Here is a 144179-nt window from a genome sequence, read left to right as displayed (position 1 = left end):
AGAGGTCTATTAAATCATGAATGGTGTGGAACAGCGGTTCTCAACCTGCGGCCCGCAGGCGGTCCAATTTGCACACAGCTGCAGCCCAGCTGCGTGCTAAAAAAATTCAACATTTGCTGAGCTGGTCTGGCAGGGGGCGGGTCTGACTGAGCGGGAGAGAGAGAGAGTATGCAGAAGTGCTGCTGCCAGCAGTGGGCTGGAGAGTGCCGCAGGGGGTGGGAGAGAGTGGGTCTGAGGGTAGGGTTGGGGGAGCAGCTTTGGGCAGTGAGGGGGTACGGGATGCTGGGATTTAGAGTTTTGCCTGGGTGCTACAGCATCCCCAGGTTTTAGGTTGGGCTCAGCTCCAGGGGTCGGATCCAGTTGTCCAGCCCCACATTGGGCAGAGGGGTCCAAGTCCATCTGCGGGCTGCCCGGCCCCTCACAGTGGGGTCCCAGGATCCGGCCACCCGGCCACGCACAGTGTGGTCCCAGGGTCTGTCCACCCAGCCCTGCATGAGGGTCTGGGGTCCAGCTGCCCGGTCCCACATGGGGGTCCAGGTCCCCGCTGTCCAGCCCAGCACTCAGGGCTCTGCTCCTGGCCCTGCTCTAGGCGGGAGCACAAGGCATAAGGGATTGTGGAGGGGTTGGGGGGGGGGGCACAGTGTTCTCAGCCTGCTGCCCACGTAAGACATACACCCTAGCTATTGGGGTGCAATATTGGGGGACCCTGCTGTTGCTACCCCTGTCTCTCTGAAAGGGAGTGGTGCCTCTGCTGCTGCTCCTAGTGAGAAGAATGGGGTCCCATATGATTGCCATTGCCTTTGAGAAGTGGGGAATTGAGGTAGGAACCACAGAGGGCCCCTTATCATGGTGTACATAGGACTCTGGATTGCCTAAATCTCACCCTGGTGGGATAGCCCAAAAAACCTTGTTTTACCCCATATAAATATAATTTGTGGGTTACACAAATTTGGTTTGAGTCACACATCAGTATCAAACATATCAGAAGTGGAATAGACACAGTAACACGCCTGCTCTCCCACTTGGAGATTCTAGGACATGTTATCTCATCAGCAAGTATCTCTGCCTCCAGAAGCTTTTACTTGCTTCAGGGTTAAGAGACATGTTAAAGAGAAGCCATAGGGATTTCAGAGCCCTAGAAAGGAAACAGTCAATGTCCATCACCCCCCCCCCCCATACACACAATTGTGTACACCAGTGCAACCTTTTACATTATTATAAATCATAACTACAACACCTCACAGTTGTGTAACACCTGTCATCCAAAGATTCATTATTGGTTTACACACAACCCTCACAACACCTCTGAGGTACTGTCTATGTAAGATTAAAACCTATTTTTCAGATAAGTAAACTGAGACATGTGGAGGTTAAGTTATGCCAAGGTCACGTGGCAAATTAGTAGCAGACTGAGACTAGAGTTTCAGAGCCCTGACTCCTAGTACTTCTCAAACCATCAGACAGATCATAGCATAGGCATGTGTTATTTTATTATGAGTACGGCTGGGGTGAGGGAAGTGTGGCTTGATGTGATCTCTTGTAGCCTCCTACTCCACCTAGCTACATATTTCCTTTTTCGTCTTTCCAATACTTTATTAGCCACTATGTGATGATCGTCTTAATCTGTCCCAGCATCTGGGCACCTGTCAGTGATGTGGCTTGGGTTAGACTCTTCAGCCAAATAAATAGAAGCCTTCCCCTTCCAGAGGAAACAAACATCAGAGCTAAAATTCCAAACAAATTGTCTTTCACTCCTTTCCTATCTCAGGCATCTACCCTCTGCATCTTACAGGAGGGGTTTTTCCCCTACTCACACATCCTTCCTCTTCCCGTCTTCCAGCAACTGCTCTTTTACATAGAGCTGTCAGAGGGGCTATCAGGTAAATGAGAATGAGATCCCAAGACAATAAAAATAAGGTGGATTACTATGACAATAAAGAGTGCATAAGGGTAAAATAATTAGTAGGGCTTTCATGTCTATCCAAGGTTATATAAAAAAAATCACATATTATACTGCATTACTTGGGAAAGAGTATGTGATCATGTAACACTGGTCTACAATTTTTGAGAAGTCGTCTGCTTCAGAGATAAAATGTGCTATTTATTATGTATTTTGATGTGCTGAATTCAAATATGACCATTAAAACAACTGATTGGCTACTGTTTCTAAGATATTTAAGTTTTTACATTTTATGTCTATGTATATTGTGTAGATAGTAGAGTTTTAATCATAAATTGCAAACCTAGGTCTTTTCATGTGTTTATGGTTGCTTTACATGATAATATTTCACCTGTCCTGTTTATGTAACACTTTAAAAATCAGCAAAAGGCTTATATAAATAAAACTGATTATGAAACAAAAGGCAAAAAACTATTATGTACATAGTTTAGTCCTATTCAGTGTCTACTTGGCGCTTCTTGGCTTGTCTCTTGTATTCATTACATGGAGCATCTCTTGTCACTGTCCAGCAATAGTCTGAAAGCATTGATGGGCTCCATTTGCCCTGATAGCGTTTCTCCATTGTTGCAATGTCCTGGTGAAATCGCTCGCCGTGCAAGTCGCTCACTGCTCCGCAGTTTGGTGGAAAAAAATCTAGATGAGAGTGCAAAAAATGTATCTTTAGTGACATGTTGCAACCAAGGCTTTTGTATGCCTTGAGGAGGTTTTCCACCAACAACCTGTAGTTGTCTGCCTTGTTGTTTCCGAGAAAATTTATTGCCACTAACTGGAAGGCTTTCCATGCCGTCTTTTCCTTGCCATGCAGTGCATGGTCAAATGCATCATCTCGAAGAAGTTCACGAATCTGAGGACCAACAAAGACACCTTCCTTTATCGTGGCTTCACTTAACCTTGGAAATTTTCCACGGAGGTACTTGAAAGCTGCTTGTGTTTTGTCAATGGCCTTGACAAAGTTCTTCATCAGACCCAGCTTGATGTGTAAGGGTAGTAACAAAATCTTCCTTGATTCAACAAGTGGTGGATGCTGAACACTTTTCCTCCCAGGCTCCAATGACTGTCGGAGTGGCCAATCTTTCTTGATGTAGTGGGAATCTCTTGCACGACTATCTCATTCGCAGAGAAAACAGCAGTACTTTGTGTATCCAGTCTACAGACCAAGCAAGAGAGCAACAACCTTCAAATCGCCACAAAGCTGCCACTGATGTTGGTCATAGTTTATGCACCTCAAAAGTTGTTTCATGTTGTCATAGGTTTCCTTCATATGGACTGCATGACCAACTGGAATTGATGGCAAAACATTGCCATTATGCAGTAAAACAGCTTTAAGACTCGTCTTCGATGAATCAATGAACAGTCTCCACTCATCTGGATCGTGAACGATGTTGAGGGCTGCCATCACACCATCCATGTTATTGCAGGCTACAAGATCACCTTCCATGAAGAAGAATGGGACAAGATCCTTTTGACGGTCACAGAACATGGAAACCCTAACATCACCTGCCAGGAGATTCCACTGCTGTAGTCTGGAGCCCAACAGCTCTGCCTTACTCTTGGGTAGTTCCAAATCCCTGACAAGGTCATTCAGTTCACCTTGTGTTATGAGGTGTGGTTCAGAGGAGGAGGATGGGAGAAAATGTGGGTCCTGTGACATTGATGGTTCAGGACCAGAAGTTTCATCCTCTTCCTCGTCTGACTCAAGTGAGAATGATTCTGGTGCATCAGGAACTGGCAGTCCTTCTCCGTGGGGTACTGGGCGTATAGCTGATGGAATGTTTGGATAATGCACAGTCCACTTTTTCTTCTTTGACACACCTTTCCCAACTGGAGGCACCATGCAGAAGTAACAATTGCTGGTATGATCTGTTGGCTCTCTCCAAATCACTGGCACTGTTCAACCACTGGCAAAGATTTGTTGCACAAGTGTTGCAGCATATGTGTGGGGCCCATCTCTTGTCCTGATCTCCAATTTTGCAGCCAAACTAAAGGTGATAGGCTTTCTTAACCAGAGTGGTTATACTGCACTTTTGTGATGCAAAAGTCACTTCACCACAAACATAGCAGAAGTTATCTGCACTGTTCATACAAGTACGAGGCATCTCTGCTCACTTTGGCTAAACAGAAATGTGTCCCTTTGCAAAATCAAACACTGACAAATAAGAGAGCACGACACTGTATGATTTCTAGAGCTGATATAGGGCAATTTGTTCAGCAGAGTGATGTAAGCTTTGTTATGATTGCATCATCCATGACTTCTAGGAATAGCATGATGCAATTCATATCATGTATGACGCAATACCAGCTTCAGATTGCATCATTCATTGTTTTGCCTAAAAAGCAAGTACTGTCCAAATCCAGTCATAGATTTATTCACAGATCCAGTCAAAGATGTAGTTTAGTCATTTCTGGTTTAAATTGAGATCCCTTCCCTTTATAACTCACTTATCCTTCGCCATTCCCAAGTCAAGGGTCGTATATACTGACCCAATAGCATATCTTGAAAACTAGAACCAATCAACAATTTTAAGCATCATTTTCGTTCTCAGTGAGCCAGAATTAGTAAAGTTTGACTACATTTATTTCAGAAGCATTTTGGCTGTAGAGCAGTGTAATTAGAGTTTGTACCATAATGCATAGGCACAAGGGGGCTCAAATCAGAGTCTGCATGTAATCTGAACATTGTCATTTCTCGACATTTGCTTAACAGTACAACCTGAATGTTTTCTTTTACAGGTTTTTAAAAAAATATAATTTCCTAAGGCATTTTGAAAGAAAAACTCATAGAAAAGTATGGCTTGTGACATTGCAGTAAAGAACTTCTTTCCTGCACTCTGCAGGAGCTGTCACTACACAAGAGACAATGAATAACAGTAATAATATTTAGCTCTGATAGGGCCTGATTCTAAGCCAATAGGAGTTAATGGGAGCCTTTCCACTGACTTCAGCTGATTGGACTGGCCCACACAATGCTTGTTATGACTTCCTGGTCCCAAAAGACACTCTCTAATTTAGACTGCCTGTCCCAGGCATGGAACAAAGACGTCTGTATATCCTGGATCCGTAGCCAATGAGGAAGTACCCTGCAGAACATTAAAAACTCTACTATTGATCTATGATTAAGGCTGATCCAACAGAACATTATATTTCATTCACACTGGTCCCTACATAGGTTACAGTGCATGGGCCTTGTCAAAACAGAGTGCTGTTGGAGATGTTTGTTCTCCCAGAGCCAAACTGGCTCACATGTTTTCGGACTGTCTCAGGATACAGTCCTGTTGGCCAGGAGAATTAATACGATAATGGATACCTCCTTAAAAATTACTTTCCAGAACTGTGATTTGGGATATATCCAGTTAACTTGGAAATGCTTCCATTCACAGAAAGCTTGGCTCTCTACAGCAGTGCGTGTAGCCCAGCGACTAAGCGGGAAGACCAGACTGCCTGCAGGGACAGAAGCTTGGCTCAGTAGCGTGGCTGACCTGGCAGCTAAACAGCAGGTAACATTTTGGAGAGCAGGGACCTCAGACACATTTAAAAAGATTTTTTAATCAAATATAAATTTAAAAAATGTTTTCCCCCCAGAGATCTAAAAGTGACTTCAGAGAAGGATATCGTTACCACCTCATTACAGATAAAGTGAGGCCCAGAAATCCGAAGAGACACTTGCTCAAGGTCAGAAGTAGCAGAGCCAGGAAGAGTACCTGGGTCTCCTAACTCCCACTCCAGAACCCCATCACCTGGATCATGCTGCCTCCTGAGGAGCTCTCTCTCATTTTGAGGGCATTTTATGAGATGGGCGTGACTGAAGGAAGAAATTAGTTGCAGCGCCTTTGCTTTCTTAACCAAGTTTTTCACTGTGCCGCTTAGTTAGCCACAAACACATGTACAGCACAGCCTACCTTTGCTTCAAATGTCACTGAAAAAAGAAATCATGCCAATGGTACTGTAATAGGATGCAATTCTGAGCTGGCCACTCCCAGTGGGCCCTTTAAAATTACCTCCATTCAGCCAGGCCCAAAATGACAGTGAAGTCTCTCAACTAAACACAACTTGAAATGCAACCTTCACAGCCAAAGCACCCCCTTCTCACCAAATACTCCTGTTGGGCTGGGGTTTTCCCAATGCTCCTCCACTATCTGGAGGCACAACCAAACAGATCAGTTGTATTCTCCACTGCCAGCAAGGTGGCCTTTTTCCTACCAATGTCTCCCCTTTCTGATGTGGGAGAAAGCAAGTTATATGGTGCCCTCCTTCCCAAAACTTGTCCTGGTTGGCTGAGAGAAGGTAACCCTGCCCCCACCCCCACACTACTAGATTTCTAGGCCTAGACATTAAAGAGAAACCAACTGCTACCCCAGGACAACTTCCTCTCCCTCAGGAGCTGCCTTTGTTGTTCCCCAGGTCTCCATCTGCTGTAAAACTCCTGGAATGGGGTAGCCTGGACCCTGAGACTTCCCACTCCAACCTTAAAGGGTCAGTATACCCTAGGGCCTATTACGGGTACCATGACTTGGCAAAGTGAGATTTTCACAATTCAGTCAAATCAAAAAGAATTTTCACAAGGGCACTGAAAGACACACGTATTCCATGAGAATTATTTCCCATGCTACTCCCACTTTTTACCTCCAGCTGCTTCTGCATTAGAGCTTTTTGGGAAAAGGTCATCATTTATTTTCTTTTTAACATAGTGGTATTTTTTTCCACTTTCCCCAAATTAAAAAAAAAAAGACTAAATAGTTGTACCACAAATTTACACACACAGAGAAAATTGTTTTTCGGCAGAGACCATGCCCATGTACATTGAGCCCAGTAGGGCAATGTTTGGGGAAGTTCTAAGTGACTGAACCTGGGGGCTAGAATAGAAATATTTATGTACCCTTAACAATAGTGGAAGCTTCTGCAATCATCAGTAATGAATCCTGATCCCTGTATTTGAGGAGTCCCACTGAAACCAATGGTATTATTTTGCCACTAGGCGAGCAGGAATTGATATTCAAACAGCGGTAACTGTACATATTTTGAAGAGGTTTCCTCCAAATATGGAGAGTGCTAAATTATCCTAAAATAAAGTTCCATAAGAATGCAAGGAACAAAACTTTTTGATAACTGCAGCGTAGAGAGTAATTCAGTAACTGCAGTGTAGAGAGTCTGTCATGGTAAAAGGATGAGGCTCAGCTGTAGTCAGAGTTCAGATTAATCCTTTTTAATATTTGTTTTGTGATTTAATCTCAAATGCATTTGTTTCAAAACAATCAATTTGTCTCTATTTCAATAGTGGTTCTGTATACACTGCAATTTATTTCTCTATTTGTGCACTGTTCCATCCCATCACAAGTTTAATCGCCTTATTTAAAAATATTTAAGAACTTTAAATATCAGAAAAAGCAAACCTTTCACCATGAGGCAGACTGGAGACACGCATATCAGTGAATACATTTCCTGAGTAATGGCACACTACGCAGTTTATAAATGCAATTACACAGTAGCAACTCTTATCAAGAAATGTATTTACACGGAATTCCTTGTAGCAATAGATCAAAGAACTTATTTTGCTGATCTATATCTGTACTTAATTGTAAAGCAATTTCTAACATACATAAGCAAATCATTCCCCTTCTTCTGAATAATTTCCTATGTATGGAGAGGAGTTTTCTTGACATAGAGGCTTTGTGGAGAGAGGAACCTCTGAAAAATAAACATAATTTTTATATTTAATATGACTTATTCTAGAAAATTATGGAGTTATAAATTTAATTATTACAGAGTTATAAAGTTAAAAAAACCAATACACAAGGCCAGGATCCACTGGAAAAAATAGTATGTGATCGTGTAATTGGAGTAGCAGGAGGATCCATTTGTCTGTATCCCAGCCATCGAGCTAGTCAGAAAAATTTCTAAGAAACATTTCGGCAGGCTGATGGGGAGCCAGGATCTTGGAAGCCTGGGACATTCCAGCTCCCAAGTTCCTAGCTCCTCAGAAGCTTGGGCTCCCAGGACATCCAGGCAGACTGCCCCAAACCCAGGAATCCCAGTACAACTGCGTGAACATGGCTCAGCTTCCACCATTGCTGCTGCTGGCATCATTGCGTCAAGCCCAAGGTGACCCCACCAGGCTGAGAGCCGGAGGTAGGAGTGTGGGTTGGGGATATCACTCCCATCGGCAGTGGGGAGGGAGATCAGGGAGAGGTGGGAGCAGGAGTGGCCTCCCAGCTGCACGCATTTATGAACTTGAAGTCATTTGAGTAAACCCCGCAAAAGCCAAATGTAATTCACAAGGTTCACAAAACCTCAATCTCTACTTGTCATAGTCTGTGGTTTTAATGGGGAAACTAAGATGTGATAAATTCAAGTTTGTTTGGTATAAAGAGTATACACTAGTGTATCTGAAGAGCCCTGCGCGGATACAAATATATACCCGCGCATGCGGATATCAAATGGTATCTGTGGAACCGCAGGGCTCTCCCAGGAACTGCAGCAGCGAAAGGAGCAGAACGCGGGGCCACCCCTCCCAGGAGCCAGTGCTCCACACCGGCAGCTGCTCCAGTGCAGCTGTACCATCCCCAGCTCCGCCCACTGAGAGAGAGAAACAAGCCATAAGAAAGGAGGGAAAGATGGCACGTAGAACATAGCGTATGAGAAAGAAGAAACTCCATGCACAGCCAGGAAAACATGACCATCAAACAATGAGATAAACCAATAGCTGTCTACAGTACTGACACCATACAAGCCACAGAACTTCCTATACACAACACTCTGTCAAACGACTCTGAAAATAAAAGCCAAATTTCAAACATGTAGCATTCTTCCCTTCTTTTATAGGTGACTCTTGAAAGAGAAGCAATACCACATAGTGCACCATGCCAACTATAATTTCTGGGAGGAACAGGTGATTTCCCCTCTTGTTGTATCAGACTTTTGCTACCAATGAGAATCTTAGGAACGGCATTTTCTTGTGACTCAATAAGGATGTGAGACTAGGAAAATCAGTAATGTTTTGAAACATGTTAAAATAGTGTCTCACACTACAGGTTGTTGGAAAATGTTTTTTTCCACAAAATTTGCAACTTTATAGTGAAAAATCAAAAGTCTAAAATATTCAGCTGAAGTCCAAGAAATTTCAGCTGAACACCATATAATTTTTGACCAAACAGAAAAGTTTTATTTGGAAATGTAACCAGGGTGCCTCATGCTCCAATCTGCCTAATTGATCCAGGCTCCCTGGCTGTACTACATCTCTCTCCTAAAGTATCACAGTTTGTCCCCTTGCTACTCCACCAAGGTACCTTAGGAGAGTTGATTTTTCAACAAAAAGTCAACATTTCCTATACAAAGCAGGTATATTTTGCAAAAAAAAAGTTCATTCAGTTGAAAACCTTATTTTCCATTAAAAAAGCTTTGATGGAAAATTTTTGACCAGCCCTAGCAAACACATGTTGAGTAATATGTTTGTAAACACCAATTAGCAACTTGTGTTGACAAAAATAATGATTTTTAAAATACGTTAGCTTGATCAGTCTACTCTAAATGCTAAAATATTTTAAAATGCATTTGCTGAAATGGGTTAGTCAACATTTTTTTAAACCATCATTCATTTTCTCAGGCTACATAAGTCCTAAGTGTAAGCTTTGGGTTCATAAGCCCCAAGGTAAGAATTCTGAATGGAAAGAAAGGAGTAGGCCCAAAATAGTAAAAAAAACTATAACGTTATTTTGATGTTTGATGTTAAATAGAGATATAGTGGTACTAACTTGAAGGGCACTATATACCACACTGTGTATTTACAACTTAAACTCTAGTGTATATAGGGATTTTGAGAGGAGGGAGAGAGTATTGTAATATGCTAAACAAAAAGCTTAATGCCAGGTGAACTATTCCCTATTTTTAAAAATCAGGAAGTACCATTTGTAGTAACCAGGTTGTTCATTTAACATGTACTGGCTTACTAAGGAAAAGTAAATTAAAGAATGAGGTGGCCACAATGATAAGCAGTAAATTTGTTTGTTCAGCTGGGAGCTGAAATGAGTCGGCTGGTGCTTTGATGAAGCCGGATTGAAAGGTTTCAAAGTGCGCACAGGAAATGCTCCAGCAGATAAACTTTGTCCTCCAAGGTTCATCCCAGTCACTTTTCAGCCTTCTGCACTTATTTATCTGATCAGAAAATCTATAATGCCAACCCCACAGAATCCATACATAAAAATGACTGTGATAAAATCAAAAGCTGACTTCTACAGTGGTGGATAAACAAAGATCTTTGCTTGAATGGAAAGGCTGTCAGGTACAATTGTTAACTGTAAAAATGGAAGAGTGAGTTTTCGGGGCTGGTGGTTGAAGAATCAGACAAAAAATGTTTGGCTTGAAAATAATTTATTGGTGGCAAAGCTGTGATTACTTCTTACAAAAAAGGCTTCATTGATACAAATTATAAAATGATCATCATTCCAGCCAAAACAATTCAACACATTAGCCTTTCAAATTATGGCCTGGTCTACACTACGAGTTTAGGTCGACTTTAGCAGCGTTAAATCGAATTAAGCCTGGACACGTCCACACGACGAAGCCCTTTCTTTCGACTTAAAGGGTCCTTTAAACTGGTTTCTTTACTCCACCTCCGACGAGGGGATTAGCGCTAAAATCGGCCTTTGCGGGTCAGATTTGGGGTAGTGTGGATGGAATTCGATGTTATTGGCCTCTGGGAGCTATCCCACAGTGCTTCATTGTGACCGCTCTGGACAGCGCTCTCAACTCAGATGCACTGACCAGGTAGACAGGAAAAGTCTCGCGAACTTTTGAATTTCATTTCCTGTTTGCCCAGCGTGGAGAGCACAGGTGACCACGCAGAGCTCATCAGCACAGGGAACAATGATGGAGTCCCAGGATCGCAAAAGAGCTCCAGCATGGACCGAATGGGAAGTACGGGATCTGCTCGTCATATGGGGAGACAAATCAGTGCTAGCTGAACTCCGTAGCAGTAAACGAAATGGCAAAATATTAGAAAACGTCTCAAAGGCCATAAGGACAGAGGCCATAACAGGGATGCACAGCAGTGCCGCGTGAAAATTAAGGAGCTAAGGCAAGCCTACCACAAAGCCAGAGAGGCAAACAGAAGGTCTGGGGCAGAGCCGCAAACATGCCGCTTCTACGCGGAGCTGCATGCCATTCTAGGGGGTGCAGCCACCGCTACCCCAACCGTGTGCTATGCCTCCATCAATGGAGAATCACGCAACAGGGAAGCGGGTTCGGAGTACGTGGAAGATGATGATGAAGATGAAGACAATGAAGATAGCTCACAGCAAGGAAGCGGAGAAACTGGTTTCCCCAACAGCCAGGATATGTTTATCACCCTGGACCTGGAACCAGTAACCCCCAAACTCACCCAAGGCATGCTCCCAGACCCTGAGGGCACACAAGGGACCTCTAGTGAGTGTACCTTTGTAAATATTACACATGGTTTAAAAGCAAGCATGTTTAATGATTAATGATTAATTTGATTGGGGCCACCTAGTTTTTAATTTGTGCCACATTCTCAATATTATCTAGCATATTAATGTCCCATTAATAAGACTGTATTTTTTCATGGGGGAAAAATGCCATATTTAATACAGAAAAATGTCAAATTTCAGAGGGCAATGTTATATTTAATAAATGCATACTTTAACGCCCAACATCAGCCAACCAACAATTTATACAGTGTTTAAAAATGTTTTAGTACATACTCAAAGAAAAAAAGAAGCTCTGATCATTGTTTAGGGAGTTTTATTATCATTATTATTATTTCAATCTGAAAAATTCAAAGACTCAAAGGATAACTTAGGAACTTAGCAATAGCCACCCTGGATCTGACCCAGGATGCATCTAGTCCAGTCTCAAATTGTGGTCAGGAACAGCGGCTTCAGAGGAAGGTGTAGGAACCATGGAGTAGGCAGATATGGGATATCTCACCTCCAACATTTGAACTCATCTCTAAGGATATGTCTAAAATGCAGTGTAAGACTGGGCCCAGACTCAGGGTCAAGCACAACCCCTCTTTCGTCTGCACACAATTCTGTGTGACTCAACGCCAGAGAAGTTTGAGCCCTGGTCGCATTGGGGCTCGGGCCGAAGCGCTATCATGTGAACCTTCCCCTGTGTTTGTGATGGCCACCAACAAAAAGTCATCCTTTGCCAAGCGTGCTGCTAACTGGTCGTGGGAGCACAGCCAGATTTTGGTCAATTTCTGGTGCATGGTGAGAAAACAGTTCAACTTTAGCAACCATTCCAGGAATGACCACACATACCAGCTAATAACAAACAAGTTAGCAGCACTGATTCACCAGACCCTGTGCAAGGAGCAGATTAAATGGCTGAAGACCAACTACCAGAAAGCCAAGAAAGAGAACTACACCTCTAGGAACTCACCTCATCCTGTCCTTTTTCTGAGGGATTTGACTGGATGCTGGGTACTGCACCGAGCACTGAGCCACTGGCTCTTCACAACAGCCTGGTCAGCCAGGATGGTAACCTTCTCACCCCCCTGAATCCAGTATAGGACTGGAAGGGAGCCAGCAGGAGCCGGATGAGGCTACCAAAGTGACTCTGGTACTGAAACTGATCCTTGAGGAGGCTTTGCTGCCAGAGTAGCTAAGGCACATCGTGGATCCCTACTCAAAGGAACTTTTTGATGCCCCGCCCCCCGCCACCGCCCCTGGGAGGAGTAGCCCACTGCAGAACTGGCAGCAGAAACAGAAGAGGCAGAAGTCACCCCCAGAGCCTGGTAAGTTTTCTGGCTCCATGTTTCTATTAATAGAGATTGGGTTAAGCAGAACATAAGAACGGCCATACCGGATCAGACCAAAGGTACATCTAGCCCAGTATCCTGTCTACCAACAGTGGCCAATACCAGGTGCCCCAGAGGAAGTGGACCAATAGGCAATGATCAAGTGATCTCTCTCCTGCCATCTATCTCCATCCTCTGACAAACAGAGGCTAGGGACACAATTCCTTACCCATCCTGACTAATTGCCATTAATGGACTTAACCACCATGAATTTATCCAGTTCTCTTTTAAACGCTGTTATAGTCCTAGCCTTCACTGACCCTTAGGGAACACCACTAGTTACCCCTCTCCATTCTGAGAATTTACCATTAATTTCTACCCTTTGTTCCCGGTCTTTTAACCAGTTCTCAATCCATGAAAGGATCTTCCCTTTTACCCCATGACAACTTAATTTACGTAAGAGCCTTTGGTGAGGGACCTTGTCAAAGGCTTTCTGGAAATCTAAGTACACCAAGTCCACTGGATCCCTCTTGTCCACATGTTTGTTGACCCCTTCAAAGAATTCTAATAGATTAGTAAGACACGATTTCCCTTTACAGAAACCATGTTGACTATTGCTCAACAGTTTATGTTTTTCTATGTGTCTGACAATTTTATTCTTAACTATTGTTCATAGACTCATAGACTCATAGACATTAAGGTCAGAAGGGACCATTATGATCATCTGGTCTGACCCCCTGCATGCTGCAGGCCGCAAGACCCTTCCCTGGACTCTACCGTTGAAGTCCCCAATCCTGTGTTTTAGTGACTTCAATCGGCTGAGACCCTCCTGCTAGTGATCCCTGCCCCATGCTGCGGAGGAAGGCGAAAAACCTCCAGAGGCTCAGCCAATCTACCCTGGAGGAAAATTCCTTCCCGACCCCAAATATGGCGATCAGTAATACCCCGAGCATATAGGCAAGAGTCTCTAGCCTGACCCTTGTTGGCCATTATGCTGTTCATGTACCATTGCTTGGTTTTCCTTGGCTACTATGTTTTATCATTAAACCATTCCCTCCATAAACTTATCCAACTTAATCTTAAAACCAGACAGGTCCGTCGCCCCCACCGTTTCCCTCGGAAGGCCGTTCCAATATTTCACCCCTCTGACGGTCAGAAACCTTCGTCTAATTTCAAGCCTAAACTTCCCCCCGGCCAGTTTGTATCCATTCGTTCTCGTGTCCACATTAGTACTAAACTGGAATAATTCCTCTCCCTCCCTTGTATTAACCCCTCTGATATATTTAAAGATAGCAATCATATCCCCCCTCAGCCTTCGCTTTGTCAGACTAAACAACCCAAGCTCCTCTAATCTCTTTTCATACGACAGGTTTTCCATTCCTCTGATCATCTTAGTCGCCCTTCTCTGCACCCGTTCCAGTTTGAGTTCATCTTTTTTAAACATTGGAGACCAGAACTGCACACAGTACTCCAAATGAGGTCTCACCAGCGCCTTATACAACGGAAGCAGGACCTCCCTATCTCTACTAGATATACCTCGCCTAATACATCCCAAGACCGCATTGGCTTTTTTCACCGCCACGTCACATTGCCGACTCATAGTCATCCTGCGGTCCACAAGGACCCCTAGGTCCTTCTCCTCTTCCGTTACTTCTAACCAATGCGTCCCCATCTTGTAACTAAAATTGTTATTATTCGTCCCCAAGTGCATCACCTTACACTTTTTACTATTAAATTTCATCCTATTTCTGATACTCCAATTCACAAGCTCATTCAAGTCTCCCTGCAGAGTATCCCTATCCTCCTCCGAGTTTGCAACTCCTCCCACCTTCGTATCATCCGCAAACTTTATCAGCCCACTCTTGCAATCGGTCCCGAGGTCAGTTATAAATAGATTAAATAAGATGGGTCCCAAAACCGAACCTTGAGGCACTCCACTAGTAACCTCCCTCCAACCCGACAATTCACCCTTTAATACGACCCGCTGCATTCTCCCCATTAACCAATTCCCTATCCACCTCTGGATTTTCATATCGATCCCCATGTTTTTCATTTTAACCAATAGTTCCTCATGGGGTACTGTATCAAACGCTTTACTGAAATCCAGGTATATTAGGTCCACCGCATTTCCCTTATCTAATAAGTCCGTTACTTTCTCAAAGAAGGAGATCAGATTCGTTTGGCACGATCTGCCCTTCGTAAAACCATGCTGTAATTTATCGCATTTGCCATTAACTTCAAGGTCCTCAACTAGTTTCTCTAATTTCGACTAATTTGCCCGGTACCGACGTTAGACTTACCAGTCTGTAATTGCCGGGATCACCTCTAGAGCCCTTTTTAAATATTGGCGTTACATTAGCTAACTTCCAGTCATTGGGTACAGAAGCCAATTTAAAGGACAGGTTACAAACCTTAGTTAATAGTTCCGCAACTTCACATTTGAGTTCTTTCAGAACTCTTGGGTGAATGCCATCTGGTCCCAGTGACTTGTTAATGTTAAGTTTATCAATTAATTCCAAAACCTCCTCTAGTGACACTTCAATCTGTGACAGTTCCTCAGATTTGTCACCTACAAAAGCCAGCTCAGGTTTGGGAATCTCCCTAACATCCTCAGCCGAGAAGACTGAAGCAAAGAATCCATTTAGTTTCTCCGCAATGACTTTATTGTCTTTAAGCGCTCCTTTTGTATCTTGATCATCAAGGAGCCCCACTGGTTGTTTAGCAGGCTTCCTGCTTCTGATATACTTAAAAAACATTTTGTTATTACCTTTGGAGTTTTTGGCTAGCCGTTCTTCAAACTCCTCTTTGGCTTTTCTTATTACATTCTTGCACTTAATTTGGCAGTGTTTATGCTCCTTTCTATTTGCCTCACTAGGATTTGACTTCCACTTTTTAAAGGAAGTCTTTTTATCTCTCATTGCTTCTTTTACAAGGTTGTTAAGCCATGGTGGCTCCTTTTTAGTTCTTTTACTGTGTTTCTTAATTTGGGGTATACATTGAAGTTGAGCCTCTATTATGGTGTCTTTAAAAAGCGCCCATGCAGCTTGCAGGGATTTCACTTTAGTCACTTTTTAACTTCTGTTTAACTAACCCCCTCATTTTTGCATAGTTCCCCCTTTTGAAATTAAATGCCACAGTGTTGGGTTGTTTGAATGCTATTGTATTATGGTCACTATTTCCAAGCGGTCCTGCTATAGTTACCTCTTGGACCAGCTCCTGCGCTTCACTCAGGACTAAATCTAGAGTTGCCTCTCCCCTAGTGGGCTCCCGTACCAGCTGCTCCATAAAGCAGTCATTTAAAGTATCGAAAAATTTTATCTCTGCATTTCGTCCTGAAGTGAAATGTTCCCAGTCAATATGGGGATAATTGAAATCCACCACTATTATTGGGTTCTTAATTTTGATAGCCTCTCTAATTTCCCTTAGCATTTCATCATCAGTATCACTGTCCTGGTCAGGTGGTCTGTAATAGATCCCTAATGTTATATTCTTATTAAAGCATGTAATTTCTATCCATAGAGATTCTATGGAACATGTGGATTCACTTAAGATTTTTACTTCATTTGATTCTACATTTTCTTTCACATACAGTGCCACCGCCCTCCACCCCCCGCACGACCTGTTCTGTCCTTCCGATATATTTTGTACCCCGGAATGATTGTGTCCCATTGATTGTTCTCAGTCCACCAGGTTTCTGTGATGCCTATTATATCAATATCCTCCTTTATCACTAGGCACTCTAGTTCATCCATCTTATTATTTAGACTTCTAGCATTTGTGTACAAGCACTTTAAAAACTTGTCACTGTTTATTTGTCTGCCCTTTTCTGATGTGTCCGATTCTTTATGTGAATGTTTATCATCTGATCTGGCCCTTACATTATCCTCCTCCATCCTCTGCTCCTGACTATAACCTGGAGATTCTCTATCATTAGACTCTCTCCTAAAAGAAGTCTCTGTCCGATCCACATGCTCCTCTGCAGCAGTCGGCTTTTCCCCATCTCCTAGTTTAAAAACTGCTCTACAACCTTTTTAATGTTTAGTGCCAGCAGTCTGGTTCCACTTTGGTTTAGGTGGAGCCCATCTCTCCTGTATAGGCTCCCTCTCATCCCAAAAGTTTCCCCAGTTCCTAATGAATGTAAACCCCTCCTCTCTACACCATCGTCTCATCCACACATTGAGACTCTGAAGCTCTGCCTGCCTACCTGGCCCTGCGCGTGGAACTGGAAGCATTTCTGAGAATGCCACCATAGAGGTCCTGGATTTCAGTCTAAATTTGGCCTCCAGGACATCTCTCCTACCCTTCTCTATGTCATTGGTACCTACATGTACCACAACCACCGGCTCCTCCCCAGCACTACACATAAGTCTGTCTAGATGCCTCGAGAGATCCGCAACCTTCACACCAGGAAGGCAAGTCACCATGCGGTTCTTCCGGTCATCACAAACCCAGCTATCTACGTTTCTAATGATCGAATCTCCCATTACTAATACCTGCCATTTCCTAGCAACTGGAGTTCCCTCCCCTGGAGAGGCAAGCTCAGTGCAAGAGGTAACCCCAGCACCAGAAGATTTAATATCCTTTCCAAAATTCATGATAATTAATTATGACAACTCTGGCATACTCTACTTCTCCATGTGGATGTCCAATCCCTTTTTTGACTTTATAACTTTGACTTTGATTTACAACTTTTCCATAAACGCAACAAATTTCAGTAAAAAATCAACTTAAACAGTCTCAAGCTAATACTGTAGGAAAGTTTTGGTTCAATTGAGTTTGTCCTGCTGCACCATACTGAGTATATGCAAATTTTCATGTCTGGACTCAAGCAAGGTACCCAGAGCCTTTCAAAAGTCGAGAGAAAAAAACACTCGAGAGGTTTGTTTGTTTCATTTGATTTAATCCATGAAAATAATGCTGACTAGACTCTATGGCAAATCCCTTGACTTCTATCAGTATTGAGTTTTGACCAAAACGTATAACGTTTGAAACCACTTCAGCGGATTGCAGTGGAGTGGACTTCAGTGGAAATACAACAGCTTAGGCCAGTGAGATATTGGTCCTTATGTAATAAAATATTCCAGGCCGCTAAATCTTTGTGGCCGTAACACTCCACACTCCCTCAGCTCGGCTCTGAATGAAGCTAATTGTGTTGAAATCACACTGTAGTGACTCATGCAGATTAACAACTAGTTCACATCGCATACAGCTCCCCTGTTGTATGAGTCACAGAAGCTAACGTAAAACCAAACTTCTTGTAAAAGCATGTGTTTATTTATTTATTTATTTATTTATTTAAACATATCCTCACTCATAAAAAAATTTCCCATGTGCTTTATTTCCAGACATCTAAAATGGTAAGCGATAAGGCAATCTGCCAGTAACAGACAATATAATAGTTTCTTGTTCAATTGAGTACTGTACCATCATGGAAATGGGGTCTTCCTTCACTAATGCCAATTAGTGAGTTATATGATTTACTATAGTATTGCTTCTAATCCAGTCAAGTGACTTATCAACTATGAAGAACAATAGGCAAAATGATTAGGCAATTGATGGGCTTCACTTTTTTGTAGACAAACACAATTTTGTCGTTTCATAATCAAGCTCATGTTATACCACCTAAGTGACAGAAACCTAAAGCACAATGCTAGAATCCAAACATCTGAGTCTCTGGATCACCCATGGATATTTCAAAATATGCTTTTTGGAAACACCGCCTCACTTCGCCTCTCCACACATCTCACTATCTTTAAATCTTTTCACCTGGCAGGACACAAATATCTTTCAAAAAAATCATTCCTACAACAACAAAATATTCGCTCTATCTGTAAACCATGGAAGGGATTATTAATTGTTTGAGAAGCGGTGATCATACGCGGTGGATTGCGGAATCAAACTCACATGGCTTCAGCATATTTCTTCTGTGCATCACTAGACATTCTTCCATTCCCATCTCTGCACCTTCTTCTATGTAGCACCTGGGCCCTCTTCCTGACCCCTTTCACCATGCTTCCACCCCTTTCTTCTTAAAGTCCACCCTACACTGACACCAACCAACCCTATTTCTCCCTCCATTCAAGTATTAACTTGAGAGGATTAATAGTAACAATTCAACCAAAAATCACAGAACGAACAAGCCACGCTAATCAACATTACTCTCTCTCTCACTTGATTGTTGCTATTTCCCATTCCTTACCTGTATGTTGTCCATTAAGACTGTAAACGGTTCAGGGCAGGCAACCTATCCTCATTGCTGTCTGTGAAGCACCTGGCACATATTTGGTGTTCTATAAAGAGTAAATAATAATAATCATTGGTGAACTTCAGAAGATTTAGAGGTTCATTTCTGGTGCTTATCCCAAATCATCTTGTTTTTGGTCTCCAATCAATGATCTCCAATCATTTTACAACTGTCTTTCTTGTGAGCTGCCAGGCATTTCTTCAGGTTTGAGCCAGATCAAAAGTATCCCGAGAATAAACTTTCCTGTAATATTTCTGTCCTTCCACTTCTAAACCAAGTCAAAATGAGGAAGAGAGGTAGCCATGAAAGACCATCAAAGTCTGTGCACCAGGAAAAAAAAAGTCAAAGTGCTTGTATAAATTGGGGGGGAAATTACAGATTGCAAATTTTCAAGCATTACTAGTGAGGTCTGACTTCTATTTACAGGGGAAACTTCTCCCACTTCTGGAGAAACCACCAGATACAGAAAGGAAGGAGGTCAAATCTTTGGTGTCTAAAGATCAACATATGACAAACATGTCTTCTGAGTGGTGCATTACACATTTGACACTATAGCCTGCTTGGCTGAGACAGCTATTACTATGCCCCATTCCCTTTAGCTGAAGAATTATTCCAGCCTATCTTCTGAGGTCCACACTAAAACTTAGACCCAACCTTTAAAGTGCTTAGAACTGTTCAGAGTCAAAATGAAAGACACTTTAGGAAAAAAAGATGGACATGTGATCCATCATGTTGTGCTTGGGCCTTCCCCAGACTACTCAAAGAAGAAATTTCCTTTCAGATTCCAGAGAGTAACCTCCTCTTAACAGAGTTGGAAACAGTTTCAGTGATCTCAAAGGAGGCAGACTTTTTTTTCAAAAGTCACACTGGAAAAATGTCAAAAAACCAAAGCCCTCATCTTCCACTGCTGCTGTTTCAACCAGTACATCTTCTAGTAAGCAGCAGGGCGATGGGATGTCTTAGAACGTTTAGGAAAAGCTCATCATCCACAAGATCTGTCAGTTTATGAGGACAATCCTTCTTCCTTGCATCTTTTAGTGGAAGACAGATAAGTCCTGTAAAGTATTCTGAAAGATTCTTTCCAACACATTTATGCTTCAATGTATATTAACCCACCAACTAATTTCCTAATGAATTTGGCCCCTTTGAGATTATATTTATTATTATTATACTGGAAAACAATAAAGCAATGTTGGCCCAATATTGCAAGTTTTGTTTTCGAATGCCTGTTTCCTACCTCTGTGTGAATGTCCTGAACAGCTCTTTAGCACAGCAGGAGATAATCAAAAAATATTACAATCCAGACGGCTATTAGAAAATGCACAGCATTTGGCATATTTGAAAGTGACGCTTGCTAGATTTGCAAACATGCATGTGTGTAACCCTTGAACCAGATTCTGATCCCAATTTCTCCAGTGCAAATTGGAAGTAACTCCTCTGAAATCACTCCAAATTTGCCTTGGCAGCAAAGAAGAGCATGATGACTAAAATAGGTTATACTGTCTGCCAGTTGTTATGCTGCTGTATGTTAGTCTTCTGACTTCTCAGTCTTAGCCCCATGCAGTGACCAATCTAAGTTTTCCTCCCCCTCCCCCCTTGCTTCATTCAGTATTTCCTAACAAGTGATGATACTGGGTGACAGCAGAATGGCTTTTCCTCTGTATCAGACTATCATTGCATTTCTCTAATGAGCCCTCCTCCTTTCCTCCTTCAATACAGAAGCGAAGTACCTACACACTGCAAATCAAAGTTACCACTGTCCTGATTTCCATGCTCTGGTTTCCCTGAGAGTAAATGATTCTCACATCTCCCTTGTGGTTCATTTTATGCTGGTTATAGGCAAAGAGGAATTATAATTAATTTGCATTCCAACAGATCAGTGCATCTCACATTTCTGTGAGAGTCATAGTTACCTATTGGATGAAATGAGTATGATAGTCTGCATCTTTAAACAAGACATTAACTGTAAACATATTAAGTACAGATGAATCCATTAAGTCTTTCTATTAAAAATACCATAGGTCCTTTCCATGTTGATGCAAAAAAGTGCATTATCTTAACATGACATCTTGAACCCCCTCTAAGGCACCTGGGGTTAAATCTTGGACCCATTGACGTCATCATTGTAAAACATGAAATGTCTGAAAAAGTTTGAGATCCTCACAAAACCTCCAAGTCCACTGGGTTCACCCATTCGCCCAGTATGTATGTAGAAACAGAGTACAATGGAGTATGTGTGATCTGCCTGTTCCCAAGATCTCTGTGGACTTCTGCCAACATCTCTGTATTTATAACACAAGCCTGTTTGATTGCACTTGATGATAGTCAGCCACTGCAGGGGGAGTCATGATAGTCAGGTCCCATGGGCCCTCAGAATGAACTTGGACCCTCCATTGGTGTCTTTGCTTCTTGGCCCCATTCTTTCCACAGCAGAGGAGACACAGAAGCTACTGCTGGTCAGGGAGAGCAGTAACCCTTTACAGAGGAAGACCTTTGTGGATAAAAAAGGGAGGCCTGAAGATGGGGACACCCAGCCTCACTCACCCAAAATATTAGTTGTTAGAGGGTGTTATAGGGGACCTGAGCTAAGCTCTCCCCATTACCAATGGTCTGCAAGCAATGGGTACCTGTTGCCATTTCAGAGTTGTCAGCCAGCTCCAGTGCTTGGGGGGGAGGCACCTTTTGACCTCCTCATTTTCCATCTGCCTGTCACTCAGTTATGGAGTGTCCCCTGCTATGAAGGGACACTGGGTGAAGCACTGCCTTTCCCCTAATGATTCTCCCTAGTCTGCGGCAGTAGAATTGGCAGCAATGGAATCATGGATTTAACCTTTGGGAAGAAAGGTGAGGGTCAGCAGAGGCCATAGAGCTGCTCTGCAGCCACTGCCCAAAGAGATCCTGCCCACTCAAAATGGCATAAGAGTAGAGCCCAGCTGAGGCACGGAGCTGGGGATGGACTATGGCTAGGTCTAGTATTGGTATTGGGCCATATATACATGACATATCAAGAGTCTAGCAGTAAGTCATTTTAATTTCTCTTTAATCCCAGCTGTTTCATGCATTCTGGCCTAATAATTGTTCAGGAAATGAAGTGAGCGGCCCACTATATGTGAGACATCCCAGTTTGTGCTGTCCTTTGTGTGACAGCAAAGAGCGTGTGTTCTAGAGACTGTGCCTGTGGGGCCAGTCAAGCAACACTGTTCTGTGCAGACTTCCTCAGCTGAAGGACAGTGAGAACGAGATGGGGGGAATTGATTGTGAAAATATCCTCTGCCCCAACAAAATGTGATGATCATTAACAGGGCAATCAATCCTACCCCCCTCCAAAACCCATTTTAGTATAGAGAAGTATCTGCTCTTCATTATGTATTATCCCACGTCACATTCTTAGAAGATTCTAAGTTACGGTGCACAAACTGGGACTGATCCAAAGTCCACTGAAGTCATTAGAAGTGTTTCCATTGATTTCCATAGGCTTTGGATCAAACCCATCTGTGAGCAGCCACAGAGGTCTACAAGTGTAATGAATGCTGCAGGGAAGAGAAATGATTGGAAGGTTAGCCACAAGACTGGCGGTTCTTAAATTCCATGAACTCCAATGGAAGCTTTACCTATCTGAGAACTGCAGGAGCAGTCTGTCAATGGGGAAGAAAGACAAATAATCCACATCTCCAACCTCTCCTGATTTAATACCAAAAGTACAGCCACCCTTCAATAATCTACTAGACAGGCATCAACAGCTTCCCTCTTTGTTGCAGCAAGTGAGACAAAAGCAGTACAGACAGGAGCATCTTTGACATTCCTTTAGGTTTTCTGTAATGGATCACTTTTAATTAATTAGAAAAACAAGTTGGAGACAGCCTGTAGGATATTTTATGTACGTTTGCGCCTAGAAGTGTAATAGGAAACTGAATCTGTCTCTGTGTAACATAAGAACATAAAACATTTTTCATTTATTGTTTTGGCTTTCATGATTTTTTTCTTTGCTCATTGTAGAAATGTGAAGATTTATTTCATAGCTTTCTGTGTTACTGTGATAGAAGTAGACACAAAAAATGCAAAATGTGGTTCATCTTTTACTTTCAGATTCCTAAATATGGAGCCATCACCAGACAAAAAGGAAGTAGCACAGATGTACGCTATAACATGAGGCTATGCTTACTCTTTAGGATCACTGCCTAGGATTGAATGAATAGACATAATATTTCAGGCAGTTAACTCTCCACACATTATTACCATTTCCACGGCTGTGTATTGCTATTAAGTAGAGACCAGCCTTGACAAAATCCCAGAACTGAATAGTGCTAAATTTTGGATTGATCTTGACTAGTAAATTCAATATCGATAATAAAGCCTTTTGAACAATACATGCTTTGGAGGCAACTACTGTGTTGCTCACTTGAGGACTGTGTAGTAACTATTTTATATGCTGCCCAAACCACAAGAATTCAAAATCACCCTTCTGGGAAGGCATCTTCCTCCTTTTTAGAAGGAATTAGTCTCCAAAGGCCTCATTTGCTTTCCCACGCTCACAGCTTGCAGGTTATAAAATGCGTGGGAGTACCGCAGTTTCAATTGGTCAGGTAGGCTGGGTTTCTGCTAGCCTGTCCGCATACCTTTGAGCCCTATCAGTGCACAATGATCAGTGGAATTCTTGACATTTTTGTCATAGCATCAGAGGCAGTACTTTACAGAGCAAATGCCAATGACCTGCTGTTCTGTCAGAGCTCTGTACTTACCTTTTATTTTCAAGTCAAAGGTTAGGCCTATTTATGTAAATCCTCAGCCACGGGCCAAGTTTTCTGACCTGGTTTTCATTCTCCTAATTGTTTCAGGTATTTTTCTTGAAAAGTTTTTGTCAGTTAAATCTAGTTTTTAAAAAAATTGCTTTGAAGGGTTTTAAGAGCTTTCATAGCCCACCCAGTTTGCAAAGTAGAAACATCAGTGACCTGATGCCCCTGGGCACTTATTTAAAATTCATTACCAGGAAATAAGGTTTTGATATACAGCTCCTCCATTTGAAGAGTATCTTTGGGAACACATGCACATTACTTTTTACTTTGGATTATGTGGCATTTGAAGTTGTGTATCGAGGCAATGCTCAGTTATATTCCCATTTGCCATTAGTTTCTATTAAGAATATTATTCAGTCAGAGACATCTTTGACTTCCCATGTCTAGGTCAGTGCTTACAATTACTTTGTTATTTTACAGGTTACCATGATGTATATGATGGTTTAAAAGATTGAATTTTAGTATTATAGTCTACACATACAAAGAGGCATCTTAGACCCTATACAGTCAGTTTCAACACCCTGTTATAATCTTTTTATAAAAATAAGTGACTATGCTGCAAAAGATAATGAAATATGATTATCTTGCAAAAATGAGTACATCCATCTATCTTAGGGGGTTGAACTGCTGCTCATCACCATAATATCTGTGCCTTCCACATAACATAGTTTAGTTCTTAGCTGAGTCTCTAGCTCTTCTCCTTTTCACAACTATTAGAGCTCTAATCAGTTATCAGATCATTACTTCCTCTTCTGAGCATGGATAATCACATAAAATACATGTGATCACATTTCAGTATTTATGTGCCAATCTTGCTCAAATGAAATGTCACTTTAAGGGGCACAAGGAAAAAGTAACATTGTGTCTAAGAGTATAAAATATTCTTTAAATAGTCCTGGTGCTGCAGTTCAGGCTGTCAGCTAAAAGGAGCAGCTCTGGAAATGGAATTCAACTTCCAAACCCTGGGCCTGCTGGGGTTGAATGTATGCTCAGAGAGCTGAAACTCTTTGCTTCTGGGGAATTAATTATATGGCTAGGTCTGTAGGTGCACTATTCATGTTAATCGTTGGATTAGTCATTTGTCTGCTGCAGATGAAGAAATTATTGGTCTGTTTTCTCCCAGAAAAAGCATTCACATACTTCACTGATGTATGTTATGACTTTGGTTTACATGAAAATGTTGCTGTTACCTGCACAATTCTTTGTTACAGAAGGACACTGAGGAAAAAATAGTAAGGAATGAATGGTGATATCTCCATCTGAACGTGTTAGTATCTAAAACCATTTGTGTTGATCTCTTTCTATTGACCAAAATATTAAAATACAATGGTTGAAAAATCAATACAAAATAAATTTTAAAAGAGTTACTACATTGACAAAGACCTGGAAATGCCAGTCAGTTGAAAGATTGTCTGCAGAACTTGCATCGACAAAACTCTATAGTATAGAAACGGCCTAATTGAGCAGCCAGTATCAGACACTATGGATGGAGTGTTTCCACTATGAAGACAATGTCAAAGTGACAACAAAGAACAAATGAGAAATGAAAAACTCTGCAATCGTGGGGCGGTGGTTAACGAAATTAGAGCCAGTGATTGGTAGAATTACATTGCTGCATTGCATAAACCTTTTCTAGCCTATCTTTTAAAAAGATATAAGAGCATCTTAACAAAACCAGATCCCCTTCAATAATTACTACATAAACATGGCTTTTGTGTTTGTCTTTCAAGAACAGAGACCAACTTTCCTAATATTTTAAAATATCTTTTACTGCCCACAGTTTCTCCTCTTCTCTTTTAGAGGAATATTTTGCACTTGCCATTTGGCTACATATTTGCTGTTATGCACTGATATTGGGGATAAGCCAGGAGGCAGAATTTTGGCTTGTAAAATCTTCTCATTCAGGTTTTACATTATACAAAATGAGGAAGAGGATTCTACTGTACCCGACCACCAGAGATGATAGTGGTTGAGGAGTGGTAGGTTTTCTTTGTTTGTTTTTGTTTCAGGAGATGGGATATGGAGGCTGAGTAAAAAATCCTGGTTTTGACTCATTCCAGAGAAACTTTAGTTTTCTTCCACTTCAATAAAACATAGCATAGAACTATTTCCCCTGAGATCTCTTTTTAAAAAGAGAGTGCTGAAGTTTAACCAGAGATGGGAACTGTACCTTTGCTTTCAATCTGAAGAAGAGCCACTGAAATGTTTCTTTAAGGGGAGGAGGCATTAAGAAGACAAGGGTATGGTGTTTATTTTCCTGAATTTCAATAACTGGTACCCCTATGATCAATTTCACTATAACCAAGGATACTGTAGCACTATAAGTCTGAGGTAGATCTGAAACTCCCCCTGTTGGCATTTGCTGGGCAAGCAAGACAAAAAATCCAAGAAAATAGCCCTTTCAAGCCTCTACAAATCACCTTGGTTTTGCATAACCTGCAAAGAGCTCAATCCTCGTGTACAGACTTGTTCTTTGAGGCTGCTACAGGAGGAAAGGCAGAATTTGCCAGTCTGTTTCTTAAATCTGTAACATTGATTCCCTGTGTGTGTGTGTGGGGGGGGGTGGGGGGGTCGTGATGGGACATGTCCCCATCCCACTGACGGCAAGCCTAATGAGCATCCCTGCACGCAGGCAGTGATGATTAGGTGCACCTGTGCAGAGCATGCTCTTTACCTGAAGAAGGAAAGCTTAAAAAGGTGAAGCTGGCACAGAACAGGGGGGGAAGATTTCCCAAGAGGAGAGGCTGCTAGAGAGCCCACACAGAGGCAGTTACCAGCTTTCCCTTTTCTCAGACAGACACTGCAGCCCTGACAGGGGCTCTGGATGTCTGCTCTCTGTCAGTGCCCTGTAGCTGGACCTGAGAAGCAGTGCCAGGGACAAGGGGTAATTGGACTCAGAGAGGATCCCAGGAGTGAGCTCAACTCCTGCGGGAAACAGTGAACTTGCCCAGGAGTGGGGTTCCAGAGGGCAAGAGACATAAAGAGACAATGGCTGAGCCCAAGTTTAGAGCCAGCCAACTACAGGGCTGAACAGGGAAAACATGCATGAATGTTCAGCTCAGTGAAGAGAAACTGCAGAGTAAGAGGGGAAATAAACCACAGGATTCGGAGTGAATACTAGAATGTTAAAGAGGAAGAAACAAGTCATTCTGGGGGAAGGGTGGGGAAGAGGGAAATACTGCATAATCAGCGGATGCTGGGGAGCAGATCTTGAGTTAGTGTAAACTCTCATGGCTCCAGTAATCTGACCCTGATTTGTGAGGCTGCAATGTCAGTATACCATATAATATAGACACTGAATTCAACACAATAACAAAGTGAGTCTAGGAAACAGGTTCCTTCCACTATTGTGAAAAATAAAGTGAATAAAAATTATATTAAAGCTTGGTTAGGGTTAGAAAACTGACTGTAAAATGGATGCTGCTTAATAAACCCATTCCTCCTTAAAAAGAACAGGAGTACTTGTGGCACCTTAGAGACTAACAAATTTATTAGAGCATAAGCTTTTGTGGACTACAGCCCACTTCTTCGGATGCATTGGGCTGTAGTCCACGAAAGCTTATGCTCTAATAAATTTGTTAGTCTCTAAGGTGCCACAAGTACTCCTGTTCTTTTTGCGGATACAGACTAACACGGCTGCTACTCTGAAACCTGCCATTCCTCCTTAGTGTCTTCAAGTCATACATACTTGCTGGAGTTTTCAGTGACCATTTCAAGTCTTTTGTGAACTTCATCCATTGCCATGTGGAGCAGGTTGCGAGGAAGTCCTTTCTTTCCCTTTGAGCAATCATAGCCTAGCCTAAATAGTCAAGCTGAATTTTCCATCTTTCCCCTTGCTAATTGCATATAGTTGGTTCTCTCCCTACCCCTGGAGATTTGAGAAATGTCTTTGAGGATGCCAGCTTTCCTAACAATAACAAGTTTTTACTGCTGTTAGTATCAGAAATCAATATAATTATAAAAGAGCAAGTTCAATTCTAGTCTTCTGTGTGGATTGTCAATAAAAATGTTTGCTAAATTCTGACTGTAGAACCTTTATTATTGGTAATGATGTCAGGGCAGGAGGATGCTACTTGATAGAGTCTTTGGAATGCTGAGTTTGGCATACAGGCAGATAGAGAAATCCTCATTCTGAATTGTAAACTAAGGCAAAATTGTTATGGAAATCATTGAGGGACAATAAGCTCATTTTATTCAGAATAATGTCAATATAACCTCACCTTGACATGGGTGAGTGAGGGATTTAGCTCTTACTAGGCAGACTTGTACAAAAATATTGATGCTGTTGGTGCAATCAGGAAAAATAATGGCCCAGTTTCACATAAAGCAGTACAATATGGAGTTTTGCCTCTAATTATTTCCGGTTTGTCATTGAAAAAGAAAGGTGCATTTTGCAGATGACTACCCCGGCAAACTGGGGTTGTATGTCATATAAGACAAGGCAGAACTTGGTCCACAATCTCTTTGAGAAACAGCAAGGGCCAAATTCTGCACCCATATACCTGCTCAATGCTGCCTGTTCCCCACAACCACTCCAACTGGCTCTGAGGAGACTGCTAGTGGAATAAGGTATGATTCAATGGAGTAAAGGTGGCAGAAATTGGTCTTAATTGACTTGTCCCTGGGTTTAGACAGGTTCTCCTGTAGTTGTGAGACAGTCACAGGAGGTCTGCTCTGATCTTTTCTGCTATTCTTGGGACTTCTCTCTTTCTCACAGGAAAAGCCGGCTAGTCGTTAAGTATTAGCTGAAGTTAGTTAACCTCTGTCTGCAGGGCCGCCTGGGGGACGGGCAAGTGGGGCAATTTGCCCCAGACCCCAGGCCCCACAGGGGCCCCCATGAGAATATAGCATTCTATAGTATTGCAACTTTTTTTTTTATGGAAGGGGCCCCCGATATTGCTTTGCCCCGGGCCCCCTGAATCCTCTGGGCGGCCCTGTCTGTCTGTCTACACTGTGTACAATTGTACTTACAATTCATTTTGAATGACAGTTGAATTTTGTTCTTACTGACGTAGCTCCCTTTGCATTTATATTCAATAAAAGTCTCATCAGAACAATAAAGGAGTAAATATCACACCCATATATTACCCATTCTGAGGAGAATTAATTGGGGGCACAGTGCCCCAGCACCTAACTAAGGGTATGTCTACACTACGAAATTAGTTCGAATTTATAGAAGCCGGTTTTATTGAAATCGGTTGTATACAGCCGATTGTGTGTGTCCACACAATAAAATGCTCTAGGTGCTCTAGTCGGCGGACCGCGTCCACAGTACGAGGCTAGCGTCGACTTCCGGAGCATTGCACTATGGGTAGCTATCCCACAGCTATCCCACAGTTCCCGCAGTCTCTGCCGCCCCTTGGAATTCTGGGTTGAGATCCCAATGCCCGGATGATGCAAAACAGTGTCGCGGGCGGTTCTGGGTACATGTCGTCAGGCCCCTCCCCCCTCGTCACAGCAACGGCAGACAATAGATTCGCGCCTTTTTACCTGGGTTACCTGTGCAGACAACATACCACGGCAAGCATGGAGCCCGCTCAGCTCAGCTGAGCTCACCGTCACCATATGTCCTCTGGGTGCCGGCAGACGTGGGACTGCATTGCTACACAGCAGCAGCTGCTAACTGCCTTTTGGCGGTAGACGGTGTAGCATGAGTGATAGTCATGGGGCTGGCAGCCGTAGGGCTGCATTGCACCAGCCCCTTGCCAGGAGATGGTATATTGTGACTGGTACCCATCATCGTCGTACTGGTGTGGCTGTCAATCATGGCCACCTGGGCAGACATGCTACTGTTTCGATGATGATGGTTACCAGTCGTAATATACTATTTTCTGCCAATTGCCCAATATTGTCTGCTAAGCACCCAGAAGAGGCCGAGGGCGATGCTGGGTGCTGGCGGACGTGGGGCTGGCAGACGTGGGGCTGCATTGCTACACAGCAGCAGCCCCTTGCCTTTTGGCAGATGATGGTATATTATGATTGGTACCCATCATCATCGTACTGGAGAGGCTATCACTCATGCTGCACCGTCGGCTGCCACCTTAAGATGTAAAAAATAGATTTGTTCTGTATTCATTTGCTTCCCCTTCCTCGATGAAATCAATGGCCTGCTAAGCCCACGGTTTTCAGTTTAATCTTTGGGGGGACCATTCTGTGTGACAGTTGTTTGTGTTTCTCCCTGTTCCTGTACCTGTACGCCATGTCGTCACTCGGCCCTCCCTCCTTCTCCTGGTCCATCAGATACTACTTTCGCGCCTTTTTTCAGACCAGGCGCCATAGCTAGCACTGGGATCATGGAGCCCGCTCAGATCACCGCAGCAATTATTAGCACTATGAACACCACGCGCATTGTCCTGGAGTATATGCAGAGCCAGGACATGCCAAGGCGAAACCCGGACCAGGCGAGGAGGCGATTGCAGCGCGGCAACGAGAGTGCTGAGGAAATTGACATGGACATAGACCTCTCACAAGGCACAGGCCCCAGCAATGTGGAAATCATGGTGTCACTGGGGCAGGTTCATGCCGTGGAACGCCGATTCTGGGCCCGGGAAACAAGCACAGACTGGTGGGATCGCATCGTGCTGCAGGTATGGGACGATTCCCAGTGGCTGCGAAACTTTCGCATGCGTAAGGGCACTTTCATGGAACTTTGTGACTTGCTTTCCCCTGCCCTGAAACGCCAGGATACCAAGATGAGAGCAGCCCTCACAGTTGAGAAGCGAGTGGCGATAGCCCTGTGGAAGCTTGCAACGCCAGACAGCTACCGGTCAGTTGGGAATCAATTTGGAGTGGGCAAATCTACGGTGGGGGCTGCTGTGATCCAATTTGCCAGGGCAATGAAAGACCTGGTGATAGCAAGGGTAGTGACTCTGGGAAACGTGCAGTCAATAGTGGATGGTTTTGCTGAAATGGGATTCCCAAACTGTGGCGGGGCCATAGACGGAACCCATATCCCTATCTTGTCACCGGAGCACCAAGCCACCGACTACGTAAACCGCAAGGGGTACTTTTCAATGCTGCTGCAAGCCCTGGTGGATCACAAGGGACGTTTCACCAACATCAACGTGGGATGGCCGGGAAAGGTACATGATGCTCGCGTCTTCAGGAACTCTGCTCTGTTTCGAAAGCTGGAGGAAGGGACTTTCTTCCCGGACCAGAAAGTGACCATTGGTGATGTTGAAATGCCTATCGTGATCCTTGGGGACCCAGCCTACCCCTTAATGCCATGGCTCATGAAGCCGTACACAGGCAGCCTGGACAGGAGTCAGGACCTGTTCAACTACAGGCTGAGCAAGTGCCGAATGGTGGTGGAATGTGCATTTGGATGTTTAAAAGCGCGCTGGCGCAGCTTACTGACTCGCTCAGACCTCAGCGAAAAGAATATCCCCATTGTTATTGCTGCTTGCTGTGCGCTCCACAATATCTGTGAGAGTAAGGGGGAGACATTTATGGCGGGGTGGGAGGTTGAGGCAACTCGCCTGGCCGCTGATTACGCGCAGCCAGACACCAGGGCGGTTAGAGGAGCACAGCAGGGCGCGGTGCGCATCAGAGAAGCTTTGAAAACGAGTTTTGTGACTGGCCAGGCTACTGTGTGAAACTTCTGTTTGTTTCTCCTTGATGAACCCTCCAACCCCCCCCCCGACCCGGTTCACTCTACTTCCCTGTAAACCAACCACCCCACCCCACCCTCCCCTCCCGCTTGCAGAGGCAATAAAGTCATTGTTTTTTCACATTCATGCATTCTTTATTAGTTCCTTACAGAGGTAGGGGGATAATTGCCAAGGTAGCCTGGGATGGGTGGGGGAGGAGGGATGGAAAAGGACACACTGCATTTTAAAACTTTAACTCTTATTGAAGGCCAGCCTTCTGATGCTTGGGCGATCATCTGGGGTGGAGTGACTGGGTGGACGGAGGCCCCCCCACCGTGTTCTTGGGTGTCTTGGTGAGGAGGCTATGGAACTTGGGGAGGAGGGCTGTTGGTTACACAGGGGCTGTAGCGGCGGTCTCTGCTCCTGCTGCCTTTCCTGCAACTCAACCATACGCTCGAGCATATCAGTTTGATGCTCCAGCAGACGGAGCATTGCCTCTTGCCGTCTGTCTGCAAGCTGACGCCACCTATCGTCTTCAGCCCGCCACTTGCTCTGTTCATCCCGCGATTCAGCCCGCCACCTCTCCTCTCGTTCATATTGGGCTTTTCTCATCTCCGACATTGACTGCCTCCACGCATTCTGCTGTGCTCTATCAGCGTGGGCGGACATCTGCAGCTCCGTGAACATATCGTCCCTCGTCCTACGTTTTCTCTTTCTAATGTTCACGAGCCTCTGCGAAGGAGAAACATTTGCAGCTGGTGGAGGAGAAGGGAGAGGTGGTTAAAAAAGACACATTTTAGAGAACAATGGGCACACTCTTTCATTACAAGGTCGCATATTTCGGCTTGCAGGCAGCCATCGTAGGCCACAGTGTTTTGGCTTTTTTAACCTTCTTAACATGCGGGAAAGGTTGCAAACAGCAGCGCATTTCCCATATCAAGGATGAATTGGGTTGTCCATTTAAAATGGGGTTTCAATGTAAAAGGAGGGGGCTGCGGTTTCCCGGTTAACATGCGGCACAAACACAAGTAAACCACCCCCCCCCACACACACACACACGATTCTCTGGGATGATCACTTCACCCCTCCCCCCACCGCGTGGTTAACAGCGGGGAACATTTCTGGTCAGAAGAGCAGGAACGGGCGCCTCTGAATGTCCCCTTAATAAAATCACCCCATTTCAACCAGGAGAGCTTTCTGTAGATGTCCCTGGAGGATTTCCGCTCCATCCCCATACACGTTAACAGACTTTTCCAGTAGATGTACTGGCTGCGATTGCCAGGGCAAAGTAATCATTAAACACGCTTGCTTTTTTTTTGTAATGTTTACAAATATTTACAAAGTTACACTCACCAGAGGTCTCCTGTGTGCCCTGAGGGTCTTGGGTGAGTTCGGGGGTTACTGGTTCCAGGTCCAGGGTCACAAACATATCCTGGCTGTTGGGGAAACCGGTTTCTCCGCTTCCTTGCTGCTGTGAGCTACCTACAGTACCTCCATCGTCATCTTCCTCGTTACCCGAACCGTCTTCCCTGTGTGTTTCTCCAGTGAGAGAGTCATAGCACACGGTTGGGGTAGTGGTGGCTGCACCCCCTAGGATCGCATGCAGCTCCGCATAGTAGCGGCAAGTTTGCGGCTCTGCCCCGGACCTTCCGTTTGCTTCTCTGGCTTTGTGGTAAGCTTGCCGTAGCTCCTTAATTTTCACGCGGCACTGCTGTGTGTCCCTGTTATGGCCTCGGTCCTTCATGGCCTTGGAGATCTTTTCTAATACTTTTCCATTTCTTTTACTGCTACGGAGTTCAGCTATCACTGCTTCATCTCCCCATATGGCGAGCAGATCTCGTACCTCCCGTTCGGTCCATGCTGGAACTCTTTTGCGATCCTGGGAGGACTCCATCACGGTTACCTGTGCTGATGAGCTCTGCGTGGTCACCTGTGCTCTCCACGCTGGGCAAACAGGAAATGAAATTCAAATCTTCGCGGGTCTTTTCCTGTCTACCTGGTCAGTGCATCTGAGTTGAGAGCGCTGTCCAGAGCGGTCACAATGAAGCACTGTGGGATAGCTCCCGGAGGCCAATAACGTCGAATTCCGTCCACACTACCCCAATTCCGACCCGCAAAGGCCGGTTTTATCGCTAATCCCCTCGTCGGAGGTGGTGTAAAGAAACCGGTTTAAAGGGCCCTTTAAGTCGAAAGAAAGGGCTTCGTTGTGTGGACGTGTCCAGGCTTAATTCGGTTTAACGCTGCTAAAGTTGACCTAAACCCGTAGTGTAGACCAGGCCTAACTCACATGAGAGGCCCAAGCAGCACATCCAAATACTGAAATTTCAGATATATTTCCTATGGTCAGTACCTACAAGCACACCGTTTCCCTAAAGAGTCAGGTCCCAGAGCTTACCACCTGTTGGTACCTTCTCATTTTGGGAGAACAACAAATGCACTTATAGCTGCCTAAGGCAACAGTAGACACTGGCAGACCAGTGCCAACTCATGGCAAGGCCCCAGGACCTCGCTGAACACTGATAAATGCATAGCTGAACACCAGTCTGGCTCACCTGTAGGTTAGTATAGTTTAAATGGATATTAGTATTATAAGAATGTGTTTAGTGTTTAGATTTTATGGAATGCTTATAGGATGCTGCATGTATTAATCCTACTTACGATATCTGTATCCCAGTGTATAAAGTCACATTGAGTGTTTGCACTGTAAACCTCTGTCATTGTGTATCTCACCAAACAGGAAAAAACACATTTATTAAGATAATGTGCTCGTCCAGCACACAAGATGGCCTAATGAACGCAAATGAGGCACTGTGTAGCATCAAAGGGCAGAGACCTTGTTGAGGGCATTCCTCACTCCCTCCAGGAAGGGAAGGCCTGTGCATGAACTTAACCCATCAGTTTGGACTCTGGGGTGAAGGGGATAAAAATCCCTGACAAGAAAAAAGGTGGATCTTTCTGCTGTCTGGAATCTGAGGGCAAAAAATCCCAAATATAAGCAAGAGATCCCCATGATGCTTGGCATGGGTCAGCCCTAAAGGCCACAGACAGCGCTTATTATACGAGCTTATGTTACCTTTTTTCAATTTAAGATTGTAACTCATTTGTGTGTGTATGTTTCCTGTTTTAACTTTGCAGATAACTCTCTTATTTCTCTTCTTCGTTAATAAATCTTTAGTTTATTACAGGATTGGTTACAGGTGTTCTCTTTGATTTGAGAGCTGAGTACCATTGATCTGGGGTAAGCAATTGGTCCTGGGGACTGGAAGTAACCTGAACATTGTTGTGATTTTTGGTATAAAGTGACCATCTATCACTTAGTCCATCTTGCCAGGGTGTCAAGATAGACTGGAATGCCCCAGGGGACTGTCTGAGACTCCATGGTAAGACTGTTACAGTGCTTTAGGAGTTCACACTTGTTACTGGGTTGGTGACATCTAATTATAGAACATAAAAGTAGTTTGGGGTCTCTGCCTGCTTTTTAACAGTCTGCCCTGAGGTTGGCACTCATGGCTATGAGCCACTCCAGACAGCATGACAGCAGCTTTAAATTGTTTACTCTTGGCTCCCATCGTTATGCTGCATCTGAAAGGGAACACACAGTATAAAGATTTTGACCTTGACCAAAGTTTTGGTTAAAACGGTAATTTCATGATGTGTGACTTTCAAAAGGGTGTTTGGAGACACAGAGGTGTGGTCCTGAGAACATAAACAATTGACAAAGGCAATGAAACATGCCAGTAGGTGGCAGCACACAACTAGCAAAGGAGATGAGACCAATCTTCCTTCCTCTGTGTGTGGCACTGTCAAAGCAAGTATACTGTTCAGCAGCTGTTGTTTCTTGGAATTGAACAGAAGCTAAGTGATAGTGCATGTATAACACTCTAATACTCTCATCTGACTGCTGTAATCATTAAAGTGTGTCTCTGAAGCCTGGCTAATGGTTCTCTTCTCTACCTGCCTCTCTTGGAACAAAACCATCTGTAGGACTGAAGCCGTGTCTACAAAATAGGCATTACTATAGCTATGCCACTGTAGTGCCATCGTGTAGACATGATGTAGCTAATCCAGCTCCCTGAGTAGCAATAGCTAGGTCAACAAACCTAGCTACATCTACATTGGGGTGTTAGATTGGCTTAACTACAACATTTGGGTGTGAAAAATTCACACCCCCGAGCAATGTAGCTAGATCCATCTAAATTTTATGTATAGTCCAGGCCGGTGTAACTAAGGTCTTGATCCTGAAAGTCCTTGTGTGGCACACAGCAGGGAGTTTTTAGTGCAGGTGGAGGATACCCATCAACACAAGTAAGTACTCTACATTGAATGTCTTCCCTCCAAATGTTTCAGCCTAATTTTCCAAACGTTTTTGAGGTTTTGCTGTTCTTGAATGCTTATCTTGAGACATCTAAGAAAGGCCTGATTATGCGAGGGTGGGTACTCAGCGTTTCTGAAAATCAGGCCTTTCTGAAGTGTCTCAAATTGAGTACTCAAGAATGGATTAACCCAAATCATTGTCACTTTTCAAAATGTAGGCTTTCACTTGCATTCCACACTGGTAAATAGAATTGATTAAATATTCATTCAAGAGTGGTCTGATAGCTAAGGGCAGGCACTGAACAGAGCTGGGCAAATACTGCAACAAATAGTTCAGCAAATTTCAGGATATATGTGTTCAAATTTTGTAAGCGAATTCACTTTGGCTGTGTATGTATCCCTTCTGTGTTTCCTGAGATAGTCTTGCAAATGAGTTTGATGGCGTGAATGTTCAAGGAAACAGCAAATTGTAAGCAAATATGGCAACATTGTCATGGAAGGAAAATTCCAAATGTGTAAACATGAATATTCACATTGAAAATTTCATTCCATAAGTTACATTTATTCTGTCCAGTAACAGAAGCATACCATATGACCTATGCGTCCAATCAAAATTAACCAAAGCAGCATGAATTTTCTTAATACTATGAACTTCTTCTAATGAGCCACAGACCAAGAATTATTCTTTGAGAGTTTATTTTGCCAATAATGAATTGTTTCATGACATTTGCAAATTGTTAGCAGACAATTCATGAGCAGAAAAACAGGTTAAATCCTTTGCGTAAATTATTCATTAAAATTGTTTATACGGGTGTAGCGTTTGAACTGATAAACCAATTTGGGTCTTCCAGGGGTGCTCCAACCTGGGACTCTATCCTTCTTCCTCTAAAGGTGCTTACGAAATTCATATTTCTCCACATTCTGTACTACTGGGACTGTCTGACTTGTAGCCACATATCTTTTCACAGTGATGTTTAGACCCCCAGCTTACCCTGGCTGTCAGCCTTAAAGCCTAAAAAAGAGGAATGGAATAGTATCTCTGGCTTTCTATTTGACTTGCTCCCATGTTACTCCTGGATTTCCCACACAACTGGGAGATGATACATCACAAAAGGAGATCTGGGCTCAAATTTCAGGGTATTTGGATGTAGGGTTTTGTTTCAACCCATTCTGAAGATTGGAAGTGTTTTCAAAATTTACATTTAGGTTTGAGATTGAATATTCCCAAAATTCAAGGATTTATCATGTGCTAATATCTTACCATGTGCTAATATTTAGAAAAGTGAGTGTTCCTGTAAACACTTCAAAACCAAAATGAAGATGTTCCATTAATGATTACACAAATCCCAAGATAGCCCTTTAAAACACTTGATTTTAATTGAGCATCCTTTTTTTGCTTATTCCTCTAATTTGCTTAGCAAGAATGAATACATAGTTTTACTTTAATTACCTAGGCTTTGAATGTGAGTTATTCAAAAGGAATAAAGAAAAAACACTATTTTTGGCATAGTTTCATGGGGTTTTGTTCTTTTCTGAATGTAAAATTTGTAAATAGATTCCTATACCCTTGAAATGCTTCAGTGGAGGCACTAACTCACATCCTAACTGAAGAAACTTTTAGGAAAATAATGGAGTCCTTCAAAAACATTGAAATCACATTAAGTGACTTTAAATTACTGTAATGTGTATCAAATGGCTGTAACGCTGAAAGCTGGAATTTCTCAAGGTTCTTCAGACTGTGTATAGTGTGAAATAATATAAAATATAATGCCCCATAAGCCTTTCACAAGCATTGTAGTCTGGAAGTGAGTGTTCAAGGTTATTAAAATACTATCAACTTACTGTATTCATAAAAGGTGAAATTCATTCACTCTGCATAAATGCTAGCATGCATTAGAGTACAAAGGTGGGATATGGGGAAAGATGCAGTCCACCACTGAAAGTCATCAGACTGCAGGATTGCACTGCAGTTCATCAGATGTTGAAATTCCAGCCAATGGACAGGAGCAGCAGACATATTCCCATCCATTTGCACTTGGGCCACTAGATTTACCTAATCACAGAACGTGTTACTCCTTCTCAGGCTTCTCCCTTCCACACGGGCGTGGCCTGGGGAATAGCCTCCACAGCACACATGAAACATAGAGACTCCTTGCATGGCTACTCTCATGCTCACCACAGAGCCTCACCCTGGGGTTAAGTAGTGCATTAAAAGGCTCTGTGTCAGCCCTCCACACCAAGGGTGATTTTCCTCCTTACTAAATGTTGCAATAACAAAGGAACAAAGTAATATGCAATCAGCAGAAACATTTGCAAACAAAAGAAGAAGAGAAAAAAACGGAACAAACAGGACATCACAGCCCAAGAACATATTGGGTAGCATTTCGTATATGGGTGGAACTGCTGAAGCCACAGCTGTGACATAATATGTACACCAACTTCTTTTCTTCACTCTCAATGGAATAAATGGTGGCGGGGGGTGGAGGGGTGAGTATCTCCAAATATTCATTTGAATCTGAAAGTGAATTTCAGTTTGATCATTCAAGCACACAAACTTTACTAGGACAAAGTGAATTTTAAGGCTGAGAATTTGACAAGAGTGAATTTTGAATGGTATATTGCAGGGGTTGGCAACCTTTCAGAAGTGTTGTGCCGAGTCTTCATTTATTCACTCTAATTTAAGGTTTCGCATGCCAGTAATACATTTTAACATTTTTAGAAGGTCTTTCTATAAGATTATAATATATAACTAAACTATTTGTTGTATGTAAATTAAATAAGGTTTTTAAAATGTTTAAGAAGTTTCATTAAAATTAAATTAAAATGCAGAGCCCCCTGGACTGGTGGCTGTGACCCGGGCAGTGTAAGTGCAGCTGAAAATAAGCTTGCGTGCCTCCTTTGTAAAATTCACAATTTGTACCATCTGGGCTAGTTACACAAGTCTTCCAATCAGGGAACAGAAATAATTCTGTGTGATTTAGATACACAGCAAAAATTTGGGACTGTCAACTCTTTTAGTGAAATGTTTGCAAACAATGTGCACTCCAAGAATAATTGCCAAATAAATTCAAAAGGCAAAATTATTTGAATAAATTGTTCATTAAGAATTCTTCATGCACTTCTAATTATTATTACTATGTAGTAGTAGGTTATTTCTAGGTATCCGGTAATCAATTAGTTTGTCTGAATGTATTTAATATGTTGATTAGTGTTTTGGCTCTAGAGTATCCAACACATTTAATCAGGATAGAACATTTCAGTAGATATTAATCTTGGATTTGGGGGAATATAAGTGATATTGGTATAAGAGTAGCATATGCCTATTTCAGATAACAGAAAAGGTGCTTACAATGTATCTAGAATTAATTATTAGGAGAATTCTTCCAGAATACCAGGCCCAGACGTGTGTAATGGTAAATTGCCAAAGACAGTTTCCAGGAACAATCAGTGAACATAATTACAGGAAAGTCATAGAAACATTTTTATTGAGTTTAAAGTTATGCACAAACTACTTCAATAAGGTGCTAGAACTATAATTGTGATTTTTTTAAAAATATCAGCTGATAAAGGAAATCAAATGCCTCACCATGACGTAAGAGCAGCTGAGAAACAGGTAGAAGGCCATGAAAGAAAGCGTTCATAAAACAAAAAATAGAAAATTCATGGAGCGATTCACAACTGTGGCTTCTGCAGTTCCAGCCATATATGGTAGTTTCCAGTCAACATTCAGAAAATTAGCAAAAACTATACAGGCAGAGAACATTTTGAACACATTTAAACCTACAATATCACAATTCATTTCAAATCGATAATCAGGATGTATGTATGTCACACTCATATTCTGGATATCTGGAAAGCCTTTGGTATACAAAGGTACTAAATAATGAATAGTCAACTTTCCAGAAAAACCAAACCCCAACTTTAGTAATCTGGATAAATAAGAATCTCCCCAGGGAAATCAGGCTAAGATTTACTTCATTAATATATATTGCACCCACCATTAAAATGGCTGGACTTGTTTATAACAGGGCTGGTCAAAATTTTTCCATCCAAATTTTTTCTATGGAAAATTGAGTTTTCAATTAAATGAAGTTTTTTTCAAAAGTGTCTGCTTTTATTTAAAAGCAATGATTTTTCATTAAAAAAAACAAATGCTCAAAAAACAAAAAATATTTGGCCAAAACAAAACAAAAATTCAACTTTGGGTGTTCAGTTTTTCAACAAAAGAGCAACATTTCTGCACAAAAACACCTTCCTCCCCCTATTTTCTGACCATCTCTAATTTATAATAATTACAATCAGTAGCCTCTGAAAAATATAAACATTTTCAACCAACAACTGGCTACAACACAAACCAATCCCTGCTGCCCTTACCACCTGCTGCCCACTAAATATAAAAATCCTCCCAAATATTGACCCAAATAAACCAGATTAAACAGATGTTTTGCATGGCATCCCAATAATGGACAGATCTGGGTACTTGCAGGCTGCGAGAAGGAGTGAATTCCAGAGCTTTTAGAAGTCTGTGGCGTCCAAGACTACTGATAATTATTTTACTTTACCAGACTGCTTAATCATTTCCACTTGTTTTCTGCTGAGAACTACTAGCCCGTATCTTGTTCAAGTGTATGTGTGTGTATGAGAGAGAAAGAGAAAAGAAAAGTCAGGTAAAAGTCAAAACACATTGGCAGGTGTATTTAGCTGCAGGTGCATGGAAAGTCCAGTATCAGATCTTATCTTAAGAGGGAAATAACACTTTACAGTTAACCTATACAGTAACTTCAAAGGTGGGTTGTTGTCAGCAGCTCCTGGTTTATGACACTAGATAATCAAACCTCATGGATTACTTTAGTTTCAGGAGGTATGAGTATCTGCCTTCTGTTTATAACCTACAAGTACATGGACATTTCCAGATAAGACAGACATTTGTTCTGAGCAAATGCAACAAGAACTGGGTGTAATGTAGAGGAGGAGGTGTGTGGGTAGACAGATTGTAGGTACTATTGGTTGTTAAGTATATCACTTAGATAGCTTGCTGCTAAATCTATTGCTTAATTATGAAGATGCATACAGGTAAGCAATGAAAACACGGTTTTCACTCGTACATGCAAAAATAACCGTGGTTAAGGGGGAGTAGAAAAGAAAGGTATTGTAGTTAGGGTGACCATATTTCTCAGAGAGAAAATGGGACACTGCCAGCCACTTGCCTGAACCCCCTCTCCCCACACATATGCTGTTGCCTGTCATTGGAACCTTGCGTGCACAAACACACACCTGCCCTACAAGGCTGTTGCCTGTCGCTGGAACCCTGCGTGAACACACACACACACACACGGCTGTTGCCTGTTGCTGGAACCCTGCGTACACACATACACACAAGGCTGTTGCCTGTCTCTGGAACCCTGCAGAGGCCCCCTCAGGAGGCTGTTGCCCATCCCTGGAAACCTGGGGGGGAGGCAGCCTACCTGCTGGAACGCTACCTCCCACCCCCCCAGCCCTACTTCCCCTCCACACCGCACCTGACTTTTTTGACAAAAATGGGCATTTGTCCCGTTTGCTCTTGCCAACTGATCAAGTCAGCAAGAGTAAATGGGACAAATGCCCCCTTTAGGAAAAAATGTCAGGACAGCCGGAACAGGGCTTGAAAAAGGGACTATCCTGGCCAAAAGGGGACGTATGGTCACCCTAATTGTAGCAACAGGAATTTTCCTTCACTAGTACAGCGAAGATTGAAATAACATAGAGCAATGGGAAAAGCTCAAAAAGTTTGGAGATTCAGTTCAGGTTGGGAACATAATGAATCTACTGACTAGATCTAATTCAGATATGAATGAGAATGCACCTAGAGTTTTCAAATCTCATCAACCTGCTACCCTCTATCTATCATTGACTTGAATGGGAGCTTTCCTTAGTAAGGGCTGAGGAAATACAGCAGGATTTGGCCTGTGATAGACATTTTGCAATTCTAGAAAAAAGAAATAAAATAGAGAAAATTTGCATTCAAAACTTAAATACTATCATCGCCACACAGACACAAACAAGAATAAAAATTATGTTTTAAAAAGTTTAAATGCATAGTAGTGACTTTAATGACAAAACACACACATGGCAGCCAACCATGTAGCCTTTGCTAAGGAACTTTTTATTGTAGATTCCCCTTCTGCCAAGAATTTAACTTTGTCCAAATGTCTTTATTGTGGGAGGTGATAGACATACATGCTCCTACATCTCTGCCCCACCCTTCCCAGTCTCAAGTCTTTGTGGGGAGATAAAAGGATACAGGTAGGCCCAGATAAACACCTGAAAGCCTATTCTAGCTTTTTTGGAACTTAGCCTTTGGTCAAGGTCATGGAATACAACAAATCTCCAAACCACATCCTGGTTTTTCTTAGGTTCTACATAGCAGTGGAATAGTTTGACTTACAGGATTTCAGGATTTTTCCTGATCTTCCCAATGAAAACCAAGAAATTAAGAGGCACATGATTTTTTTTGTAAAAACAACTAACCTAAATATTTTCAAATCTCAAAAAAGTTTTGAGTTAATTTGATTCAGTTCAAGTTGTGGGAGAAGATTTTACACACCAGCCATTGACAGAAGCTGGAGTAACATCAGAAAGAGTTGTTCCTGAATCCCACTCATCCCCACACTGGGTTTCCCAGCAATCTCTCAAGGTTACTGGGTCCCAAAACTTCCTCCCTCTTCTCCAAATAGGGCAGCAACACCCAGCTCAGCACCCTCTGAGGGTGGCTCATCAAAGGTTCCTGCCCTCTGGAGCCACGAACATTCACAAGTGACCAGCAGGAGCAGAAGCCAGGGGAGATAACGTTTCCAGCCTCAGGAGACAGCCCATAACTTTCCTCATCTTTGACTTTTGTAAGTTTACTATTTCACTCCTACATTGTATTGTACTGCTTCCTCACACCAGTCATTCCTCTTTCCCCTGTCTGCTACCCAAGCTCAACCCACTATGCTTTTTTATTTTTATTAATATGGAGATATACCTATCTCATAGAGCTGGAAGGGACCTTGAAAGGTCATTGAGTTGAGTTAAGTCCCCTGCCTTCACAGCAGGACCAAGTACCATCCCCTGACAGATTTTTGCCCCAGATCCCTAAATGGCCCCCTCAAGGATTGAACTCATAACCCTGGGTTTAGCAGGCCAATGCTCAAACTACTGAGCTCTCTCTCCCCACATGCTTTTCATCTCCTTCACACCTATATAGCAACTCCATTCCTCCCTCCATGCCCTCCCTCTCTCATCCCTTTCTCCTCTGTTTGCTCCCCCCAAACCCTGCCTCTTCCTACACTCCCATCCTATTATCTGCATTTTTACAACTTCTCCAGCCCCTAAAATACTTTACAAATCCAAGAAATTAATACATACAAGAAATAAAACCACAAAGAGATGTATATTATTAATTGAAGCAACCACATCTTTTCTTTATGTGTGTATATATATATAAAAAAAAACATCATTGTCCATCCCCACTCCTACTCCACCATTTCTGTTGCCTTTACTCATCTGATTACAGCTATACCTCGGCTATGTCTATATTACAGACACTGCATATAATCTTTGCAGAGAAGGGACTGTTTGTTACATTTTCCAGTAAAACACCTAGAATTAGTTTGGGTGCAGCATAATAATACTTTATCAGAACCATTTATCCTTTCCCTAGAGAGACAAGGCAGGTGAGGTAATATCTTTTCTTGGCCCAACTTCTGTTGGTGAGATAGACAAGCTTACCAGCTTACACACAGCTCTGCTTCAGGTCTTTCCCTACTGTCCTTTCGGTACCCACACAGCATGAAAAAAAAATCCTTGCCGTAATTAGAGTATATCAATGGGTGTGCTACAGTGTGTGATTGCTTAATCATTGACTGCACTGAGCCAGAACTGAGAATATTTGGCTAAGCATTGATGTTTGAAATCACTGAAAAGCTACTTCAGCTATTGAAAATCACAACAGTGATTTGAAAACACAATAGAACAAAAGCTCTGACCATCGTTATGGACACAACAGTGAGGTTGGTGTGGACTCTGGAGTACCCGCCTGACTTACACAAAATGCTAGAACTTTATTTATATTGCTGGACAGACCCATCCACTCCGGAGTCCAGGATTTCATCCCTCATGTGCAAGGTGCACCTAGTTCAGCTTCTGCTAGAGCTGCAATTTGGTTAACATTTCCTTTAACCATTTTCCTTCATTGCAGCTATGAAAAATGGTCTGGAAAGTCTGCACTTGGAAGGCAGTGCAAGCTGCAGATACAAAACACTAACCGCAGTGGGCGAGCAGAACTGATCAACTAAGGAGCTTTTTCTTTAATTATGGGCCACCTGCCCTCTCAAGAAAGAGAACTTGAATGACACTTCCAGCTGCTCCAGCCCAATAACATTCTTGATGCCAGCATACCTGCCAAGATTTGAGATAGAAATAGGGATGCTTCAAAGCTCCAGTGCTCCAAACACATGTGCTTATCTTTATGTGCATGAATTATCTCACTGAACTCCATGGGATTGCTCACAGGGGACATAGTTAAGCACCTGCTCTAGTCTTTGCAGGATCGCAGTTCAACTTTGTTATAGATTCATAGCTTATAAAGCCAGAATGTGTCATCTTGTCTGACCTCTGCATAACACAAGCCATAGGACTTCCCTGAATTAATTCCTGTTTGAACTAGAGCATATCCTTTAGAAAAGCGTCCCATCTTCATTTAAACATTTCCAGTGATGGACATCCACCATAACCACTGGTTAAATTATTCCAATGGTTAATTACCCTTCCCATTAAAAATCTGTCTTATTTCCAGTCTGAATTAGTCTAGCTTATTCTTCCAGTCACGGGATCTTGTTATACCTTTGTCTGCTACACTTAAGAGATCTCTATTATCAAATTTCTGTTCTCCATATAGGTACTTACAGGCCGAGGTCGAGAGGGCGGGCGGAGCTCAAGCCCCAGTGCGGCCCCCCTCCACACCATAGGCACACCCCTCAGCCTGTGTGCCCCAGGCAGCCTCATCAGTGTCTGCTGAGTGGTAAGGGCCAGCTGGAGGGGGTTGGAGGGAGGTGGGCCCCCTATCTTTCCTTCCCCCCCATCATTGCCCACCCACCCAAAAGTCAGGGCCCACCCAGTTTTCCTGTCCTAGCTATGGCACTTCTATGACCCCCAAGGCTTTTTCAGTGTAACTGCTTCCCAGAATAGAGTCCACCATTCTGTAAATATGGCCTGCATTTTGTGTTCCCATATGTAAAAGCTGGTCAACAACACCACTGGTCTGGCACAATGTATCTTTCTACAATAAGAGTAAAGCTTTCTCTGAGGGTAGTCTAAGACTGTGGAGTGAACTTCCCCAAGAACTAAGGACTAAGGCTGTCAAACGATTAAAAAAAATAATTGCGATTAATCGCATTTTTAATCACACTGTTAAACAATAATAGAATACCATTTATTTAAATATTTTTAGATGTTTTCTACATTTTCAAATATATTGATTTCAATTATAACACAGAATACAAAGTGTACAGTGCTCACTTTATAGTATTTTTATTACAAATATTTGCACTGTAAAAAGATAAAAGAAATAGTATTTTTCAATTCACCTCATACAAGTACTGAAGTGCAATCTCTTTATCGTGAAAGTGCAATTTACAAAAGTAGAATTTTTTTTCATAACTGCACTCAAAACCAAAACAATGTAAAACTTTAGCGCCTACAAGTCTCCTCAGTCCTACTTCTTGTTCAGCCAATCGCTCAGACAAACTAGTTTGTTTTCATTTACAGGAGATAATGCTGCCCGCTTCTTATTTACAATAAGCTATTTACAATTGACCTGAAAGTGAGAACAGGCATTCACATGGCACTTTGGTAGCCGGCACTGCAAGGTATTTACGTGCCAGATATTCTAAACATTTGTATGCCCCTTCATGCTTCGGCCACAATTCCAGAAGACATACTTCCAGGTTGATAATGGTTTCTGCTCGATAACTATCCAAAACAGTGCCGACTGATGCACATTCATTTTCATCATCTGAGTCAGATGCCACCAATAGAAGGTTGATTTTCTTTTTTGGTGGTTTGGGTTCTGCAGGTTCTGCATCAGAGTGTTGCTCTTTTAAGACTTCTGACAGCGTGTTCTGCACCTTGTCCCTTTCAGATTTTGGAAGGCACTTCAAATTCATAAACTTTGGGTCGAGTGCTGTAGCTATCTTTAGAAATCTCACATTGGTACCTTCTTTGCATTTTTTCAAATCTGCAGTGAAAGGGTTCTTAAATCAAACATGTGCTGGGTGGTCATCCGAGACTGCCATAACACAAAATATATGGCAGAATGTGAGTAAAACCACAGAGCAGGAGACATACAATTCTTCCCCAAAGAGTTCAGTCACAAATTTAATTAACACTTTTTTTTTTTAACGAGCATCATCAACATGGAAGCATGTCCCCTGGAATGGTGGCCAAAGCATGAAGGGGCATATAAATGTTTAACACATCTGGCACATAAATAGCTTGCAACACTGGCTACAAAAGTGCCATGCAAATGCCTGTTCTATCCTTCAGGTGACATTGTAAATAAGAACCGGGCAGCATTATCTCCTGTAAATGTAAACAAACTTGTCTGTCTTAGCGATTGGCTGAACAAGAAGTAGGACTGAGCAGACTTGTAGGCTCTAAAGTTTTACATTGTTTTGTTTTTGAGTGCAGTTATGTAACAAAAAAATCTAAATTTGTAAGTTGCACTTTCACGATAAAGAGATTGCACTACAGTACTTGTATGAGGAGTACTTGTATGAGATGAATTGAAAAAGAACGATTTCTTTTATCTTTTTTACAGTGCAAATATTTATAATACAAATAATAATATCAAGTGAGCACTGTACATTTTGTATTCTGTGTTGTAACTGAAATGAATATATTTGAAAATGTAGAAAAACAACCAAAAATATTTATAATACATTTCAATTGGTATTCTATTACACTGGTCTACAATTTTTGAGAAGTCGTCTGCTTCAGAGATAAAATGTGCTATTTATTATGTATTTTGATGTGCTGAATTCAAATATGACAATTAAAACAACTGATTGGCTACTGTTTCTAAGATATTTAAGTTTTTACATTTTATGTCTATGTATATTGTGTAGATAGTAGAGTTTTAATCATAAATTGTAAACCTAGGTCTTTTCACGTGTTTATGGTTGCTTTACATGATAATATTTCACCTGTCCTGTTTATGTAACACTTTAAAAATCAGCAAAAGGGTTATATAAATAAAATTTATTATGAAACAAAAGGCAAAAACTATTATGTACATAGTTTAGTCCTACTCAGTGTCTACTCGGCGCTTCTTGGCTTGTCTCTTGTATTCATTAAATGGAGCATCGCTTGTCACTGTCCAGCAATAGTCTGCAAGCATTGATGGGCTCCATTTGCCCTGATAGCGTTTCTCCATTGTTGCAATGTCCTGGTGAAATTGCTCGCCGTGCTCGTCGTTCACTGCTCCGCAGTTCGGTGGAAAAAAATCTAGATGAGAGTGCAAAAAATGTATCTTTAGTGACATGTTGCAACCAAGGCTTTTGTATGCTTTGAGGGGGTTTTCCACCAACAACCTGTAGCTGTCTGCCTTGTTGTTTCCGAGAAAATTTATTGCCACTAACTGGAAGGCTTTCCATGCCATGCAGTGCATGGTCAAATGCATCATCTCGAAGAAGTTCATGAATTTGAGGACCAACAAAGACACCTTCCTTTATCTTAGCTTCACTTAATCTTGGAAATTTTCCACGGAGGTACTTGAAAGCTGCTTGTGTTTTGTCAATGGCCTTGACAAAGTTCTTCATCATATATATATATATATAAAAATGGAGATATCCCATCTCCTAGAACTGGAAGGGACCTGGAAAGGTCATCGAGTCCAGCCCCCTGCCTTCACTAGCAGGACCAAGTACTGATTTTGCCCCAGATCCCTCAAGTGGCCCCCTCAAAGATTGAACTCACAACTCTGGGTTTAGCAGGCCAATGTTCAAACCACTGAGCTATCCCTCCCCTATCCCATCCAGACCCAGCTTGATGTGTAAGGGTGGTAACAAAATCTTCCTTGATTCAACAAGTGGTGGATGCTGAACACTTTTCCTCCCAGGCTCCAATGACTGTCGGAGTGGCCAATCTTTCTTGATGTAGTGGGAATCTCTTGCATGACTATCCCATTAGTAGAGAAAACAGCAGTACTTTGTGTAGCCAGTCTGGAGACCAAGCAAGAGAGCAACAACCTTCAAATCACCACAAAGCTGCCACTGATGTTGGTCATAGTTTATGCACATCAAAAGTTGTTTCATGTTGTCATAGGTTTCCTTCATATGGACTGCATGACCAACTGGAATTGATGGCAAAACATTGCCATTATGCAGTAAAACAGCTTTAAGACTCGTCTTCGATGAATCAATGAACAGTCTCCACTCATCTGAATCGTGAACGATGTTGAGGGCTGCCATCACACCATCGATGTTGTTGCAGGCTATAAGATCACCTTCCATGAAGAAAAATGGGACAAGATCCTTTTGACGGTCACGGAACATGGAAACCCTAACATCACCTGCCAGGAGATTCCACTGCTGTAGTCTGGAGCCCAACAGCTCTGCCTTACTCTTGGGTAGTTCCAAATCCCTGACAAGGTCATTCAGTTCACCTTGTGTTATGAGGTATGGTTCAGAGGAGGAGGATGGGAGAAAATGTGGGTCCTATGACATTGATGGTTCAGGACTAGAAGTTTCATCCTCTTCCTCTTCCTCGTCTGACTCAAGTGAGAATGATTCTGGTGCATCAGGAACCGGCAGTCCTTCTCCGTGGGGTACTGGGCGTATAGCTGATGGAATGTTTGGATAATGCACAGTCCACTTTTTCTTCTTTGACACACCTTTCCCAACTGGAGGCACGATGCAAAAGTAACAATTGCTGGGATGATCTGTTGGCTCTCTCCAAAATAAAGGTGATAGGCTTTCTTAACCATAGTGGTTATACTGCGCTTTTGTGATGCAAAAGTCACTTCACCACAAACATAGCAGAAGTTATCTGCACTGTTCACACAAGTACGAGGCATCTCTGCTCACTTTGGCTAAACAGAAATGTGTCCCTTTGCAAAATCAAACACTGACAAATAAGAGAGCACGACACTGTATGATTTCTAGAGCTGATATAGGGCAATTTGTTCAGCAGAGTGATGTAAGCTTTGTTATGATTGCATCATCCATGACTTCTGGGAGTAACATGATGCAATTCATATCATGTATGATGCAATACCAGCTTCAGATTGCATCATTCATTGTTTTGCCTAAAAAGCAAGTACTGTCCAAACCCAGTTATAGATTTATTCATAGATCCAGTCAAAGATGTATTTTAGTCATTTCTGGTTTAAATTGAGATCCCTTCCCTTTATAACTCACTTATCCTCCGCCATTCCCAAGTCAAGGGTCGTATATACTGACCCAATAGCATATCTTGAAAACTAGAGCCAATCAACAATTTTAAGCATCATTTTCATTCTCAGTGACCCAGAATTAGTAAAGTTTGACTACATTTATTTCAGAAGCATTTTGGCTGTAGAGCAGTGTTATTAATGGTGTGATTAAAATTGCGATTAATCGTGATTAATTTTTTTAATCAAGTTAATTTGTTTTGAGTTAATTGCTTGAGTTAACTGTGATTAATTGACAGCCCTACGAAGGACTATCAGAAACCTCCCTACTTTCTGCTCCAAGTGGAAGGCATATTGCTTTGACCTTGCCTTCTTTAACAAAAAAAGACTCTCCATTGCACATACTTCCCCCACTGAGGAAAGGATGAGAGAACAAACAACACATGAGAGATGTGTAGTCATATTCCTTCATGTACTACTGGAAGGTGCTCAGATACTACAGTGATGAACATGATATAAGAATGTATATAGAGTAGAATGACATTTGACCGTATTAAAATGCATAGTGTTTGCTTGCAACCCAACTTTTCCAAAGATCCAGGTCGCTCTGTATCAGTGACTTGTGCTCTTCATTAGTTACCACTCTCCCAATCTTTGTGTCATCTGCAGACTTCATCAGTGATTTTATGTTTTCTTCCAGATCACTGATAAAAATGTTTAATAGCACAGGGCCCAGAACTGACCCCTGCATAAGCCACACTGGAAACACTCCTACTTGATGAGGGTTCCCCATTTACACCACTGAAATCAATGGTAGTTTTGCCATAGACTTCAATGGGACTTTACAGGTTTGGACTGTAAGAGAGTAAATAAGCTCTTTTCTAGCAGTGTGTGGACGTTGTGCTAAATGACTGAGCACACCCTGGGGGGAGAAGAGAGCAGGGCCTCTGGAAAATATTTAGTTACCTCAAACATCCAACCTTTTGAAATTTACAAGCACAATTTAAAATTTAGAGGTCGAAAAAAAGATGTATGCACACATTTGTGTGGGCTCATATGAACCCTCATAGGTGGTTCTGGATGGGGTGGACAAAGGGCATAGGAAACTAGTATATTTTACTATGTACTACGCATCAGCACAAGCAAAATATACATGCAGAAAAAGTACAGTTGGAAGGTTTGATTCAACAACTCCAGGATTGATGATGCAGCAGTTTAGCAACATTTTTACTGGCTTAATCTTATTCCAGAAATAGACAGCACAGTTTCCTGGAAGTCTTAAAAAGGCTACACGTATAACACTTGCACACAAGAAATTGAACTCTTCTTCCCTTGTTCCCACCAGCATAGTTTTCAGTTCCTCCTTAGTCCCTTCCGAGCGCATGATCCCATAGTGCTAGACGCAAGGAGTTCCCTTTGACAGGAAGTCCTCTTCTCCAATTGTCCTATAACACCACTGTAAAGATTAATGCTCGCTCATAACAAGAAGAAAACAAGGGAAAAACAAAAAGTATTTCTTATGTTTTTCACATTAGGTTAACTCCCGATTGATGCATGACTGTCTCATATCTAAGGAAGACTTAGGGGAAATCAAGCAGTTCACATCCACCTATCCCAAAATTCTCTATTACAATATAACTGAATTGTAACATATTTAAAGTCCATTATATGTCTAATACAAACCATTCTTTTTATTTGGTATTTACGTAACAACACAGATGCAAAGGGCCTTAGCATCAACACATGGATCCTGGCTTGTGGCGCTCACAATCTAATCTAGACTGGAACAATATAAAGGATGAGGCATGAATATGGAGATAGGAGAGAGCTATAGAAGATCACATACTGAATACAAATCAAAGACAGAGTTGAAGCAGAAGGGGGAAAAATGGTGCATGGAAAGACTGCTCCAAATGTAAGGGACAGTGTGAAGCAAAACACTAAAGTGGGAGAAATGGAAATAAATGTGTCTCTTCTTTTACTGGCATAACCATTTGTTGTCTTGTGGAGGTTTATTTAAACAAAAATTCACCTCCCAGACAATATAGGAACTGTAGTTAGATTAGGGAAAATATACTAAGTCTAGACTAACATACTATAAGAGAGTAGCTATCAATGGTTCACAGTAAAACTGGAAGGGTGTCTTGAGTGGGGTCCTGCAGGGATTGGTCCTAGGTCCAGTTCTAATCAATGTCTTAACAAATTATTTGGATAATGGCATAGAGAGTACACTTAAAGTTTGCAGATGATACCAAGCTAAAAGGGGTTTTAAGATCTTTGAGGGATAGGATTAGAATTCAAAATGATCTTGACAAACTGGAGAAATGTCTGATATAAATAGGATGAAATTGATTACAGACACATGCAAAGTACTATACTTAGGAAGGACTAACCAACTGTGCAAATACAAAATGGCCTTTGAATATGTGCTAATTACTTATGCTAAAATATCTTTTTGATCTTGTATTTAGCTGTGACACTCTCAGAACCTTTCCCAGACCTGAAGAAAAGCTCTGTGTAGCTCAAAAGCTTGTCTCGTTCTCCAGCAGAAGTTGATCCCAGATATTACCTCACCCACCTTGTCTGTCTAGGAAAAAGTACTACAGAAAAGTATTTGAGGATTATAGTGGATCGCAAACTAACTATGAGTTAACACTGTAATACTGTTGCAAAAAAAGTGAACTTCATTCTGGGATGTACTGGCAGCCGTGTTGTAAGCAAGACACGAGAAGTAATTCTTCCGCTCTACTCAGCACTGATAAGATGTCAGCTGGAGAATTGTGACCAGTTCTGGGCACCACACTTTGGGAAAGATGTGGACAAATTGGAGCAAGTCCAGAAGAGAGCAACAAAAATTATTAGAGCTCTAGGAAACATGACCTATGAGGGAAGATTGGAAAAAAAATGGGTTTGTTTAGTCTGGAAGAGAAGACTTAGAGGAGGAGGAAACAAGATAACAGTCTGCAAGTATGTAAATGATTGTTATTAAGAGGAGAGTGATACGTTGTCCTTATCCATTGAGGACAGGACAAGAAGCAATGGGCTTAAATTGAAGCAAGGCGGATTTCGGTTAGCCATTAGAAAAAAACTCCCTAAATGTCAGGGTAATTAAGCAGTGGAAGAAATTACCTAGGGAGGTTGTGGAATCTCCAGTCACTGGTGGTTTTGAAGAACAGGTTAGACAAACACCTGTCGGGGATGGGCTAGATAATACTTAGTCCTGCTTCAGTGCAAGGGACTGGACTAGATGACCTAACAAGGTCCCTTCCAGTCCTACATTATTGTTATATTATTATTAATATGGTATGCACAGTTTCCAAGCCAAATGTCCCATATTCAACATTTCTACTAAAATGGATTTTCACATTTTTACATACAGTTATGTCTAATGCTAGTATATCTTTTTTGAGATGAGGCGACCACATCTGTACGCAGTATTCAAGATGTGGGCGTACCATGGATTTATATAAGGGCAATAAGATATTCTCAGTCTTATTCTCTATCCATTTTTTAATGATTCCTAACATCCTGTTTGCTTTTTTGACTGCCGGTGCACACTGCGTGGACGTCTTCAGAGAACTAGCCACGATGACTCCAAGATCTTTTTCCTGACTAGTTGTAGCTAAATTAGACCCCATCATATAGTATGTATAGTTGGCATTATTATTTCCAATGTGCATTACTTTATATTTATCCACATTACATTTCATTTGCCATTTTGTTGCCCAATCACTTAGTTTTGTGAGATCTTTTTGAAGTTCTTCACAATTTGCTTTGGTCTTAACTATCTTGAGCAGTTTAGTATCGTCTGCAAACTTTGCCACCTCACTGTTTACCCCTTTCTCCAGATCATATATGAATAAGTTGAATAGGATTGATCCTAGGACAGACCCTTGGGGAACACCACTAGTTACCCCTCTCCATGTTTACACAGTCCGCCGCAGTGAGCCTCCCAGCCTGGCTCAGCAGACTCGGGCTAATGGGGAGATAGCTGTGTTGACAGAGCTTTGAAGTTGTGACTCAGGCTGGGGCTGGGGGTCAAGCTCTGAAGCCCTCCCTAGGCTTCAGAGCCTGAGCTCCAGCCCAAGCCTCAACTTCAAAACGCTGCCTACACAGCTATTTTCAGAGTGCTAGTGTGAGGTCCGCTAGCCCAAGTCTGTCAACCCACAGTGTAAACATACCCACAGATACCTTTATCTGTGGATGGTAAAAGAATTGCATCTGTAGATTAGGGTTCAATTTCCATTGTAGCCAACACAATCCAATTTTTATTTATATGCTGGTATGTAGGATAAATAATGTTACAGTCAAAGTCTAGTTGCAAATGGTTGAGAGAGTCATTCCATCACAGCTAGGTTCTCAGGCTTGCAATCTCAACTGCTTCCATTATTTTACTCCTTTGTTGATCACAGAAGATTCTGCAAGACTGAATGGCAACAAGATCTTCACCCTCTTGACATTCTACAGTGTTGTGAGTCTTGTATAAATAAAAGAGAGAACTTTGCTGGAAAGACCATTGAAGCCCTTAGAAATGAACTTGAAAAACGTCCTACACTCTTTTTTTTCCCTGTGCAGAAAGATGTCAACCTTCAGCAAGTAAAAAGATGTAAAAAATGCTGCAGCGTGAAGACGCATGTTGATAAAGAAGCAAAAATAGAGGTGTCTGGTTTCTTTCTAAGGAATATGGAGTTTTGTTGAAATTGTCTTGAACAACATTTCCTTGAACTAGGGAAGTTGGGGGCCTTTTTAAAATAAATGCACCTGACTCACTTTGGTGGGCACTGACTCAAAGAAGTTCCACTGAGTTCAGGTCAGGGAAACCACTGCCCAGTGTTAGAAGCAGCTTCACAACCTGGCTTTTAGTGTTTGGATTGTGCACAGCACTGGCTAAAGGCAAAGCCCTCATGAGGCTATACCAATCACTCTAGGACACTTGGCAGGTTCAGTAGTGTAGCATCATTGAGTAGGGACACAAATCCCATTCCATCCCCTTCAATCCTGATAGAACTATTGGCTGGAATTTCCACAAGTAGGAAAAATGTAGTGTCTGGCACGGAGTGATACTGTACATACATCACCACGGAAACACAGCCAGCTATGGAATAGGGCACAGGTCCACAGCATTCTGCACAACAATATAGAAGAGCAATCTTGGCTAAGGACTGTGGGGAGAACCCCATGCCTTACAAAAAGGATCATGTACAAGGGTTTGCCGGGGCTCGACCCTCTCCGGGGCTGGGGGGAGCCACACAGGCTCACTACACACCGTTGAGCTTGGGGGATTCGTCCAGCCATGGGGTCTCCCTCGGCAGCCCTTGCTGTAACCGAAAGAAACATGGTAAGCCCGGCCCTGCTCAGGGCGGGGCAACAAATGCTGAGTCAGGAGCTCAGGTCCTTAGTCAGGGCTGAGCAATACCAATAGGCCTGGGAGACGGGGAGACTGCCACCCACGAGTTGGGTGGCAGGGGGGACGCAGGCCCTCCCACTCCACTGCATCCCTGCCCGAGACCCTAGCAGCGGCAGAAGACCCGCTGCTGTCAGTGGGAATCCAGGCCGCAACACACTGACATAGGCTCTGGCAGTGCTGCAGCCAGACTGGGGTTGGCTGCCCCCGGGCTGCTTCCACACTCCTCCTCGGGGCCTACCTGGGTCCTGGTGTTGGCCTCTGGGGGATCCAGGGCCATGGGTTCTTCGGGACAGGGGTTGATCGCTGGCCCGGCAACTCCTCCGGGTAACGAGCATAGGGCAGGTCCGGTAACTCCTCCGGATAGTGGGTGCAGGGCAGGCCCGACAGCTCCTCCGGATAGCGGGCGCAGGGCAGGCCCAGCAAGGGGGTTTCCCAGTCACGGGCTGGGCTAGAGACGTCTGGTCTCTCCGGCGGTTGGGGCCTGACTGAGCACTGAGGGTGAGCCTTTATACTTCTGGGTCGCCGCCTGACCCTCTGAAGGGAGGGCTCAGAGCTCCGTAGCTCCGCCCACTCCAGCCTCCAGATGGGCTCTTCCCCCTCTGGGGCGGCGGGGAGCCACACCGCCTCACTACAGATCACAAGAGCTTTAATATCCACACAGGACACATCCAAATACTGGAAACATTGAGGACATTTATGTGTTTGAAACTGAACTATTTGAGAGCTATTTGAGATATAGAGAGATATATCGTTAACCTGTAGACTTTGTTTTGTTTTTAAATGTCATATTTTAAAAAAAAATATGTACTCCTGCTCCCTTTAAAGTCAATGGGAGTTTTGCCATTTTAATGAGAGTAGGATCTGGCCATACTTTTTTAAAACAAATTCTTTTTACAAAATGGAAACCACTCCCTGAAAAAGACATCTTTAAATTCAGCATTTCCAAGGGGCACCATTAAAACTGAACAATGTGAGCTCAAGTATTCTCTAAGCATGCTAGAAACAGACTATTAAGAGGAAAAATGAACTAATTGGCTTACATCTCTCCTAAAAATAAACTAACAAGTAAAAACCCTGAAAGAAGACTACTTGGAAACACTAATATCAAAGGAAGAGCCTGCTGATAATCTGAGATTCTTTTTCAATGATTTATTGCAGATTTTATAATACAATGTATAAAAAAAATACAGTGATCGGAGGCCTTATATTACTGTGAGAGATAAGAAAATCTTTTAATTAGACAAAAGAGGAATTTTGATGATTCACACCTTTCTTTATTTCTTCAAACCCTCCAGCTTCCCTCCACAAATGCACCAGAGGTTTTGCATGACTACCTCCCTTAAACTAAACAGTACTAATATCATTTTCCCACAGTGCTCAGAGCAAACTAAGGGTGAAAGAGTAACCCTTTCGTGTCAGTTAAAGAAAACCCCCCTCATTATTTTCAAATAAGTGAAGAGGAGCCTGGTTATTTATTAGTGTATTCACATATTTTATGCATGCCTTAACTAGGAGACATTTGATAGCCCCTGGAACTCTCCCTTAGCTGCTGTCTCAAATAATCATTTAATGGAAGGGTCATATTTGTTCTGTCTGCACTGCCAAGGTAGGGTTTTGAAGACACAGAGTAGCAGGAAGAATGAGGTTGTACTGGAAAAACTACATCTCCCAGAGACCAGGCCAGCAGGGTTCCCACCTGACCCAAGCATAACACTCTGCTTGAATCTGCTGTGGAGATTCACTTCAACTAAGCCTTCAGCTTCACTGCCAGCCACCCTTAAGGACATTCCCAGATTCACTTGGTAGACCTGATAATATTTTAAGATTGTAAAATGTAATGGAGATATGCCGCCTTCTAGGGGTTTTTCTAATCTATAGGGATCAACTGGCCCACACACTTAAAGCTAAATCAGACTCCCCAATCTTTAAGATGTGGTACTGGAGGGTGTGGGACACGGGATTATGGATAAACAGACAGACAGTAAACAAGAAGGCACCATTACATTTGACTCTGTTTCATTTTCCAAGGTATGAAAACAAAGACTTGAGGAGGAACCCTTTAAGGCCAGAAAAGAATAAATGTGTCACTGTTAGACTCTGACTGTGCTCTCAGATGACATCATCCCTTGGTCCCTAACAGTCTGGCCTCTCCCCCTGTGAGCCTTGGTTTTTATCAATCAGATATGTTTTTGTTTCCATTGTAAACTGGGGATAGCAATGCTTAGCCATGTTTATAAAGCATTCTGAGATCTACAGATGCTAAATTTTGTTGTTAATCCTGATTTATCTTACTAACTATATTTTAGCTCTGTGTTCTCAAAAATAAATAAATGGACTGTACACCTTCAATTATAACAAATAAATTATTCAGAAATAATGGGAGAAAATTACAGTTTGAGCTTTGCCATTCATTCACAAGGTTCCAATCCTGGTGCAAAGATTCAGGTATAATATGGTCTGTATTCCTTATTAGAGTCCCTTGGTGGGCGTAAGGAACTGGTGAAACAAAGGAGGGACCCAGGCTTTGGCTTCAGCCCCACACAGTGGGGCTTGGGCATATTAGTATTTGTACATAATATTTCATTTTTTATTGTTGTACCTATATTATCCTTTTCTTTTTTATATTATATGTGTGTGTGTGTGTTTAACTATATAACTATCAATTTAATACCGCTTTTAAGCCACTGGATATGCAGAAAAACAGTTGTTGTGGCACACATGGGCAATGGAGTTTTTATAGCATGTTGGGGCAGAGGGCTCAGAAAGAAAAATGTTGAGAACCCTTGTCCTATGTGACCTGACAAACCTTGCAAGTGACAGCCTTGTTATAAATATCCAAGAATCATGAGGTTGTCACTTTCCCACTGTCACAGCTAATTAACTTCTCAGAATAACGATGGGAACTATTTTATGTCACCATCCCAAACTTGAAGCTACGTTGAATGTGGGTACCTGCCTTGCCTCAATTAGCTGAGAAAAACCTTCCCTTCATTATCCACGTATAATGATCTGCCCAAAGTTGGCAGGGCATGTGCTAGGTATTCACAATACAATATGGCTAAAAACAGCAGTTAGATTGGCAACTCTATTTCCCATCGCTTATACAGAGATTTATATGCATAGAAAAGAGATAGGAGAGTTCACAAACCTCTGAACCTAGCAAATCAAATGCACTCCTCCAAGAAATGTGATATAAGCAAATGTCATTCCAGTCTTGAAAATCTAGATGCGAAACCCACAATCAAGAATAAATAATTAATAAAAGGCAGCAAGAACAAGTGGATTTCATTCAGTAAATTGCCCATAGGGATTATATTTTTTAAAAAAATCTAAAAATGATCATGTAATCCAAGTGCAAAATGCCATTAAGGGGTTTGACTCCTAGACAACAGTTCCTTCTGTTGCATATTGTTTTTTGAGCTACAGGTTTGATATGCTTTCAGAAATATTTTACCCCGTTTTCCCTAGAAGTCCTATTTCTCACTGCCCTGTACACTCAAACATCACAGTTACAGGTCATGATGTGAGATCTTGACATACAGAATGGAGGTTTTCCAACAACATGAAGCCAATTCCTATATCTGGGACTCCAAAAAGCTGTAAATTGGCTGTTTATGTAGTGGCAATCATTTTCTGTTAATTATCTGTCATGTGAACATCCTAGTCCTGTTCCAAGAGCCTACAATGGATCAAGGTACGAAAAACGTTTATTTCTTTCCACATTAATATGTGACAACAAAATTTAAAGATGTTTTCCAGCTGAGTTACCCCAAAAAAGCCCTAAAGGACATCAAACTAATTCAGTATCCTCAAATAAGAACTCCACAATAGCAACAGTGTCTATCTCATTCTGTCCCTTCACATCTGCTAGAAAACAAGGACAGTACAGTAGTCAGAAAAAGTATGAGGGGCAACAGAGAGGTCATGTCATTTGTGAAATCCTTTTGAAGACACTTTCACAGAGTCACACGACCACAAGCACATCAAGGTTGCTTTCCAGGAAATACAGGCTCAAATGCCACTGTGGAGAAGTCATTCTTTGTTATGGGGACACACAGGTTAACTATCCCACTATAAAATCCTAATGAAGAAAAGGAACTTGTAGTTTTACCAGGAGGTAGCTAGGTGAAGTCAAACATGGGCGGAGGTGTCGTGTTAACCTTGTTTAGCTACCTTACAATAAAAACTATGGTGCTTTATCTCCACTGGGATTTTACAGCAGGATGGCTAACACATGTTAAGTTATCCCACTGTAAAAATACACTTTTTTTTTTTCTTTTTTTTGGACAATGAAGATAAAGCCACACACACAAATCTTCAGGGCCTTGTGTTTTTCTGCTACTCATTAACCCTTTGGTGATAAGGGTCATGAAATGCATTCTTCACAAGTGATGCACAGAAGAGAAACAGAGTTAAAAGGTGGAAGTTAAAATGAATCAAGAATAGGAAGTGGTACAGATGGTATCCTGGAGACAGATTTCAGTTCTCCAGTACTTTTAATGTTATTAATTGCAAAAATAGGGATGGAAGAACTGATGCAGATAAAATAAACAATAAGCTGAAGTACTCCCAATTGGTTATTAATCCCCAAAACCTCATTAAAATATAGCATTTCTGCAGTGGTGATATGCCCTATACCGTATTACTGAAGCTTAGAATTAGCTGTCTTTATAGAGCTGGCATTTATGGGTGGGATATTTTTTTCTGGGGGAAGGGAGCTGCACCAGATTTTCCTTAAATGGAGTCTTGAAAATTAAAGTCATGCCGATGATAGAATCTGGTGCATTTTATTAGTGGTTTGCCCTAAAACACCACATATGTCCATAGGCAATCCACACTGTGATCATGTCCAGCATATTCTTCTCCCCTCGTGAAACAATGATGGAAGAGTTCTTCCGAGGAGACACCAACTGTTTGTGTTAATAGATCATTCATAAAGAATTTAAATAGACTTGGGGAGCACAGTACTTGGCCTAGGAGATTTGAGAGAATAGAGTTGGGAGACAGAGTATCTGACCTAATGGATTAGAGCCGAGTTGGTGTCGTATACAGATGCAGTTTAAATGTAGGCACAGTCGAGGAAAACATAGTGCTCCCTGTTCATAAAGCTTCCTCTCCCTCCTCCCAACACACACATATACAGGGCTTAAAATTTAGAGCAGTGCAAAACCTTCAGTATGAAACCTGAACCACAGGGAACTTACCTGTTTCCAGGCTTCATCACAAACCTGAAGCTGAAGCCAAGACTGTTTTCAAGCCCTTTAACATAACCTTAAGGGGTCTGTGACTTTACACTTTGGAAATGAGCTGAGTTGTGCTATTGATTTTGGGGGTCCACTCAAACCTGAACCTCAGTGAATTCAGGGTGTATGAATGCAGGCAAATACAAACAGAGGAAAAGGGAAATGAACGAATTCTTGAAAATCAAAACTATTCAAATGTATTATCTCATTCAAAGCAGGAAGTCTAAATGGCAGATGGTCTCATGGCTGAAGCACAGGGCTAGGAGTCATGAGACATGAATTATATTTCTGGCTCTGCCACAAACTTCTTGTGAGAGACGGGGTGAGTCATTTACAGCCAACATTTCAGAGGTGACCACTGATTTTGTGTGCCTAACACAGGACCTGATCTTCAGAGGAGCTGTGGACCTGCAGCTCACTTTACTTCAGCTGGAGATGTGAGTGCAGAGCAGTTCTGCAAATCAGGCTTTCATTGTCTCAGGCAGGACACACAATATTAAAAACACACACACACAATCAATGGAAATTCTGGAAACTGTTGGCCAATAGTATAAGAGTCTCAGTTTTCCCATCTGCAAAATAGGAATAATACGTACCTACCTTGCAGGGGTATTGAGAGATTTAAATTATTGATCTTTGTAAAACATTTTCTGACCACAGAGCTAAGGTCCTTTAGACATAGAAAGCATAGGTGGTGCAGGTAGGAACGCCTATAGTTAAGGTTACTCAACACCTCTCATTATAAGATCCTATTTTCAGTTGCTTACAGCTTTGTCAAACTTTAACCATTTGGCTAAAGTTTTCCATGTGGGATGTCTGCCTCAGGCTGATATATATATATGAATTTCAGCCAAGACAGTTCAGTTATTTCTCAGAACAAGTTTAGGGGAAAATATATTGTTTTGTCCATGTTAAAAAAATTCTTACAGCCATTTCTTTGAGAACTTTGAAACAGGGAATGAAAATTTGGCAGAGGCGGGTGTCACTCTGGCATTAGGGGTGTGCCTTTTGCCATCCACTTGAAAATTCACCCAGATGTAACCATGTTATGACCTCTGAAAATCACAGATCACACATGCTCTGTAGAGACTTGCTTGAGTTTGGAAGCTAAATTCTACAATGATTTTATCTGTACTGAGCATCTTCCAGCCAAAGCTGCAGGGACTGAACAGGACTTTTCCTATAATTGCTCCTCCTAGCAGCCAGAAGCCACTGTGGCACTGAGAGTAGGGAAACTCTCAGTGTGCTCTGAATGCCCCTCACCCCCAATAGGGGTCAGGCAGGCAGAAAGGAGGAAACGGCCTGACTAAAATGCGGAAGAGTAAGCAGCCATGGCTGCGGGATTGTGAGGAGACTAGAACAAGTAGCCAAGAAAGGGTGGGGAGGACTAGAACATAGAACCATGGTGTGTGTGTAGCTGGGAGGAGAGTATGGGAAGTCAAGGGAGGCATGCAGCTACTGGGATTAGGACAAAGAGAAGGACTGGGAAAAGGACAAGCTGCAGAAGTATTAGGGGTCAGGATTGGAAAGGAGCCTCTAGTAGTCCCCAGGTGTGTCATTTCCTTCCAGTGGATGACCCACACAGAGGATGACAACTTACTATTGCTATCAGGTACTCTGTTAGCTGGAGTGGCAGAGGTCTGTTCAGTAGATCTAAAGGTTTTAACCCTGCTAATGAACCATGTGGGGATAAATATAGTTCCACATGATGCAATTTCTGTTTTTTCAGCTTGTTTTTTTTTTTTAAACTAGAAAATTGCTATATTAAAAGAACATTATACTTGCGAAGTCAAGCGCTTAAACATTAGGAAATGCCAAAATTAAGGTTTCCTCTGCAACCTTTGTTTGACCCTCTTGTGCTTATGCATTATAATAGTCTTTATCTTTTACATATCTGATTGTTACATGCTCACATACTAAATTTATGCTGGCAAACGAGATGTTATTGTTATCCTACTGTATATATTTTCCTAAGGCTTTTATACAGAACCTGTGAAACACAGTTGTGGAAAAGTGCCATGTGAAAATGATTTTCCCATTTGGAAACTTCACAGTTCAACCCCCTCTCCCACAGAAAATTCACACAATCCTTTACATTTTTTCAAAAGGGACCCAGGCAAGAACAAAAAATGTGTGATCTTTTGCAGACCCACCGAAATGATGTTCCATCTCCTTTACAGCTGGTGATAATTTTGTAACAGAGCTCTCTGCAAGACAGCCAGAAATCATGAGATACATAAATGGGAGATCAATATAGTCTGTCTTTCCACATTCTGTCTTGTAGTATGGCTTAGATAGTCTAAGTATTTGCTGCCCTCATGTGGCCTCCCTTTTTCCTGTTGCCATCAATATTCATAATGCTGCTTAGTCATTTTAAAAGAAGAAACATCAATGTTTTTAGGGACAAAATGGGAAGCTTGGAACCCTAGAATTCAATTTCCATTCAGGAAACACATTTTTTTAAATTAAATACTAAATTCTTTGGTAACCCTAACTTTGGACATTCTCCAAATTTGCTTCACTGCACTATAGAAAAGAAGAATGCTCACTCTCTCACATAGACCCACATAATTATGTGGACTCCGAAAAATGAATAGTGCTGATTTATTCTTTTGTGGCTTTGAGTTTTGAGTGATTCAGACCAAACTAAGCAAGAGGGCCTGAGAATTAGCTCCTGCTCAAACAGTCCATTTTTAATGGTGATGGGGAGGGAATAGCTGCTCTCAGACATTTTTAGGTGCCACATGGTCAAAGGAGATCACGTTAAGTCACTGGTGATAAGTAAAAAATGCCAAGGAGGATAGAGTGTCCTGTTACTTCAAAGATGTGTATAGCTGTATTTGCTGATTTAGGAGGTGATCCAGTTCCCATTGACTTTAATGGGAACTGGGTCAGACCCTAACTGAGCTGACAATTAGCATGAAGAGCTGTAATTCTAAGTTGAACATAATTGAAAACCTACTAAAATGTCTATCTAAACATTAACCCCGTATAACTCATCAATCCTCTGCAGTAATTAAAACTAAGACCTTAACTACAGCTTTTGTTCTACTACAGCTCTTGTTCTGAACACACAACAATACCTGCTGTCTACAGATCACTTAAGAGTTCTGTCCATTACAGTTTGTTTGATTTAGCCTATGTAATCAATGTACCTTACAATGAAGAACATGGAAACTGCCATACTGTGAACCCTAGAATTGTTACATTATTTGTATTATGGTAATACTTAGAGGCCTTGGTAGGTATCTTTTGTGGGGGGCACTGTACAAATATGAAATAAAAAGACAGAGCCCCAAGGAGCCTATAGTCTTGGTTATGATGATATGCAACACATAGACAAAACCAAACAAATGTAGGGACGGGAGCAGGACAAAATAACAGTGAGAAGAACAAGCTTTGTACAGATCTCATCCTTTTTTAAGAAGAATCATTCCTATATATCCTTCCATGTATCAATGTTAAATAATAGTCTTAGATCTCACTATGGATCTGTTTCTATGTCTCTCCAGTATACATATCAGAATTTATAAACCTACCATAGGAGACAAATATGATTTACTATAAATAAGCCATATTGCAATATTGATCATTTTGCTCAGTCCTCAGAATATTCTAATTATATTGATTTAAATGTCCTATTCATCTCGACTGCAAAATATTATCGTGTTATCTCAGCTGTTAAGGTTTACATAAATATCTCAATTTTTTTCTGCATAAGTATTTTCCAAAGATTTCCAACCAATTATGATTGTTTCTCAAGCAAAATATCTCCACCTTTGTTATAACAGGACATATTTTTTTGTAAATGTGAAGTGCAACAGCCATGTGCCATTTGAGAACCAATGGTTGAGAGTGAAAAAAAAAACATATTCAATAGAGAGGTCGAACTATACTAATTTCCTGAGCTTAAAGCATGACAGATTCCATCTATGGATGGCTTTTGTAAATAAGTCTTCCACATTTGCATTGTGTATTGCTAGTGCTAACGGAGTAAACTACACCACAGTACAGCATAATCTGACAAAACAAATTCATTAGTTAGAGGGAGGGAGTGGTTGCAAATGTTTTTGTTCTGTTTTAGTTGCTTGTAGTTTTAACAGAGATGCTTTAGAAACCATACACTCAGTGAAAGAAAGATAGGTACTGAAGGGTGGCCAGTCAATACAAACACACAGAAATGCTAACAGAAAGGTAACCAAAAAAAAAAAAATAATCTCAGTAACTCCAACGACGATCAAATTCCCATTTTATTTCTTGTACATACATATATTTTTGACTATTTTTTATTCAAACCTGGATCTACATGGAATTATTTGCTAGTATTTGGCCACCATCACTCTAATCACTAAACACTTGTGAAGACTCAGATGATGGAAAATGAAACAAGTTTTTTAAATGGCAGGGAGTAAATACTTTCTTGAATAAACTAATGAGGGTACAAGCCACTGCAGATTGTACCAATGGGTTTCTGTAATGGAGGCATTTCTTCTGCAGCTGCTAGCTTTGGTCCCATATGGATTGGCTCTTCAAGTCCTTATTCGCCATTCCAGTTTGGCTTGAAGCATTTCCTCAGAAATGTCTCAGCTAATCAGATCCTTTTGTATGACATCCATTAATTTGGTTTTGGATCTTTCAACCCTTCTCTGGCCCTCCATTCTAAGTCTACCACCTGTTTCCTACATATTCTTCCTATCTTCCTTTCACATTTCCAAACCCTCTAAGCCAACTTTAAGTGAAACAATGTTAAATGAATCCAATTTTCCCATAAGATTTAATGTAAATGCGGAGGGTTAGGTTCCAGGGAAATTTTTTTGAGGCAGACAAAAGGCATTATATACTGTACAGTACTGTACTGTGGTTGGGAAGTGTCCCTGGCTTACCCCACACAGGCACAGCCCACTGCAGGCAAGGACGCTAGGAAGCACCTTGTGCAGCAGCAGCGGCAGCTTCCCCCTAGAAGAACAGGAATCAACTTTGCTGGGGGATGCTCCAGGCGCACCTCTGTCCATCCCCGCTAATTACCAACTTGTAGATCTTTGCCTATTGAATTGAAAAGTTTCTCTTATCGCAGATCACTCCAATCACTTCTCTCCCTTTAGCCCAGGCCTTTCCTGTTCTGTTTATAAGTTTGTTGTTGAGTTCACCTGTACTATTGAACCTAGGTTCTTGAACTTCTGTACCTTTGGTAGTGGCTGGCCACCCAGATTTACAATCTCATTGTCTGCTTGTGCAAGGATCATAGACTCTGCATATGAGGTTCTCTGTTTTATTTCTGCTGAATTTCATGCCATTTATTTCAAATACACACCTCAGCTCTCTAAATCTTCTTCCATTTCCTCTTTGCTCTCCCCCCATGAGCACTATATCATCTGCAAAAAGAATGTACCAGGGTGCCACTCTCTGGATTTTCTATAAGTGCATGGAAGGAAGTCCATCTGACATGGAGATAACAGTCCTCTAGAAATTGGACTGAGATCCTCAATCACTTGCATGGTCAGATTTGACCTGGAAGTGAAAGGTCCTATATCCAATTGTCAACGAAAGCCTTCTTCTTGACTAGCTCCTGGTGCTAGCCAAACTGGCCATCTATCAGTCCATAAGGAGAAGCCAGATGAAGGTGTTCTATGACTGGGGGGCCTTTTTCCCTGAGCAGTCATGCATCCAGATAGTTTGGCTGATTCCCTGGATAATCTTCTCAGCACAGTGAATGTTGTCTGGGGTTCTCTACTTGGTGTCCCATTCTGGTTCTCTTGTTTTATACCTATAACTTCACTCCTGTTCCTTTCTCATTTTTTCCTCCCCTGTAATTAGTTGAGTCCTGTAATTAGAAAAGTCCTTATTTTGGCCTCTGACTTCTTCTGAGGTGGGAGAGGACTATTGTTGTTCTTCTTTTACCCAGGAATCTAGTAGCCTAAGCCTTCTGGTCCCCCTAATTCCACTTGTTATATTGACTATAGCAACCTGCATGGAACTTGAAGGTAGGTACACAGGTTGCAAGAGTTTGAAGAAGGTACCAGGAAGCCAGTCTTTTTTTTTTTTTAAAGATATATATATATATATAAATAATATTAGGGTTGGTAGGGTCCTCAGGAGGTCATCTAGTCCAACCCCCTGACAGATTTTTACCCTAGGTCCCTAAATGGCTCCTTCAAGGATTGAACTCACAATCCTGGGTTTAGCAGGCCAATGCTCATCTACTGAGCTATCCCTCCCCCCCATAACACATGGAGTCTTCTCATATTATTACCCAGCACACAAAGCATGAAACAGTGACTATAAATGTAATCATTGACATTTTCCATATTTCAATAAGAATTTTGAATATTTAATGTAACTGACTGCAGTTGTCATGGTGGCTTGTGCTGTGAGCTATTACTAGATATTTGTTGCAGAAGAGACAGGAGTTTACGTGCTTGGCAGTAGTAAGTACTTTTGTGTTTTGCTGGAGACTGGGTCTGGGGTTCCTGATGTAGCCTCTGATGCTTCTGCTAGAGATTTTAAATATGTTGTCTCCTTAGCTAAGGATGCATTGTCTGTACTACTTTGGAGATTGGTTTTGTAACACATTAATTCTGAACAGTGAAACCAATACTATGTATTGCTCATTCTGTGCTTGAGTTACATTGTACAAGATTGGAAGCTTATTATGAACATTTAGTTCTATTTTGTAGTTGAAATCTTCATTTAGCTGTTTAGCCATATGTATTTGTTTGAGTATGGACCATAGAACGATCCCCTGGGTAGGGCACTGGACCAGGACTAAGGGGACCTGGGTTCTCTGCCTTGCTCTGCCACTGACCTACTGTGTAACTCTGGGCAAGTTGCTTCACCTCTCTGTACCTCTGTTTCCCCACTCACCCTTTGCCAGTCTTGTCTATTTGGGGCTGCAAGCTCCTTGGGGCAGTGATGGACTCTTACAATGGGATGCTGATCTCAGCCGAGGCTTTTAGATTCTACTGTAGTATAAAAATAATGATAATTCATTTATGCACTTAAGAATGAATGAATGAATGAATGAATGCACTGTTACATCTAGAGGCCTTATGCTAAAGCACAAACACAAAATGTAGACAGTTCTCTTTACCAGAGAAAGATTATAATTCTAAAATAGACAAAGAATTGGTTGAACAATATCTGTGAGAATATGATAGTCAATATTACTGTAAATTATAATGACTAGATATGCAGCTATGACAAAAAGGGAGATATCCCAGAACAATAGCCTATTTAGCCTTAGTGTTCCACATCTAGATTAGGCGTCAACCATTCTTCAGTAAATTTTCTCTACAGAACCCACTTTAATTAGGCATCTCCATTCCCCCAATACTATATTCTTTACCTTCTATTATTCTTTACTCCTCTGTCTTTCTGATCTTTACTACCATTTGAAGATATGAAAGGTGATAAATCATACCATTCATTCTTCTGATGTTTCCAAAAGTCAGAGGAGCCCCTTGTTGTTTTAGTCTCCAACTAACATTGAAAATGTCTGTACAACTGTGTTTACATGGCTACAGTAATTGTGGCAACAATTAAATGGTCTAGTTAATTTGCTGATTCCAATGGAATCATACAGGCCTACTTAAGATATGCACACTAAAACCAAATCATTATAATTACAGTGAAAGCCAAAGGAATTTTTAATTATTAAGTCAGTACTGCAAAGTGTTGGTGGGATTGTAAAAACATTACAGACAATTTCCATGAGAACTTTAATTATACAAATTGCCCCATCCCTTTTATTTTTGGCTAGAGCAATTGTAATATATCATTGCCAATGACTCTATTTTATTGGCTATTTAAGCTTTTCAGACAGTATAGTTTTCAGTCTCTCCCTTCTACTCCACAAATGCAGATTGGCTGGATTATAGTATTACAGTAAGTGACAGAATTTACTTTTAACTGCAGTTTTTGCATTAGCGGTTTTGATTTTTTAGTGTTAGTCCCCTCCATTCCCCTCATTTCCACCCTGGTTCAAAACTTCTTACCTGTTTCTGCAGGAACATTGGAATTATTGGATTCCTTACAAGCAGCTGTGAAAAGGTACTCAAGCACATTTATGGCTACGTCCTCACTACGGGGGGCGGGAGGGTCGATTTAAGATACGCAAATTCAGCTATGCGAATAGCGTAGTTGAATTCGACGTATCAGAGCCGACTTACCCCGCTGTGAGGACGGCGGCAAATCGATCTCTGCGGCTCCCCCGTCGACGGCACTTACTCCTACCTCTGCTGGTGGAGTACAAGTGTCGATTCGGGGATCGAATGTCGCATCCTGACGAGAAGCGATAATTCGATCCCCGAGAGATCGATTTCTACCCACCGATTCAGGCGGGTAGTGTAGATGTAGCCTAATACAGCTATTGCAAAACTGAAAACCACCCTGGAAACAAACAAGTAGGTTCTATGAGATTATCTGCTATATTGAATAGTTCTTTTAGGGTAGGAAACAGATTTAAACATCAGTGGAACTACTTACTCATAGACTCATAGACTTTAAGGTCAGAAGGGACCATTATGATCATCTGGTCTGACCCCCTGCATGCTGCAGGCCACAAAACCGTCCCTACCCTTCCCTTGACTCTGCTGATGAAGTCCCCAAATCCTGTGTTTTAGTGACTTCAATTGGCAGAGAACCCTCCTGCTAGCGATCCCTGCCCCATGCTGCGGAGGAAGGCGAAAAACCTCCAGGGCCTCAGCCAATCTACCCTGGAGGAAAATTCCTTCCCGACCCCAAATATGGCGATCAGTAAGACCCCGAGCATGTAGGCAAGAGTCTCCAGCCTGACTCCTGTTAGCCATTATACTATTTACCTGCCATTGCTTGGTATTCCTCGGCTAATATGTTTTTCCATTAAACCATTCCCTCCATAAACTTATCTAACTTAATCTTAAAACCAGACAGGTCCGTCGCCCCCACCGTTTCCCTTGGAAGGCTGTTTCAATATTTCACCCCTCTGACGGTCAGAAACCTTCATCTAATTTCAAGCCTAAACTTCCCCACGGCCAGTTTATATCCATTCGTTCTCGTGTCCACATTAGTACTAAGCTGGAATAATTCCTCTCCCTCCCTTGTATTTATCCCTCTGATATATTTAAAGAGAGCAATCATATCCCCCCTCAGCCTTTGCTTTGTCAGACTAAACAACCCGAGCTCCTCTAGTCTCCTTTCATACGACAGGTTTTCCATTCCTCTGATCATCCTAGTGGCCCTTTTCTGCACCCGTTCCAATTTGAGTTCATCTTTTTTAAACATGGGAGACCAGAACTGCACGCAGTACTCCAAATGAGGTCTCACCAGCGCCTTATACAATGGAAGCAGCACCTCCTTATCCCTACTAGATATACCTCGCCTAATACATCCCAAGACCACATTGGCTTTTTTCACCACCACGTCACATTGTTGACTCATAGTCATTTACAGTTACACCACTACCTCAATATAACGTGACTTGATATAACCTGTGTAAAGTTAAGCGCATATGTAACTTTTTGCGATACTGGGGTTTTAGTTTGTCAATACATTTATGGGTTATATATGCTACATTAAATTGGCTGGTAAACAGGGATATAACTTCTTTATATTGTATTAAACTGCCTAGGAAGAAAATTAGTCATTTTTATTAATGCCACACCAGGTAATTTTCTGAAATCAAATTAATTACCAGAATAATTTCATTCTTTGCCAAAGTGTGCTTTTAGCAGGATTTCTAGTAGGAAAATTTATAATCAGTTTAGAAAGAATTATTATATGCTGCTTCGTTTTCATATTAACTGTGGACCTTTTACATATCTAAGTCTGAAGTCAAAATCAAGATGACAGACATAGAGTCTTGGCCATTGTTGCTCTCTGAAAACCAACAGTCTTGCCTTGTCAAACACAAGTTAATGGAATCAGTTCAGGGATAACTGGGTGAAATTCTGTGGCCTGTGTTACACAGGAAGTCAGACTAGATGCTCTAAGGATCTCTTCTGGTGCTAAAAATCTATCAATCTATGAAATTCTGGAAAAATTGGAGATGCTTCTGAGTGACAACCATGCTGCATTGAACTCTCTGCGGTGGGGAAGGCCAGAGATGCAGTAGGGGGACCTGGGTTGGTGGAAATTTTCTGAAGGCAAGGTGCCAGGTTTTCTTGAGGAGATACTGTTGAGGCCTATACACAAGGAATCTTATCTTGATGCTAAAAATCTCACCAAATATAAACCAATATTGAATCTCCCATTTGAGGAAAGACTATGGAGATTATAGCAACACAATTATAGCAATATTTACAGTTACACCACTACCTCAATATAACGTGACTCGATATAACAAGAATTCGGATATAATGCGGTAAAGCAGTGCTCCGGGGGGGCAGGGCTGCGCATTCCGGTGGATCAAAGCAAGTTCAACATAACGCGGTTTCACCTATAACGCGGTAAGATTTTTTGGTTCCCGAGGACAACGTTATATTGAGGTAGAGGTGTACTTAGCACAATTAAATACCTGTATAACTTTAAAAAAATAATAGCCAAAGCTGATAATGTTTAATAATCACCTCGACATTTTTGTTCCTATACATGATGATCTTTTAGTGTTTTGAGTTTAAAGAAAGTTTCTTAGAGATTCTTCAACTTCTTAGGAAAATAGGCTCATTCATTGTTACAGTTCCAATTAAATGACAAACATATACCAATAACTTTTATTTTAAAAAATAAGTAACACATTCAGTGAAATCATGCCCAATGAGTTTCACCATAGACTAAATTCATAACCTCTGAGGGAAAAAGGGTTTATAGTGGAATCACTGACAAAAACAAGCTTTCCCAGCAGAATGAGTATTAGTATAATCTTTGAAACACAAACTAATACCGCTATAGAATACGTATCCATATTAAAAATTAGAGAGAAAAGGTCTTTGAAATAAAGTTCTCCAACCTAAACTGCTTTTGGCAGTGGATATTCAGGAAACCTACATGTACAGCATATACCACACAAATAGCATTTAATAAATTCCCCAAGTCTGGTATGCAGCTTCAATGAGTTCTGAACATCAGCTGAGACAGGCTCAATTTGTTTCCTCCCATTTAGCCTTGATGAAAAAATATCAAGATAAACCATTTCCCTACAGGAAAATGAATATATTGGTATATATCTACAAAGAGTGATTATTCTCTGCTGGAAGAGGATGTTACCACATACCCAACCCCTACTATTTAGACTCACCAGAAAAGAATCCAGAAATCTTAATGAGTGCAAATCAAATAATCCATATAAAATAACCACAGTGGAAGAGGTTTTTGTATATGGTTCTATTTTGCTTGAGATTTGAAGTGTCTCGATTTTACTTCTCCAACATAACTCCTCAGCTAGCAAGATTAGGGTAATGGAATAATTCAATACTTTTTGATTACATTTCTTTTACATACATTTTCAACAAACCTCTAGAGCAGCATAGAAGAAAAAGGTTTAGCTGCAAGGAATCAATGAATGTTCAGGGACAGCTATTTTTTTTTTAATTTTCTGGAAGCAATTCAGTCTCTGTCATACCACTTTTGTTCCCACTGTTATTGTTCCCAAATATCTTGGGAGACTGTGTGGTCCCATAAACTTATTTCGTCTTCTTCTTCCACTTCCATCCCATCCGGGATTTAGCAAATGGGTCTACAGTATTCATCTTGGCTAAATTCCTCATTTCAGATCTCTCCCTTTTGATGTAAGGCCTGTATTATTTTCCTGTGTGCCATTTTTAATATCTTGGGATTAGTAGAGACCTGGATACCAAGAATAGTAGAAAAGAGGGAACACAGGAAATAGGACTTACCCTACCAGAACAGACCAATGGCCCATGGAAATTTGTTATCCTGTCCCAGACATTTGCCACTACCAGATATTTTCCAAGAAGGCAGAACACTACCATAGTTTACCTAATTTTCAAAACTGTACCAAAGGAGATAGGCAGAGGAAGGAGAAGAATATTTTCTTCTGACCCTAAATGGTGATCAATTTAAACCCTGAAGCCTCTGAATTGAAAACCCTTGGCATTTTACCCAAGCTACTATGGTACAAATGTTGATGCTATTCTTCCCTGATAATTGTCTAATTTTATTAAACTTGTCCAAATATTTTTCCAAGTAATGTATTGCAGCCGCGAGTTCCAAAGATTGCTCATTCATTGCTGTGGCATCTGTCTCAAATTTTCTATTAACCATTTCAGAGCTGGTGGGTTTTAAAATTTGAAAGACTCTTTGATCTACTTTGGTAAACAATCAGCTGTAAAAGAACACAATGAGCCAAATGTCTCCAACAAACTAGTACATGCACCTGAAGATTAAACGAGCTGGGCTAGTTGTGAGCCCACAGAAACTCCGCAATTAGAGTCTAGAAACCTTACTTCGTGCATTTTAAATCACATTGTGAATTTAAGTGTAATGTATACTGGGAGCCAAAGACAGACACATCTGAGAAATAATTTAATTAGTTATCTTAATCAAAGAAATAGATCTGTTCAATAACCCCTTTCACTGTAGTCATTACTGAAGTTGAAAAACTGAAAGAGGGCACAAGTAAGCTTTGGCACAGAGACACCATGAAATGTTCAAGTGTTATGTAAATGTTTAATAAAAAGCTGAGTCACCCTATCTTCAGTTAAACAGAAACCCACATCATTCCTCCACTGGTGATCAGGAAAGCTTACCCAAGTACATGCATATTTGTGTATACTTACTACATAAAGCTACTATGCGCCACTTTATATAGGAACCATGCATACCCACAGTCATCAGCAGAACTGAAGAAGACTTTTTCCCCTATGGTTACAAACCCACATTTGCCAGCCATGTTGCAAGACAAATCAAGGATCAAGCATTGGAACTGATGAGTCAGCTTAGCCCAAAGCAAGTACATGTGCATGTGCCAAAGTCAGCAACAAAAGGGACTCCCAAAATCCGCCATTTCTCCTCTTTTACCAAAGACTTCCATTACTGTAGTGTTGAGATTTGGCACATTTTAGGACCTTTCTATGTCACTTCATGCTTCATCCAGAGGGAGTTATTTAAACCCAAGAGAAGGTGCCCTCTCTCTGGCTTTTGTGACACCTGTCAGCCTGGGGATTGAGAGGATGGGCTTGGGAACCAAGTTTAGATCTCTTGGGTGGTGGCTATTACCATAGGGTTGAGTCTGCTCAGTTTGGTGTGGGTTTTTTTTCCTGTTTGGTTGGGTTTTTGGGGGTGGAGTGGCGGGAGGGTAGTTTGTTTAATTGCCTTATTTCCACATCTGACTTGTTAACCCCATCCCAGATAAATGTTAATATCCAGCAAGATGGTATATTAGGTCACAGTAGGTGACTAAACTGCACCACAGCTAATTTTTTTTTTATCTCTCCTCTGTATTAGTAAATTATGCACATGCCAGGGAAGGAAACTGCCTATGGTAATAGCATACCTTATTAGTTTCCTGTAACAGATGAGAATATCTGCTGCCTGATAAAAAGAGACCCTGAAAACTGAAATAGTTTCAAACAGTGCTGCTCAGAAAGACTTACCTATGTTATATTCTCATGGATTAACTGTAGCATTTTAATCACTTACAGTGAGAAAGATAAACTACATTGTGCATAATTTATTATTTATTTGTCATGTCACCTCAATAAAGGGCCAACATAAATGTGAGATATACAGCCAGAAGTTTCAGAAGAGACTAGTGACTTTGAGTGCCCAACTTGAGACAACTTGAAGCATCCAATTTTCAGAAAATGCTGAGCACCCACATTCTAAGTCAGGCTCGTTGATGACATCTCAAGTTGGGCACAGAAAAACCACTAATTACTTTTTAAAGTCTTCACCAATAAGCTTAAAAACCTATCTATAAATATATATCTGGATCCCTTTTCTAATGGCCATTCTGGTTTGTGTAAGAAACAAACAACTGACCTGTTAACAGAATGGATCAGCTTCACTATTCATTTTTACTTCTAAGTTTTGAAATACTGGAGTAGCCCACAAAAGTATCAGTCTGTTGGCAGCAAAACTCCATGAAGCTCTTCACAAGTGTTATGGTCCTTAGTTTTTCAGCATGCTATTACATTAGCCAGTCAGTCCAGCAGTAGAGGTTAAGTGTAGAAGATATAGTGTCACTGTGCTGATTAGCCAGAAGCAATCAATCTCTCGTCTCCTTTAGCCCACTTCTCTCACTTACACCAGGGAAGGGCAGAAATAACCTCACTGAAGCCAAAGGTATTACTTCAGTGTAAAACTGGTCTGAGAAGAGAATCACTCCCTTGTTTGCAAATCTCCCAAAGGGCAAAAATCATGAATCATGTGCCCTCATCAAAATCATGAGACTAGCTTTAAAATAGTCAATTTTTTTAAAATACGACATTTGGGGTCTTTTTATTTGTCTTTTGGTTTTGTGCCTTTAGAGTTCACATGTTCAAGCTTTACTCTGCAGCCAACAGAGCTAGAAACTTTCATTTAAAAAAAAAAAAGAGTAAGCAGAGATTCTCACAATCACATGATTCCAGCAGCTGAGGCTTTAAAAAGAGCACCGAAATTTCACAAGTCTGATGAAAGTCAGCAACACTGCGTATTTTAACATGCTGAGATGCAGTTGAAAATGTTCACACTGACTGCTGCAGTTACTGTTTAGTTTTTGAACATATAGGATTTTCTCCCTCCTTTTTCTTCTATGTATGCATGTATTTAATTAGAATTTTTCTTTATTCAAGCACTTTGGCCTAAGTTAAGAGAAAATATAATCAAAGTAAAGAATTGTATCAGGCTTTGCAGTATTGTTAGAGTACCCTAGCTCTGGCAAGTTCTGAGACTCCAAACCAAAAAGCATTGTTGCTTTCTCAGTCTCTCTGTTAATAAGCTTCACACTATCTGCTGGCCAATTGCTGAGTAAGGGTAGTAATTAGCTTTCAATTATCACTAGAAACATTTTCACCTGTTTCATTCGTATATCCCTAGATCTTCTACTTAGTCTAATTAGTGTGCTCTCTGGAAAACCACCAAAGCTTTGAGAGAAAATATGAAGATCCACCTCCACGTTACAGTCCTAAAATACTATGCCTAAGTCTTAAAATATTCAGTCCCAAAAGCCCTCACCCACTAGCATGTGATATAGGCATAGTGTGCTAAAAATATTAAGTAATTAATCACCACAACCTCTTTGGAGGTAGCTATCTTGTATGTAATACTTCTAGAAGCTTGAACCTGGTCATTTGGCATGTCTTATGCCTTGCACTGATATAGAGAACAATAAAAACAACAGCATTCCCAGTGAATAATATCAGTTTGATACATATAAGAACATATATACAGTAAGAAGTATCTGTTTAGTGTATAATATGTAATGCTTTTTTATAAACAAAAGAATCCAGGATCATTAGTTAATGCTTACATTTTCCCACCAACAATGTATTAACCTAAATAAACTATGTGACACTGCTCTTTTGACTCAGGCATGCTAAAAATCACCAGTCAACATCTATTGCTTTATGAGCATTCCATTGGGGTAATCTCAAAAAGCCAATAACTATGATGTAAGAAATCTTTATGGATTTAATACTCTAGATTGAGCACCACTTTTAAATTTGCTTTCTTACGCTTGGCTTGACATAAACTTCTTTTTTCTGTAACACTCTGGAACATGCTTTCCAAATTGATTACATCAGTATGACTGATGGGGAAGGAACTATATATGTGACACAAGCATTAGTTATGCTGAATAAAATTCACGAAAGGAGGATTCTGCGACACTCGAAATGCTGCAGATATCGAATGCATAGTAAATTGTTGTGTCAGTTAAAGTTTTAGAGTTTGTATTTTTCAAAATTGCATCTACAATAGCGTGGTTTCCAGTTGCCTAGAGAAGTTTGGGATAATAAAAAGTAATTATAGGTACAACAAAAAGTACAAAAATGTTACTTAGAAAGATAAATGTCTCTGACTACATGGCCTTCTGAAACTCACACCTATTACTGCATACATGCAACCTGGGGCCAAAATCTGAGGGATAGCAGTATTGAAGAGTGGCAAAGCAATATTCACTGAGAGTTCAGCTGTAAAAATAACAACTTAGTTTTAATTAGAATGAAACTGAATTACATAAGGTGCACAAGATATTCTGAGCTTCCATATAACTCCACTTACTTCGCTCTCCAAGATGCTATTAAGTGGCAACCTTTAATTTGCAGAAGCAAATTAAACTGATACAAGCCAGATCTAAACCAATGTTAAGAGTGTTCATACTCAAAGTTGCAGGCACTAGCCAAGCAAGCTTGTGCTTTGGGTGGCAGATGCTAAGGCGCGGCTTCCCTCCAATTCCCTTTTTTTTGCTTCGCTGCTTTGGCTGCCCCGCAGGGGTTTTTTTCTTTTTGGTTCGCCGCTCCGGCTACATTGTAGGGGACGGCGGTGCAGAGGATGGGAGCGCCCTGCTGGGAGCGGACTGCGTGCTCTGTCTGCCCCAGCCAGTGCCCAGTCTGCAGCAAGCCCGGCAGGGCAGCCCACGTCCTTCCCTGCCTGCCGACCGGAGCAGCGCGGAACCCTCCCGGCAGGCGGCGCAGCGGGAGGGGCCGCATGGTGAGCGCCCCACTGAAGGAAACCCTGGCCACCCCCCTTCTCTCTCTCTCCCCCACTCCCTTCCCCGCCCCCCCCCCCGCTAGCCGGGGCACATCTGCAGCACAGGGAGTCCCCCTGCACCATGGCTCCGGCTGCACCGCACTTTTTTTTTGCTTGAGTCTGCAAAAAAGCCAGAGCTGGCCCTGTTAACAGCACACCTTTAGTCACCCAAATTCAACTCTGTGTTTAGTCTGAGTCACAAATTTTATGGTTTTCTAATCCAGATCTAGAGACTCAGGCCCAGAGGAAAAATAATAATAAAAATAAATAATATGGAGATATACCTATCTCATAGAACTGGAAGGGACCCTAAGGGGTCATTGAGTCCAGCCCCCTGCTTTCACTAGCAGGACCAAGCACTGATTTTGCCCCAGATCTCTAAGTGGCCTCTTCAAGGGCTGAACTCACAACCCTGGGTTTAAGGAGGCAATGCGCAAACCACTGAGCTATCCCTCCCCCCACAAAAGAAAGAACTTAGTGCAATCAGAGCAACAAGAATGAACAACTGTCCTCTAACCTATAACTGCAAAGTAGACACAGAGAAAAAAATCTTTGCATTCTGGGAAGAAGAACCCACTAACAAATTCCTGGAAATAACCAGAGCAATGCAAGAGATGTCCCAGGTTATGAAAGATACAGACAAAATGGTAGAACAACTTTATAGTAAGAACATGTGATTAATTCCTATCATTTTAGGTTATTGTTTACTCTTAAATTTACATGCAAGTGCAGATATGAATTCAGGTGGATCACAGTAACTGTATAATATCAGGGGGTAGCCATGTTAGTCTGTATCCACAAAAACAACAAGGAGTCCAGCGGCACTTTAAAGATTAACAGATTTATTTGGGCATATGCTTTCGTGAGTAAAAAGTCCACTTCTTTAGATGCATGGAGTGAAAATTACAGATGCAGGCATTATTATACTGACACATGAAGAGAAGGGAGTTACCTAACAAGTGGAGAACCAGTGTTGACAGGGCCAATTCAATCAGAGTGGATGTAGTCCACTCGCAATAATAGATGAGGAGGTGTCAATGCCAGGAGAGGGAAAGTTGCTTTTGTAATGAGCCAGCCACTCCCAGTCCCTGTTCAAGCCCAAATTAATGGTGTTACATTTGCAAATGAAATTTAGTTCTGCAGTTTCTCTTTGAAGTCTGTTTTTGAAGTTTTTTTGTTCAAGTATGGCTACTTTTTATTAGTAACTGTAGTAACTTTATAGTAACCCCTGATACTTTATAGTAACAGTATAACAATGCAAACCTAAGGAAAGCACATTGTTGCTTGAAATGAGTTGTGTATGGTGGGTGTTAATAAGATTTAAGTAACTAATGGCAAGACATTTGATAATTTACTGGAAATACCATACTCTGTGTTTGCAGTAATGGTTTTATTTCACTTTTGAGGAAAAGGAATACAGCTTAATCTCTGAATAATATAGGTGATCATTTTATTGTAGCTTCATTAAAAGAAAAGGTTAAAAATAGTCAATGAAGCAAGTCAGACTCTTACACGATTAAAATAAGTTTTCTTTGGCAGATCAGACCCTGAGGGTCGGGCTAATTCTAGTGAACTCAGGAAACCACATTTTCCAAATAATTATTTTCATTGGTGTCATCTGAAGTGAATTCCACACTGGCACATAATTCAAAAGTGACGCTCTTCAGCAATAAAACATTGGTTCTACTGTAAATCATTGCCACTCATTTTTAATCAATTTCTCCTAGGATTTTCTGGTACCACACATGTATACTTTTATTTTAAAACACTAACACAATTGTCCATAATAATGCTACACTTAAAATTTAATAAATCAAAGAACAGAATGTCAGCAATTTAAGTTACAGAGTTCCAAACCAAGACCTTCTATTTTGGAAAACATAAGGTCTTGTGCAAGTGTCATTGAACTCTCCCAATTGTCACAACAATTCTAGTCTCTGAGTCTGAAGAAAGGATCAACTCAATTTTCTGAATCCAAATCAAGATACAACCCAATTGAGGATGTTCCAATCCCTAACACAAGGGTTTTCTGATTTCCCTTTGAAGTTGCAGGGTAAAATTTTCAACACATAAGTGACTTAAGAGTCTAAGTCCCATCATCTTTTTGTTCCCCATGTAGATACTTTTCTTCTTCTTCTTTTTCGGCTATCACTCGATACGAGTATGATGTCTGCCAAGGGGGTTCACCGGTGAGTGTTTAAGTGGCTGAGGAGCCAATTCTTGCCCTGCGGGTTTTCCCACAGAAGTGACAGGTGTAATCTTGGAGAAGACATAGCTGTTGGCTGGAGGGTTGTGCCCTTTCTTTCTTCCTTCCTTTGTCGCTTCTCTGTCTCATGAGCACGTCTGTTCTCCTCAAAGTGAACTGTGGGTTGGTATATGGTGTGGTGTCACTGTATTCTGTTCCGCACCAAGTCCTCCCAGTTTGTTGGGCTGATGCCTCCTTTTTAAGATGTACTTTCAATAGGTCTTTGAAACGCTTCCACTGCTCTCCATGAGCCCTTCTTCCCTGACTTAACTGAGAGAAGAGTACTTGCTTCAGGAGGTGAGTGTCAGGCATACGTACACAGTGGCCAGCCCAGTGGAGTGGTGTTTCATGACCTGCGCTTCTATACTGCTGATGTTGGCTACAGAGAGAACGCTGATGTTAGTGCATCGGTCTTCCCAGCTGATCCTGAGAATCTTCCTGAGGCAGCACTGCTGGAACCACTCCAGCTGCTTGCGATGACATCTGTAGGTTACACAGGTCTCACACCTATACTGAAGGGTGGGGGTGACAACTGCCTTGTAAACCAAGATCTTGGTACCTGTTTGCAGATCCCTATAATTGAAAACTTGTTTGAGAAATTTTCCAAAAGATGTGCTGGCACAGCAGATCTTGTATTCAATTTCTGGTCAATGCTGGCTGTTTGTTAGAGGTGGCTGCCAAGGTACAGAAAATGGTCCACATTTTCCAGGGGTTCTCCACTGGTGGTGATTTGTGACGTACGAAGAGTAGCTTGTGCAGGTGAGGGCTGGTAGAGTACCTTGGTTTTCCCAATGTTGAGAGAGAGACCCAGGCTGTGATAGGCAGCTGCAAAAAGATTTAGGGTGCTTTGCAGGTCGGCCTCTGGGTGTGCAAGAATGACACAGACATCTGCATACTGAAGGTCAGTGATGACAATTCTCATGATCTTAGATTTTGTTTACAGACATTGAAGGTTGAGGAGTTGGTCATCCATACAATACTCAATCCTGATTCCATCAGGACAGTAGTCGTGAATGAGAATCAGGATCACGGCAAGGTAAATGGAGTAGAGTGTTGGAGCAATGACACAGCCCTGCTTGACACCGGCGCAAATGGTGAATGGTTCGGTTTCTGAGCCGTTGCACAAAATGGTGGCAGTCATCCCATCATGGAGTAGTCTGATGATAGAAATGAATTTCCTTGGACAGCCAAACCTACATAGCACCTTCCATAGGGCATCACGATTGATAGAGTCAAAGGCCTTGGTTAGATCGATGAATGCCATGAACAGTTCCCAATGTTGCTCTCTGCAGTTCTCCTGAATCTGTTGTGTCATGAAGATCACGTCGGTTGTGCCTCAGGAGCTGTGAGGACTGTGCTGGGGGCAGGGGCAGTGCGAGGAGCCACCTCCCTCTGCCCCGCCCCGACTGTGGCACGCAGAGACATGCCAGCAGCAGCCGGCCACTTCCGGGAGTGGTGTGGGGCCATGGTAGGCAGGCAGCCTGCCTGAGCACCCGCTGCATCGTGGGACTTTTAGCAGCCTGGAGATTGCGAGGGGGCAGCCAAAGAGCCTGGCGGGCCGGATCCAATCCGCGAGCTGTATTTTGCCCACCCCTGCTATAAGGCATGTTTTTTAATCCTTTAACATTTTTGTGGCTCTTCTCTGAATTCTCCAGCAAGCAAGCTCTTTTAAAACTCTTGGATGCAAGTTACACAGATCTACTGATTTAAAAGTGTCTATCTTTAGTAGCTCCTGAAGTTAACAACTACTTCTACCTTTTCAGCATTATTATTGATAATTTTACCATATCCATCTAGTAACAGCCCAATCCCATTTTTAAGTTTCTTTTTGTTCCTAATTTACTTTAAAAATTCCTTCTTATTGTCCTTACCTCAGCAGGCCATAGATTTCTCCTTGTGTCCCTTTGCTTCCCTTATGAAATTTCTACAATTCCTAGTTTCAGATTTACATTTGTTTTGTTTATATATATATATATATATCTATATACACACACACACACACACACACACACACACACACAATTTTGTACAGCTGCCTTCACTTCCCCTCTAAACCAGGTCAATTTTGTAATCAATATGGCCTTCTACCTTGATTGTGACTTTTGGGGCAACTAATAAAGTGTTCTTAAACAATTCCCAATTATCATTCATTTTTATGGTTCAATTCTTCTTCCCAGATGATTGGCTCAAAATAGTTTTCAGCTTTGTGAAACTAGCCCTTTTAAAGCACTAAGTATATATATTACTGGTTTGGACTTTATTTTGTTTCCACAGTATAGATGCGATCAAACCATGATCACTTGTACCTAAAGCTACCATTAACTTTTAGTTCTGTGATCAGTTCCTCTTTATTTCTCAAGACAAGGTCTAATGCAGAATTCCCCCATGTTGGATGCAACACTTTATAAGTTAGAAAATTGTCATCTATAATACTTAGAAATTCCAAGGATGTTTTAGTACTGGCAGGTTGAGACCACCAATATGTGTCACTCAAATTGAAGTCCCCCAAGATCTCTCAACTTTTTTCTCTACACATTATAGAGAGGTGCATTAGGAGCCAGTCATCCTGTTCCCTAGTGTATTTAGGTGGTCTGTAGCAGGCATCGATGAATACCCCATCTTGTGCTTTATCTGTTAGGACACTGATCCATAAGCATTCAAGATCATATGAGTGATTCAGAAACATGTGATGCCATTTTTTATATAGAGTGCCACTCCCTCTCCCCCTTTTCCCACTCAATCCTTCCTAAATACATTACAACCATTATTTTAACATTCTAATCATGTGAATCATCCTGCCAATCATACCAGTTAGATCAAATTTATGCTCGTAAATGAGCAATTCCATTTATTCTTATTTGTTACCCAGGCTCCTAGCATTGGTGTATAGGCAATTCAAAAATTTCTTGTTTTCATGCACTTTAGTTCCTTGATTAATTTTGTTCTCAACATCTTGATTTTTGCTAAATGAATGCTCATACCTTCCCTCTTTTTACCATCCCTTTTTGTTATTAGCTTAATGCCTGCCTGACTACTCTAGCCAGCCTGTCCCCAAGGAGACTGGTTCTTCTTCTTCTGAGCTGGAGGCCATGCAAACTATACAGCCCCAACTCCCCATTAAAAGGTGGACCAATGTTCCATAAAACTAAAACCCTAAACCACTTACCTATCCAACATTTCACTTCCAGAATCTTCTACCTTCTGTCTTTCTTCACTTGTGGCACAGGAAGGATCTCAGAGAAGATTGCTTGGACATTCTTCTTCAGCACACTTCCGGGTTCCCTGAAGTAATGTATTGTCTGTGAGATATCCCACAACACAGTGTCATTAGTGCCGATATGAACCATCACCGATGGATTCTTGCCTGTTGACTTCAGAAGTCCATCCAATCTTAGAGAGACATCTCGTGTCTTAGCTTCAGGAAGACAGCACACTGTCCTGTTGTCCACCTGTTGCTTTGCAGAATGTTTTTTCAATTCTTCTAAGTGTTGAATTCCCAAAAAGGATGGTCTGTCTTCTTGGGATGGCTGGAGACCTCTTTGTGGACAAACTTGATTTTCTTAAAAGGTTGAGCTGAGCTGCCATCCACTGGTGTGTCCCATGCATCTCTCCATTCCTTTGGACTAGCTGGATATTGAGCGGTATCTTCCACCTGGTATTGATTGGAAACTTGTAGATGTGTGGAATTCCTCCTGGTCTTCTCTCTGGTGGCCACAGACTGCCCATCTGCATCCGTCTCCAGGCATATAGAATACCATTTTGACCTCTTGCCTCTGGTGCTTACAAATTGCCAGGCCTCCTCTCTGATGTCCTCTCTTTCTAACTCTTTGGTGGCCAGCAACTTTCTTCCTTGAATCCGGGTACTGATGTTTCCTGGACCTGGCTCTCTAGGAACTTTTCAGCTTCTCTGAGTCTCAGTTTCGACTTGCCGCTCCAATCCAAGAACCTTTTCCTCCAGCAAAGCCATCAGTGGGTAGAGCCTGGTTCAGATACAAAATTTGTATCTGTGGATGCAGATATCCCTGGAGATAGAGCGGATATCTGTGGAGTTACAGGGATCTAGCAACAATGAGTGAGACCAGCAGGGCCATGGCCAATGACCAGGCCAGGAACCGCAGCAGTGAAAGCAGCACCATGTCAGGCCATCGCTTACAGGAGCCTTCACCCAGCCTGGGCAGCTCCTGCGGCGTGGCTGTACCGCTCCAAGCCCAGCCCACTGGGACGGGCACCAGGCTCGCCATCAGCGGTCCCTGGTCATGCTAGTGTGTGCAAGTGGTTCGCATGCTCCTGGACAGGAGTCCTGTCCATGCAGCTGTGTACATACTCTGTCTCTCGCACTCCCCCAACACACATTCTGTCTCTCTCTCACGCAAACACACTCTGTCACACTTCCCCAACACACACACACCCTGTCTCTCACACTCCCCCAACGCACACTCTGTCTCTCTCTCACACACACACACACACCCCTCCACACACACACCCCACAGTGTGTATGTGTCTCTCTCTCTCACACACACCCCCAATCTCTGTCACACTTCCACAGCACACATTCTCTCTCTCTCTATCACTTCCCCAGCACACATATTCACCCCCCACCACACACTTGTGTTACTGTTTTTGGTATTACTTCTTGGACCTTCCTGCTGGAATGCCAAGGCACATATATTCAATGTAATTGTATTTTTTCAAAGATTTTTAAGGGTTACAGTGCTGTTATTTTAGTTTTTTGACTGATTTGTGCATTTCATAATTTCATAAATCTTGTAAAAGTGAAGCAGGCAGGCAGAATGAAGGGAGGGACAATCTGTACCCACTCCCAGGTAGCAAAAGCTATGCATCTTATTGTAGATCTAATGTACTGACCTTGGCAGTGTCCATTTGAAACTGGAAAATCCTCTAGTTCCACCTTCCTCTGATATTTTACACAATAATAAATAATAATAAATAATAAACCTTTTCAGAACCTACATTCACAAATGCTTTTGCAAATTAACTAAAGAAATGCAATGTTGCAGAGTACTTTATCAAACTATACAGCAGCTAAGACCTTGAAAATAACTTTATCCAGCCCCTGTGTGCCTTGGATCTATCTCTAACAACCCTGTTTTTACTTTGGCATAATCCTTTCAAGACAAAAATGGAAGGATGAGCAGAGAAAGATATTGTGCAGCTCAGCAGCACCACCTACTGGGAAGAGCATGCTATGTTCTTATCTTTCAAAAGAGTATTGCAATGCTCCTGCGCACAATGAAAAGTTGAGAGGAGGGTTGTGGATGGAGAATAATAAACATCTCTGCAGATGATTAAATTATATGGCTTCTTGTTTTCAGTCTTTACTGCAGGGCTCTCTAAGTCAATGGGCCTAACTCTCCATTGCCTTGCACCTCGTGTAGACATTTATGCCAGGGTCATGATGAGAAGTGCCAAGAGCCACTGGCTGGCTGAAGGAGTGCCTGGAACATCTGAGTGGGAGGTTACAGTGATGGCCTGAATGAGGGGGTGCCAGGGAGCTAAAGTGAGGGATTAGGATGGTGGGCTCAGTAAGGGGGTGGCTGGGGCATCTGGATTGAAGGGGCTACATGCGGGGGAGAAAATACAGTGTTGTGTGCCTGGTGGTGGTATGTGGGGGGGAGTGCCTGGGGAAGCTAGATGGAAGCGCAGAGAGGTTGGCTGTATGTGTGGGAATGGCTGGTGGTGATTGCATAGGGTGCTGGGTGGGAAGAAGGGGAGACAGGAGAAGATGCCTGGTGTTTGCTGGAGCCAGCATTCCTTCTGCCACCCCTACGCCATGCTGATGCCACCAACTCAACTCTTGCAGTGGCTCATCTGGTTGTGCACCAGCAGAGATCCGTGATAAGGGGACAGAGAAGCAGCTTGCAGCACAGGTAGCAACCTAGTTGGCTGGGAGGAGGTAACGCACAGCAGTCACCATAGTCCTGCTGCTGAATGCATCTTAGCTGGGCTGTGGGGGGATGTGCTAGGGCTGTCATGCACGATGTCTGAGTTGGTAGCTCTGAAATGGGCATACAACACAAGGTGCAAGGCAAAGGAGAATCAGGCCCAGCATCTGCACTGCTTCTGAGACCTTGAAGGGAATTAATTTCAATTGCCTTGGTGCCTGAGGACCCAGTCAGAGCCCCATTGAGTTAGGCACTGTGCAAACATACAACACTGGCAGACACTACCCCAGAGAGCTCCCACTCTATTATTCAGACATCATTCAACAGGTGGTTAAACTCTCCAATGGGGGGTGGGAAGGAGGACAAGAGAAGAGGGCAGACAGGTGTATTTGCATCAATTAGAAGTGATTCTGGTGCAGGGATTGATTTTAAACAGCCTACATCCCCACCTCGTGCCCGTCCAAGGGCTACTTAAAGTAGGGGTGAGGATGCATGCTGTTCTCGCTCATTCCTTGCACCAGAATCACTTCTAATTTATGCAAACACATCTGTCCCTGCTGCTTCGCCAGTTTGGCCTCCAGCGAAGGCTACGGCAGCCCTCAGAGGTCCTATGAGTTTTGCAGCACCAAGGGTATTACCAGGATGTAAGAATGGCCCTGTCATGCCTCCTCCCTTCCCCCGCACACCCCAGAAACAGGCCCTATACTGGGTTCCTGCAGAAGTCTACAATGTTAGTGATATTCTCCAAAGGTGGCAGAACAGTATGGGTGCTTGCGGCCTCTGTCCACCAGCTTGACTAGCACAAAGTGGTTGCAGAGCATGAATTAAGATCAAAATCATTTAACTTACTATACCCTCAGGCTGTTGTATGCATCTATTTAAGAATCTAACTGGTGATACACTGAATCTAGATACAAATTTTTCACTTCTGGAAACTTGGCTTAGGTGATGCATGAAAGTGAACTGTCTTAACCTAGTTTTTAGTGGGAATATTTCCAACTAAATTCACTATGTAATGTGAATTCATGAGGAGAGTTCCACAATGCCTAGAAAAGCAAAATTGTTACTGTTTAGCTGGGAAGAATCTTTCTCCTCTAAAACCAAGTTCATCTGAGAGGAGAAACTGTGACAATTGTAGATGCGGCTGCAGCTGTGTCTACAAGGCAGAAAGAAGGAGAAGAGTGAAAGAAAGGAGCAGAGATTTGTATTCCAAGGAAGGACAACAAGATACTTTTATAAAACCTCTTTTTCAGGTTTGTTGAAAGAGTATTTCATTAATCATTTGGAGTTTTCCCCATCTTTTCCAAAAACTTTGTTGCATCTTTATAGAATCCATAAAGAAGCCACTGTAAACAAAAGAGAAACAAATAAAAATACCCTTAAATTTGCTAAGGGTTGTGTTCAGATATTTTTTCAAGAACTATTTAAAATACCTAGCTGGAATGCAAAACATAAATTCCTGCTACCTAGGATTTCTTTGCATTATACATAATTAAATCCTGTATGTAGACCCAGTGATGAATTAACTGGTACTGTAAACAGAGTAATGAAGCAAGATTTTAATAGCAGGAGTCAGTAAGGTGGAACTTTTTCCTGTGTTTCACCAGGTTTATGAAGGAGACCACTATGCGGCAGTCCGGTATTGAAAAATAGTTGATGGGGTTGGCAGCAACTTCTCTTTGCAAATATAGCACCACTGTTACAAACGGGAGGAAATGTTACATTTTGGTTTGTACGGATCATAGGTGTGAGTGATGAAAGAGACCCGTTAGGTAGTCTAAACACTCCCCATGCTACTGCAAGAATATTCACTTGTGTAAATTTATGAATGCATTATCCAATCAAGTTTTAAACATTCAACATCTTCCACTTCTTCTCTTGAGAGGCTGCTTTACAACCCAATTAATCTATCTGCCAATAAGTTTTTCCTGATATTCACCTTAAGTTTTCTCTTTCAAAATTTCATCACATTAATGAAATCAATATTTTCACATTGTACACATCCCATAATAGAACAATTGTTATCACCAAGTCTGAAATATTCATGTTAGGTTCAAAAACCAAATCGGAGAGAAAATGTAATGTCTGGACTCTAACACAATATGGAGTTAAATTCTTAAATGCCTCCGATTATTCCCACTAACAGGGCTACATCTTACAGGGAGCAAACCAAAAAAAAGAGAGTGAGGCGGGGGACAGCATCAAGGCTGGCTGTTGTTTTTTTGCCGCCCCAAGCAAAAAATTTGCCGCCCTAAGCTCCGAGAGCACAACTGCCCAAGAAAAAAAGCCAGAATGCCGCCCCTGGAATTATGCCGCCCCAAGCACGTGCTTGCTTTGCTGGTGCCTAGAGCTGGTCCTGGACAGTATAATAAAAGACGCAGCCAAACACTATGGAATTAACATCTGTACGGGGGCTCATACGGCAGACAAAACTCAGAGTAAGCCAGGCAAAGTAATCCCAGAGCTGTATTCATGAAAAGAAGCAAAGTTTACCTGTGTGTTCTTACTTCTGGAGTAAGAACAAACAAATGTTTCCCTCTGGGACACAAAACCCAACATTCTAGAGGGTGTACCCCAGGACCTCAGAAGCCAGCACTTTACATAATAGGCCCTTTCACACACTGTGTAAACAACCTCTGTTCTCAGAATAGATCAACATTTTCCTCTTTTCAAATATGTCTTGTTATATATGATTAGCTGGGGACTTTACCACCTATGGCTGTGATCTCCTTTGATCTATCAGGCTAAATAGATCTGCCAATCTGGCCTGAATTTTGATGGGAGCCTCCAAGGAAAAATGTAGGATGCTGATGAAAGGGTGGCAGTGATTCATCAGGTGGCACACTTCCCTCTTCGTCAATACTGAATCACTGCCCAGTATGGTGTAATGGAACTCTGCTGGTGAAGGTGCTACCTTCCATATGAAGTATGAAACCACGGTCCTGACTGCTTGTCTTCTCTTCTTCAACGCTTAGCCAGACAGTCGGCTGTAGCCATCGTTCGCCATATGGTCCATTCCTGCGCAACCGCAAAGGCTTGACGGCCTGAGAGTCTAACATCAGAACAGACTTGATGAACCCATGTAATAGGGGGTCTCCCTCCTGGCTGCCTCCATCCCTTGGTTGGTGGAATTTTATCCCAGATGTTACAAGCCCACCCGGAGAATGGTGTTCGCTGGAACGTCTTGTGGCATCCTTGCAACATGTCCTAAAAGCGTAAGGTGCCGCCTGCGGATAATGGCCCCAGTAGTCCGTAGACCCGAAAGACCGTAAACATCTGAATTACAGATGAAGTCATTCCACTTCATGCCCAATATACGACGTTGACATTTTGTGTGGAAAGCCTCCAGCTTTGTCCAATCTGAGCAGTGTAGTGTCCATGTTTCACAGTCGTACATCAGTATGGGAAGGATACAGCTCAAATAAATCCTGAACTTGATTGACTGCTTATGATCATCACAAATTCTATGACTCTTTATGTATGAGTAGTGGTGCAAATAGTGGTTTATTGGCCAAAACCTGAACATCCCGTAAATTCTGTGGTCTTCAGATCTGGATTCAGAATTTGTAGTTCTGGTCCATTGGTATTTTAAGTATAAGTCATTTAAATTTTGAAGCTTTGAGAATAACTTAAGTGTAGCCATTCAAACTCCATAGTATTGCTTAAAAAGGAAAGTAAGGAAAAGAACAGACTGGGCTGCTTCCATTCAAGAAACTGAAAGATCCTGTTCCACAGTAGGTATTAAATTCCAGAAGCCGGTTTATATTTTTGAAAAGGTTTGCCTCTCTGCTTAGTTGTTCGACTGGACACAAAATGGCAGATCAACTTTTTTGTCTCAGAATATTCTCAAAGGGACATTTTTATGCATCTGTAGAGTGCCCAGCACAATGGGGCTCTGATTTCAGCTGATGTCTCAAGCCACTACTATAATGCAAATAATATTTCAACAAGAATTCCTCTAACAGTCCAGGAGAGGAATGGCTCAGCAAGAGACTAACTTAGTGACCCAACTCCCAGCAAGTAAGGAGGTTGAACTATGGAGGATGTTCATTGTCTAGGTAGATTGTGGATATCTTTTTAATTTATATACTGGTGCCTAGACACTATAGAGATGATTGCCCTAGAAATGCATTATAATAATATTCCAATATATTTATGTGTGTGTGTATTTACATACAGGTATCTACTGCTTCCACAGCACCCCAAAGATGTGCTTACATAGACTGATAAGAATACTCATTGAGTGATATTCTTACTTAATGCCAGCCCTTACAGCTGGGTGAAGAGTTCTGGTGGAAATCCAAACCAGCCAGGTTAACATTTTCAAAAAAAGAACCCACATACTGAAAATTTGGTTCAGCAAACTGGAATCTATGCTCCAGGAGACCATCCCTGGAGTGTAGCTAGCAGCAAAATCTGTTTACATTTTGAAGTGATTAGTGAAGAAGCAGCAGCAGCAGCAAGCTGTGCTCGAAACATCACCATGAAAACGATGAATAAAATAATAATACTTACCTGTTATCTAACACCTTTCATCAGTACATCTCAAAATGTTTTACAATGGAGGTCAGTATCATTATCTTTCTTCTTAAATATGGGGAAACTGAGGCACAGAGGTTGCCCATCAGGCCAGTGGCAAAGCTGGGAAAAGAGCTCTGGCCTCCTGAGTCTCAACCCAGTACTTGTTCGACTAGGCCACACTGAGGCTGGTTTTGGATTCAACTTCTGGATGTACAAATTTTTTGCTGGTCTTTGTAGCCAGCAGCTGATCCTGTCTTCTGGTTCTCCTGCCTGGACCATCAGTAGATGAAAGACCCATTGAAATCAGTGGGAGTTTTACATCTGGAGAGCTTGCTTATCAAGCCCAATATTAGTATCCATCTGTTATCACCTGCTCCCTTCTAAAGTGGTCTATATGAAACCCTCCTCTTTGAAAACTCATATATGATGGGTTGACCATTTGTGAAGTGGGTCTTATTTTAACTGGGCTTTACAGCAATGAAATAATCATGGTCCCAATAAGCTTGGGTTTTGACTGTAGACAGGGCCAGCTAACTTTTTTGCCGCCCCAAGCAGCAAAAAAAAGCAGCGCCCCACCGTAACACCCCCCCCAGCACCGCCCCGCCAAAACACCCCCCCACCGAGCGCCGCCGAACCCCCCCGCCGAGTGCCATGCCACCAAACAGCCCCCACCGCCCCCCGCCGTGCTGCCGAACACCCCCCACCCAGCACTGCACTGCTGAACCCCCCCGCACGGAGCGCCACCAAACACCCCCCGCCAAGCGCCACGCTGCTGAACACCCCCGCCCCCTGCCGAGCGCCGCACCGCCAAAACCCCCACCGAGCACCGCACCGCCGAACATCCCCGAGCGCCACGCTGCCGAACACCCCCCACTCCCCGTGGAGCGCCGCGCTGCGCTGCCCTCCGCAAGATTGGCCGCTCCTTACCAGGTGCCCCCCCAAGCATGTGCTTGGTTGGCTGGTGCCTGGAGCGGGCCCCGACTGTAGATCTCCCATATGGTGTATTGGAGAGAGTTTGTATTGCCACAGGTTCCATTTGGTTCACTTGGTTTCCATTAGTATTATGAGTTTTAGTGGGTTTTCAATAACTGGCTCAGATCCCACTATCTGTCTAGACTGCTCACATACACTTGATACAAAGAAGTTTGGCTTTGCCCTTTTCAGACTAGTCAGAAAGGACAGACAGCTCTGGCCAGTATCCTAAGGCAGTATTTCCTGAAGCATGTAGAAGAATTAAGCATTGTAATGACTAGGCCTGTATGAGATAATGTTTTGGCTATTTTAGTTGTAATAATTTACGCAACAAACATCTGATTCTTTTGTGGCTGGTGTTAACATTTGAAATTAGGGCTGTAAAGTGTGTCAAGAGAACTGAACTAGACGTCTGGTCATATTGTTGGAATCTATGTGGGACGCAAGAGAGGCATCTGCAAACCACTGAAAAACAATTAAGGCCTTGAAAGTTTAAATAAGGGAGACAATGTAAGTTAAGGGCACAATTAGCATGTAGGAACAGCAGTGGGAAACGTCATTGCTACTACAAACTGAGCAGTGCAGCCTACACCACTGCAGACACAGTAGAGGTCTGTGGAACACAGCGACAACAGTTTTGTTAGAACAGTGCACTCAGAGTTCACCTGGCAAGAGACAACCTTTCAAAACGTGTATGGACTGCTTTTGAAAACAACACTGCAGAGCCTCCGATTGACAGCCAATAAACTTGTAAGAAAATCACCTTATTTGTAACTCTGGCATTAGGGGAGGGGAAGAGGAGCCCTGTGGCAGAGACTGTAAAACTAGTGTCCATCCTGATTTTATACTGCTTCAACTTTTTTTAAGTTCTAATTTTGCGTGTTTGATGTTGTTTATTAAATACAATAGTTAGGAACCATCAGGAATAAAATCCACGTATCCTTAGTCCCAATCTAGTGTCCTAGCCACTAGATCACATTGCCTCTCCATACAGGGAGCTCCAGGTGCAGAATATGGCCATCAGAGGAAAGTGTCACATATGGAAACAAATATAAAAGAAATTCCAAGGGGTTTTTGGTTTTGGAGATAGGTTTTTTTGGTTGATTGTCAGGGGAGGATGGAAGGGAGATGAGAGAACGTATATCTGCGCATAAATTCTGATTAATTTAACTTTTTAATTCCCAACATATTTAAAAGTCATAGACACTCATTCTCACAAGAAGCAAGTCCAAGATGGTAGCCACAGTGTATTTAGTTGTAGCAATTTATTAGACAGAGGTTTTAAAACAAAACCATCTTCCATTAGGACCTGCAGGCTCATCTCTGAATTTGTAGCTATCGCGTGTAGGCTCCGCCCTGAGAGTAATTCCCTTTTCAAATAAGAACTCGACTCTTTATTCTCTGCATGGAATTGTCTTTTCCTCAGATCTACCCTGCTAGCCAGCTACACTCAGCTGCAGATTAGATTTTTATCCGTAAATGTCATTAAACATCAATTTCACCATACACACACACAAACCGATGAAAAAATACTTTAATTGATTATAATAGAAATTTATAGATAGGCAAAGTAAGAAAATTGCTGCTTGAAAACTTATTAGAGTCAAAATCCAGTGATTTAAACTTTTGAATTAGGCATGTTACAAATGGACAAGTGAATGAATAGTAAAAACAGGTCTGAGTTGTTGATTTAAGGCTATTTACTTTGTATATTTGGACACATGATGTTGACAATTTGTGTTTTAACAGTTTATCAAATGTAAACTTTTTGAATCTCAACAGCTGCTGTCATTAAATAATTGTCTGATTCCCCTGCACATTTCCTGCAACTGTGAAAATTTAAATTGATAAGAACAGGAAAAAATGCTTAAAACCCATAATTTTGTGCAACTGTGAAAATGTAAATAGATAAAAATCTACGAAATTGTTTTAAAATAAACCAATATTATCCATTGAAATTATTTTAAAAAATTGAATTCTGCCAAATCTAGCTATAGAGCGGTAACAATTCCTGTATTAAAACAGAAATGTCAAACATTAAACTAGGAAATACCCCAACAAGTACTTGCGTCTGGTTTACCCGGTCAGTTAACTGGGCTCTGTCTCCCCTGATCTGCTAGTAACCATAAAGGCCTTTTCCTAAACTGCTTGTCTGGCACTGCAATGGATGAATCCTGTTGGAAGCATCATATCCTGCCTTTGATCTATCGATTCAGGTGACCCAGAGAAAATCTTAAAAGCATTAAAAAAAAAAAAAAAAAAAAAGCATCCTGTGAGTCTCTTTTAAAACACAGTCTGACCAGGAAGGCAAGACTAGAGAAGATATCATCCAGAATCATTCAGCAGATGTCTTCTGGAAGGAAAGCCGTTCAATCCAGGCCAAAGACTCCTGACTTAAATTAGTTTGACACCCAATTCTAAAGGGTAAAACAAATGGCAAAGTCTTCTCATCCTTTGGTGCCTGGGTGTGAGACGTGTGACGTGTCTAGTCAGTCAACAGAAGTATTCCGCCTCTCAGTTATGAAAAAACAGTCCTGGATACAGATGAGAAAGAGAATAAGTAGCGGTGCCTTTAAACGTTCATTTTGTGGTTCCAACAAGCACCAAGCAGCAGGAAAGGAGGATTAGTATCAACTCCTCAAAGGCAGAGTGTAGTGACTCACTATTTCAGGACCTTGTGAGTCACTTTTACAATATTACCAACAAGTCTGACAAAACATTGCCTTTGTATTAGGGATTATGGGCAAACCCCAAACCCAGACACCATTGAGTTCAGAGTCGGTTTGAAGTCCAGATCCAAGTTTTTCAGCATATGCTCCTCTCTATTTCCTATCATGATAATAATCAAGCTGGTTGCCTATTTCTGTAGGCTTGGTCCTAGACCCATTGAAGGGGCCCTATGGAATTAGTTCTGAGTTTTCACATACGTTACTGAGTTCAGTTGCTACTTTCCAAAATGTCTCATGCCATTTACCAAAGCTCCTTACCTGCACTAGTGTCCGAGTAGAGAATTTTTGTTAGCCACAGGTCCACTGTACACAATGCTGCCCCCTTTTCCAAGGCTTTATAATTTGACCATGAGTGAATTCTGAGGCTAAAAACAGACATAACAGCTCAGCCCAGGAGGGCTTTTTCCCCCTCTCCAAGTTTAAAACAGAATTTTAACCTGTAACAAGTTATATAGATACAAAAAAGTAAAAAGAAACTGTTTCCATTAACAAAGTGAAAGGGGACATGCAATTAGGAAAAAGTTCACCTCACATAAAACCTAATTTACCGAAGAAACTAAGCATGAGAGGTGGAAAATGAAATTCATTTCATCAGCTCATGGTCAGACAGCTGGGATCTGGAATGGTGGCCACAACCCTTCCCAATCCAGTACGATTTTATTTATGTTAATAGTCCCACTGGGCCTGTTCCTGCAGCCTTACACAAACAGTCATTCATACAGTCACACTGAAGTCATCAGAACGACTTGCATGAGTAAGGATTTGCAATGTTGGGCTACTCCTCCTCCTTGACGAGAGATGTGTTTGCCTGTATAAATACGTTTTCCTCACTCTCTCTCTCCACCCTCCTAACAAAATAATAGTTCAGTGATGCCCTGGCTTTTCACTCATTTTCTATGACAAAATGTGAAGAACAGGCAATCTCAATTTCATAGACTGGCCAAATTCCAAGGGGCATAAACATCACCTGAAACAGAGTGGAGTTTTCCCACACACAACCCCCGGTACTCTCCCCAGAATAATCCTTACTTTCACAAAACACTAGTAAATACTTGTTCTTGCATAATCCAAGTTTTAAAATACAAAATGGCCGGGCAGGAGCTGCTGCCTTCTATCTACCCATATTTACATATCCCGGATAAACAGTTAGGATCTCACCCAGCGCCAAGCTGATTGGAGAGTCAAAAATTCACCCCTCCTAGGCTTTAGCGACTAAAAGGTAAATCCGAAGTAACACAACATAAATCCTACTCTAAACCAGCACCCTGGGCAGTGCTGCTTCTAGGGTTCCCTCCCTCAGAACCAACCAATGTGGGTATCCCAGACCCTAGCTCCCACTCCTTCTTATTCAGAGTGGAGGCTAGTGAGCCACACCTGCCCAGGAAAATCAGCCACAGGTAGCCTGCAGCTCTCTGCAGGTTTCCAAAATCTACTACATGGGTGAGGCAACCACTGACTCCTGCCTCTCCCTTAAATCCCCCAGCCCTGTAGTGTCTGAGACCTTCTGCCACGGGAGCATACCCCTTTCTGAGGCATTTGTGTGTCTTGACAAGGAAACAGCTCTTGGATTAAAATAAATCACGGCACATGTTGCAGCACATCATTCAGTACCTAGCATAATAGAACTCACCATAACCTGTTGCTGTTAGATGGAAACTCACTGTACCATACCATCTGATTACAAACACTGCACATAATGGTGCAAAATCTTAGTTTATATTTTTAGAGCCTATGAAAAACTGTGAGAGCAATGAACTCCTCCTCTTAATGGCAAATTTTCCTGGACGAGGCTATCCGGATATTTAGAGATGCTTCTATTTCTACACTCTGTTGGCCACATCTCTTAAAGTCATACTCTCCAGGGAAGCAGAAGGAAATGCTTGCATGCAAGAAAAATATAACTCAGTACCAACAACTACAAAACAAAGGTTTGAATTCAGAGTGTCCACATGAGCTGGATTTTCCAGCTGTGCCTTTCAGTTTATTGCTGCCAGACAGTCACAATCCTTTGACTCCACTTCTGAAATTATTTTTAAATATGGAGTTTAAGGAGATAACAAAGCAAAGAGCAGGATGGTAAAAGCATTCTTCTTTCCAATATGGTACATAATAGTTCACAGAAAGTGGTATCCAAGCAACAAGTGTGAAAGGGGCAAGATATTAAAAGACTTGTTCAGTCAATTATCTCAGCCTGAACATGCTGCTAAGTAATGTAATTGCACCCGCTGCAGAACACAGCTTTTTCTTACAGTTAAAAATAATCACAGTATGTCAAAAACCCATGTTAAGAACACAACCTCTAATGAAGCCTGAAATCTTCTAGATTCTCTTCCTCATCTCCAACACACATGCGCGCTCTCTCTCTCTCTCTCTCTCACACACACACACACACACACACACACACACACACACACTGTACAAGGGTTTGCCGGGGCTCGACCCTCTCCGGGGCGGCAGGGAGCCACACCGGCTCACTACACACCGTTGGGCTCGGGGGGTTCGTCTGGCCGTGAGGGTCTCCCTCAGCAGCCCTTGCTGTAACCAGAAGAAACACAGTAAGCTCAGCCCTGGCTCAGGGCGGGGCAACAGTGCTAAGTCAGGGCTCTGGCCCTCAGTCAGAGCTGAGCAAATAGCTCAGGGTTACCATACGTCCAGATTTCCCTGGTCATGTCCGGTTTTTTGGTGCTCAAATCCCCCTCTGGGGGGAATTTCCAAAGAGCTGGACATGTCCGGGGAAATGGGGAGGCATAAGCCAGGGTCCGCCCAGCACGATTCGCTGGGTCCACAGCGCAGCCCAGCTGCCCCAGCTACAATGCTCAGGTGGGGAACGGGGGGGGGAGGGGGCTCGGGCTTCCCTCGCGGGCGGGGACCCCCCCGGCCACTGGGGGACCTTTCCTGTGGCCCCGTTGCCCCGCGCAGCTCAGAACCCGGCGCCGTGGGAGCTGTTTCCTGCGGGGACAGACAGGCCGGGGAATGTGCTCGGCGGCAGGAAGGAAGCTGCGGCCGGGGCTGCAGGGACCCGTGCTGCCGAGCGTCTGAAGCCCCCAGCAGACAGAGGATGCCGGGTGAGCGGGGCAGCAGGGCAGACAGGGGCATAGAGCCTGCGGGGGCATAGAGGCTGCAGGGGCGGGGGGTGAAGGGGCAGGGCGAGTGAGGAGCAGGGGTCACAGAGGCTGCAGGGGCGGGGGGTGCAGGGGCAGGGCAGGCGGGGGGCGCAGAGGCTGCAGGGGCAGGGGGTGCAGGGGCTGCAGGGTGAGTGAGGAGCAGGGGTCTCAGAGGCTGCAGGGGCGGGGGGTGCAGGGCAAGTGAGGAGCAGGGGTCACAGAGGCTGCAAGGGCGGGGGGTGCAGGGGCAGAGCAGGCGGGGGGCGCAGAGACTGCAGGGGCAGGGGGGTGCAGGGGCTGCAGGGCGAGTGGGGAGCACGGGTCACAGAGGCTGCAGGGGCGGGGGGGTGCAGGGGCTGCAGGGTGAGTGGGGAGCAGGGGTCACAGAGGCTGCAGGGGCGGGGGGTGCAAGGGCAGGCGGGGGCGCAGAGGCTGCAGGGGCGGGGGTGCAGGGGCTGCAGGGTGGGTGGGGAGCAGGGGTCACAAAGGCTGCAGGGCGAGTGGGGAGCAGGGAAGCACTTAGCAATCCCCAACCAAAATCAGAGCGGGAGGGAGGAGGGGGAATGCAGGGTGCTCAGAGGAGGGGGCAGAGTTGGGGCAAGGGCTTTGGGGAAGGGGCAGGGTTGGGGCAGGGCTGGGTGGAGTTGGGGCGGGGGTGGGGGTGGGGAAGGGGCATAGTTGGGGTAGGGCCAGGCCCCCGTGGAGTGTCCTCTTTTTTCAGTGTTGAAATATGGTAACCCTAAAATAAGGTACAAACCGTAGCTAGCCCGGGCCCTAGGTCAGGGTGGGGCAACAAACGCTGAGTCAGGAGCTCAGGCCGTCAGGGCTGAGTAATACCAATATGTCCCAGCCTCCTCAGGCCAGGGAGAGGTGGAGACTGCCACCCACGAGTTGAGCAGCAGGGGGGACGCAGGCCCTCCTACTCCACTGCGTCCCAGCCCGGGGCCCTAGCAGCAGCAGAAGACCCGCTGCTGTCAGTGGGGATCCTGGCCACAAAACACCGACATAGGCTCTGACAGTGCTGCAGCCAGACTGGGGTCGGCTGCCCTCGGATTACTTCCACACTCCCCCTCGGGGCCTACCTGGGTCCTGGTGTTGGCCTCTGGGGGATCCAGGACCATGGGTTCTCCGGGGCAGGGGTTGATCGGCTGGCCCGGCAACTCCTCAAGATAGCGGGCGCAGGGCAGGTCCAGCAACTCCTCCAGATAGCGGACGCAGGGCAGGCCCGGCAAGTCTGGGCGGCCGCCTTGGGCCGCGGGGGTTTCCCAGTCACGGGCTAGGCTAGAGACGTCTGGTCTCTCCGGTGGCTGGGCCTCTACTGAGCACTGAGATGAGCCTTTATACTTCCGGGTCGCTGCCTGACCCTCTGAAGGGAGGGCTCAGAGCTCCCTAGCTCCACCCACTCCGGCCTCCGGACGGGCTCTTTCCCCTCCGGGGCGGTGGAGAGCCACACCACCTCACTACACACTCCCGGTTCACCAATACGACCTCACTACACACACACACACACACACACACACACACAGAGGAATAACTGAACGCTGTCACCTTCAGGTAGTACATCATTTTGCTCTTCAGTTCTCATAACCAGAGAAGTGGCTATGTAAAAATGGCACCGTCTTACTCAACAAATCTGCTTTCTGTACACCATATACTCCACATCACATCCACCTGCTTCTAATGACAAAAATAAGTATTTGTTACTCTCGCAAGCCAGTTTTACAAAGTTGGGCCTGGATCCTTCAAAGACTCAGGCATGTACTTGACTTACTCGCATGTCTAAAGTTATGTAGGCACAAAAGTCTTTGCAGAATTGGGCTTTTGGTTTAAGAGTCTAACTGCACCTTACAATATTATGATTAATGGTCCCCAGAGCAGAAGCACTGTGTTTTTCTCCCTCAAAACAAGTAATGACAAAGGTGTGAAATCATAGTCTTGACCATACAACATTAAATGTCATACAGGCTTCCACCAGACTTCATTATGACATGGTGAGAATTATTATTTCCCTGCATGTGACATCTACATTCTAACTCAAGCGTAGAGGCGATCTGCTGGAATATCGGGTGTGGGGAGAGAAGCGTCAGAAAAAAGATATGCCTCGCCTGCATCCAATCAGCAATCATTCCCTACTGCAAAGTGAGTCAGGCAGTGGCTGAGCCTTAACCTCAATAGGCTCAATTGCTGTTCAGACAGAACGTATGGAAGTAGCAAAATAACTGACAAATGGAACCCATGGAAATAATTTACTAGGATTATAAATTGACTTTTGATATGGTATCGAAAGACTAAGTAAATGCTTTAGAACATGAACAAGCGCAATTGTCAGATACGTGTGTCTTTATTATTATTTTTTTAGCTATACAAAGGGCCACATTGTCAAATAGGAACGTATAAGTTGCACCCACAAAACATGTGCATGCATCCATTGAAGGCGTAAAATGAGTAACCACACGCAAATAGGAATGCTAGGGTAATTACACGTCACATGCACACAATGTGTATGTACACATAACGTATAGGCACAACCTCAGTGCCCATGTTTGAAAATGCATCCTGAAAAGTTAATTTAATTCTTCATATTACTCTTTTTATATATGGGGCACGCTGCCATTGTTACGACTGCTTTACTGTGCGCTTTAACATATAATTTTGCGGTGGGGTAGCTGGTTTACTAAGTGCTCTTAGGTGCAATTCTGCTGTGTCGAAGCACTAGCTTATTTGAAATCCTCAGGAGTCAAATCTTTCACTTTAATGCTGTGTACTTTGTTGAGCCTTAAACTTCCATGCCTCTTGATATAGTGCTGGAAACAAATTTAGCATAAGCAGCACTGCAGCTTCAGTGCTCAAGATTGGCTCTGTAAATAAAGCACTGGACTAATAGATCTCTCTTAGGCCACGAATGCGGTTGGCAGGGACTGTTTAAGCTTCCCACACACCCAATTTAAGAGTGCATTGTAGGTATCTGATTTGCATCTAAGCTGATTTGCATCAAAGCTCTAAACTTACCCTGGACTTTGAGATTTAGGGCCAGATTTTCAAAAGCGCTCAGCTCCCATTTGGCCACTTGTTTTGGTGTCCAAGGAGGAGTTAATCTCTTTTAGAAAATCTGACCTTAATGTACTCACAAACCCCAGCTTTTGTTCACAAAAGCTCAGCAAATATGGGCTGAGCTTATTCGCCCAGCTGGGGAGGCAGCCCAAGCTTTCCACCCTAAAGAGAAGAATGATGCTCTGGTGATTTGGGCTGCAGCCTCGGAGTTAGGAAATGTGGGTACAATTCCCTGCTCTGCTACAGACTGCCTGTGTGACCTTGAACAAGTCGCTTAGTCTCTCTGTGCCTCAGTTCTCCATCTCTAAAATAGGGATAATAGCACTGCCCTACCTCACAGGGGTGTCGTGAGGCTAAATGAATACCTTAAAAATTGTGAGGTGTTCAGATACTATGCTAATGGGGGTGATATACGTACCAGAGATGAATAAACTGACCTTCTGAAAAGAACCTCTCCCCCCCCCAGCTTCCTCATTTCAACATAGAACACTCTCCTTCTTTCTTACTTTAGATTAGGGCTGTCAAGCAAATTAAAAAATTTAATCGCGATTAATCACGCTGTTAAACAATAATAGACTACCACTTATCTAAATATTTTTGGATGTTTTCTACATTTTCAAATATATTGATTTCAAATTACACCACAGAATACAAAGTGCACAGTGCTCACTTTATATTTATTTTGATTACAAGTATTTGCATTGTAAAAAAACAACCAAAATGGTATTTTTCAATTCACCTAATACAAGTACTGTAGTGCAATCTCTTTACCGTGAAAGTTGTACTTATAAATGTACAATTATGTACAAAAAACTGCATTCAAAAATAAAACAATGTAAAATTTTAGAGCCTGCAAGTCCACTCAGTCTTACTTCTTGTTCAGCCAATCACTCACACAAACAAGTTTGTTTACATTTGCAGGAGATAATCCTGCCCACCTCTTGTTTACAATGTCACCTGAAAGTGACAACAGGTGTTCGCATGGCACTGCTGTAGCCAGCATCGCAAGATATTTACGTGCCAGATGCACTAAAGATTCATATGTCCCTTCATGCGTCAACCACCATTCCAGAGAACATGCATCCATGCTGATGACAGGTTCTGCTCGATAACAAGCCAAAGCAGTGCGGACCGACGCATGTTCATTTTCATCATCTGAGTCAGATGCCACTAGCAGAAGGCTGATTTTCTTTTTTGGTGAATCGGGTTCTGTAGTTTCTGCATTGAAGTGTTGCTCTTTTAAGACATCTGAAAGCATGCTCCATACCCTGTCCCGGTCAGATTTTGGAAGGCACTTCAGATTCTTAAACCTTGGTCGAGTGCTGTAGCTATTTTTAGAAATCTCACATTGGTACCGTCTTTGCATTTTGTCAAATCTGCAGTGAAAGTGTTCTTAAAATGGGTCATCATCTGAGACTGCTATAACATGAAATATATGGCAGAATGTGGGTAAAACAGAGCAGGGGACATACAATTTTCCCCCAAGGAGTTCAGTCACAAATGTAATTAATGCATTATTTTTTTAACGAGCGCCATCAGCATGGAAGCATGTCCTCTGGAATGGTGGCTGAAGCGTGAAGGGGCATACAAATGTTTAGCATATCTGAAACGTAAATACCTTGCAACGCCGGCTACAAAAGTTCCATGGAAATGCCTGTTCTCACTTTCTGGTGACATTGTAAATAAGAAGAGGGCAGCATTATCTCCTGCAAATGTAAACAAACTTGTTTGTCTTAGCGATTGGCTGAACAAGAAGTAGGACTGAGTGGACTTGTAGGCTCTGAAGTTTTACATTGTTTTATTTTTGAATGCAGTTTTTTGTACATAATTGAACATTTATAAGTACAACTTTCATGATAAAGAGATTGCACTACAGTACTTGTATTAGGTGAATTGAAAAATACTATTTCTTTGGTTTATCATTTTACAGTGCAAATATTTATAACAAAAAATAATATACACTTTGATTTCAATTACAACACAGAATACAATATATATGAAAATGTACAAAAACATCCAAAATATATAATAAATTTCAATTGGTATTCTATTGTTTAACAGTGCGATTAAAACTGCCATTAATCGCGATTAATTTTTTTGAGTTACTCACGTGAGTTAACTGTGATTAATCGACAGCCCTACTTTAGATGTCTTCATACATCTGGTGAGGCTTGTTGGTGTGCGAGAGCAAGGCTTCTTGTGGAGGCATAGTGGGCTCCCTGTAGGGGAGATGGGGGCTGGGGCATAGAAATGGGACGGACGCATGGGGAGATTCAAACTGATCAAACTCAAACTTCCACATGCACGTGCAGGGTTTGGTTCACATCTAACTCCACCATAGTTCAAGAGAGCTGGCATATCTCCAGAAGACGGTATTAAAGGTACAACTGCAAACTACACTGGTGTGAAGGAAGGATAGTATGAATAGTAAGAGGTCAATATGTCTCCATCAGGAACTTTTTAATGACCTGAAAATCAAAAAGGAATACTACAAAAAGTAGAAACATGGGTGAATTGCTAGGGAGGAGTACAAAAGAATAGCACAAGCATGTAGGGACAAAATCAGAAAGGGTAAGGCACAAAATGATTTACACCTAGCAAATGACATAAACCAATCAGAAGAGGTTCTCTATATAAATTAGGATCAAGAGAAAGATTAAGGAAAGTGCAGGTCCTCTTCCCTTAGCAAGGAAGGAAAGCTAATAACAGAAGACATTAAGAAGGCTGAAGTGTTTAATGCTTATTTTGCTTCAGTCTTCAATAAAATGGTTAACGGGGGGAAGGAACACAAACCAAAACAGGGAAAGAACAGGTTAATGAATATTTAGATAAGTTAGGTGTACACAAGTCAGCAAGGCAAGATGAAATTTATTCTAGGGTACTTATGGAACTAGCTGAAGCAATCTTGGAACTATTAGCAATTATCTTTAGGATGGCTGAAGTCCCAGCTGATTGAAGAAGGGCAAACATAGTACCCATCTTTAAAAAGGGGAAACAAAAAGACCCGGGGAATTATAGATCAGTCAGAAAATGTCAATACCTGAAAAGATACTGGAACAAATTATTAAACAATCAATTTGTATGTACGTAGAGGATAATATAAGGAATAGCCAGTATGGAATTGTCAAAGACAAAACATGCCAATTCAACTTAATTTCCTTCTGTGACAGGGTTCCTGGTCTAGTGGATAAGGGGAAGCATTAGACATCCTATATCTTGATTTTAGTAAGGCTTTTGACACAGCCCCACAGGACAGTCTCATAAACTAACTAAGGAAATGCAGTCTATATGAAATTACTGTAAGGTGGGTTCCCAACTGCTTGAAAGACCATACTCAAAGAGTAGTCATCAGTGGTTCAGTGTCAAACTTGGAGAATATATCTAGTGGGGACACATAGGGGGTCAATATTTTTATTAATGACTTGGATAATAAAGTGGAGAATATGCTTATAAAAGTTGCAGATGACACCAAACTGTGAAGGGTTGCAATCACTTTGGAGGACAGGATTAGAATTCAAAATGACCTTGATAAATTGGAGAATTGGTCTGAATTCCACAAGATGAAATTCATCAAAGATAAGTGCAAAGTACTTCCCTTAGGAAGGAACAATCAAATGCACAACTATAAAATGGGGAATAACTGGCTGTATATTAGTACTTCTGAAAAGGATCTGGAGGTTACAGTGGATCACAAACTGAATATGAGTCAACAATGTGATGCAGTTGCGAAAAAGGCTAATTATTATTCTGGGGTGTATTAACAGGACTGCTGTATGTAAGACACAGGAGGTAAAATTGTCCCACTCTACTGAGCATTGGTGAGGCCTCAGTTTATCATACCTTTGCATTTCCTTTCACATTTGAAAAGGAGCCCACACCAGTTCAGATGCCAACAATTAAAATAGTCTCCTGCTTGTGAGTCTCCCAGAGCCACACTGGTTCACATGTTTTGGGACTGTCCCAGGATACAGTCCTTTTGGCTAGAAGAATGCAGGAGAATTAATATAATGATGGATACCTCCTTAAAAATTACTTCCCAGAACTGGGAATATATCCTATCAGCCTGTAAATGCTCCCACTCATCGAAAGCTTGATTTGCTAGAGCAGTGCTTGTAGCCAAATGACTCAAATTGCTTAGATGGAAGAGGGACTGCATCCAGAGATATCTTGGCTTAGCAACTTGGCTGACCTGGCAGCTAAAGAGCAGGTAACATTTTGGAGAAGATGGTCCTCAGACAAATTTGAAAAGATTTGGTCTACATTTTTAGAAACATTTGATTAATTCCTAGCAGATGACAAACAAGATGTTGCTCACTTTTTCCCTCCCAGCTCCCATTCCATTCTTTTATCTTTTTGTTCTTGTGGTTATTGCTTTTTGTGTGTTTAGTTGTTCTGTTGTTTGTTTGTTTGTTTTCTGTTCTCCCCTGATTTTGGGGAGCAGAAATCAATAAAATATAAATTTAAAAAAAAATTCTCCATTTCCACGCCGTCGTCTCCATCAGTTTCACTGACAGAACATTTTGTCTCATTTCCCAGGATTGGCCATTTTGTAAATTTTTTTCTATTCTTGTCCTTGGAAATGATCTCTTGTGTGATCCCATTCCAAACTCTAATTATATTTCAAAATTTGTGGTGTAATGCAACTTCAAGGGACAGATCAAGGGACATGAGGATACATTAGACACTTTGCATACATGTTTAAAAAGAGCCATCTTGAAATTTCTTTTTATCTCAATAGCACTTACTTGATTAAATGAATTGTTTCTGAGAACCTTCTAGTTGTCAAGGAGACTTAACCATAAACATTTAAAGGATTTCGAGGATTTCTTTTCTTGACTTTCCAACAGTTATCTAAACCAAGCTGAAAATGAGGCTGTGCTTCCAACCTTAACTACTGGGCCTCCATAATAAAAAAACCACACCTGCAGGGACTCCTGGACCTCCAGTTCTTCTAGGTAGGGCCATTTGAGCTAAAAGAAGGATCTACACAAATAGCCTTATTTCTTTCTAAGCTGCCACCAGCCAATAGACAACAACACTCCTGCACACTCTAATTATATATATATTCTGCTCCCAGTGAAGTCAATGGTAGAATAACAAACTACAACAAAACCCCCACACCACCCCTTGACACTAATGGAAGCAGGATTGGGCCCCAAATTATGAACAACAAAAATCTTATATAACTTTGCTTATTTACCAACTATTTCCTTCAAATTTAGCCAATGCACAAGTTTTCAAAGAGATTTAACAGTCATGAACAAGTCATCTTTGAGCTAGAGGGAATTGTGGAATGTCCTGTAACTTGGAGTCTATTTGACAATTTTGTTTGTACTTTACAGAAAATGTTCCCCTTTTGCGGCAGAGAAAAACAGGAAATTTCAATGCAAAGTTATAGGCTTGCTTAAATAAAACACTAGGAGCCAATCCTTCAGCTCTTTACTCTCATGGGTAGTCTTTTTCCTCATGCAGCCATTCCCATTTCCTTGAATGGGAATTACTCTCTGAGTAAAGGTTACTTATGAGAAGTAGCTTTGACAGGAATGAGCACTTAGAATGGAAGCTGATGGCAAATGTAACTAAAAAGGGGCTACTGCCTCTCCATAATACAAACTGATATATTGTGCATATCATTTAAGCTCTCAATAGTGTTTTATATATATATAGATTATAAAATACAGTGGAACCCCGCTATAACGCGATCATTGGGGTCCAAAAAATTCAATCGCGGTAAATGCGGGGTCGCATTATAGCAGGATTCCCCTGTATGAATGAATTTTGTATGTATAATTTTGGACTGGCAGCTCATAGGACCCTTGTACTATCAAGAGAAGTTAAAACAAATTTATTGATCTAAATTCATGAAGCACCAAGAAGAAACTACCTTTACTAAAGAAATCACATTATTATAGTAATGTATTCCTGCCTTCAGGGAAGAATATCTACCATTAAAACGTCAATAATTTCTTCCCTAATTGAATCTCCTTTCAGGTGAAATTCCCCTCATTATAATGATATTGCTTTGCTTCCAGGGTACAATTGTCTGTAATCAAATGATGATCTCCTCATTACACCAACCTAAACCAGGGTAACAGTCTTAATAAATATTTTACAGACTTGCTGTAAAGGCAAGAATAGTTCATTGCATTTTACTACAAACCAGTGAAATCTTGAATATTGTAATAGAAATATTGTGAAAGATCTGGGAGCTTGGATCTAACTGTGCATTTCTCACTGGCACTAGATGGTGCAAAAGAGCAGCCTCATTTTTGTTCATAACTAAACCCTTTGATAATAGTTTATTAATTATATTATCTGCCAGTGTTAGATTCTCTATTACAATAGATTTCATTTGTCAGATGACAATTTTATATGGCTATATCATTCTAATATGGTGGGGTTCTTTACCTCCAACAGTTTCTCAGTGATCATGTCTGTTACAGAGGTGCTTCTTCACCTAATAATAGGTTTCTGTGAATTCCAGACACATCACTTTCAAAGTGAAAGGCAGAATCTTGGACCTGGTCAATAATAAGCATTTGGGTTTGCTTCTTTGCCCTCTCATGTCCTGTCTGTTCCTAACTTATGTAGTAAAAATGTCTAAGTAAAAACAAAAACAAAACAGGGTGGTTGTGATATTAAATACATTAAAGATTGTGCTGCACTTTGAGATCTGTTGATGAAAAATGCTAGCTAAGAGCTAGGTATTACTAGTGTTAATTCTTCTCACTTTGATGCAGAAAATATCAGCTAATCTACACTACATAAACTAAAATGTATAGTTTATTGTTTAATTATTTAATATATGGGATATGGAGTACTTCATTTCTAGGTCATTGGTTTGGATTCAAGGTCAACTTTAACTAGAGATGTCAAACAATTAACAGAATTAATCACGATTAATTGTGAGATTTTAAAAGTTAATCACAATTAATCGCAATTTTAATCACACTGTTAAACAATAATAGAATACCAATTTAAATGTATTATAAATATTTTTGGATGTTTTTCTACATTTTCAAATATATTGATTTCAATTACAATGCAGAATACAAAGTGTAGAGTGCTACTTTATATTATTTTTATTACAAATATTTGCACTGTAAAAAAAGATAAAGAAAAGATAGTGCAATCTACCAGTCGAAACATGAAGGGGCATACGAATGTTTAGCACATCTGGCACATACCTTGCAACACTGACTACAACAGTGCCATGAGAATGCCTGTTCTCACTTTTAGGTGACATTGTAAATAAGAAGCGGGTAACATTCTCTCCCAAAAATGTAAACAAACTCATTTGTCTTAGCATTTGGCTGCACAAGAAGTAGGACTGAGGAACTTGTAGTAGGCTCTAAAGTTTCACATTGTTTTGTTTTTAAGTGCATTCATTTGTAACCCTTCTGCCCCTCTGAGTCGGCAGCAACAAGGGCCGGGTTCAGTATCTAGGGGTTCCGTTTCAATAACGCAATGCAAAACCAGCTCGAGCCCCCACTCAGTGACCTGGGACAATTACATACCACCCCCCTGGGAGCCTCTAGGAGGCAATACTTCCTCTCTCGCAAGCACGGAGTCTGACTGTAGCAAAAGCCTTTTAATAAAGGAGGGAAACAATGTGGCATTATGTTGGGGAAACACCACAAACAGGATTCATAACACAAACCATGAGCAAAAGACCCACCTCCAAGTAAGTTTGGCAGTGTCCTTTACCCCTCAGGGTCTTAAGTCCATTCACCCCAAAGTCCAACAACCCCAAAGTCTCTGTCCCTGGTCAGTGCCGCCCCAGAATTCAAAAGTTTATCTGCAGAGTTTTACCGCCCCCTCCCCAAAGCCTGGGCAGAAATGGGGGGGCACACGTGATGTTAAGGGACACCTTACGTGGTCCGAGGCCGACTGCCCTACCGCTCTGTGGAGTTCTGCTGCAGCCTTCACCACGAATGGCTCCGCTTTACCAGCCGCACCGCCCCGCTCCTCCAGCTGTCCCTGCAAACTGCTCCGCTCTGCTCCCCGTTCCGTGGGCCGCTCCAACCGTCCCACAAACTGCTCAGCCCTGCCAGCCACTCCACTCCACCAGCCGTCCCATGAACCGCTCAGCTGCCCCCGCAAATGGCTCAGCTCCGCGCCACTCGATGTTCCATGGGCCGCTCCAACCATCCCACAAACTGCTCGGCTCTGCCAGCTGCTTAGCAATGTATCTTTAGGTTAACACAGCACTCAGTGATCTCAGCTCAGCAATTTTAGCTCTTTTAGTGATTTTTTAGGGGAGCCCCAGTGCTGGTGCACCATTGATCCAAAGTGAATTCAGTTTAACAACTTCTAGCTAGACTCCTAATGGGAGCAAACTTATCTCTACTATGCAACAGTGGAGAGAGGAAGTAGTACAATTAGCATGCCAGGTTCTCAAAAGGGGCCCATACTATCAGGTACACATACCTGTCCCCAGCCTCTCTCAATTCACTGGGTTTTGTAACCCATGCCCCTTGTCTAGCAAGTGCTACTTAATTACTGGTGAGTCCCTCTGTTATACAACAGTTCCACTCGCCTTGATTCACAGAATCAGGGTAACATCACTTTATTCTTCCTGCCCCAATAACAGAGAAACTGTGGATCCCACACCAGCCAAAGTAACCACTTTCAGTTGTTGTCCCAGGCTAGGTGGATGGGTGTGCCTATGCAAACAAGATCAGCCCCTGAAGTTCTTTTCCACACTCGCCATAATTCACCACCAGATGTCAGGGTAGAGCTTATCCTGACTCTGCTTCCACATGTGAAAAAAAATTGTTTGTAAATGGCACTTTCATGATCAAGATATTGCACTACAGTATTTGAATGAGGTGAACTGAAAAATACTATTTCTTTTGTTTACCTTTTTACAGCACGAATATTTGTAATAAAAAATAATATGAAGTGAGCATTGTGCACTTTGTATTCTATGTTGTAATTGAAATCAATATATTTGAAAATGTAGAAAAACATCCTAAACTGCAATTAATCACAAATAATTTTTTAATCAAGTTAATTTATTTTGAGTTAATCGCTTGAGTTAACTGCGATTAATTGACAGCACTAATTTTAACTAAAATATTTTATCATCAGATGTCTGTCTGTGGATCGTGTGAATCGAGTTATTGATCTCAGTCCAGTTCATTGTGTCCACAGCACAATATCCATTACTCCAGTTGGTACGGAGCTCAAAGACATATAAGACCATCAGAGCCCATGCTTGAATACATGATTTCTGTCTCTCAGTTTGCCCATCCAGCATATTTAATCAGCACTAGATTGTCTAAAAACATCTTGTGTGTGTGATTTTTCTCTTCTGTGTAATCAAATGGAGTGTTCTTTTCCTGTCCATTTTATGACACATATTTGGCCAATTTTGTGGAGCATGAATGAATTTGTGTGAATGGATTTTCCCCTGCACGTTCTAATATCAAAGTCATTCTCCGGCTATTATACATTTCCTAGAGCAGCGGTTCTCAAACTTTAGCAACTCCAGGACCCCCATTTTGATTTAAAAATTTTCAGGGACCCCCTAAGCTACACAATAGAATGGGGATTTAGAAGCAAATTAGCAAGGTCTTGCTCAGACAGTGCACAAAAATGTGTCATTGATTTGCTGTCTAGCTGCCTTTGAACCTTGCTAAAGTGAGTGAGAATTTTATGCCCTTGAGCTCCTATATCCCCATCAAACCAATGAGACAGCTGATCCACCTTTCCTTATGTAATCCTTATTTAAAAAGACCAGCCATGGGCTAAAAATGTAAGAGTGTACATTTTCCTGTAACAACAGCTATATAAATGGGGATACTAGGCCAAGACACTTATTTCAGTGATCCAGTACTCTGGTCTATTTCAGAGATTTGGGCTTAATTCTCCACTGTGTCCAAGTGGAAAGATCCCCCAAGGACCTTAAGCCAGTTGAGAACTGGGTATATCAGAGCCTAGCTCTGCCTCTCCCCTTCCCTCACATGCTCTGTCTCCTCCTTGTCTCCGAGAAGCCTTTGCTTTCCCATATGCCACACGGTGGGTTCCGGCAGAGTAGGTGGCAGATGCAGAAGGCAGCAGAAGAACCATCACTGCCACTGGGGAGATTCCTTTGGCTCAAGTTCACTCTGTGCTGCAGAGAGCTGTCCCTGAAGTCTGTAATACCAGGGATGGATACTGGTATTATCCATCTTAGACCAAGTTTATCTCCTGTCACCACTGACCTACTTCTTTCTGTTTGGCTTTGGGAGCAGAGCAGATCTGTTGCATCTCTCCACCAGACACCAGGTTCTCCTTAGCAGCCCAGCTTTTGGTAACTACAGTACAATCTCGCTAATCCACACTTCGCTCAAAGCCATAAAAAAAAAAAAAAAAGATTTCTCCCCGCTTTTAGCAGACATCTCACTGTTGCATGCTCTCATCTCACTGCTTTTAAAGCCTTTTACTATGCACACTACAAAACACTACTATACTAGGAACTTATTATTATAATTAAAATTACACTTGGCAAATAAATGAATAAAGTAAATTTTGTCAGGCGCTACTCATGCTTGTTTATTATGATTATTGTGTTGGTTCACTAATTTGCTAAACGAAGTGATTTGTCCCACTCCGTGTCTGTTGCCACAGCTCGTTCTGCTGCCTGTTGCACCCCTATGAACAAGCTGCTATCTGGCTAAAGGACCATGTTATTTATTATGAGGATTATTTATTAGGGTTTTTTGCATTGTTTTTTCATAACACTCATCAATGATAGATTGCTCAATCGCTGACTATCTGCCAAGGTACCATTTGGTGCAATTAAATGACACCCGCTATATATATTTTTAAAATATACCTTTGTATTTTACCTTCTCAAGAGACACATTCGAAATGTGCTTTGCGAAGGTTAGGACAGCATGTGCTCAGTTCCAATAGGACACCTATTGCGTTGCTCAGTCACTTCAATTATACATTTGACCTGCTGGCTTTATGGCTTAAGCCTTACATTTCTTTTTTCATTTTAGATTTTGGTTACACTAAAGTGCAGGGAACAAACAATAACTAACTGTAAGTTTGCTGAGGATTTCTGGAACAATGCAAGCCATAAGATATTTTTGCAGCAGTACAGAAAACGAATTAAATCTACTAGGCCAATTTTACACCTGGTAAACAGATCAATTATACACCTAGCTTTCAAAGTGCAACAATGTGCCATATCTTTCAATATGGGGGAGGGATAGCTCAGTGGTTTGAGCATTGGCCTGCTAAATCCAGGGTTGTGAGTTCAATCCTTGAGGGGGCCACTTGGGAATCTGGGGCAAAATCAGTACTTGGTCCTGCTAGTGAAGGCAGGGGGCTGGACTTGATGACCTTTCAAGGTCCCTTCCAGTTCTAGGAGATGGGATATCTCCAATACCTCACTGTATACAATACAGTATAGCATACCTTCCAATACCCCACTGTACACAATATGCCATACCTTCCAACCCACCACCGTATACATTACAGCTTACTTTCTAACACCTCCCTCTGTATACAGTATTTTCAGAGCTTGTAACTTATAAACTGAGGTATCCACGTATTGTAATAGAAATAATCTTGAAGTATGTATCCATATAACACTCAGCCACTGCAGCGATGGGTGCAGTAAGGTGACACTCAGGATTGCTGCACACCTGTTGTGTACTTTGCACCTGGTGGGAGAGAGCAGCTAAAAACACTTTGTCCTTATCCTTTCTTGGCAAACTCTTTGCAGTGAAAACATTGCCATCAATGCTACTTTCTGTATTTCCAATGTGAGCTGGAAGTGGCTCTCTTGTTACATAGCACGACCACCAAAATGCTACTATGGGAATAGAGCGCATACGCTGTAGACCTACAGTAAACCAATTTAATGAGGTGCCACCTCAGAATGTGCCGCTAAGGGCATAGCGTGAAAGGAGTCCATCAGCTAAACATGCTGTACAGCTCTTCCAGCGTTAGATACAAATCACACTCCCAGAAAAACAGGAGAGGGGTTTGTGGCTCTCTGAGGAGCCTACAGTCTGCAACTGCTTCTGTCTCAAGGCTATGAGAGCGGGTGAATAATGAAAACCAAAAGACACATTGCTGGAAAACACACCCACAGCCCTGCTTACAATACAAGAGAGCAATTTCCCTTTTTAAAGCCTATATCTGAGGGAATAATGGAATGTGGGGATATGACATTGACCCACACTGTCTAGACTAGGAAATAAGTTGTATTGAAATAGGTTGTATTGAAATAGATTGTAGTTCAAGCATATTTGCAAACACGTTTTTAAACACTACCTATTTTCCCAGTTTAGACCCACCCATTCAGAAGAGGGGCAAGGAAACAAGGGGCACTGGGCATGTTAGGAAGTCCCAATTCAGAACTCAGCTGGCCTTGAACTGCTCTTGTCAACTCCAATAGTAGGGGCCTTAGCAGGGTGAAGTTCACTTGTCTGCAGACACGATGACATGAACAGAAAATCCCTGGGAATTGTAGTCCTAAGGGAGTCATCATGTGAGGAAAGAAATCCAGGGTATTTTAATTCTGACCTGGGATTCTGGGTGGGAGGGCAATGGAGTGAGCAAGCATTCACCCCTGGGCTACCACTACATACACAGACTCTACCCCACTCTTCTCCTACAAGCCAGAGAGGTGCTCAGTGCTTCTCTTTGTTTCAATCTTTTCAAAAAACAACAGTGAATTTAGTGCAGGCAAGAAGTGCCAGACTCACTGACCTAGAGGCCAAATCGTGTACAGCCCTGAAGGGCTTGGAAATCCTCACCCCCATGCCTTGATGATGCCTCCCCCAGTCTCCCACAGAAATCCCCCATTCCCCATGGGTTGATTTCTCCCCCAAACATCCCCACCATCGCTAGCCCCTGGTTCTGCTGCTCCCCCCATGCCGCCCCCCCAGACGCCCATTCAGGCCACATGGCTCTTCTCTTTCTTGCTGCAGCCACCCCCCAAACAGACTACCAGCCCTGGCCTATGCTGCCTCCCCCCATGATCCCCATGATGATCATCCCCGGTGTCCCTGGCAGCCCCCCTTCCTTCCTGCTCCCTCCCTTCCTCCCTCCCCTGAGCCCTCCCATTTTGCCCTGTAACTGCAAGAAATAAGCACTCCTTTTTGCTCACTGGGCAGGCAGCGGCAAGCAGAGTGACTCCAGCGAGCTCCTCTCCTTGGCAGATACCTGAACACAGGTGTAACTGGGTGGGTGGGACAGGAGAGGGACAGCTTTCCCCCTCCCCCTCTGGAATGTGCCCCCTCCAGGGTGTCTGGGGAGGGGCATGTGACTATTCCTGCCCCCCCCTAGCATCGCCCCATGGGGGAGGAGTTGATCAGTGGGGTCCGCGGAACCCCTGGAGCTCCCTCGGGGACCCCCAGGGTCCGCAGACCCCAGTTTGAGAAATGCTGTCCTAGAGCTTTCTTATATTATCTGGGTGGCTTTTAGGTAGGAGTGATTCCCAGCTCACATAGATGCCCTGCACTAGCTAAAAATAGCCGGGTGGCCAGGGTAACATGGGCAGCAGCTTGGGCTAGCTGACAGAGTACCTCGGGGGTCCAGGCAGGTATGTACTCCAGTACCTAGCCCAAGCCGCGGCCCATGCTACCCTCTCTACACACCCATTTTGAGCACAGAAGCTCGAGCAGAACTAGCACAGGTATGTCTACATCAGATGGGAATCACATGTCCCAGCTCAAATATAGATGGAGCCAGAAAAAGGAGAAGGACCCCTGCTGCTTCAAACAGAAGGGGAGGCTGTGTCATGGTATGCCTAAACCTTATAACCTCAAATTACTTTAATCTGGTCCCATCCTCAACTCTTTGAACCGCCATCAGGAGGCTGATACTAGACCATCAGACAACTAAAATAAAGTATCAACCTTGGATACTGTATTTATTATGTGTGTGACAGCTGCGTAAGGCCCCTCCCTGATCTCGAGGTGATTAAAATACAAAACCAACAGATAGGGAATAAAGAGCTTCCAGCTCTGCACACATTCTGTGTTTACCCCACTGCTCTTTGTCAGACGTCCCAAAATATAATAAAGCTAACACGTTGATACTCAACTCTAAACAGGCTGAGATCCTGACCCCCTGGCACGGTCATTATTTTGATGTAATTCTGGTGCGTTACAGTGATCCATGCATGACAAATACATTAGAGAGTTTATTCAGATGATGGTGCCATAAACTTCTACTCACAGCGTATTCTTGTCACACATGTTAAGCATGGTCAGCTCTTTTTATGTCATTTCTAAAAAACTTCCAGGCAGGAAATTATCCAAAGCTTTCCCTCTGCTTATTATTAGATATTTTATTACATTCCCTTTTATATTTACTGTAGTAGAACTCCTTAGCTTAGACAAACAACTTTTAATGATATTAAATACACAGGGTCCTATCATGCCATCTGTTTTTAAGCAGGACTCCTTTTTGAAGTCAATGTGGGGGCATTTTAAAAGGCTGATGGCAGAATATGGCCCCTGGGTATTTGGGTATTCACATGCAGTGGCTGAAGTAGAGCAGAATGGGAGGGGGAGCTCACCACTTTCGCTGGTGGTTGTAATGAGTGTATGGTGATATGAAGTGGGAAGAGAATGCGGACAAGAGAAAAATTGTGTTTGAAATGAACTCTTGTCCCCAAGGACACTCCTAGCCAACTAAGTACAGTGTGTGTGCAACGTGTGGGGCTGTGGAAGGGCAAACCCCTGATGCTCCAATCCCTGTAAATGCTGTCACTGAAATTTGGTCAGGCTGGAGAAGCTGAATGGACATGGTGTAATAAAAAGAAATAAATAAAAGACGGTGTTTTATGTGAAAATTGAAGCTTGTGAGCCCCTTGGAGTAGGGCCTGTCTTTTTGTTCTGTGTTTTATAATGCCTAGCACAGAAGAGTCTGGGCCCATAATTGATGCTACAGTAATACAAATAATAAATAAGAACCATACATATTCTGAGCTGGGTGAAACCATGCTCTGGGTTGAGTTAACATCCGATTGAGAGGTGTGAACTCACCCTTCAGTTAATATAACTGTAAGCATAAGCCCCCACCTAAGACAAAACGTGTGTGGGAACCCAGGTCGAGTATCATTTTGGGAAGAAGGAAGTGTGCATGGGGGGTGGGAGGAAGAGAGAACATATAGAAACTAAGAACAGAGAGAGCAAAAGAGGCAACAAAGCCAAGTAGGAGCCTGTACGCAGAGTATGACCCTGGAAAAAGCTAGAGGGCTTTTGGGTCTGGTGTTGCTAAAGAGGTTTGGGGGCTGTAAGCTAAGAAACTGCTCCTTTTGTTCTTGGTTCCTTCTGCATTCAGAGAAGCAGGGCTTTGTACATTCCTTGTAAATGAACAAGATTGCATCAAAGAGAACATCAGTCTTCATCCATTTCTAATTCCAACTGGAACACGCCCAGGGCCCTGAACTCTGACTAGCTGCCTGGGTCAAAAAGATGCAACACTTTGTGGCAGGGATGATCTTTCTGTTCTATATTTGTACAGCAGCTAGCACAGTGGAGTCCTGGCCTATGATTGGCTCCTAGGTGCTACAGTAATACAAATAATAAATGATCATATATTTTGATTGTGTTCCATTCCCCCACCTTTCAGGTGTTGTTTGTTGTCTTAGACTGTGAGCTGTTTGGGTAATGGAGGTATGTGGTGTGGTGTTAGTCTCTAAGGTGCCACAGGGACTCATTGTTGTTTTTGCTGATACAGTCTAACACGGCTACCCCTCTGAAACTTAAGAATTAGGCCTGGTCTACACTATGGGGTTAGGTCAAATTTAGCCATGTTAGGTTGATTTAAAAATGAATGCGTCCACACAACCAACCCCATTCTGTCGACCTAAAGGGCTCTTCAAATCGACTTCTGTACTCCTCCCCCGCAAGGGGAGTAGCGCTAAAATCGACTTTGCTGGGTCAAAATTGGGGTAGGGTGGACGCAAATTGACGGTATTGGGCTTCGGGAGCTATCCCAGAGTGCTCCATTGGGACCACTCTGGACAGCACTTTGAACTCTGATGCACTAGCCAGGTACATAGGAAAAGCCCTGGGAACTTTTGAATTTCATTTCCTGTTTGGTCAGCGTGGCAAACTCAGCAGCACAGGTGACCATGCAGTCCCCCCAGAATCATAGAGCGTAGAATGTTTCTACGCTCCCCCTATCATCTCAGTCCCAGAGGTTATCACAGATTAGAAGGCAAAAAAACCACACTCACGATGACATGTTTTCCAAGCTCATGCAGTCCTCCCACACTGATAGGGCACAGCTTAATGCATGGAGGCATTCAGTGGCAGAGGCCAGGAAAGAATTAAGTGAGCGTGAAGAGCGGAGCCAGGACGCGATGCTGAGGCTAATGAGGGAGCAAATGAACATGATGAAGCGTCTGTTGGAGCTGCAGGAAAGCCAACAAAAGCACAGACCCCCACTGCATCCACTGTATAACCGCCTACCCTCCTCCCCATGTTCCATAGCCTCCTCACCCAGACACCCAAGAATGTGGTGGGGAGGCTCCGGGCCCCCAGCCACTCCACTCCACTCCACTCCACTCCAGAGGATGGCCCAAGCAACAGAAAGCTATCATTCAAACACTTTGATTTTTAGTGTGGCTACAATAAGCAATGTGGCCTAGTCCTTCCCTCCTCCCCCACCCCATCCAGGCTACCTTGTCCGTTATCTCATTTTTTTTTTTAATTAATAAAGAAAGAATGCATGGTTTCAAAACAATAGTTACTTTATTTCAAAGGGGGGAGGGTGGTTGGCTTACAGGGAATTAAAATCAACAAAGGGGGCGGGTTTGCATCAAGGAGAAACACACACAACTGTCACTCTGAAGCCTGAGCTCATCGCTGGGGAGCAGGAGAGCAGAGTTGCAGTGGAAGCGGTGGATGACAATGGTTAGCAGTCCTACTGCACCGTCTGCTGCGAAGGCAAGGAGCTGCTGCTGTGTAGCAATGCCAGCTGCTGCAGGTGCTTCTGTGTCGAATGCTTGGAGGTCCGAGTAGGGCAAGGTACCTTGGCCAAGGCAAAAGAGCAAGAGCCCTGGAGCTATTACATGTGTCAACCACAGAAGTGCTATGGGATGTTATAGTGCCAACCAGACTGGAATGTATGGCTGCAAGACTTCTTCACCAGCGACAAAGGACAGGAATATGATGCACCTAAAACCTAAAAAGGCCCGTACATTTCCCAGAGTAACTATCTTTGATAACAGAATGTCAATGATTGCATTGGCTACTTGGATCACAGCAGCTCCCACAATAGACTTGCCCACAACAGCAGTGGTGACGGTGAGCTGAGCGGGCTCCATGCTTGCTGTGGTTTGGTGTCTGCATGGGTAATCCAGGAAAAAAGGTGCGAAACCATTGTCTGCCGTTGCTTTCACAGAGGGAGGGGCGACTGGTGAGTATCTGAGTGTCTGCTGCTGGGACAGTTGGTCAGTTTGACCGTGTGCTTGATTGCTTGCTTGTTTGTTTGAAAAGTGTGAATTGGGAGTGCTTTGTTCCAGCTGGGCCTTGAGTGGGCCTGACTGGTATATAAGGGCAGTCAGCAGCGAACCAGCTGAGCGGCGAACAGCAGAGGCTAACAGCGGGAGTTTGCCTAGGGAGAGCGCACTGAGGCTTTCATCTGCAGGTTTCTCCGAGTCGTTCCTGCAACAGTTGAGGAAGTTCTTAAGAGGACGGTGATATGGAAGGTGAGCGATCAGCTGTTGTAACCTGCACAGGTTGTGCCATGTTTGTCTTTCTTCCGCAGGACAGAAGCGACTTTGTCTGCACAAAGTGCAAGCTGGTCTCCATATTGGAGGAGAAGGTTCGAGGGCTGGAGAAACAAGTATCAACTCTGCGTTGCATAAGGGAAAATGAAGATTTCCTGGACAGACGTCAGGAGATGCTTCTACGGCCACAATGTTCTGAAGATTCAGAGCAGGCGCAGCAGGGACAGAAGGATTGTGAGGAGGTTTGGCAGCATGTGACCTCCAGAAGAAGAAAGAGGAGCGTCCATGCACCAGCAATGGAGATACAGGTGAGGAATCGTTTCCATGTTCTCTCTACAGGTGCTAATGCGGAGAGTGGACTAGATGGCCCATCTGAGGGAAGGGAGCAGAAGGAGACTCCACCGATTGGAAGGCAAAAGATGCACTGTCCTAGGGATGGGGGTTCCACGACCACCACTCCCAAGAGGAGGAGGAGGGTGGTGGTGGTCGGGGACTCCCTCCTCAGGGGGACTGAGTCATCTATCTGCCGCCCTGACCGGGAAAACCGAGAGGTCTGCTGCTTGCCAGGAGCTAGGATACACGATGTGACGGAGAGACTGCCGAGACTCATCAAGCCCTCGGATCGCTACCCCTTCCTGCTTCTCCACGTGGGCACCAATGATACTGCCAAGAATGACCTTGAGCGGATCACTGCAGACTACGTGGCTCTGGGAAGAAGGATAAAGGAGTTTGAGGCGCAAGTGGTGTTCTCGTCCATCCTCCCTGTGCAAGGAAAAGGCCGGGGTAGAGACCGTCGAATCGTGGAAGTCAACGAATGGCTACGCAGGTGGTGTCGGAGAGAAGGCTTTGGATTCTTCGACCATGGGATGGTGTTCCAAGAAGAAGGAGTGCTAGGCAGAGACGGGCTCCACCTAACGAAGAGAGGGAAGAGCATCTTCGCCAGCAGGCTGGCTAACCTAGTGAGGAGGGCTTTAAACTAGGTTCACCGGGGGAAGGAGACCAAAGCCCTGAGGTAAGTGGGGAAATGGGATCCTGGGAGGAAGCACAAGCAGGAGAGCGCAAGAGGGGAGGACTCCTGTCTCATGCTGAGAAAGAGGGACGATCGTTGAGTTATCTTAAGTGCCTATACACAAATGCAAGAAGCCTGGGAAACAAGCAGGGAGAACTGGAAGTCCTGGCACAGTCAGGGAACTATGATGTGATTGGAATAACAGAGACTTGGTGGGATAACTCACATGACTGGAGTACGGTCATGGATGGATATAAACTGTTCAGGAAGGACAGGCAGGGCAGAAAAGGTGGGGGAGTTGCGTTGTATGTAAGAAAGGAGTATGACTGCTCAGAGCTCCGGTATGATACTGCAGAAAAACCTGAGAGTCTCTGGATAAAGTTGAGAAGTGTGAGCAACAAGGGTGATGTCGTGGTTGGAGTCTGCTATAGACCACCAGACCAGGGGGATGAGGTGGACGAGGCTTTCTTCTGGCAACTAGCAGAAGTTGCTAGATCACAGGCCCTGGTTCTCATGGGAGACTTTAATCACCCTGATATCTGCTGGGAGAGCAATACAGCGGTGCACAGGCAATCCAGGAAATTTTTGGAAAGTGTAGGGGACAATTTCCTGGTGCAAGTGCTGGAGGAACCAACTAGGGGCAAAGCTTTTCTTGACCTGCTGCTCACAAACAGGGAAGAACTAGTAGGGGAAGCAAAAGTGGATGGGAACCTGGGAGGCAGTGACCATGAGATGGTCGAGTTCAGGATCCTGACACAAGGAAGAAAGGAGAGCAGCAGAATACGGACCCTGGACTTCAGAAAAGCAGACTTTGACTCCCTCAGGGAACAGATGGGCAGGATCCCCTGGGAGAATAACATGAAGGGCAAAGGGGTCCAGGAGAGCTGGCTGTATTTTAAAGAATCCTTATTGAGGTTGCAGGAACAAACCATCCCGATGTGTAGAAAGAATAGTAAATATGGCAGGCGACCAGCTTGGCTAAACAGTGAAATCCTTGCTGATCTTAAACGCAAAAAAGAGGCTTATAAGGAGTGGAAGATTGGACAAATGACCAGGGAGGAGTATAAAAATATTGCTCAGGCGTGCAGGAGTGAAATCAGGAAGGCCAAATCACACTTGGAGTTGCAGTTAGCAAGAGATGTTAAGAGTAACAAGAAGGGTTTCTTCAGGTATGTTAGCAACAAGAAGAAAATCAAGGAAAGTGTGGGCCCCTTACTGAATGAAGGAGGCAACCTAGTGACCGAGGATGTGGAAAAAGCTAATGTACTCAATGATTTTTTTGCCTCTGTCTTCACGCACAAGGTCAGCTCCCAGATTGCTGCACTGGGCAGTACAGCATGGGGAGAAGGTGACCAACCCTCTGTGGAGAAAGAAGTGGTTCGGGACTATTTAGAAAAACTGGACGTGCACAAGTCCATGGGGCCGGATGCGCTGCATCCGAGGGTGCTAAAGGAGTTGGCGGGTGAGATTGCAGAGCCATTAGCCATTATTTTTGAAAACTCATGGCGATCGGGGGAGGTCCCAGATGACTGGAAAAAGGCTAATGTAGTGCCCATCTTTAAAAAAGGGAAGAAGGAGGATCCGGGGAACTACAGGCCAGTCAGCCTCACCTCAGTCCCTGGAAAAATCATGGAGCAGGTCCTCAAGGAATCAATTATGAAACATTTAGAGGAGAGGAAAGTGATCAGGAACAGTCAGCATGGATTCACGAAGGGGAAGTCGTGCCTGACTAACCTAATTGCCTTCTATGATGAGATAACTGGCTCTGTGGATGAGGGGAAAGCAGTGGATGTGTTATTTCTTGACTTTAGCAAAGCTTTTGATACTGTCTCCCACAGTATTCTTGCCACCAAGTTAAAGAAGTATGGGCTGGATGAATGGACTGTAAGGTGGATAGAAAGCTGGCTAGATCGTCGGGCTCAACGGGTAGTGATCAATGGCTCCATGTCTAGTTGGCAGCCGGTTTCAAGTGGAGTGCCCCAAGGGTCGGTCCTGGGGCCGGTTTTGTTTAATATCTTTATTAATGATCTGGAGGATGGTGTGGACTGCACTCTCAGCAAGTTTGCAGATGACACTAAACTAGGAGGCGTGGTAGATACACTAGAGGGTAGGGATCGGATACAGAGGGACCTAGACAAATTAGAGGATTGGGCAGAAAAAAACCTGATGAGGTTCAACAAGGACAAGTGCAGAGTCCTGCACTTAGGACGGAAGAATCCCATGCACTGCTACAGACTAGGGACCGAATGGCTAGGTAGCAGTTCTGCTGAAAAGGACCTAGGGGTCACAGTGGACGAGAAGCTGGATATGAGTCAACAGTGTGCTCTTGTTGCCAAGAAGGCTAACGGCATTTTGGGCTGTATAAGTAGGGGCATTGCCAGCAGATCGAGGAACGTGATCGTTCCCCTTTATTCGACATTGGTGAGGCCTCATCTGGAATACTGTGTCCAGTTTTGGTCCCCACACTACAAGAAGGATGTGGAAAAATTGGAAAGAGTCCAGCGGAGGGCAACAAAAATGATTAGGGGTCTGGAGCACATGACTTATGAGGAGAGGCTGAGAGAACTGGGATTGTTTAGTCTCCAGAAGAGAAGAATGAGGGGGGATTTGATAGCAGCCTTCAACTACCTGAAGGGGGGTTCCAAAGAGGATGGAGCTCGGCTGTTCTCAGTGGTGGCAGATGACAGAACAAGGAGCAATGGTCTCAAGTTGCAGTGGGGGAGGTCCAGGTTGGATATCAGGAAAAACTATTTCACTAGGAGGGTGGTGAAACACTGGAATGCGTTACCTAGGGAGGTGGTGGAGTCTCCTTCCTTGGAGGTTTTTAAGGCCCGGCTTGACAAAGCCCTGGCTGGGATGATTTAGCTGGGAATTGGTCCTGCTTTGAGCAGGGGGTTGGACTAGATGACCTCTTGAGGTCCCTTCCAACTCTGATATTCTATGATTCTATGATTCTATGATTCTATGACTGACGACATGTACCCAAAACCACCCACAACAATGTTTTTGCCCCATCAGGCATTGGGAGTGTAACCCAGAATTCCAATAGGAGGTGGAGACTGTGGGAACTGTGGGATAGCTACCCACTGTGCACCGCTCCGTAAGTTGATGCTAGCCACGGTAGTGAGGATGCACTCCGCTGACTTAATGAGCTTAGTGTGGACATACGCAATCGACTGTATACAATTGATTTCTAAAAATCAACTTCTATAAAATCAACCTAATTTTGTAGTGAATCAAAATACTTGATTGGCTAAACCTTCTAATTAGAGATGGGGCTTCTAAAGCCTTAGATCCCAAATCTCTGTGGAAATTTTAATCTGGAGCTGAACTTTGCAGCTTCTCTGTCTCTATGAAGAGCTGAACCAAATCTCCACAGACCCAGATATCCCCATACTTTGAGAAAGTTTCGATACAGACTGGAACTTTTTAGGTCAGGGCCATATCTGAATGTCACATCTCTTTGGTGGGTGGGGAAAGATACTGCTTCTGCTTCAGATTCCTCCTGCAAATTATTTATTTATTTATTTATTTATTATTTATTTCTTTATTGTTTTCTAATTGAAATTACATAAAGTAAACCAATGCAACAAAACTCAAGCCCATTGATAACTAAAGGTTATTGATATTGTATTTCAACTGAACCAACAGGAATATAAGTTAATTCACACTAACAGTAAAACAATACATTTTGATAGTTCAGCACAAATTAATGTTTTGATTCTTCCAGTGCCTAATTTGGATGGAAAAGTGGGAGAGGAGGCTGAGATATTTTAAATGAAAATAAAAGTAAAATCTCATTTATTTTAAGTGTGTAACCTTACTTACAGATTGGGCCAAGTTCTGCCATCGTCAAGCAAGACTTCCACTGACATCAGCGGGAGCTTTGATCAATTAAAACCAATAAAATCCAGGTCTAGTATGTCTTCAATAGAGTGTTCTGTGCTTCTTGTCTGTACCCAGGGCCGGTGCTACCATTAAGACGAACTAGGCAGTTGCCTAGGGCGCCAAGATTTGGGGGCGCCCAAAAGCGGTGCCTCCAATTTTTTTTTACAGCGTTCCTCCCCGAGCACGCGGTCACCGCTCCACTTCTCCCGCCTTCCTTGCACTGGCCCTGTCTGTACCACGTATCTGTCTAATTCGTCCTTAAATTTTTTGCCTCAAGAAAATACAGAATCCTCCTACATTAATAAATTAAACACGTTGAACCATTTCCACCACCCCCATCATTAAGCATCTTCACGTTTTTCTATTATGATAGCAGCTAATGAAAAGAAAAACTAACAATAACAAAACCAGAACATTCACTATCCCAGCATAAGTTAAATCAGTTAGCTGGCAATTAATTTAGACATCAGAGTTGCTGAGTAAGGATTGGTGATGTGGATTTTAGATGCATCTATTTGCAGCTTTAGTGTCCCAGGATATGTTTTATCCTCATGCACAATCCTTAGTTTTTAACCTATAGCAGGGATGTGTCTGCCCTTTCTACTGAAATTTTTTATCTTTATCTTTTTTCTAGTTCTGTGAAGAAAGGGCATTCAGTATCCAGTATCACTACTGGTGGCTTACTAAGGCAAGACTTACACTAAAACCTTTCATCAAAAACACTCACTTAGCAATAACTTAATTCAATTAGAAAAGGGGTATAGTTATGTACACAAATGCAACAAGGTTTCTTTTCATCAGCTAAGACCCTTGTACTGTTATCTTTAAAAAAAGTTATGTGCCTCCAAAAGCAAAAATCTCCCAATGTATTTATTTATGTGGAATAATCATAATACCAGACTAACAGCAAAGTTCATTTGGTTGTCAGTATTTTATAAACTATATATCAAACTTTTTTGAAAATACCTGTTTTGTGGAGTTTTGAAAATAAATTATTTAATTTTATAACAGGTTTGTAACATTGATAGATACATACATGAGATATACAAACACAACATTGGATATATACTTCTGTGTTATATATATGCATGCAGACAGTACTGTGCGCCAGCTATAGTACTGTGTGTATATAAAGCAAGATATGATAGACCGCAGCCTGTGCATAGCACATGTGATACAGCACAGGATAATTATAACACAGACATTTCTTTTAAAAGCTGCTTCTTTTGTTTTCAGTCTGTAAATGAAATTGACAACAGGTTGGAAAACTAAAGACCGTTGCTGCTCTTCTGGCATGAACTTAACTCTAAAACGGGAGGCTGGGCTTGATGCAGCCAGCATTGCAAAACAAACACACACACACCTTAGGTGCTGGACAGTTCATATAATCTCTACGATCTCTCAGGGCCGGAATTTCCTTGGCAGATTAATTTCAAAAACGCTTCCCCCCGCTGCCCAAAACCTCTCCCTGGAGCGTCCACCAGAGACCCCTGCAGGAGACACACTCACCACGCCCCCTGTGCGGCGAGCCCCGCCCAGCACACCGGCTGGTAGCGCTGGACGAGCTTGTCCTTCGCCTGCCCGGACGGCACACCCACGTGCGATTACTGCTGCCGGGCGGTCCTGCGTATGGTCCATATAGACACAGCATGGCCCAGGGAGAGCCGGTGCTGGTCCTGTCGGACACAGACAGCGCAGAGGACCTGGAGGAGGTGGAGCCCAGCTTCTCTGGAATAAGTGAGCAAAGGAAATGACTGGAGCCAGCCTGGGGCTGCAATGCCTTTGTAACCAGAGGGTTGTCAATGACACGGTCCAGGCGATGGTAGGGGTTGGAAGCAGCGGGGGCTGCCCAGTCCCTGAATGCCTGATGCTCTCATGACTTCTGGAGAGTTAAACGATGAACTTTAAACTTCCTCCCCTCTTGGGAAAATTGGAAGGGACGCTCAGTACCAGCCTGTGGGCATAGGAGAGAATGTGTCTGATTTAAAGTTGTTCAGCCCTGGGAAACGTGAGCGTGCTGCCATGGGTTACAACAGACACTTCAATCCATAGGAGGGAGGGTTGGGCCACTCTGCACATTAGAATAATAAATAATCTTCCCCCCACTTCAGCTAACTGTGCATGGATCAGCTGTATAAATACATGACTTCTCAGCTGTTTGAAGAATCCAGTGAATGTGGGTGGGCTAGACTGGTGTTTCCAAAAGTATGGAAATAGAAATCGCAAAAGTTCAGTGACAGGTTTCAGAGTAGCAGCCGTGTTAGTCTGTATCCACAAAAAGAACAGGAGTACTTGTGGCACCTTAGAGACTAACAAATTTATTAGAGCATAAGCTTTTGTGGGCTACTCAAATAAATTGGTTAGTCTCTAAGGTGCCACAAGTACTCCTGTCCTTTTTGCTGGCTATAGTGGTGTTTCTTGCTTAGAAAATCTCAGTACTGCTAAAAGTGGAGTTACTGTCCAAGAAACTGATGGTCGCTTGATTTTTTTTTCTCAAGCGATAGAGCTGCAAGACAAAGAAAGCACTTCTTCTGATGTGATATCTCTTGACTCTCTTGAAGAAATAATGCCTGCTACACTCTCAAGCCCCAACAGAGGTATCAGTGTTTTCAGAAGGAATTCACAGTACGTTGACATACTGTTTGAAGAATCCAGTGAATGTGGGTGGGCTAGACTGGTGTTTCCAAAAAGTATGGAAATAGAAATCGCAAAAGTTCAGTGAAGTAACCTGGCTATAGTGACAGGTTTCAGAATAGCAGCCGTGTTAGTCTGTATCCACAAAAAGAACAGGAGTACTTGTGGCACCTTAGAGACTAACACATTTATTTGAGCATAAGCTTTTGTGGGCTACTCAAATAAATTGGTTAGTCTCTAAGGTGCCACAAGTACTCCTGTCCTTTTTGCTGGCTATAGTGGTGTTTCTTGCTTAGAAAATCTCAGTACTGCTAAAAGTGGAGTTACTGTCCAAGAAACTGATGGTCGCTTGATTTTTTTTTCTCAAGCGATAGAGCTGCAAGACATAGAAAGCACTTCTTCTGATGTGATATCTCTTGACTCTCTTGAAGAAATAATGCCTGCTACACTCTCAAGCCCCAACAGAGGTATCAGTGTTTTCAGGAGAAATTCACAGTATGTTGACATGTTTACTCTAGACTTTCTTTAAAACATTGCAGCAACTTGACCTGCAGAGTGTGTGTCTACTAAGGCAGCATACAATTTTACACTTGTGTGCACATGAGTCAGTGAAGTTATTTGATCTACAAAAAGGAAACACTAGAGCAAAACTATAGGACTGATCCTCAAAGCCAGCTGTAGGTAGAACTCACATGGACTCGAATGGGAGTTCTTCATGGGGAGGGCTTGAAGGATTGGCTCATAAATTTCTCAGGGAACTCTTTCGTTTGTCTAGCAGAAAATACAGGGTGTGCCAACTCTTAAGGATTGTTGCTCTTCAAGTTTTTGAAGAAATAAACAATTAGTATTACGTTTTGTTTTCCCCCAGATCTTATTGCACATGAAGTAAATGAAAACCAAAGGAGTATTGAAGGTGAGTAATCAAATTAAATTACCGAAAACCAATAGGCTATTTAGCCATGTGGCTAAATTTCCATGTCACACTGCATCTTAACCAATATGACCAAAAAAATCAAGTGTCCAACTTAAAAGCAATATCCAAAAATATTGAGTAATCAAACATAAACAAAAATACATTAAGAAGAATTTGGCATACAATGGCTGCCCTAAAGGATTGGGATTACAGCCACCCTCACATCTGGTTCACTAATTTAAATCTGCCCCAGGTTGGTAGTTCCTGAAAGACATTAACATTTGGTGGTTTGCTGGCCTATAGGAAATGATTTGGTGGACTTACACCAGCATCTAATGGACTCATCACAAGAACTATCAGCAAAATTGACATGAACTGGCAGTTTTGAAAAAGAAAATGAAAGCTGAACGGGCACAGAGACTGCACTGCCTTGTCGCTGCTAGTGGTGGCCCTTCAAGGATCATTTGTGGATGTGTTAGGCCAGCCCTCAGACAGAACAGAGGCTGGCATGAGGCTGAATAGATCAGAAGCAAGACGAAATTGTCTGGCTTCGTCTACATCCGAAGAAGTGGGTATTCACCCACGAAAGCTCATGCTCCAATATGTCTGTTAGTCTATAAGGTGCCACAGGACTCTTTGCTGGCTAAAAGAGATGCATGTGTTTTTCTTTCGATCAGAGAGCCTCATTGAAAATCTAGCCCTTAAGAACAAATCCTGTGATTTGGAAGTGTTGGCAGGTCTCTAGCAGGCGACCTTGACAGAAATGGCTCACAGGCAATGTCCACAGGAGCAGTGTGAAAATTATCTCAGGTGGAAGTGGATCCTTGCATTGACAGTGTTTTAAATAGTCTGTATTAAAAACACAATGTCCCTTTGGCTTTATTGGTAACATTGATCTTTTTCCTATCCTTTCTGCTGTGCAGATGAGGACCATAGTCTTAAAACTCTTCTTTAGAAAGCATTAAAAAATATTTTTGTCACTGTTTTTCATTTCTAACTGGTGTGCTGAACATGTAATAATAAGAGTTACTAATCTGGGAATGTCTAGCCTCTCAGGTTTCAGAGCAATGTCTAGAGAATTTTGCATCTTGTCCAGAAGAAATAAGTGAGAGAGGCTGAAATTAAACAATACTAGATTTTGAGAGAGGACATTCTTTGTGTTTTACAGAAATCTGCATCTGCTGTGGCAGTTTCCAGATTCATACCCAGCATCCCTTGTTTCACGGAGGAATTTGTACTCCGTGTACGGTTAGTAGTCCATATGGCTCAATAAGGCCCCCCTGCCTATTATCTCAGCTGGAAGTGGATCCCCTGAAGTCAATGAGACACTTCAGAGACATTGTCTATTTAATTTATCCAAGAGACAGTCAGAGGTGACTTGATCATAGTCTGTAAGTACATGGCAAAAGATTTCTGATTGTAGATGACTCTTTAATCTAGCAGAAAAAGGGATAATGACATCCAATGGTTCAGAGGTGCTGGAACAGTTTGTATAGTGGGAATGCTGAGAGACATTGAACCAAACTGTAAACCCTGTATATAATGGAAACCATTTCAAGCCAGGGGGTGTGGCAGTACCACCACACACATCCCAGCCCAACACCCCTAGTTCTAGCACCCAGCCAATGGTTGGAAGCTGAAGCTAGACAAATTCAAACTAGAAATACGGTGGACATTTTGAACAGTGAAGGTAATTAACCATTGGAATAACTTACCTAAGGATGTGGTGGGTTCTCCATCATGTGAAGGCTTTAAATCTAGATGGCACAACTTTTAAAAAGATATTCTGTAGCTCACACAGAAGCTGTGGGCTTGATGCAGAAATGATTGGGTGAGCTTCTAAATCCTAGGGGATCAGAATGGTCCCATTCTGGCCTAAATATATAAGAAAGTATCACTAACCAGCAACACACATGCCTCAACTCGGTGTCCTTTAATTTGGCTCCCATTAGAGTTTACACGCACCAATAATAATAATACTTTATAAAAATTAGAACTGATATATTATGGTGTTGCCCATTGGGTGACCTTAGGAAAGTCACTTCCCTTTCTGTGCCTCAGTTTCCCCATCTGTAAAATGAGGATAATGATATTTGCCTCCCTTTGAGATCTACTGATGAGGAGCACCATGTAAGACTTAGGTATTATAATTATATGGCTAAAATTATATAATATATCAGGTTGCTTTCATGTTACCTCCTATTCTTCACCACCTTTGTCAGTATTTACAGGAACCTTATGATCTGTTTGCAAAGTGCCATGCACGTTAATGGTGCTACATAAAAAAATTAATAACACAAGAGGGAAACTCACGTGCAAAGCAAACACAGCTCAGGATGATTGTTACATTTTATCAAATAAACCTATTTTTGCAACTAACTACAGTTTGCTGTTTTATAAGGAGAACTTTCTGGAAACATTTTTCCTGTATGATGACGATGGCCTTCAGGCCTATTGCACAATCTGCTGCTCGGGGAAGACTCTGCTAATGTGCGATGACCCAACTTGTAATAGGTAAAGACTACGGGTAGGCCTGAGGGTCTGGTTAGACTGCAACGACAGCATGTGATTGCAGCTTGAGCGGACATACTCCAGCTAGCTTTAATCTAGCTAACGTGGGTGCCAGAATGGTGCAGCTGCACGTGTCATAGGCAGTAAAAACTGGCCCCGAACCCTGGGTAATTACTTGTGGGACTGGCCCATGCTGAAGTGCATGGTGTTACAGCTTCACTGCTGTGGGGCCTCAGCTAGATAAATTAAAGCTAGCTCAGTATGGCTACACCCAGTGACTGCAGCATAGACATGCCCTAAGCCAAAAGGATCAAATCCAGTTCCAAACGTCCGCAAAGTTTGAAGGGGCAGGTTTGCATGCAGGGTTCTGGTTCAGCTCATTGAGGTTGGAGCTAGCTACAAGGTTCCGATAAGCTTAGGGTGCTGGGATGTCAGATTTAAATCAGGACCTGCACTGTGCTCACCTACTATCATTGTTTTACCTTATATTGTTTGGGTTGTGCCCAGCACTCACATACACATTTAAATCACCTGTAGTTCCCCAAGTAATTCAACACAAATTATCCACAGAATAGCACCAGGATAGGGATTAAAGAAAAACTCATCACTTAAAACTCTCAGTTATAAATGTGAATAAAGAAATGGAATTCTACAAACAAACATGTCAAGGAAACAAGATTATTCAAGACACTTGGTCATAATATTTGTCTGCACATGTATGTATTACATTCCAGTCGAGTAAGAAAACACCTTGTTTGAACATGGCTAACTGGGGAAGGGAGGGAGAAGAGGGACAACAGTGGCACCTTACAAATCACCAGCTATACACGCAGGTGAATCCTGCCCACAGTGGGTACCTCTACACTGGAAAAAGGAAAAAAAGCGAGTCTCAGAACCCAGGTCTACAGACTCAGGCTCATGCTACAGCACTAAAAATAGCAACCTAGACATTCCTGCTCGGGCTGGAGTTTGGGCTCTGAGACTCAGCAAAGGGGGGGCTGTTTTTAGCACCATAGCTCAAGCCTGAGTCTGTAGACCTGAGTCTGAGACTTGTCGCCGCAGGGGTTTTATTGCACTCTAGATGTACCCGGTGAAATCAGTGGCAAAACTCCCATTGACTTCCCTCGGGCTAAGATTTCACCCTATAACATTTTTGCCAAGCTCATCAGCACCCAAAGTTAAGGTTACCCTTTGGCATGTCCATCGCCACCCGAAGATGGAGGTTGTACTTCTACAAGTGATGATTCAGCAGAGTGAAGAACAGCTCAATGCTTTGTGCACAGCTAGCAGGGGAAATAGCCAAATACTTGCCCTTCTCACTAACTGACAGCTGCCCCGTTTTGAGATTACTTTAATCTTCAAGGTTGTCCTGGCTTGGATGTCCCCTTTTTCCCCACCCTGCAAAAACACCTCTTATCTCATTCCTAAAGCTGATTCCCTAGTTGTCGAGCCCCACATAAACAGGAGCTTCCTTGTAATGCATTCAGGCCCCAACGAATTCCCATATTAGTCGGGGGCGTTGTCTTTCCATTGAGTTCAATGGGAGCTTGATTTGCTCTTTAGACTTGGTATAAAAATAAAAAGCATGTGGGTTTTTACTGGACATATCTAGTATGGCTGGTCATTTGATTGAAAACAAACTACGGTACATTCCCAGTGCTTCCAGTCTCACCGTAGCCTGAGTTTTGCATAAAAACTGGGATTGTTCCTTTGAATCTACCTCAACGTTGACTGTTTTAAGGGTGTGGCTAGGAACACAGAAGGGGATCATTCATGGACATTACACTGTCAAAGTGCTTTATCATATAGCTGACAATGTACCAGCATCTTCAGTGAAACATTTCTGAGGAAAAAAATAATTATCTTGAATATGATTTTAAACATCAGAAAAGAACCAGACCAGTTAAACTGAGCCTCTGGCTAGCATAGAATGTGTGGAAAGACCTGTTTAAACACTGAATTGACTTATTATTTAATTTGTGTAGATGCTATTGCCTAGAGTGTCTGGATGTCCTTGTAAGTCCTGGTACTGCAGAGAAATTTAAAGCAATGAATACATGGTTGTGTTTCATGTGCCTCCCCTTGAGTTCAAATGGTTTGCTGAAGAGGAAGAAGAGATGGCGTGCGAAACTGAAGTGCTTCTACGATCAGGAATCTGTAAGGAGCATCTCCATTAACTTTTAATATAAAATTAAAGGGATGGAGGAGTCAAGGCTGACACAGACCCAGTCATTGACCTATCTTTCTTCCCGTATCTCTTAATAATGAGCTCCAACTTGTGCTTATGTTTTCAGAACAAATGCTTGAATCCTCTTTCTTTTAAAAAAGTAAATCAATACCCAGCAGCCCTGCATTTTAAATTAACATTGGACTCTGATTCTGCAAATATGTATATGTGTGTGACTTTACGTACATCAGCAAAATTACACAGATTGCTACATGTTTGCAGGATCTGGGCCTTAGTGTGTATGTGAGACTGAAGAAGAAACACTTTCGTAAGGAAGCAGCTTCCAAAAAGGTTATGGAGAAAAATTACGTAAAATACCTTGACAATCCTTTTTTTTTTTTTTTTAGGTTTTAAAAGTTAGAGAGGAAAAAATAAGACATGTTCATGGTGATCCATCATATATATTTTCCTTCTTGACCATTAAATGTATGTGGACACGGATGCTATCAAAATAGGCCAAAAGAATGATCATTTTAGTTCAGATAGAACCATTAAAGATCAATTAGATTTCTGATATATAATTCATGCAAAGTATTCAGAGCTAGGTTCACGTATGATAGCTGGACTTTTTTTCTTTGCACTAAGACAAATAAAATATATTAACTGCATCAGGCTCCTGTCATAACCAAAATACAGATTAGAATTTAACAGCTTTGGAATTTTTTAAGTGTATTATTTATTCTTCTGTGCCAGTTGAGAGTGTTGGCTGGAATTCTCTTCTTGCAGCCAGCTGGAGACACAAAAAACTGACCTTAGATATCTATCGCCTCTGCAAGAGGAAACAGTCAGCATACCCGTTATGTTCTGCCTCCAGCAGGTGGAAGCAGAGCCCCATCAGCTGTACTGTTAGAAGGGATGTGAGGCTGTCATTTGCAAAAATAAAAATATTTGGGAACAAATACTGATGAAAATCTGAAATCTTCCTACCATAGGTTTTAATAAGGTGTCGATCACCATGGTATCTAATTACCACCTTAAATACTGAAAGAACTGAGTTCTGCAGCAGTCGACAATCACTACAGACATCTTAGACCAGAGGTTCTCAATCAGTGGTCCGTGAGCTCCATTCAGGTGGTCCGCGGATAGGTCCCTCTAAGGTGTGCGCCTGGGCGGCCACACACGAGAGAATAAAGGGCCACCCATCTAATTAATGGTGCCGCGCAGACATGGCTCCACTAATTAGGTGCCTGGACCCTGGAGAAGACACACATGTAAGGTGAGGTGGTGCCCTTGGGGGGGAATACGGGGTAGGTGGGAGGGGCAGTGGGGTGAGAAGAGGGGGTGGGGGGAAGTTGTGCAGGGCTGTGGCGGCCAGAGACAGGGCCGGCGCCAGCATTTCTGCCGCCCCAAGCAAAAAAAAAAAAAAAAAGCCGTGATCGCAATCGCGACCGGCAGCAGCAATTAGGAAAAAAAAAAAAAGCCGCGATCGGCGGCGGCAGTTCGGCGGCAGGTCCTTCACTCCTAGAGGGAGTGAGGGACCTGCCGCCCCCAAATTGCCGCACATGCCGCCCCTGTCCCTTGGCCGCCCCAAGTACCTGCTTGTTAAGCTGGTGCCTGGAGCCAGCCCTGGCCAGAGAAAGGCGACTTTCCCCAGCTCAGAGCGGCTGCCAGGGAGAGACCCCCCTCCTTCCCAGCCTCAGCTCTGTGGCTGCTGCGGTGGGGGAGAGAGGGCACATCCATCGCATTAGAAAGATAAGGCTACTGATATTAAAATATGAGTTGTGCGCTTTTATAGTAGAACAAAAAAAATGTTGATTATTATTAAGGTTTTTTTTTTATATAGTGCTTTTATCCAAAGCACTTTACAGTAGTTAGCTAACAGTACAAACAACATTTGGAAAAATCATTAAGTGGTCCACCGAGACCCTCAGCAATTTTCAAGTCGTCTGCAGAAAAAAAAAGTTTGAGAACCACTGTCTTAGACTATACTCATATTTTTCTACACTGCACATCAATTTAGGGTTTGATAAGAAATTTGTACTGGGTGTGTTGGGTGCTGCCCCTTTAAATTTTATCTGCCACATGGCAGATTATCACAACATACTTCAGATCGCATCTTGCTTTAAATTCTCCAGCAAATGATTCAGTACCAGACAATTTGTTAGAAAATGAAGTGGAACCCATTTTATGTAACAGAATAATTACAATATACTGTGAAGATATATTTATTTGCAATGTATAAATCAACTACTTCCTAATGTACTAATCAGAATCCAGGTGTCTCCAAGGTTCTGAAATGCTTTTAATTGCAATTAGTTGCCTTATGCCCTTCTGTGGACTTTGGGATCCTGACTGGATACTGAAGAGAGGAGTGTTTGCTGACAATGCTGGGTGGATCATTTAATTAAAAAAGAGACAGTGTCACAGTTCAGGGCAATTACATCTATATTCCCCCTCCGTGGCCCACCAACGGTTCCCACTGTAGGCTCCAGGCTCCTCAAATGTCAACTCTCTTAGGCAAAGATCCCCGTCTCTCTCCCTCCTGACCAGGGGTTTTCCAGGCTGCACAGTACCCTGCCTACACTGTGATAGTCCCAATAAGCAAGACTCCCTAAACAGGCCAGCATCTGTGCTTTATTATTATTAATGGACAGCTTTGAATATTCACACAAATGAATGGGTTGTGCAAACAAGGGTCTTTTTTATTTATGACAGAACCATCTTGAGATTTATCAGCCTTTATCCGCATGGGAACGAAAGCCAATCAATGTTCTCTCCCTTTTTGATAATATTACCCCAGGTAAGTGTACATAGTTGGCTTAGGACTGCAAACAAATATATTAAAAATCTATTAATATATCAGGCCAAATTCATCCCTGATGTGACTCCATTGTCCAGTAGGACAAATGAGGCCCACACTTGGGCTAAATTTTACCCATCATGATTCATTATGACCCACACAAAGGTATCACCATCCTGTTCGATAGAGCTGGTCAAAATTTGTTTAATGCAGAGCTCTTTTGTAAAGAAAATGGCCTTTTTTTTTAAATTACCATTGAGCAAAAAAACTATTAATGTTTTGCTAAAAAAAAAATTATCCAAAACATTATAAAAAATGTTATTTCAATAACCATTTTGATCACTTTGTTTACCAAATACCAATGTTTTTTGATAAATATTTGTATATGAAAATGTCATGAAAACTTTTAGGAAAAAAAATCAATTTTGAAACCTGTAAAGTAGAAAAAAAAGTTGAAATGTTCACATTTGTCATTAAAAGAAATAGTGTCATTTTCGGAACAATCTAATACCCGTGTTGTGTATCTAAAATGCTGCTATTTGTAGCCCATGTGGGGACATTCAGTGCAGCATTACATAACTTGATCTCATCTTTACAATCCTGATTTTGAGACGTCTCCAACTTTGTCAGTTTATGAAGCTGTAAATATCCAACACTGTTCTATACTCCAAGGGCTATCTGATTACATATCAGTTACTACACTGCTTGCTGGGACCCTGACCGAGCAAGGTACTTAAGTATATGCTAAACTTGAAACACTGGTCCCACCAGTCACATGCTTAAAGCTAGGTATGTGCTGAAGTGAGGTGCTGTATGAGGGAACTAGTTCTTAGTACTAACACTGTATTTCTAATATCCACTCTTCAGAGATGAAAAATCTTGGATTTTTGGGCAGCAGCATGGGGGATGGCAGGCTGATATACTTAGATGATGTCACCGATGTTCTGAGGACAGATGTAAGTACAACGTAGAAAACGTCACTGAATTAACTGTGCACAGCTCTGAATTTACATTACTGATTGCTGTGACAATTCTAGGGGAATGCTGCCACCCCGGGAGCAGCCACGCAAGACCTAAACTGAAGCAGAATCTTCATCATTCCAGGGGAGGGAGGCAGGCAGGTCAAAGTGATGCTGAGCAGGGGATCCCTCTCTTCTCAACTGGGACTGTGCTGAACAGCAGTTCTCATTACACCAGTGCTTCTACAGGAGGGGGCTCATAGCGGGGCAGGAGAGAAGCTGGGATGTGGACAGTGTGTCTACAAACAAAGAGAATCCAACTGCCAAAAGCTGAGTCTCGAAGGGAGCACATAATGGTCATCAGGCACTACCACAGGCCTCAGTAGCGATGGCAGAGCTGCTCTGGATCCAGGTTGGGGAGTGTGAGTGGAGGATTCTTAGATTGCAGACTCTTTTCTTAGGGTCTGATCTAATGCCCACTGAAGACAATGGGTGTTTTTACATTGTCTTCAATGGGCACTGGATCAGGCCCTTCAACTGTAAGCTCCTTCAAGTGGGTATCATATCTTCGTATGTACTTGTATGTACAGCACCTAGCACACTGGGGTCTGGGTCTGGGCCTGGGCCTGGGCCTGATTGGTTCCTGTGGGCAGTACCACAATGCAAAGAATAAATAATAATAATTCTATTGCCCCTAATAGAAGCACATGTCTAGGGCCCTATCAAATTCACGGCCATGAAAAATGTGTGTCAGACCGTGAAATCTGGTCTCCCACCGTGAAATCTGGTCTTTTGTGTGCTTTTACCCTATAATATACAGATTTCACGGGGGAGACCACCGTTTCTCAAATTGGGGGTCCTGACCCAAAAGGGAGTTTCAGGGGGGTCACAAGTTTATTTTAAGGGGGGTCACGGTATTGCCAACCTTTATTTCTGTGCTGCCTTCAGAACTGGGCGGCCAGAGAGTGGGAGCTGTTGGCCAGGCGCTCAGCTCTGAAGGCAGCACCTCACCAGCAGCAGCACAGAAGTAAGGGTGGCAATACCATACCATGCCACCCTTACTGCTGCATTGCTGCCTTCAGGGCTGGGTGACCGCAGAGCGGCGGCTACTGACTGAGGGCCCAGCTCTGCAGGCAGCAGTGCAGAAGTAAGGGTGGCAATACCATACCATACTCTGCCTTCAGAGTTGGGCTCCTTGCCAGCAGCTGCCACTCTCCGGCTGCCCAGCTCTGAAGGCAGAGCCACCGCTAGCAGCAGCGCAGAAGTAAGGGTAGCAGTAACCCCTTCCAACTCCTTTTTGGGTCAGGACCCCTACAATTACAACACTGTAAAATTTCAGATATAAATAGCTGAAATCATGAAATTTGTGATTTTTAAAATCCTATGACCTTGAAATTGACCAAAATGGACCACAAATTTGGTAGGGCCCTACATGTGTCCCCACTGGAAAATCTCCTTACTCCCGGGGGGGGGGGGGAGAGTAGAAATTTGGCTCTGTTTACCAAATTTTGTATAATGTGAAAAAAGCTTGGCAATGGAATAGCAGAGTCTCCAAGTATATACATGGTTTAATCAAGTACATGCTACAAGGAGTCAGTAAACTGACAAAAAACCTCCCTTGCTCCAAGAATTGAGATATGCCACCTGAGAATGTAGCAGTATTTTCTTTTTCAACAACTGAATTTCAGAATGAAATCTTACAGAAATCCAAGCCACTCTGTAATTAATTCTGTTCAAACCATCCAAATTTGCCCACTGAAAGCTCACTGCCGTTATGCAATTTCAGCAGCGCCGGCTCCAGGCACCAGCGAAGGAAGCAGGTACTTGGGGTGGCCAGTGGAAAGGGGCGGCATGTCTGGGTCTTCGGCGGCAATTTAGCGGTGGGTCCCTCAGTCCCTCTCTTCCTCTTTGAGCTGCCGTCGAAGTGCCGCTGAAGAGGAAGAGAGGGAGCGAGGGACCCTCCGCCGAATTATCGCCGAATAAGGAAGTGGCGCGATTAAGCTGCCGCCAATCGGCTTTAGCTTTTTTTTTTTCACTTCACCGCTTGGGGCAGCAAAAAAGCTGGAGCCAGCCCTGAATTTCAGTAATGGATAAATAGCATAACCCAAACCATATTTAGTATTTCAAAACCTGATCACCCATTACACTACCAGTTGCTTTTCTAAACTCCTAGTTCCTTTTTTTTGTTGTTTTAGTTTTATTTTCATATTGTGGTCTTGTACTGCGAAGTCTGGTGGTCTGCACAACTTGTTCTCCCTTGCCAATCTTTGACAGATTCTGCCAACTCCATGCCCACTTTAAAAGAAGGGTGGAGATTTTTATGCAGCTGATGACATTCATCCTTTGTATGTGCAATTTCCTCATCAGTGTGTCTGTTGACATATTGTCTTTGGAACCATGTGCATGTATTTTCTATTAGCTGCATGCACAAGTGACGACCCCACAGGCAAGCGACCTGAGTGCAAAATTTCCTGTGCACAAATACAGGTTACATTTTGAAAATTTGGCCTTCCATAATCAGGTTTCACAGCATTCCTGACTGGTTGGTAATGATCAATTATAATTGCTTTTTCCGTCGTTAGTACAAGGATGAATCTATGTGGAAAAACTGCTATTGTTATGTAAGAGTGCTGGGTGTGGCCACGGAGACCAAAGGTCAGACTCCATCTTGGAAGTTGGGGTTCTGGACTGCAGGCTGCACTCAATACCAAGTGCCTGTCGACAAATGCTTACATTTTAATAGCCATCATAATAAGAATATGAATAAATGTTTCTAAAAGAAACAAGAAGTTCTGAAACTTGTACATCTTATTAGGTAAAAGGATGGGGTCCTTTTGATTTCATATTTGGTTCCACTCCTGCAGTTGGAAATTCCTACGAACACCCTCCCGGTAAGAGGTGCAGTGAAGTATAAAATGATATATAAATTATCAGTCTGACAGAGTTAGATCTTTACCTGTACTAGAGCTCCTCATGGTACTGAGGAGACAGGGGGCGAGGCAAAAGGTGGCTGTAAAACATTTGTCTATTCCCCTAATTCCCCTAATTCCTAATTCCCAGGAATGCTGAGATCCAGTTTGGCACCCTGTGTAATTTACAGCAGTCTCAAGATTGCTCTGAATTACACAGGCTTGTACCAGCCATCAAGCCACTGCTATGGCAGTGTGGGATTTCACCAACATCGTGCAATCTGACCTCAGCCCTCCATCCTCTGACACGTGCCCTATCCAGCAGGCCTTGGGAGGAGCAGGTTAAAGTGAACTTTGCTGGCTATCTGTCAGCTGGAGATTACAGCCCCTTTGTTCTGCTACAGCAGAAAGGATCATTGTGATCATCTAGTCTGACCTCCGGGATAACACAGGCCATAGAACTCTCCCGACATTTGAGAGTTTCATTAAACTGTATTAAATCTGCTGTATCTCATCACCTATGAAAGGAGAGACATTTCCTTGGAGACTCCCCTCCTGTGACCATACAGTCTCAACTGGAGGGGTCACATTCAGTCTGGTCCTTATGCAGGCATGTCGTGGTAGAGGGTGCAGTGAGAAGCCTCCCCCTCTGTAAGGGCCCGTACAGCCCACGCAAGGGCTGGGCAGAAATTCCAGAAAGCACAGGGCTGGGCCATCTCTACCCCCCCAGAGAGCTCCTGGTGCTCCAAACAGAGCGAGGAGCAGCTCTGTCCCCCTACACATTGTCCAGTTGTGGTTACTGGCTTCATAGGAAGGGTGTTAGATGATCACAATGGTCCCTTCTGACCTTGAGTCTATCATTATGTGGCACCCCAAGAAGGAGGTGCATTAGTGTCCACAATCCCCCTGCACCCTATGGAGCTTCAGGAGGCATGCTCCTTTCCTGGGGCTAAATGCCCCACAGTGCTCCCTCTCAGGCTGGTCAGCTCCGCACTGCCCCTTACTAGGGCCTCCATGCAATGTGCAGAGCCTGGCCCTTGGTGACTACAAGGCACATCACTCATTTCCAACTCAAATTTGCCTCTGACCCGTGAGGATCCAGGGTCCAATTCAGACCTAGGAGAAGCAAGTGCTTATTCAAGCCAATGGAGTTGCCCCTGGTCTGAAGCGGACCTCTAGTGTTGTTATCTGTCCCTCTGCTTACATGCTGCACATTATGAAGATGAGAAATGGTGACTCCTCAAACTGAAGTTATGGAAAACTTTATCCATATTAAAAAGTAACCTCTCTGGTCTCATTTCAAATTTCCCCCACTGCTCTTTTTGCTATAGTGATAGAGAGGCTCTTAGCCTCTCTTTTTGAAAGCTGCACTGTCCCACAGTCAGAACAGGACAGGATGAGAGCCATGTCTCTGCTATTTGGTCTTCTCATTTTTGATGTCACTCTTCCCTTTCCTTTCTCCTCATCCCTTTCGCCCCTAGCTTGGTACTTCTATCAATATCACCGCATCCTACAATACGGGAAACCCCCAGAGAGCAGTCAGAGGCCATTCTTCTGGATGTTTGTGGATAATCTGGTGCTGGAAAAAGAAGACAGAGAGACAGCTTCGCGATTCTTCAAGGTACACAGAAAATCCAGTCCCTCCCCAGATTGTTTTTTCTTCACATCATGTCTCCTTAGTGTTTAGTGACTGGGTCCTTTTATAGTGATGTTTATTGTGTTTTTTGGGAATGGTGTTCTCTGCAGTGTCACACAACAGAACCAGAACTGATTCCTGCTTCTTTAAGCTCTCGCTTCCTGAGCTGTTGGTGTACAACAGGGGCAGCTTGTGGAGGAAGCAGAGTTCCTCTGGTCAAAATGAACCTCACTCCTTTTGATTAAGGAATAGTGAAGATTCACATCATAACGTTTGGCTCTGGATCTGAATCTCCCCGAAGTTTGAGGTAGGGGAAGAGAGATGGGGAGGGAATGAAGAGCTTGGGTTCTGATTTAGATCCGTCTCTAGAGATTAAGCCTACATCATTCAATTTGGATCCAGAGCTGAACTTCCCAAATCTTTGCAGGAAGTTTTATGTGGAGTTCTCTGTTAAGGACCAGTGCTAATGGACTTCCAAGTGAGTATACACACAGTATTTGTGCATGCCACAAAATCCAGTCATTCTCTCTGGTTTTGCTGCATTATAACTCACATGTGGACCAGGAAATCACCAGTAAAGCCATTAGTCAGATGTTAATCAAAATGCTTTACCCTTGTCAGGATACAACATTTGTCATCCGAGGATCTCAGAGCTTTTACAAACAATAACTGATCCTGACAACAGTCCTTGAAATCTAGTAACAGCTCTAATATCCAATATTAAGGGGGCATGGATCAGTGTTCATGTTATGCTCCCTGTCAGTACCCGGTCCAGAACGGAAAAGCTAATAACCCAACCAGTGGCCCAAATTCGGCGATGAATCCTGGTCACATGACACCTGAGGCACATTGCGCATACACCAAAAAGAAGTAGCACTGCCACCTGTCCAGGACAAGAAGCATGACCAATGTCTGATAAGAGAGACGATAACAAGTATTATTTACTGACTAGCAACAATGTGCTTAGCATAATATGTACCTAATAGTAAGGCATTGTCCCATCCCCAGTGAGTTTAGGTCTTGATTTGCTGAGTGGATGAACACCCTGAGTTCCAATTGACGTCAGTGGAAGTTGCAGGTGCTCAGGTCCTCGGCAAAATCAGGAAGCAGAACATACAGTACACTTGTCGCACATGGGGAAGGTGCAAGTCCAAAGTGGCAGCAATGCCCAATAAAATGATAAATGAAAGGGTTCGTGCAATAGGTGTATTTTCTGGAGAGAACTGAAAGATTAGTTTTGAAGAAAACTACTATTAGCATTAATTGCTAGATCAACATTAAACATCAAGCAGCTTCCAACTGATTTCACACCATACATTTTGAGGAATTAATCCTTTAAAGTATGCGTTCTTGAAGATACACAATTCTGTCCCCTTTCTCTGTGCTGTAATGACCAATATTTAGAGCAGTTGGTTTCCATCTAGAGATACTAGTAATACTCTTCATACAGTAAGCAATTGTTTGTGCAACCCTTACCTGTTGAAGTCAATAGGGCTGCTCGTAGGAGTAAGTGCTCACTAAAAAAAAACCCTCTCTTTTATAATTCAAAAGGAGTTGATCTGCTCTATAGTGTTAGAAATATGGAAGCAAGTGTTGACCTGTTCATAATAAAATGGGGAACATTTTTTACAAAAGATTTAGCAAAAAATTCCATTTTTTATTTTTGAATTTTCAGAATTTGAAATGATGTTTAAATTTCAAAACCTGGAAAATTCTGATCAGCTATTGTGCTCTCAAACATGAGGGAGGCTTGCCCAATTTACCCCAAAGGAGGGCTATAATCATAAGAGAAAACCAGCTAAGCATGTCATGAATCAGTAGAAGCTGTTCTTAAACGTTCTTGGTGGCCACCATGCAATATAGTATTAACAGTATGCAGAAGTTGTCTGGCTACTAAGACACTTGCATATTTTTCCCTTTTAAAAGATGGAGGCAGTGACTATCCACAGGGAACATGCCCAAACTGTCCAGAATGCTGTGATCTTGTGGAGCAACATACCATCTGTTAAGAGGTGATACAACAGTTTACTTTCAGGGTTTCTTCTAAGTAATGGCCTGTCTCTGATCCAAAGAATTTGAAAACTAGTTTAGTCAGCAAAGTGGTTTCTAACGTTCCGTGTCCTCAGACACGACAATGTTTCTGTGTCCCCCAACTACCTCTGGTCCTTTTACTCTGTTTCTGTAGTTCTCACACACTCAAGTGATCTCAACTTGACCGGCCCAACTCGCATTCTGAGTTTGGAACCTGCTGGGAGAAGTTAAAATAGGCTATTTAAGTGTGAATGGAACCTGAGTAGAAGCCATCCTTTAAGACAGCCAGTCCTGAAGCCTTACTCAGCCATTTGGGAATGTGGATGTGGCAAAAGAAGACTGGAGAATTCCATCTCTTACCCTCCAGTTCATCCTCTAGTTTCTATTACCCTCTCAGCCTCACCCTTTAAGAACAATGTACATTACCATTGGGGTTGAGAACTTGTATGCCATGTTTCAGTCTTGCATTAAGATCCAATGCACTGAGTACCCATGGAGTACTGGTTTGGGGCCTTAGGGCTTTTTACATCCCAGGTATGAAACTTTTCAACATGGGCTTTATGATAGATACACCAAAGGAACCTCAATTATATCCATTCAGGTGTAAGATGCTGAAAATCAGCTATGCATACACTAGAAAATGCTTACAGGAGGAACACAGATTTCTCACAATCTCTGGATAAGACTTGCCTCACTTTCTGGTTTTCCAGAACATTCCTCTGCAAAATTGGCTTCCAATAATTTATCATACAATGAATGCATTCCATGATGCAGATACTCACAGGCAGCGTCGTCACAACCGCTGGTTTTGCACACAAAGAAATTTCTGTTAGACGATTTTAAACTCTGAACTCTGTGAACAAGACATAATTTAAAAAAAAACAAAAATCCTTTACTGAAAGACATGAGCTTAAGGCTAAATTTTTTTGCAGTTGAATTATAGGCATATGGCACTAGTTCAATCAGAGAAAGCTCTGAGTTATACTGCCAGTTATTACAACAACTGCAAAGAATCCACTGCTGTAGAATAGCCTTAAACTTTTTACAACGTCTCAAAATACACTTTTTTCACACCATTAAACGGAGTGATCTCCTATTGATAAAGCTATCTACTAGTATGTTTGAAATTTAGAGCCCAATCCTGCAAACTCTTTCATGGATAAATAGTCCTTACTCACGTAAATAATCTCATTGACACTGATGGGACTACTCGAGTGAGTAATATTTGCTGGGTAAGTTCCCTTGCTGGGGAAAATGAAAGACTCGGTGACTGCCTCCTTCATAAAGACATGGGGTTCTCAAACTGGGGGTCGGGATCCCTCGGGGGGGCGTCACAAGGTTATTACATGGGGGGTTGCAAGCTGTCAGCCTATACCCCAAAGTCCGCTTTACATCCAGCATTTATAATGGTGTTAAATATATAAAAAATATTTTTAATTTATGGTGGCGGGGGGGTCACACTCAGAGGCTTGCTATGTGAAAGGGGTTACCAGTACAGAAGTTTGAGAACCACTGATAAAGACCAATCAGCAGGTAGTGCCTGACCCTGCAAGGTGCTAATCACGCTGGCCCTGATTCAGCAAAACACTGGAGCACATGCTCGACATTAAGCAGGGTGGAAGGGTCACTGAAACCACGGGGACTCGTAACATGCTTAAAGTTAAGCATGTATTTGAGTGCTTTACTGGATCAGGGCCAGAGTGCTCAGCACTTAGCAGGACTAAGCCCTACAGAAGAGATATTTTGAAGCACAATTTATGGAAGGAACTTTGTGAGCTTTTACTTTTTGTTTGTTTGTTTGTTTGTTTTTGCAGCAAGTATTCTCTCTCAGACTTGGATCTGGATTTAGACCGCCTGGCAAAGGACATCCTCAGAACAAGACTGTTCTCTCAACGACCAGCCACTCTAGTGAGGAAGTTTTTTCTTCCCTTGAGAGAATATTTTAAATGTTTTTCACAAACATCAAAGATCTGGATTATCCCATAATACTGAAAAGAAATTCTGTCACTTAAGGTCTGATCCAAAGCCCATTGAAATCAATGGGATTCTTTCCATTGACTTCAATAGTCTTTGGATCAAGCCCATACTGCGGGATTGCTCTGTCACATTTATTTCTTGATGTTGTATAACTAGCTCTCTTGTTTTGCCCAAGCATGTTATTTGTTTTCCTTTTGCTATTGGATGGGTTGCTGCACTTTCTTTCATAGATGTTACTTTAGGCTACATAGAGCCAGTGTGAACATGCTATCTTTGATTTGATAGTTAACAGCTCATTGAGGCCTTGATCATACAAATTTTTGGGGATGTGAGTAACTTTACTCATGTGAGTAATCTCATTGAATTCATTGAGATGACTCATTTGCAGAAAGTTACTAATATACCGAATCATTTGGAGGATCAGGATTTAAGGTTGAATTTTATTTAAAGACACCTGATTTTATATACTTTTTACCTTAATACTAGAACTAGCAGGAAATGTTTTAATATATCTTTTACCTAAATACTATAATAATAATAACATAAGAGAAAATCATTTAATATTTTATTTTTGCACACTTTTACCTAAATGCTATCTATAATTAAAACTGATTCGTGTGTTTAAACTTAAAAATAGCCTGAACAACATAACGAATGTGAGAGATGAGCAAAACTCCTTCATCTAAAAATGTAGCACATTATTTTGTGTCTGAATGGAATGAAGAAAAAAAAATCAGCATATTGTAAGCATACTTGATAATGCTTTATCTTGTTTTAATAGATGTATATTTAAAGTAAAGATTGTTTTATTAACATTTTACTAAAACCGGGATACAAATAAGAATCAGAAAAATCAATCCAGTTCAGGGTTTACAAGAAATAGAAAATAAAGCAAATATAATAAAGAGCTCCGAGTACAATACTGTTACATGATGAGTGAACTCAACTCACCTTAGCTTCACTGGGAGTTCAGGAATCTCCCAGAAAGCGCACATCACCTTACATTGCAGAATTGGGCTCTAAATGAGCAAAAGGAAAACCGAATCTGGCACAGCCAATAGCATGTTAGCTACACTGTCGTGTGATCACATGGGAAAAGATATCCTATCCCACTTACAAAATTAACCTGGGGACCAAAGACCCTCAGCACAGGGAGATATACTGCCCATCCGACTTACTGAAGTTCATAGGCAGACCTGCTAAGTTGTTACTGATAGAGATAATGGAAGATTCTGAAACTTCAGGTTTAGAAACAAAATGAACAATATCCTCCATCTAGGCCCTGACCATGTAAAGGTTACACACATGCTTAGCTTTACAACCATGACTTATCCCAATGAGTAGTAAAGTTAGGCACATGTGTAAGTGTTTGCAGGAAATTGCGGCCTAATAGCATAATTTTCAGGGAGACTATGAAATCACAAAGAACACTGAATAATGACCTTCTTTGCCACTAAAAGTAAAGGCAGAACTACTTTAAGGTCAGAAGGGACCATCGTGATCATCTAATCTGGTCTGACCTCCTTCACATTTCAAGCCACAGAACCTCATCCACCCACTCCTGTAATAGACCCCCAGACTCTGAGTTTCTGAACTCCTCAAATCATGGTTCAAAGTCTTTAAGTTAGAGATAATTCTCCATTTACACTAGTTTAAACCTGCAAGTGATCCGTGCCCCATGCTGCAGAAGAAGGCAAAAAACCCTTCAGAGTCTCTGCAGATCTGACTCCAGTGAAAATTCCTTCCCGCCCCCAAATATGGTAATCTGTTGGACCCTGAGCATGTGGGCAAGACCCACCAGCCAGACACCTGGGAAAGAATTCTCTGTAATAATTCAGAGCCCTCCCCATCTAGTGTCCCATCACCAGCCATTGGAGATATTTACTACTAGCAGCTGCATATGGGCCTCATGCCATTATAGGCAGTCTCATGATACCATCCGCTCCATAAACTTATCAGGCTCAATCTTGAAGCCAGTTAGGCTTTTTGCTCCCACTACTCCCCTTGGAAAGCTGTTCCAGAACTTCACTCCTCTGATGGTTAGAAACCTTCGCTTAATTTTGAGCCTACATTTGTTGATGGCCAGTTTATATCCATTTGTTCTTGTGTCCACATTGGCGCTTAACTTAAATAATTCCTCTTCCTCCCTGGTATTTATCCCTCTGATGTATTTATGGAGAGCAATCCTATCTCCCCATAGCCTTCATTTGGT

The 144179-nt window shown here is 42.6% G+C and overlaps 1 protein-coding gene across 1 annotated transcript; it reads left to right on the top strand.

The window, feature by feature from the left end:
- The first annotated feature begins 56427 nt into the window (after positions 1–56427).
- Positions 56428–142815, top strand: DNMT3L (DNA methyltransferase 3 like). The gene is made up of 12 exons (XM_054025304.1): positions 56428–56493; positions 66091–66133; positions 124933–124977; positions 126146–126225; positions 127379–127491; positions 129474–129645; positions 132371–132455; positions 133323–133411; positions 136230–136305; positions 137805–137944; positions 139886–139971; positions 141805–142815. Exons 1-12 carry the CDS (start codon positions 56428–56430, stop codon positions 141974–141976), a joined length of 1167 nt encoding a protein of 388 aa, XP_053881279.1. The 3' UTR covers positions 141977–142815.
- Positions 142816–144179: the final 1364 nt, after the last annotated feature.

This window comes from Malaclemys terrapin, chromosome 1 (assembly GCF_027887155.1).
Source record: "Malaclemys terrapin pileata isolate rMalTer1 chromosome 1, rMalTer1.hap1, whole genome shotgun sequence".
Lineage (NCBI taxonomy): Eukaryota > Metazoa > Chordata > Testudines > Emydidae > Malaclemys > Malaclemys terrapin.
This window is presented reverse-complemented; position numbering and strand designations above follow the sequence as displayed.

Excerpts from the sequence above, each read along its gene's own strand:
- DNMT3L (XM_054025304.1), top strand. The coding sequence starts at position 56,428 with ATGGATAAACAGACAGACAGTAAACAAGAAGGCACCATTACATTTGAC. Across the intron at positions 66,134-124,932 it reads AGTTTACGTGCTTGGCAGTA|ATCTTATTGCACATGAAGTA; the intron begins GTAAGTACTTTT and ends GTTTTCCCCCAG. Across the intron at positions 126,226-127,378 it reads GAATTTGTACTCCGTGTACG|GAGAACTTTCTGGAAACATT; the intron begins GTTAGTAGTCCA and ends CTGTTTTATAAG.